Below are 144,179 nucleotides of genomic sequence, written 5' to 3' on the forward strand. Positions count from 1 at the left end.
CATAAACAGATGGGGACCATCCATAAAGCCCGTGGACACTTTAGGGAGAGGGTGTGGTGTCGGCGATTGTCCACGCTCCATATAAAAAGATTTTTTTGTATGGACAATTGTCCACGAAGGGGGGGGGGGGGGGGGGTTGACATTCCCAAAAAAGTGTCCACGTGGTTTATGGATGGTCCCATGAAAAAACTCCTAATTCTGAGACGTCTTTTTTCTAGAAATGAAACAAAATAGGGGAACCATACCCTTTTTCAGCCTATTTGTATTATCGGCCTATCAGCACTTTGATCATGAATTACAGCTCTCATAAAATGTTTTTGACTGTTCCAAAGTTCTAAATGACTCAAATAAAAGTGAGCAAGCAACTCTCCATTTTTGATACATCTGAAAATGTTGGTTTGATAGCGGAAAACGGCAAAAGTGATGAGAATTGGTCGAACGGCTTAGAGTGATTAAAATGGGTATATTTCCCCTATGTTCATTTCAGATAAAAAAAATATATATATTTTCTCATAAAATTATTTTTTTTCTCGATTTTTTTACAGTTATGTATGTATTTGTTTCGACGCCAAGCTTACCTACACATAAAAAAATGGTAATGTTACATCTGGGAATGGTGACAGACCTTCAGTCAAAAAATGTGTAATTTTACATCAGAGTGAAATTTTCAGCAGTTTTTTGTTGAGTCTGGTTTCATTTAAAACACTGTAAAAAGCGAAACATTGAATTTATGTAATTTTAACTAAAATAATATGTAAAACTGTGAAATTCAACAGAAACTGATATTGCCATAATTTTTTAACTGCGAAGCTATGAAACTTTTAATGAACTTTTCAATACGTTTAAGTCTGTATGTTAAGGTCGTAGATGGTCAATGATGGGTCTAGAATTAGTAAATTGAAATGAAAAAAAAATCACTATATGTAAAATGCTTCTACGAACAACACAAAGAAACCAATTTTTTTAGAGTGAAATTTCTGAATCTAGATTTGAATGTTTTTCTAAAACAAACATGGCCGATCGGGAATGATGCTTTTCAGAGCCAGAGCGTGTGTTCTGATTTTTAATCATTTCTAAGAGGTCAAAATTGGAAGATTTGGCAACACTTTCCAGATATGTCGTAATTAAGTCCTTATTGATCTTTTCAAGCTGGACCGGACTGTCGGAATATTCTTTATGAAACTTTTTTTCAAAAAAACGTATAAGTTTAAAAAGAAAAAGAAAAAAAAACTTTGATGAGATAAAGTACATGAGAAAAGAATATAAGTTCAACAATTTTATAGAGAAACACGAAACAAAAGTACTCAAGTGTTTTGGTAATTAACATTCCAGAGAAAAAAAATGCTGTACTGTTTCAAAAACAGAAAAAAATACTTAGAAGCATTATCCTTTTTAAGATGTATGAAGGTCTTCAGAGCCTTCAGCCCATTAACATTAAATTCCTAAGCTAGGCCAAATCAATTGGCAATTCAATCGTTAAACTATGCATTCTGGTTTATGTTCTTTGATACCATTTTTTTTTTACATTTTCCAAAAATCCCATTAGTGTTCAAGAGAAAAAGTTTTTCGAAGACATCGAAGCGATTTGTTCAATTTGTAGAATTCAATAGAATTTAGAACATCATCTCTCAAATATCAAATTATTGATATCTTATTTTGATAGGTACTTTTGAAATGTTTGATGAAAATATTATTTGGATGAGCTCAGAAGAGTCAAGATATACTTGAAAAATCGTGAACTTTGATCAATTTCTTATTTAAAACCTCAACATAAAAAAAAGATCTCGTTGAATCTTGTCTTCGGACTAAAGTACATATTTAAAAGTATTCAATCTTTCCAAAGGAACCCTCCAAAATAATTTACCTGTCTCTTTTTCTTTTTTTTTGTCTCAGTGAACGCACAGTTCATTAAAAGTAAAATACCTGATGCTTGTGTCGGAGAGCCGCCGCTGGTGGTCGCGACAGATTCTGATAAATAAGCGAAATTTCACAACAATTAGCCAAATAGCACCCTCGGGACCGACTTGGTGGTTGTGCTCAGGTTGCGCTGAAATGATTTCGTTTTTTGATAACTTTTTGTCGCAGAAGAGTGGATTATGGTCTTATGGAATATTCAGGTTATTTAAAACGGATAAAAGATTATTGTAAACTTTATAAATTATGAGATGAAAAATAAATTTTAGCATATTTCATTGAAGCAGATTTTCAAGGGTTTCGAAAAATTTTTGCAATTATTTTCAATAGACTTCTCCTAAACTAAGTGAATTTAATTAAACCGTTTGTCATTTCGCCATTCAGCTACCCTCCTCCAAACGCCCAAAGGACGCCACGTGGATGATTTCTCTGCGGTCAGAGCAAAGCCACCATCGAGAGTGGGTCGTCTGGTGCCAACATTAAAAAAAATATAATGAAACCTGACCAAGCATCCTTCCACACCTCCAGACTTGGATGGTGTTCGCAAATCTCATCATTAATCACTAATGCGGGTATTTTAATTGTGTTTTTTTGCTGTTTTTCTCCCTCTCACTTCCGTTGACTGTGGCTCTAGCCGGGGCTATTTAATGACAACACCAGCCCGGACTACTTTCCCGCCAGCGATATTACCGAAAAGATTAGTAATGCGAAAAAATTGCGATGGCCAGCACGGAAATGCGTTTGCACGGTGTGTTGAAATGTGAGTGTTACTGAAATAAATAAAGGATATTTTTGCTTAAAATTTTTAATTAACAGAATAGTCAGTATTTTTTTTCCACGCATGCATTTTGTAAATTTTTAACAGTGTTTTTATGAGGTTCTACTTCTTCTTGAAAGACCAGTAAGTTAGCACAAGAAATTTAATTTATGGACTATCACATTTTTTTAAAGTAACAAAAAACTCATTGGACGTACAGTCTAAATCATATTTTATCATAAACAACAAAATATTGTAATTTATAGCTGGTTGAAAATCTTCAGGATATTTAGTAAATCGGTTTCTTGAAAAATAAATTCAATTATTTATTATCAATAATTAATAAATTGTTCTTTTTCATAATGTCTTGAAAAACTGTTAAGCATCATAAAAAAAATAAGAAAATTAAAAACAATTACAATTATCAAGATGATTTTGAAAATAAGTTCAACACTGTGGAACATTTAGGAAAAAAATAAGGTTTATTTTAAGTAAAACATAATTATTATGTATTTTAAGTCCGCAAAAAAAATGGTCAAATTTAAAAGCTTGTTTTATGAAAATTTCCTTAAAATTGCCGGTTAAAAAATTTACAAAAACAGATAACTAAAGTAAACTCTTTTAAGATTTTACTTTTTTCAATACAATGAGTGGGGATTCTTTTTATGTAAATGGCTTTTGTGGTAAAAATAAGGGGATGGTTTTTTTTAATGAATGAAATCATAACAATTTTTAAATTATTTAATTTACATTTTATTTTTATTTTACACTATTTTTAATACACAACACAACGTGCAAAGCTTTCCTTCCGGCATCCTGTGGAAACATTTGCTCATTTTTGCAGATTACGCTTAGCGCTAGAGATCTTTCATGAGTTTCTTTCATTTTAAAACAGACTAAAAGTTTTTGTTTTCCTTTCTTCACAGTACTTTACATTGTTTCGCTGACTTTGTCTCCATTTTTCCACAAAGAGGGAATTTTTCAACAGAATGAACGTAACGTAACGCTTTTATCTACCTTCCATTAAATATTTTCACGTAAAAAGGCATTTCTCATGGAGATATTCACTGTGATCCTAAAAATATATAAACTTTCCCCCTAAAAATATCTACTGAACGTACCTAATAATTAGTCGCAGTCACGTGGTCACGACACCGATGAAGTCGTATTCTAGTCGCGATTAGTCATCATCACACTCGGTTGGTTGATTTGCGCCCCCTGAAGGAGAATCACCGCCGCTGGGATTTGACCATCATGGTGGTGGTGGTGGTGCTACCTGGGCTTCATTAACTGTTGGTGGTGCAGTTGGCGTGCTCCTCGGGTCGTATCGCCGGCGGGATGTCCTCGTACGGGCGCACCCCCGACAGGCGTTGATTTTCGCGCACCTTCTCGACGGCCCCCAGCACCCGCAGCAGGTTCCGGCCGGCCAGCTGCTCCAGCTCCTCGGCGGTCCAGCCCTGGCCGAGCAGTTCGGCGAAAAGCCGCGGATAGCTGCTCACGTCCTCGAGGCCACGTGGGGTGCTGATGGTGGGCGTTGTTGTTTTTGCGTTTTGGGTGGAGAAGACAAGCGAAATAAACAAACGGTGATTAGCGTTTTCACGTGAACAATTTCGACAGCAATTCTTGGGAGGAGCAGGGGGAGAGAAGTGGTTCTTGGTGGCGAAGCGAGCCAAATTGGATCTGTTTTTGGCTGATGGTGCCTTTAAGCAGTACACGGCGAATAAAGTTCTTCAACTTGGAATGTTTTGAGCAGAGCGCTTTTGTTTTTGAGTATTTTTCATGTTTTGTGGAAAGAGTTTCTTGGAGAGGCAATTCTTTAATGTTGTTGTTGTTTGAAAAATGAATAACTTAACTAAAATCTGACATTGATATTTTCTGTTGAGACAGGAAATTTTATTGATTCAGCTGTATTTTAATCTTGACTTTACTTTGTTGCTATATTTATCGATCAACACAAGACGCCACACGATAGCAATTCCTGGGGAAGCACACCTCAGAAAGTACCCAAAATCACCGCACTGATTCTTCGTAAAAAGTACTATGAAAATCAAATGAAAAAAAATATTGACGAATCGGAATCCACAGTTGGATTTTTTTTTAAATCGATAGTCGAAAAATTGGTTAAATAAATCAAATTTAGTTGTTAAATAAACTATACAGCAATTCCACGTCAAACAGGAAGTTTCCAAATCAAAAGTGCTCCGATTTGGCTTAAATTTGGAGTGCAGGATCTTTGATCCAAATAATTAGATCCGTATTTTTTTGTTTGGCGATTAGAGGGCTTTTTGGCATTTTTCGTCGATTTTCGCAAAAAGCACATTTTCAAAAAATCATAACTCCGGAACGGTTGAACCAATTTAAGAGCGCCACGTTTCAAGAGAAAGTTGATTAGTTGGGTTTTTAAGGAAAAATATATGTCGAAAAACCTAGCTGAATTTGAAAAGGTTCTATACAAATTTCATTTGCTAATTTAATGGTCTCGGGACCAAAGAGCTCATACCTGAAAATATTTTTTCCTGATTCCTTGTAATATTTTATATAACAAATCCAAAAATTGCGAATATCCATTAAAACAATTCGGAGATATGATTTTTTGAACACAAAAACTGGGGTTTTTCAGCTAATTTTCGTAATTGAAAGAAGCAACCGAAAAAACTTTAAAAAAAATGGGTGCTCTATAATTATTTTTTATTTCTAGCAGATACGAATATTCTGAATACTTGAAAATACAATTTTTGGCACGATATGGCAATTTATTTGCATGTGACTTTTTTTAAATGCACAGGAGATTCTTTTTTTTTACAAATATAATAATCAATTGAATTTAATTTAATCTAAAAAAATTCTTGAAATTTCGTATGTTTTTAAAATAATAAATTTAAATTATGTTGAAAAAGTGTAGACACATGCACACAAAGGATTTCATCTGATCTGATATATAAAATATCAATTACAACTAATAATTTGTTCACAATAGCACCTGGTAAAAAAAATCTGGCCCAAATTTAAATGTTTCAAGTAGAGGTCTTTTGCAAGAACCGTTCCAAGGTGGAATGCTTTTTAAACTTGTGTATAGTTTATAAATATTATTAATTGAATTACTAAAAAAATGTAGGAAAAAATTGCTTTTGAGAATGGAACATGTAATTAAAAAAAATCTATACCTATAATTTAATGTCAAATTTGTCAGAATTGTCCCACAGTGTCTTTTAAGGTACTTCTTTAAGATATAAAAACGGCAGGTTAAAGGTGCCTGGGCTATTTCCCAAAATAATGAGAGCTGTTCGTTGGGAGGTTTAGGGAAACTTTCTGATCATTATACATTGAAAGACTCTGCATTAAAGCATTAACCGAACACAAATTTGAGCATTTTAAAATGCTTACCTTTGAAAGTTTTACCAAAAAAATACTATATAGCAAATGAGATTTTGTGAAAAATATCAAATCTTCCTGCCCGATTAAAATTTGGCATTTAAAGACTTTTGTCGATTGAATCAGTATGTAGAAAAGAGTTTGCAGAATATTTTCTCATAATAAACTATCAGAAATTTCGCAATTGCGTACAATTTAAAGCAATCTGCTTAAAAATCCTTGATTATGGTTTGGGTGCTCTCCCCATCCAATTATTCGAACGTTTAGGTTCGAGTAGAAATGTTGAGATAAAGGCCTATGGTTTTAAGCCTTTTCAGCAACATATTTAAAAAAAAAACTAACTTAATCCACCTATGTGGTTGATGCCTTCCTCACTTTTGACCAACAATGGTATGAGTGGTTTGGACACATACTTCAGCTATTTTTTTAGATCCAGAAAAATAAGAACACATATATGACTTAAGTGGTAAATACAGGGTTGCCAGTTCTTCAAATTTTTGGACTCGTTGGAAAGTTCTTTTGATTACGTAACCAACGATGGATTGGATGATGGATCCGGACATCGTTTACATACATTTAAGTGAGATCCGGCTTCAAAAAATTACATAAATATCACTTAAGTGGTCATAACTCGAGACAGGGTTGCCAGATCTTCAATGTTTTGGACTCGTTGAAAAGGTCTTTCAATTATCTAACTAACGATGGGTCGGAAGATGGATCCGGACATCGTTTACATACATTTAAGTGAGATCCGGCTTCAAAAAATTACATAAATATCACTTAAGTGGTCATAACTCGAGACAGGGTTGCCAGATCTTCAATGTTTTGGACTCGTTGAAAAGGTCTTTCAATTATCTAACTAACGATGGGTCGGAAGATGGATCCGGACATCGTTTACATACATTTAAGTGAGATCCGGCTTCAAAAAATTACATAAATATCACTTAAGTGGTCATTACTCGAGACAGGGTTGCCAGATCTTCAATGTTTTGGACTCGTTGGAAAGGTCTTTCAATTATCTAACTAACGATGGGCCGGATGATGGATCCGAACATCGTTTACATACATTAAAGTGAGATCCGGCATAAAAAAAGTACAAATACATCAGTTAAGTGGTCATAACTCGAGACAGGGTTGCCAGATCTTTGACGTTGTGGACTCGTTTGAAAGGTCTTTCAATTACCTAACCAACGATGTGTCAGATGATGGATCCGGACATCGTTTACATGCATATAAATGAGATCCGGATACATGTGAAAACACATTTTTATACATAACTTTTGAACTAGTTATCGAAACTTCAAACAATTCAATAGCGATGTATGGGACCCTAAACCAAGTTGAATGCAACTAGTTTGGTCAAAATCGGTTCAGCCAGTACTGAGAAAACTCAGTGAGAATTTTGGTCACATACATACATACACACACACATACACACACACATACACACACAGACATTTGTTCAGTTTTCAATTCTGAGTCGATATGTATACATGAAGGTGGGTCTTTGAGCTTTTAATAAAAAGTTCATGTTTAGAGCAGGATTATAGCCTTACCTCAGTGAGGAAGGCAAAAAGAGATAAAGCCGTTCAAAAGAGCCGCTCTTTTTAATGAGCGAGCAAAAATGAGCGGCTCCTAAAAAAGAGCGGTTTTGCCCACCTCTAGTTTCAACCATAACAAAAAAAATCCAGTTTTTCAGAGTTTTAAAATCTGGCATTGCATTTGAAAATAGTGTGTGTTAGAAATCAATATATCAATATACAGCAATTTCCCACGAAAACAGCATGGAAAAAAACAAAAGTGCTCGGACGGGCTCAAATTTTTTTTGGGGGTTTCCTGGCCGAAATAATTAGACCTATTTTTGTTTGGCCATTAGGGTGACCTAAGCCGTGTTAGGGTTGTCTGAAAAATTGCCATTTTCGTCGATTTTCGCAAAAATCATAAGTCCTCGCCATTTCAACCGATTTCAATTGTCTTATACGCAAATGAAAGGTGTATTAGAAAAATAGTAAGAAGTTGAAGTTGAATTATTTTTAATAGAAATTTCTTTGTGAATAAAAAATCAAGGTAGCTATCCACAAAATCAGTTAAAAACATCAATTCAATATTAATGTCAATACATAAAACGAATCTCCGTATCTCAGAATTGTAAATGTAGCATTTTGTTGGGAACTGTTCAAAATTAAAAATAAAATAATGCAGGTTACGAGCAATTATTTTGATTCCATTTTAAACAAGGATGCAAGGCAACAAAATGAAAAAACTAACTTAATCCACCTATGTGGTTGGAGCCTTCCTCGCTCATTACCATCAATGGCCGTACACAAATTTCATCTATTTTTTAGATCTGGATTAAAAAAGAACATAAATATAACTAAAGTGGCCATATCTCCAGACAGGGTTGCCAGATCCTCAATATTTAGGACTTGATGGAAAGGTCTTTTGATAACCTAATCAACGATAGGTCGGATAGTGGATCCAGACATAGTTTACATACATTTAAGTGAGATCCGGCTTCCAAAAAGTACATCAATATCACTTAAGTGGCCATATCTCGAGACAGGATTGCCAGATTTTCAATGTTGTGGACTTGATGGAAAGGTCTTTTGGTAACCTAACCAACGATGGATTGGATGATGGATCCGGACATAGTTTACATACATTTAAGTGAGATCCGGCTTCCAAAAAGTACATCAATATCACTTAAGTGGACATATCTCGAGACAGGGTTGCCAGATCCTCAATATTTTAGGCTCATTGGAAAGGTCTTTTGATAACCTAACCAACGATGGGTTAGATGGTGGATCCGGACATAGTTTGCATACATTTAAGTGAGATCCGGCTTCCAAAAAGTACATCAATATCACTTAAGGTGCCATATCTCGAGACAGGGTTGCCAGATCTTCACTGTTTTAGGCTCGTTGGAAAGGTTTTTTGATAATCTAACCAACGATGGGTCGGATAGTGGATCTGGACATAGTTTACATACATTTAAGTGAGATCCGGCTTCCTAAAAGTACATCAATATCACTTAAGTGGGCATATCTCGAGACAGGGTTGCCAGATCTTCACTGTTTTGGACTCATTGGAAAGGTCTTTTGATAACCTAACCAACGATGGGTCGGATGATGGACCCGGACTTAGTTTACATACATTTAAGTGAGATCCGGGTATATGTGAAAACACATTTTTATACATAACTTTTGAACTACTTATCGAAACCTCAATCTGTATAAAACTCGATCTATGGGACCCTAAACCAAGTCGAATGCAACAAGTTCGGGTCAAATCGGTTCAGCCAGTGCCGAGAAACATGAGCTAGTTTGTTGGTCACATACATACATACACACACACACACATACACACACACACACATACACACACACATACACACACACATACACACAGACATTTGTTCAGTTTTCGATTCTCAGTCGATATGTATACATGAAGGTAGGTCTACGACGTTTTTATACAAAGTTCATTTTTAGAGCAGGATTATAGCCTTACCTCAGTGAGGAAGGCAAAATACTGAATTTCAAATTTCGGGACTTATTTTCAAAATTGAAGCAAACGTATCACAAAATGCTTTATACATAATTAAAGATATGGTACTACCAAAAATTTGCAAAAATAAATGATCTTGCGATTTTTTTTCTGAAATATGTCCTCCTGATTACTTACAAAATGTTTATAAGTTCCAAATTTTATTAGGGTAATTCTCTACCAACTCACACGAAATCGGGAAAAGTTGCCCCGACCCCTCTTCGATTTGCGTGAAACTTTGTCCTAAGAGGTAACTTTTGTCCCTGATCACGAACCCGAGGTCCGTTTTTTAATATCTCGTGACGGAGGGGCGGTACGACCCATTCCATTTTTGAACATGCGAAAAAAGAGGTGTTTTTCAATAATTTGCAGCCTGAAACGGTGATGAGATAGAAATTTGGTGTCAAAGGGACTTTTATGTAAAATTAGACGCCCGATTTGATGGCGTACTCAGAATTCCGAAAAAACGCATTTTTCATCGAAAAAAACACTAAAAAAGTTTTAAAAATTCTCCCATTTTCCGTTACTCGACTGTAAATTTTTTTGGAACATGTCATTTTATGGGAAATTTAATGTACTTTTCGAATCTACATTGACCCAGAAGGGTCATTTTTTCATTTAGAACAAAATTTTTCATTTTAAAATTTCGTGTTTTTTCTAACATTGCAGGGTTATTTTTTAGAGTGTATTAATGTTCTACAAAGTTGTAGAGCAGACAATTACAAAAAATTTAATATATAGACATAAGGGGTTTGCTTACAAGCATCACGAGTTACCGCGATTTCACGAATTTTTTTTTTGAAAAAGTTGGTCGTCATCGATCATGGCCGTTCATGGTCACCCGCGACAGACACGGACGACGAAACAAAGAGAAACGCAAAAAGTTACCCCTTTGGACAAAGTTTCACGCAAATTGAAGAGGGGTCGGGGCAACTGCTGAGTGAGTTGGTGGAGATTTACCCATTAGAAATATAAAAATAAACGTTGTACAATTTTTAAATATTTTACAATCAATTGTACAAGTTTTTTCTTTCTATTTTTTACCTCCTGATTTTATGGGGCATTTTTGAAGGGGGGGAAATTCCCTGGAATAAAATTTGCAATGGCCTGAACCAACTCATTACTGGAGCAGAGAGATCACTTGATACCATCATCACAAGAAAAGAGTTCCATTCCGTTTCTCAAATTCGTCGATTCGGTACCGCATTTCGCACTCACAAAAAGGATTTGTTTCCGTTGCGCTTCAGTTCAACCAATTAAATATTTACTTGTGGCTAAGTGATACTCATTCACCACTTCACACTCACATAAAGGATAGTCCCCTGAATCGACTTTCGAATAGAAAAAAAAAAACGCTGCCCACCCCATCTTTAATGGTTTCATCAAGTATTTATTTATCACGCTTTGCGCTTTTTAACGACGTTGACGGGCGCTTTCAAATTCAAATTGAGATAAGTATTCAATTTTGCGAGGGACTTTTTGCGTCAAGGCGTCAAGCTTCACCAAGAGTACGACAACAAAAAAGGAAAACACTCGAACGTTTCTCAGCGGAGCATTTCAATTTCAATTCTGACAATCCGCCTGTCAGCCTGCTTCTGCTGGTCTATGAGGTTTGCGAGCAGCTGCGTTGGCTATAATGTGAATCAAATAAATATTTATGTGTCGGAATACATTCCGAGGGACAGCGGTGGGATGAAAAGCGTCCCATCAGGGCACTTTCCACCCCGCACGGACCACCAGAGTGCTCTATTTCCTGTGTCTTACAGTAATAGTTGTGGAAAAGGTGCCCCATTTAAGGAATTTGAAATTGATTAGATTGAGTTTTAATAAGTTGAAAAGTTAATTTAAGACAATAAATATAACTGATAAAAAATTTAATAATCCAACAATAAGTAAAAAACAAGTTTGCAAAATTTTGTCTAACACTGTAGCAAATGACCATCATGGAAAATCCACCGATCAGGGAAAATCCCTTTGGAGCCCAGGGGGCCTCCACAGATGAGTTCAGGTGCAGTGGAGTGGAAGAGGAAAGGGGCAAAAGGGAAAATATCCAGTAAACATCGAATTAAAAATGAATTGAATTACTTACAAATTAATGCCATCGTATCCGGCCCCGAGTCCCACGTGATCGATTCCGGCGATCTGTCTAATATGATTAATGTGTGCTGTGGAGAAAAAAAGAGAAGGAGAGAAGGGATATGGTATCAGTATACTGAAATCAAAGCTGACACAAATAGACAGGAATTATTTGCGATATGAGAACAGTAAATTGACATTGTCGTTGAGCGGAGCTTCTCTGTGATGTCGGTTGTGGTTTTCTGCAACGGCTTAACCTTTTATTTACAAAATGGGCAAGCTAAAAGAACCTATAAAGTTATTAACTCACTGTGCTGATAAATATCAAAATATTGTTAAGCGTAAAAAAACAGCAATGCAAAAACAGCGATTGAAATATTTCAGACTCCCTTCCTCATATTTAGATATGCAGCAGTAATCGCCATCAGGTCAAAAAGGGTTGATCGTGAAACAATGGCATGAAAACCGAACAATCCCAGATAAATCCGCTCGCAAGACCGGTATTACCCACCCAACCAACCCCCGTTAACATTTCGTAATTCCGATTGTGCCAACCCTAACCCGGAACCCACATGAATCGCCCGCCTGCCTGCACCAAGACCTGCGGTCGGTGGACCGGTACGAATCGAAAAAGAAAAACCCCGGGAATAACTACCTCTTCCATGGGGTCGCCCAGTCTTTCGGTCTCACACGGGAAAATATATCAAAGAATAAAAACGGAAAAGGATTTCCCTTTGCGAAAGCAGTCTCAGCGGAAATGAAAAGGAGCAGTCCGGAGCAATTCCAACATTTTCAAATAGCACCGGGACGGGTTGAAATAACCTGGGACCACGAGAGGAACCTTGTTATCGCATACATGGAGGACCGTTTGCAGGGAATGCAACCACACGGGAAGCTGGGGGAGCATGGAGCTTTACGGTGGAATGTTGCTGCAGAGGAAGTCGTCGAATCCAGTGTATTACAACCGGTGTGCCATTTTGTTCATTGTTTACTCGTTTTCGAGGAAATTTACGGGGGTTTTATGGTTGCATTGTTTGCGTGAGATTTCAGGTATTTTGAATGGGGATTTTGTTTGGCCGGGTTTATTTACACGACATTTGATCCTGAATGTCTTGTTTAAAAATACGTATGTGCGTGCGTGAAATGTTTAACGCAGCTTTGATATTATATGAACGGCCTATTTGCTCTTAACTAAAGAAAATGGAATAATATTAACAGTGGATTCGATTCTTTGCCTTTTGGAAGGTAGAACAAGAAATCCAAATCAGTGTAAGTGTAGTGTAGTGTAAAAACCGAGAGCTGAACCGAATTATGAGCTCGACCAGTTCTGAAACATTTCAGAGGGCATAAGTCAGTACCCATTAGTTGAGTTGTAATTTTAATCGGATTTTGATCCACCGCGGTAGATTTTCTTGATATTTGTGGGTGGATACATTTTACTACCAAAGTTTTCTTTTGTGATCAATGTGGTAGATGCTTTGATGAATATTTGACAGTTCGAATTATTTCAAGAAAATCTACCACGATCTACAGACAACGATTTTACAACACGGCTTTGATTTGAACGCTGACCTTCAATTTGAAATATTTTTTCTTAGAGTCCATGCAAAATTTTATTGACAAAATTTCGTTACTCAATCTGTGGAATACAGTCATGCCCCGGTTTTGCACGCCTCGGTTTTGCACTGCCCCGGTTTTGATTCGTTCAGCTGCCTCGGTTAAGCACGGTCCAGTGCTTAACTGAAGCACAGAGCTTATGGGATTTTGGCTATATGGGAGACATTGGCTTTAATCGTATGAAAAATCATGCAAACATCAAAAAATTATAGTGTTTTGGAATCGGGATGATGTCAGCTATCCATTGAAATTATAATTTCATGAAAATTTTCACAAAAATACGTATTTTTCCTGTATTTTGAAAATACAATGTTTCTCGAAAAAATACTCAAAATTATTGTTATTGCAATATGGGTATCAAATGATTGGAATTTTTTCATACATTTCGAATGTAAAATCATTTTTTTGAAAACACTCAAAATTTTCACAAAATTACGTATTTTCGAAAAAATACTCAAAATTTCAGTTTTTACAATATGGGTATCAAACGATCGGAATTTTTCATACATTTCGAATGTAATAACAACATATTTTAAAAACACTCAAAACGTATTTTTGAAAAAAAAAATACTCAATATTTCAGTGTTTACAATATGGGTATCAAACGATCAGGATTTTTTCATAAATTTCGAATGTGATAATAACATATTTTGAAAACACTAAGAATTTTCACAAAACTACGATATTTCGAAAAAAAAAATGACAAAATTTCTGTTTTTACAATATGGGTATCAAATGTAAGGGTATTTTCATACATTTCGAATGTAATAACAATATTTTTTGAAAATACTCAAAATTTTCACAAAACTACGTATTTTCGAAAAAATACTCAAAATTTCCGTTTTAACAATATGGGTATCAAACGATCGAGATTTTTCATACATTTCGAATAAAATAACAATATTTTTTGAAAATACTTTGAAAAGAAATTGAGTATTTTTTCAAAAATACGTAGTATGGTGAAAATTTGGAGTATTTTCTCAAATTTGCGTTATAACTTTTGAAATCTGTGAAAAAATCCCGATCATTTGAAACTATATTGTAAAAACTGTAAATTTGAGTAGTTTTTCGAAAATACGTAAAAATTTTGAGTATTTTCAAAAAATGTTGTTATTACATTCGAAATGTATGAAAAAACCCCAATCATTTGATACCCATATTGTAAAAACGGAAATTCTGAGTATTTTTTCGAAAATACGTCATTTTGTAAAAATTTTGAGTATTTAAAAAAAATGATTTAACATTCGAAATGTATGAAAAAAAATCTGATCATTTGATACCCATATTGCAATAACAATATACTTTTTTTTGGTTTCTTTAGAGAAAAAAATGCATTTTCAAAATACAGGAAAAATACGTATTTTTGTGAAAATTTTCATGAAATTATAATTTTAATGGATAGCTGACATCATCCCGATTCCAAAACACTATAATTTTTTGATGTTTGCATGATTTTTCATACGATTAAAGCCAATGTCTCCCATATAGCCAAAATCCCATAAGCTCTGTGCTTCAGTTATGCACGCCTCGGTTTTGCATCCCCCATATGCGGTGCTAAACCGAGGCATGACTGTATACTTAAAAAGGATCATGCAGTTTACTTTTTTGATTAAAGTTTTTTTCATCACCCCTTTTTTGTTGTCTTTAAATACAACATAACAACTAACGAATGTACTAACATACAGTAGGGTAGCTCGACATGGTTGTGTCAAAAGATACAGCGTTCTCAAAACTGGACTTAAATGCAAAAATATCGTTTAGACCAATTTTGAAAAACCCGCATCTTTTGACTCCAATTTTTTGTTGGTTTGAGATTAAGTCCTAAACTATGATTTTGGTTAGAACTATTCAGAAAGAAATATTTTTACTCTAAAAGGCCAATTTTTTGAATAACTTTTTATCACTAAAACTCAATTTTGACAAACTTTATCATCTCCGTCTTTTCTTTTATTTTTTAAATGTTTTAGTCGACTAAAAGTGCCTAGTTTTGAGCTATGTTTGAGTCCGCCATACCCTTACTTTTTGTTTTTGGCTTAGTGTTTTTTTGGGTAGTATTGAGAATGCTTATCAAAAATGATAAAAATTGAATTTAAACCGAATATACTTTTGAAAACAATTGATTCAGTGAGTTTAGCCATTTGTAGGTTAAATTATTCAATTATTCAATTCAAAATGGTCTTTTTATTTTTTTTGAAAAGGGCCTATGTTTATCCATATTAAAAAAAAAAAAATCGAAAACCTGAGAAAATTCTCTAAAATTTGCTTTATGGAAATTGTTGATTCGACCTTTGGTTGCTGAATAATGACCTTGCAAAGAATGACAATTACCAAAAATTTGTTTTTTTTTATTATGTTCGATCCAATAGACCTTAAGTTTTCAATTGGTGATATCTTGAAAACCATTGATAATATTTTTAATGTTTAAAATTTTTCAACTGCTCTAAAAAGTAGTTTACGCCACAAGTTGCAAATAGAAGATTTTTTCAGCACGTGTTGTACATTTATGCAATCAAGTTTTTTTTTTGCATTTAAATTAAAAATATTGATCAAAAGAGGTGTTTAATCGTGTTTTCACCATTGTACAAAAATTTACATAGGATTTTAAGAACTTTGTCTGAAAACGCTTTTTGAATGGAATTTTATATCAAACATCCATGTGTTAAGTAAATTTACCGTTCGAAACTAATGGTAAAAAACCAAAATTGTTATTTTTTGGAATTCCGTCGTGTAACTGCTTACTTTTTGAACCTCGTTGGATAAATGTACGACTCGTGCTGAAAAATCCTCTTTTTGCAACTTGTTGCATAAACTACTATTTCGATACTGTAGAACTGGTAATGAAAGGTATTAATTTTCCATTCTGTTATTTTTAGTAGAGGAAAGAAGGTCGTTTCGTCGCTCGAGAATGACAGGAAAAGTCAGCAGTTTCGCGACGGAATAGCAAATATTTTTATGTTTTTAAAATCACGACTTAGATTTCAAAATGGCTTGAATCATATTATTTGGCACATTGTTAAGCTAATTTGTGAAATATAAATATTACAGGAGTATACATCAAACGGAAAAGTGTTTGTTTTTCTTGTTTTACTGAAATGGACGTTGCGTGCTATCTTGCCGCACGTCGCTTTTTGACGTTCCGAGAAAAATGCGTTTAAATGTTTGACAAAAAAAGATCACGCAATGTAAACAATAACCAACACGTTTTGTTTGGTTCACCATTATGTGCATTGTCGCGAAGTTTGGTTGAATTTGGTTGCCGAAGTCTCGAGTTAAAATGTTCACGGTAGTCGGGCATGTACGTGTGTCAAACGCGTTCTGACCTGAAACCCCTTTGGCCAATTGGCGCACTTACAGCAATATTCAGGTTGTGTCAAAAAAGCACAACAAGATTGACACTTCTTCCATACGAAGAGTGACAACAATGCACGGAGTTTTATTTTTATTTTTATAGAATATCTTAGGACCGAAAACCAATTTTGACCTAAAATGCACGTGTGACAAGATAGCACGACAGCGGCGAAATTTTTACTAAACATTTGAAATGTACCGTCAGTGGGGGTGACTATGGGTCAATAAACGATAATTTGCAAACATTTTCCTAAAATATGGTGAAATTTGATGATCACTATCTTAAATGCCAATCGTTTGAAAATTTACCTAATCCCACCACATGGAGGGTGTGAACTTTGGTCAAATGAAACTAAAATGAACCGTCATTTGATTGATTGGTTGTAGTTGGGTCAATGTTTTTTTTCAGGTTTTTATTTTAGTAATACAAAACTTATTCCTTTCAAATTTAATTTAACAAAGCAGAACCACAATAGAAATAGATTAAATGTGCGGAATGTAACATTTTTTCATATTACCCAACAGAATGTAATAACATCGGAATATTCTACAGCTTTCAACATCAGCGCCAGTTGCACTTTTTCTCCGTACTTCTAGCATAAAAAGCGGACAGTTTTTACAAGCTTTTTATCGAATCCCGCCCTGCCAGCAGGGGGCCTCTTCTAGTGCACCCAGCGTGTGATTTTCCCCAGGTTTTTTGTTCACCCAGAATGTTTTCAGTTTTATGCTCCTTGGTCGTCTGTACGCTTTCTCGGTGCGACGACATAAAGTGTCGTACCGCAGCAGCAGCCCGACCGCTTCAACAAGGGTGATTTGATAGGGATTTTTTCGTCGTAGAAAACGCAGCATGATTGGTTCGCAGCTGGCCTTCCTGGCGGGAGCATAAAAATGGGACTCACCTGGATGGAGCAGAAAAGCATTCCCGGATCCTTTTTACAGGTTGTCAGCATGACAAATTGTGGCCTGGAACGGCAGGTGCTCCAATGAGGTTACGTACTTTTTTTTTGTAATATTAATTTCAAACGATACTGCTGCCAGCAGTGGTGGCTTTGCGAACAGGGCGTTTCCTTGAAATGAGTAATTTATGCTGGAAAGTTTCATCGCGTTTCAAATTTCGGCGTATTTTAAGTGAGGATAATTTATTCAAAGGGAACTTCTCAGATTTTAAGGTAATAATCTCTCCTTTACTGGGCAGCATTGAAATTGGTCTGCGTCAATGTCGAAAAGTTAATTAGCTGCGAGCTCGAGGTATATTAGAAATATTTTGGAATAATTCAACGAATCAGTAAGCCAAGCTGTAAGGCTTTGAGTAGCAAACAGGAAGTAACTCTTTTTTTTTTTTTTTTTTTTTTTGAAATTAAATATGTCTTTATTGAACATTCTTATAATAATTACATTTCTTTTACATGATAAGTGGTATGGCCTAATGCTCTTCATCTTTGTTGTATTTTTCGTTTTATTATTAACTGATCACATTTATTTATTTGCTTCAAATTGTTTTACATTAATGCATTGAATTGAATACATTTGGGTAAAAAAGAAAAAAAAATCACTTTAACAGCTAATCCTAACCTAAAACTAAAAAAAATAAATCCATTGAAATATTCAAAATCACTAGAACGAGTAAACTACGAACTGTATTTTAAGATGAATGCTCCAAGAGTTCTTACTTGTTCCTGGCGAGTTTTGCACCCACGCAGAGTTGTTGTCATCTCGATGAAAATGTTCAGAAGTTCTTGTGGTGAAAACAGGTCACTACTGCCTTCACCCGTTGATGTTGGTTGGTTTTCCCTCGGTTGCTGACTGAAGCCTGGAGGTGTTGTATACTCTGCAACTCTTTGTCGCTGATTCAACGGCAATGGCTGCAGATTTGGAACCACTCGAGTAGATCCTGCTCCTGGTGACGCCAAAGCAGGAAAATCCACGTCCGTGTATGCTGGTGGTGTTTTGCGACGATTTGGTTGGTGCCTCGTCGTCGCTTGCTGCCGAATTTTTACAAACTCAGCACGTTTTGGGCAGCTTCGATTCTTGGTAGAATGGTCGCCGCCGCAATTGAAGCATTTCGCTTCGATGTTCTCGTTGATTGTTTCGCAAGCTTGAGTTTTGTGCTCACCACCGCAGGTTGCACAACGACTCTTGATGAAACAGTTCCTTCCACCATGTCCAAACTGCAAACAGTTCGAACACTGTGTCACGTCACGGTGCACTGGACGATAGCGTTCCCAAGTCACGATGATGTTGAAAATTGCCCGAACTGCTTTCAGCTCAGACGGCGTTGTCGATCCTTTCTCGAGATGAACCAGGTACAGTTGATCACGATACTTGATGTCCTTGTTGTGTCTCGTCATCTTGAAGACTTCGATCACGTTCAACTTAAGAGTTTTGAGCTCTTCTTTCAGTACACTCACATCCATGTCGTACAGGCCTCGGAGAACCTGTTTCATGGGGCGTTTACCTGGATCGTCATGGCTGTAGTATTCAATCTTTGTGTTGTTCAGGAAATCCCGAACGTAGTTGTAATCCTTTCTGGTAGGTAGGAGAATTTTGAGTCCATCAGCACACAAGCGAATGGAAGCTCGTAAAGCACCAGATTTGATAAACCCGGTCAGCCACTTTCGCACCGAATCCGATGACGATGTCTTCACAAAAATGGGCGGCAACTTTTCCCGTCGTTCAAATTCTTCCTTCTCGCTCACGTCCACAGGGAGGGTAGCGAACTGGTTTCCAGACAATTTTTGAGCGTCCTTGCTCAAACTGCCTGGCAAGCTTCCCATGCGCCGGTGCCAACGCACACCGCGGGTTTGGTTTTCTAGCTTCGGTACGTGCCTGAACCCATTTGTGTATTGGTATCTTGGTACATCGTACCAGCGCACCACGACACTCTCGGCTCGCCCCATCGGTTTTGTGTCTGGCACTCACCCATGGCATGAACCCAGCGTGCCGTGGTACGCGCCGTGGTATTGAACCCGTTTTGTACCGCCAGCGCGTACCACGGCACGTGCCTCGGCTCGTTACGAGTGAAGCACCTTGGCTCATATACCGGGTTCATGCCATGGGTGAGTGCCAGACACAAAACCGACGCGGCGAACTGAGAGTGTCGTGGTGCGCTGGTACGATGAACCAAAATACCCTCGGTTCGTGTGAGTCGGGTACGGGTGTAAACCGAACAAAGCAGGCGCAAAGCAAACCCGAGGTGCAAGTGAACCGCGTGTACCGCACGGTGCAGGGAAGCTTGCTGCCTGGCTTTGCAGGTAGCGCTTCGGCATTCTTTAGCTTCTTCAAATCTGCCGATCCTGCTGGTGAGGACCGCCTCTTTTTCTTGCCGTGAGGCATTTTTGCACTTTTTAAGCACTTTTCAGGAGCTAAAATCCAGGAGTACCTCACTGAATGATGGTCTACAAAGGAATGGGGAAGTAACTCTCGGGATACAGGCCTGCTGACGCTTCAAACTTCGTCAAAATTTCCAAAGTTTTGTATCCTGTCAGATTTTATCAGAAATGTCGTCATCGCTTTCGTCACGTCACTTTAAGAAGAAGTTTTTTAATAGAATTTCATGAAGAATTTGCTTGGTTTGTTCTAGAGGTCGTATAGAAGTGGACTCGCAATCCAAAGGTCGTCAGTCAGAAAAAAGTGACTTTCTAATGAAAATGATATCGTATTCTTTCACACGTTGTTCTTCAAAAGCAAAAAAAGCCTCAGGAAGGCAAAAACCCATTTGGCATTGTGCCTTCTCGCTAACCAGGCGTGGGATCCGGATGTGGGCCTGCTGCTGCCCCCAGGTCATGGGAGCAGACGTCATCGCGCCTTCGTACAGGCTGTTGTTCTTTCGACGTGCAGATGCTGGCACATCGCAGGTTAACCTTTCATCTAGACAACGGCCGCTACGTGGTTCAGTGGTGCGGGATTCTTCCTCCGGGGCACTCGCAGTTATTACATCGGCCACGGGTTGTGTGTGATCAGGATATGACAAAAAAACAATAACAACCTTCGGAACCACATCTGGCGAAACATTGCACTCAACTCCAATAACATCATCCGTTTCTGGTCCACCCGGAGCAGAGGTTCTGTGCAGGTCAATGTTTGTTTGGTAGAGAGGAAAGGTCAACCGGGTGACCCGGGATGGCGTAGATCTTCCACGCTTCTTGGTCTACACAAACCCAAGAACCTCTCCAAATATAGACGCAAGCCAAGACATAAATATATTTTAAGTGGCCTTCGCAAGGATGCGAGACACATGGCAACTCGAGCCCATCATGGCGGCGGCGGCCCCAAAAACTATACAAAGCGTGACGGTTAAATGAGTCCTTTCAACGGCAATAAATTTGTAGTTGCGGTCGTTTTCGGAGTGGGGCACATCAGGGCACACAGTGTTGTGGTACAACACCCCAGTCAGAGTACACAATCGGGCTGGTTTTATTGCTGATGGCAGCACGGCCCGGCCGGTTTACGGCAAAGTCTTTTCTTTTCAACGCCCCGAAGTGAAATGGAAAACGGAAATTTATGACTTTCCTGCCAAAGGGACGATATTAAAATGCCAGCTGGTAAATTTGCAGTTTTGCCGGGAGCAGCAGCAATATATGCCAAATGTTTGCGGCTTTGCGGTGAGGAGGCAAATTGGACGAAATGGGACGAACGAGCTGCTGGTGCTGGTTGCTACCCTACGTGGAGTCAATTGAATAAGTTTAAAAGAAGCAGTAAATAATGAATCTGAAGGTTGAGGTTCTGTTTTCTTACGGTTCAGTTGGTGTAATTAGATTCTGTGGTTAGTTTTCAGTTTCTAGCTATGCATTGCACATAATCAATTTTGATTTCTGGAAATGAATTTATTGTAAAATAAAAACTAACTGAATGAAAAGTTATTGAAGAAGATATAAAAAATCAATCAATGAAAACTGTGTATTAGGGTGCCCAGAAAAAATGACCCCCTGCTCCACAAGCGAAAAACGAATTATTGGGTTATTTTAAGCATCTTTGCAAATTTTGAGCGAAATTGGTTGAGATTAACCCATTGATACTCGAGCCTAAAGTTGGCGAAAAAAATATTTTTCATACAAAAATTGCCTTTTTAAATCGCTAATAACTTTTTAGGATCAAATTTTACAGCTTTGGTATGTTCTACAAAGTTGTAGAGCATTAAATTTCCAATGAGAATCTCACTTTTGGGAATATTTGAATGGAAGTAGCATATCCTGCAGACCAAACCGTAAGAAAATTGGGTTTTCCATACATTTTTTCGATTTTTCCCATACAAACTTCACCTTTGAGTATCAATGGGTAAATGTTGACCGATTCTGCTCATATTTGGCCCAGAGTCCTAAAATAGCTCAAGAAACAATATTCTGCTTGTGGAGCGAGGTTTTGAGAAAAAGTCCCATATTCTGGGCACCCTACTGTGTAACCATCAAAGTTATTAACGATACAATTATCGAGGCTCGATAACGATATCAATAGCTCTATCGTTATTTCGTTATTTCTTATCGCCGATGATGAACGATAATTCTTTTTTTAAATCTTTCTAAAATCGATTAATTCAACCATGTCATGATAAATTTTCAATGCTTTCTACAAAAAATATTTTTTGAAAATCTAAAAACTTTCAAAGTGAAATATGTACTCAAAATTGTTTACAAAACACCGTATTTTTCAAAAAATTTCATTATTTGCAATATGGGTATCAAACGAAGCGAATTTTGTATGTTTTTTTTCACTTTATTAGAGTTTTTTTTTTTGAAAATACTAATTTTCACAAAATACCGTTTTTTTTCTAAAATACACAAATTAAAAAAAATGCAATATTGGTATCAAACGAAGCTAAATTTGGTTTGCTTTTTTACGTTAATAGAGTTTTTTTTAAATACAATAAAAAATCCCAAATTACCGTATCTTTTCGAAAATGCTCAAATTTTCAATATATGGGTATCAATCAATATGGGTATCAAATGAAGTGAAATTTTGTATCCTTTTTTTAAGTTTATTTGAGTTTTTTTATGAAAATACTAAAATTTTCACATATAACCTTTTTTTTCGAAAATACTAAAATTTTCAAAATTTGCAACATGGATATCAAACGAAGCGAAATTTTGTTTGCTTTTTTACTTTATTAGAGTTTTTTTTGTAAAATATTGATTATTGCGAGTTTAACTGAAATTCTACGTTGATTTGGCTGTCAACTTGGTTTGTTTTGAATATTTTCCAAAAAAGTCAGCTTAAAACTTAAGGCAACTTTTAACAACAGACAAAAAAATGTGTTTTGCGGTTGTCATTCGACCATTTTTCTGCGATCATGAAACTCTGATTATTGACGCCCGCAGTAATATTAAAATAAACAAAATACCGTATTTTTTTCGAAAATAATCATTTATTTTTTAAATTTTCAGTGTGGGTACCAAACGACGCAAATATTGTATGATATGAAGCATATGAGCAATTCTCGCTGAAACCGTCCCACTAGATGCACATGTTCTCAAATCGTGACGGCAATGTTCTCAATCGATTCAGCGCACCAAAAAACCATAAGAACAACCTTCGAACCAATGAAAATGTCAGCCGTTAGTCACCTGTAAATAAAAACATGTTTTGAACAATGGATTTTTTCGAAAAAATGCCCTAATTTGAAGAAATGATATCTCCCAAAATACATTACCAAACATCAAAAACTTATATATCGTTGGAAAGGTAATCGCGAGGGCTTTCTATCGCACTTTGATAAACATTTGAAAAATTATTTTTTCAAGGGTAATTTTAAGGGTTTTTGGGAAACTTACTCTTAATTTTGAATTTTGACCGTGTTCGCAACCACTTATCATTACGCAGCCATTTTCATTCGAAAGATTGGACGATTTTGCATAAAATCAACTTGAGAAAAGTAGTGTAATGAAGTAGTTTTCGTATAGTTATCAGCGGATGAAAGAAATTGGTAAAATTTCAGTTAAAAATAATCAAAGCTCAGACTTCAGAAATGAGGCTTATTTACAGGCAAAACAAAGCAGGATTGTATTTTAGCCGAATGTATAGTTATCTGAGGCAAATCTGAACATGTAGGATGAATAGGGACAGCTATTTCAACTATGCTTTCACTCATTAGATCATATTTTTAATTTGTTTATGTAAAAGCATACATAAACAAACAAGTTTCTAAATTTGAAGCTTTTAAGTACTCTGAAAACTAATGTCCTTACTTAGACTGTAGTCTCGATTCGCCACATTTCACTGAAGTAATATTTTATGTACAGAATTTGTTTCAGGAAGGTCTGCTTTATTTGTATAACCTCAATCGTACACATAAAAGTGCAAAGTTGAAATCAATATTTTTTGATCAAGTTAAAATTTGGTGGGGCTGTTGATACCATCAAAACTAGCAAGAAACTCGATTTTCGTCCAAATCGAACTACGCCCTTTTATTTGACACAAGTCAATTTACGATAAATTTATCTTTATTTGGGGTAAATAACAACCCCCAATTGAAAACTGTATGGAAAATTAACTTTAAAAACAAAAAAAAAATAAAGTCGCTTTGCCCCACATACGGTGCAAAGCTACGCACTTAATTTTTTTATGGTAATTGCCTAGTTCTCGACATAAAAGCGATTTGAGGTAAATCGTAGTACCTAGGTACTACGTTTTGAAGGCAAGTGATAGGGGTACCATTTTGTATATACATCGAATCAAAAATATTGTATGGTCGGTGACAGAATGATTGTCACTAGGTGCGTACCTTTGCCCCGCTCTTCTCTATTTATGGGGGGGGGGGGGGGGGGGGATACTTTCAACTTTAAATTTAATTGCTCTTAATAGGAAAACTATGTATCAAGTTTTCATTTGCGCAACATAAATACACTGAAAATAGTTTTAATTGAAAAACAGACTACACCTATAAATTCTACGTAAAATTATCTTTCTAGTGAATTTCTTGCTCGACTTTGTACTACTTGCGGTTTTAGAGATATAGCAGTTTGAAAATGAAGGTTTTTAACATTGTTTGCAAAAAAAAGCGAAACTTTGGGGTAGTGTCAAATAAAAGGGCGTAGTTCGATTTGGACGAAAATCGAGTTTCTTGCTAGTTTTGATGGTATCAACAGCCCCACCAAATTTTAACTGGATCAAAAAATATTGATTTCAACTTTGCTCTTTTATGTGTACGATTGAGGTTATACAAATAAAGCAGACCTTCCTGAAACAAATTCTGTACATAAAATATTACTTCAGTGAAATGTGGCGAATCGAGACTACAGTCTAAGTAAGGACATAAGTTTTCAGAGTACACTAAATCCCATAAATACGCTCCCCCCGATTGCGCCTCCCCCGTTTTGCGCCCCCCGAATTGCGCTCAAACCCCGAAATAACGCTCCCCCCAAATAACGCTCTAATTGGCGCAAATCGGGGGAGCGTTATTGCGGGGTTTTGGCGTAAAATGGGTTTTCTTTTTTAATGTACTTTATTTACATATAAATGAAACATTTGTATAAGGGGTCATCCACAAAACACGGATAAGAGGCCATCCACAAATCTGGGTACCCAAGAACTCCCGGGAGTTATGACCTGATGATCTACCTGATCAACGGGGGTCTATACTGCCCCTGATCGCATAAATGTCCCATATGCATTTTCATCGATTTCGAGTTATTGATGCAGTTTGGTTCAAAATCGTGTGCTCTTTCAAAAGAGCCTATAACATCCAGTACTTTGTTCAAGAAATCAGGAGGAAATCCAGGTTTTTCGCGAAAACATAACACGTAGCCTTATGTATGGGACAAACTTCAAATGCGTTTTTCTCAGCTTGCTGTTTTTGCGTATGGGACATTTATGCGAACATGGGCAGTATATGGGTGTATTAACCATCGGTATATCTTCAGGTAACTTCAGTGAACCACGATGGATACTCTGAGGAACGTTGGATTGTAATAGGTCGTCCAGAGCTCCTGGAAGTCATGACCTGGATATCTACCTGTTCAACGGGGGTCTATATGGGTATATTAACCATCGGTATAGCTTCAGGTAGCTTCAGTGAACCACAATGGATACCCTTAGCCATGTTGGATTGTTATAGGTCCTCCAGGAACTCTCGGAAGTTATGACCTGACGATCTACCTAATCAACGGGGGTCTATATGGGTATATTAACCATCGGTATAGCTTCAGGTAGCTTCAGTGAACCACGATGGATACCCTTCACCATGTTGGATTGCTATAGGTCCTCCAGGAACTCCCGGGAGTTATGACCTGATGATCTACCTGATCAACGGGGGTCTATATGGATACATTAACCATCGGTATAGCTTCAGGTAGCTTCACTGAACCACGATGGATACTCTGGGGTACGTTGGATTGTTATGAGTCATCCAAGAACTTCCGGGAGTGATGACCTGATGATCTACCTGATCAACGGGAGTCTATATGGGTGTTTTAACCATCGGTATATCTTCAGGTAACTTCAGTGAACCACGATGGATACTCTAAGGTACGTTGGATTGTCATAGGTCGTCCAGGAACTCCTGGAAGTCATGACCTGGATATCTACCAGATCAGCGAGGGTTTATATGGATGAATTAACCATCGGTATAGCTTCAGTGAACCACGATGGATACTCTGCGCCATGTTGAATTGTTCTAGGTCATCCAGGAACTCCCTTAAGTCATGGCCTGGTTTAAGTAGACACCCAGGCCATGACTTCCTGAATTTATGGAAAATCCTGAACATTCCAACAAGCTGCAGAGTTTACATCGTTGTCCACTGAAGTTACCGGAAGCTATACCGATGGTTAATATACCCATATATACCCTCGTTGATCAGGTAGATCATCAGGTCATGACTTCCAGGAGTTCCTGGACGACCCATAAAAATCTAACGTAACCCAGAATATCCATCGTGGTTCACTGAAGCTACCTGAAGCTATACCGATGGTTAATACACCCATATAGACCCCCGTTGATCAGGTAGATCATCAGGTCATAACTCCCGGGAGTTCCTGGAGGAACCATAACAATCCAACGTAACCCGGAATATCCATCGTGGTTCACTGAAGCTACCGAAAGCTATACCCATGGTTAGTATACCCATAGAGACCCCCGTTGATCAGGTAGATCATCAGGTCATTACTCCCGGAAGTTCCTGGAGGACCCATAACAATCCAACATGGCGAAGGGTATCCATCGTAGTTCACTGAAGCTACCTGAAGCTATACCGATGGTTAATACACCCATATAGACCCCGTTGATCAAGTAGATATCTAGGGCATGACTTCCGGGAGTTCTTGGATACTCAGATTTGTGGATGGTCCCTTACCTGTGTTTTGTGGATGACCCCTTATATAAATATTGCATTTATATGTAAATGAAGTACATTAAAAAAGAAAACCCCATTTTACGCCAAAACCCCGCAATAACGCTCCCCCCGTTTGCGCTCAAACCCCGAAATAACGCTCCCCCCGTTTGCGCTCAAACCCCGAAATAACGCTCCCCCGAATTGCGCTCTCCCCCGGTGTGCGCCCCCCCAAAAAGAGCGCACTTGGGGGATTTAGTGTACTTAAAAGCTTCAAATTTAGAAACTTGTTTGTTTATGTATGCTTTTACATAAACAAATTAAAAATATGATCTAATGAGTGAAAGCATAGTTGAAATAGCTGTCCCTATTCATCCTACATGTCCAGATTTGCCTCAGATGACTGTATATTCGGCTCAAATACAATCCTGCTTTGTTTTGCCTGTAAATAAGCCTCATTTCTGAAGTCTGAGCTTCGATTATTTTTAACTGAAATTTTACCAATTTCTTTCATCCGCTGATAACTATACGAAAACTATTTCATTACACTACTTTTCTCAAGTTGATTTTATGCAAAATCGTCCAATCTTTCGAATGAAAATGGCTGCGTAATGATAAGTGGTTGCGAACACGGTCAAAATTCAAAATTAAGAGTAAGTTTCCCAAAAACCCTTAAAATTACCCTTGAAAAAATAATTTTTCAAATGTTTATCAAAGTGCGATAGAAAGCCCTCGCGATTACCTTTCCAACGATATATAAGTTTTTGATGTTTGGTAATGTATTTTGGGAGATATCATTTCTTCAAATTAGGGCATTTTTTCGAAAAAATCCATTGTTCAAAACATGTTTTTATTTACAGGTGGCTAACGGCTGACATTTTCATTGGTTCGAAGGTTGTTCTTATGGTTTTTTGGTGCGCTGAATCGATTGAGAACATTGCCGTCACGATTTGAGAACATGTGCATCTAGTGGGACGGTTTCAGCGAGAATTGCTCATATACAATTTAAATGTCTGCATGAAGCATGCAAAATTTTGCTTCGTTCGATACCCATATTGCATATTTTGAAAATTTGAGTATTTTCGAACAAATAAGGTACTTTGTAAACATTTTAGTGTTTTCCAAAAAAAACTCTAATAAACAATAAAAGCTTACAAAATTTGCAAATTTTGAAATTTTTTGTATTTTCGAAAAAATGCGGTATTTTGTAAAAATTTTAGTATTTTTCAAAAGAAAAAAAAACTAAAATAAAGTAAAATAGCATACAAAATTTCGCTTCGTTTGATACTTATATTGCATATTTTGAAAATTTGGCCCGAAACAAACATCCGTCATACCCTACACTCAAAGTCAAAGGTATCCTTTTTTCAAGATCACCCGTCGTTAACCTTTTAAAAGAGTATTGAAAATGTACTGATTTTGACATACCCTTTTGAAAGGGTGAAGCCGGGTGAACTTGAAAAAAGGATAGGAAGTATCCTTTTTAGAGATACTTCTGATTTAGAGTGTATAGTTCAAAAGCTGGCGCTTTTTGTCTACTAAAACATATAAAAAATGAAAAAAATCGAAGTGGGTTTTTTTTTTTATAAAAAGTTAAATAAAAAATGTTTTTTTGCAGAGTGCAACTATTTTTTCTGAATAGTCATAATCAAAATCCTTCTCGAGTTACAGATTATCTCCATCGAAATGAGTTCTCAGAACATTCTGCTGGAGCCGCATGGTGCTTCATGTCCAATTGATAAACCGAATTCCGATATTTTTTTCCTAAAAATTCTATTCTATTCACCAATTTTTGATATCTGAGCAGTTCTCTACGAGATCGGTCTTTTTTCTTTAATTTTAATTTTTGTATTTTTTAATCCGGCTGAAACTCTTTTGGTGCCTTCGGAATGCCCAAAGAAGCCATTTTGCATCATTAGTTTGTCCATATAATTTTCCATACAAATTTGGCAGCTGTCCATACAAAAATGATATGTGAAAATTCAAAAATCCGTATCTTTTGAAGGAATTTTTTGATCGATTTGGTGTCTTCGGCAAAGTTGTAGGTATGGATATGGACTACACTGAAAAAAAATGATACACAGTAAAAAAATTTTTGGTGATTTTTTATTTAACTTTTTGTCACTAAAACTTGATTTGCAAAAAATCACTATTTTTAATTTTTTTAATTTTTGATATGTTTTAGAGGACATCAAATGCCAACTTTTCAGAAATTTCCAGAATGGGCAAAAAATCTTTGACCGAGTTATGATTTTTTGAATCAATACAGTTTTTTTCAAAAAATCGAAATATTGGTCGCAAAAATTTTTCAATTTCATTTTTTGATGTAAAATTGAATTTGCAAGCAAAAAGTATGATAGTGAAATTTTGATAAAAGGCACCGTTTTCAAGTTATAGCCATTTTTATGTGACTTTTTTCAAAATAGTCGCAGTTATTGATTTTTTAAAAATAGTGCCCATGTTTGCCCACTTTTGAAAAAAATATTTTTGAAAAGCTGAGAAAATTCTCTATATTCTGCTTTTTCGGACTTTGTTGATACGACCCTTAGATGCTGAGATATTGCCATGCAAAGGTTTAAAAACAAGAAAATTGATGTTTTCTAAGTCTCACCCAAACAACCCACCATTTTCTAATGTCGATATCTCAGCAACTAATGGTCCGATTTACAATGTTAAAATATGAAACATTCGTGAAATTTTCTGATCTTTTCGAAAAAAATATTTTCAAAAATTTTAAATCAAGGCTAACATATCAAAAGGGCGTAATATAGAATGTTTGGTCTTTTTGAAATGTTAGTCTTGAATAAAAAAATTTGAAAATATTTTTTTCGAAAAGATCAGAAAATTTCACGAATGTTTCATATTTTAACATTGTAAATCAGACCATTAGTTGCTGAGATATCGACATTAGAAAATGGTGGGTTGTTTGGGTGAGACTCGTATCAACAAAGTCCGAAAAAGCAGAATATAGAGAATTTTCTCAGCTTTTCAATATTTTTTTTTCAAAAGTGGGCAAACATGGGCACTATTTTTAAAAAATCAATGACTGCGACTATTTTGAAAAAAGTCACATAAAAATGGCTATAACTTGAAAACGGTGCCTTTTATCAAAATTTCACTATCATACTTTTTGATTGCAAATTCAATTTTACATCAAAAAATGAAATTGAAAAATATTTGCGACCAATATTTCGATTTTTTGAAAAAAACTGTATTGATTCAAAAAATCATAACTCGGTCAAAGATTTTTTGCCCATTGTGGAAATTTCTGAAAAGTTGGCATTTGATGTCCTCTAAAACATATCAAAAATTAAAAAAAATTAAAAATAGTGATTTTTTGCAAATCAAGTTTTAGTGACAAAAAGTTAAATAAAAAATCACCAAAATTTTTTTACTGTGTATCATTTTTTTTCAGAGTAGTCCATATCCATACCTACAACTTTGCCGAAGACACCAAATCGATCAAAAAATTCCTTCAAAAGATACGGATTTTTGAATTTTCACATATCATTTTTGTATGGACAGCTGCTAAATTTGTATGGAAAATTATATGGACAAACTAATGATGCAAAATGGCTTCTTTGGGCATTCCGAAGGCACCAAAAGAGTTTCAGTCGGATTAAAAAATACAGAAAAAATCGAATGACCGAAATCTCAGAGAATTGCTCATGTTACTTAAAACATCCTAAGAAATCATAGCCTTTTTTTCAGCTGTGAGCTCTTTGGTCTTTGAGTATGAAAGTGGATTCAAGAATACTTTTTAACAATAATAAAAAAAAAATTATAAATAAATATTACATGGGGATAATTGGTTCAGCCTTTCTGAGGAATATTTTTATTGATTATTGTTTTTTGCGAAAATTGTCAAAACACGCAATTTTTGACCACGTTGTTTCAAGGACAAGGACTTAAATAAATAATAAGATCGTTACAAAGCTGTTTGAAAATATGTTGACTACAGGTTTTGTTTATTTGCTCAATTTGAAATTAAAAAAAAATAAACTAATGGAGTGCAGTACCGTTATCAGGGGTGACATTGAGTCTTGGGGGAGAGATTGGGTCATACAAAAATGCTGAAATTTGTATCATCCAATTTCACACCCATATTAGCTATTTCGAAGGTTATTTTTGCATTTTTTCTCCTTCTCTGTCCAATTTGTTCTGCTTAGTACCAATAAACTCTCTCCCCATTTCGAACAAATCAGCTGTTGAAAGGTTGTCCATATCCCAGCTCAGGATAACAACTGCACTAATGTAATTGTTAAAGCAACCTAATAAAATGAAATGAAATTTCACCCCAGACCCAATATCAACACTGATGACGGTATTACAAAAAATTATTTTTTTGTACATTTGTTGATCCTGTAAATCTACAATTTTGACTAGAATCCAGAAAGAGAAAATGCTCAGAAATTCGGTTAGATTTTTTTTTTTGAATTCTAGGTATCCTGAAAGTGTAAAGTGCTTTTTTTAGGTGATATTTAAAACATTTATATTTTTGTTTAAACAATTCAATTGTAAATCAAGGGTTTCCAGAAGCGTTTATTACTTGCCAGTCTGCCAATTAATTACTCAAATTACTGGTCCAAAATGATTAATTACATAAATTACTTAATTACTTTTCACTACGATAAAATACATTTAATTTAAATTCAAGTATTCATTTCTACGATTCTAAACTAAATTATTTCAAAAATTATGCTATTTATTTTTTTGTACCAATCTGGATATTGTGAGTTTCGCGTATAATTTTTATTGAAAATAGCTATAAGCGATCGAACGTCAAAAATGCCCCCCACTAGAGGGCGCTGAAACTTTGGGTGATGTTTACATAATATCCTACAGCGAGTTAATTGGTATGAAATTTGGAATTGTTTTATTTTTTTATAAAATTGACATAAGTATTTAATTATACCATTTTCAGGTAAAAAATAAGTAGCTCAATTGATATGAACATTAATGATTGTATTATTGCCAATTTAACCTGATCATTATCTGATTCGAAATTCTATTATGTTTCACGTTTCAATCAACCGAACCCTTATCAATCAATTGCAAAAGAAGATTATTTAAGTTGACTTACGTTTTTGAAGTCGTGTTTGTTAAAAAAGCAAAAAAATACTGTACTGTTTTACGTTTTTAGTTGATTAATAATTTAAAATAATTTTCAGTTTATTGCAAGCCGAATGCCATTAAAATATGAAAGTTGTTTGAAAAAAGGCTCCTTGATTTTTCGAGCCAAACATAAACTTTGACAAATATTTGCAGCAGCTTTTCATGAAAATTGTGAAATTTATCAAAATAACGTTAAGTTTTAAAATGTTTTTCAAACATTGGTTTGACATTACTTTGTATGTTTTTTTTCTCAAGCAAATTAAAAAAATCCGTAACTAAAAATACGGATAATGTGAAATGTGACATTTACATTGGATTTAATTTCAGCATCGGAATATTAGTCGATTTTAGTTTCACTAAGTTTAATTTTTTACATTGAAACATTTGTCTCAAAAATATTAGGAAATTTGTCGGGAAAATAGCTTAGCTCTTAAAAGAGAGATATTACAGGACTGTCAATTTCTGCAGATTATGAAAAAATATTTAAAAAAAATATTTTTATTTTTATTGAATTTTAAATGGTTATCACTTGAAAACTTTGTTTCTATCAATGATAATTATGTTAACTTTGGTTTTAAATATTTGATCCACATAAACATCAAATAAAAAGCATAACAAATTTATCAATTCTAATGTAGCTCTTGCAAAAACATAAAAAACATATTTTTATAAAAATGAATAAATTTTGGATGCACAAAACATTTTTCACTGGGTAAAATATCATGGCGTTGCCATTTGTTGTTAATCAGCTTCGATAAACAACATGATAAAAATAAATTTTAGGAGAGTTTTAGGAGAGAACTATGGTGAATAAGGCCTTCTAAATACAGAACCAGTCTTTTTTAATATTTGTGTTTAACTCTTATTTGAAATTAATAAAATATTACTGCTGGCGTCAATAATTAGAGTTCACGCGCGGTGATACGACCGCAAGATAATTGTCGCATGACAGCCGCATGACAACCGCAGAACAAATTTTTGGCTGTTGTCAAAAATTGCCTTGAGTTTTCAGCTGTCTTTTTGGAAAATATTCAAAACAAATCAGATTGACAGCCAAATCAACGTAGAATTTCAGTTCAATTTGCTAATTTTTACACCGCGGTAGTTTGGCGGCTATAATCTTCTGTCACTCACAGCGATGGAGAAACGTGATTTTATCTCGCAATAAGCAATACTGTTATAATAGATTATATCTATATATATAAAAAATTTCGACGTTTTTTTTCGAACGCGAATCAATTCAACCCGGAAAGTCGGATCGAGGTGCTCTTTGTTGCGTTGGGTTCGTATGAGTCCAAGGAAGGCTCTTACGCCAAAAAGTTACAACTTTGGCCACTTTGGAACCGATTTCGGAAAATCTGCAGGTTGTATGGGAAAAGTTACGTGAAATCAAGTTTTGATCACAGGAGGCTGGATAAGCAAAAAAGTTAAAAACGTCAACAAACGAAAAAGGCAGAACGAAGTTTGTCGGGTAAGGCTTGTATATATATAAAGTAAGTAGTTTCGATGAAATTACTTTAATTACTCAAAAATTACTTTAATTACCAATTAATTACTTTAAATTACTCTAATTACCATGAATTACTAAGTAATTAAAGAATTACCTAATTACCAGCTAAAAATCAAAGTAATTATTAATTACTTGCCAGTCTGAGGCCTTGCTGGAAACCCTTGTTGTAAATTTATTCTTTTGCTTTTTTCTGAGTTTAAACAGCTGAATATTGAATATTCAAAAATTATGAATCACCTTTAATTTTTTGAGAAAACTTGATATTATGTTAACAATAATCATTATTTTGCTGGAACCAGGGAAAAAATCCAGAGTCCCACTAGTATCAACCAAACTGGTTCCAGTGGAAGCTGCTTTCCCAAAACATCCGCCGATACGCACGTTTTCCCAGTTTCGGCGATGACCTCGTCGTTGGCACACACTCGCCGAATGGACTGCGAAAGGCTCGCCTAAAACGTGATATATGTTCCCCGATTGCGGTTTTTAGAACCCACAGCCAGAAAAAAGAAGTACTGTGATGGCAGTGCTGACCGTGTTTGTTACTTTTGGATGCGCAATGCAATGCAGTGTGTGCGACTAACAACTAGGTAGTAAAGGCTGCTATATTGGAAGCTTTTCCTAGTGTACGCAATCTGGGCGGTAGCATCATCACATGGTTGTGTTGATTGGAGTGTACCTAAACTTGATTGTGAGGTACTGTTGATTGGGAGTACTTTGGAAAAAGCAAAGGTATTGTTGTGGTTGATACAAAGCTAAATGTGTTTTTATTTGTGACTATAGTTCTTAATTTTTGTACTTCTATTCCAAAGCCACCCCTCTGGACAGCTTGCAAAGTTTGTCGACAGTCGTGCTTACTGTTCTCAGCAAACGCGTCAAATTAGTGGTCACCGTTTCCCCCCATCCCCTACTCCAATTGTACTCACCGGCTGCGTCCTGGACCGAGGCGTTCTCGCCGCAGCTGAGAAATTTATTGTAAAAGTTGACCATCACCAGGCCCCGGTTCTTGGCGAGCAGCGCCAGCACCTCGTCCTGCACGTTCCGGCTCGAGTTGCACAGGGCGTACGCCGACGAGTGGGAAAATATGACCGGCGCTTGCGAGGTCGCCAGGACGTCCTTCATCGTGGCGACGGATGATCGCGACAGGTCCACTATCATGCCCAGCCGGTTCATCTCGCGGACGATGGTCTGGGTGGATTTGATGGTGGAGGGTGGATTGGACGGAGGAAGAGAAGAACACATACAAGAGTAAACATCACATATATGAGATCACGAACACCAGTTGGGTGTTGGGCAGTGGTGTGTAATAATTATAATATGTATTAATGATAATATATTATTTAATTAAAAGTCAGATTAATATTTTATTTCAATTGTTCTTCAATCTTTTTACAAAATTTAACGAAATTTTGTTTAAATAAGTTTGAAATTTTTTTTTTATAATGAAATGTTGAGTTTATTTAATTAAGGCTGTTTCAACCAAAATGTATTTTGTAATGAGATTCTACGCTTTTCCCAACACTGCTGGATTACCAAATAGACATGTATCAGAGCATATCATCGTTATTTTTTTTGTAGTTGTTTGGAAACTGTTGCTACATTATTTGAGAATGTTTCACATATATAAAGGCACATGTGAACAAAACAGCTTGTTAAAAGAAGCTACTTTTTTATTTGTTTAGCTGTGAGCAGCAGCCAAAATGGGTTTAATAAAAGTTTCTCTCATTTTATAAAAATGAATTCAGCATTTGAAAGGGTAAAACATGTTTAGAACTGTTCAAAAAACTTGATTTAAAAAGGTTTTTTTCGAAGATCCGATCGTTTCTGGACATTAACACTTACGCCAAAAATTGCCCGAAAGGCCAAATAGTTGACTTCTCTACATCCAGCTGCTGTAGATTTAGCAGCTCTGAATCCGACCCGACTCTACCTCTTTTTTACCATCTTGAGCGCAATGTATTGTACTTTGTACTACCTAACACAAAGGAGGCTGAAAATATTTGAAAAGTCAAATGTTAAGCATAAAGAGGATTGTTTGTTTACAAAATTTAAAAAAAATGTTTGATGATTGTTTTATACTTTCTGTTGATTGCTGGAAATTCAGAATTTTCTTCATCTTGAGATTATTTTGATTTGGATTAATGAACCATTAAATTGAACGCATTTTATTTTAAAGCACTTGATCCAATTTCATGTAAAAATTATAATAAAAAATATATGAAACCTGAAAGGAGATTTCGATGATAAATTTCCTAAAGGAAACTAATTTGTTCAAGAAAATTTGGACCATTTTCCAAAACATGAATGGCACAAAAATGTATATAATAAAAAATAAACAAAAAGGTTGCAAACAAGATATAAATCAAACGTCACAGTATGAATTATGATCAATAATTTAACAAATTTGTGATATTTTAGAACTTTTTAAAATGCCTTTGAAATTAACTTGCAAAAACTTTTATTTCAATACATATTATACAGAAGAATGCATAAATAACAGAAGACAAACTTTTTCAAGTTTATGTTGTACAATATAATAAAAATATTTCGTTCCCATCGACTTCAAGCAAAACAAGAACTTTTTATTAATCAAAGAATAATTGAATTATTATATTTTCATAAAAACTTAACTGTTTGGAACTGATTTAGGGAATATTCTCGTAAGTTTGGCAGATTAAGGACTCGGTCAATTTTCAAATACAATTTCAGTCTTTGGAAAGAATTGGGAAGGAGAATTCATATTTTTTTTTTTAGAAAATATTGAGTTTGATGATTTTACTTGTTTCATGTGATTAAGGCTATTTTATTAAATTTATTGTTTAGGGTCAAATCTGGTCGTGTTCATGACTAGTAAACTAATTTTCGTTAAAAAATAAGTACGCAGTAATTTTTGTCTCAAATTTTCATTTTCAATTTATTACAACATGAAAACAAGAAAATCGATATTATGCTAAACAAATTGAAAATTAGCTAACAGATATTAAAGGGACTGGGAAAATTAAAAAAAAAATAATTGTCTTAGGATAGTGAATGATTCGAGGTTGTACAACAGCTTTTATACTTATAACAAAATATAAAAGCTATACAAGATAAGTGCACTATTCATAATTAAAATGAAACTGAAGAAAATCATAAACCAAGAAAAGTAAAGTTTGTTTAAATGACCATCTGAACAAGTGAAAAAAAATATTCGATTCATTCTCAAGACATTGATAACACTTTTGAGTAATCACCTAAAAAATGTATGACAGCTGTAATCTCAGCATTCACAATGACAAAATAATTAGTAATTATCAATTACTTTAGATACAATATCATTAAAGTACACCCAAACGGCGGTCGCATGATTGTGATGCATGGCGGCATGAAAGTATATCAGAATCTGCATGAAAGCTGTCCTCATGCATTTTTTGCGATATAGGGGTATGACATTTTTGCCCGTTACCGACAATTATCGACATTACTGACGGCTTTTTGGTTAGATTTCAAAAAAAAAAAAAACCCCTTAAAAGAACGAGGATTGAACCACCAACTTCTTGGTTATTGATCTGACACGCTACCACCGCGCCATGGACGCTTGATGAAATGTGAGTGAAAGAGCACCAACATATTCTTCTCTTTGGAGTGTTGCTCGGGGACAGGCCAGCATTATATGTGTTGGTGAGAACTGCAGATCGCTGAAATGTTTACACGCGGGCAAAAATGATTTACGGGCTTGCTGCAAAAATTTTTATAAAATGTGACATTTTCTGCAGCAAATCCACTGTTGCAGATTTTGAGATATATTTTTCCTTTGGGTGTAAATTTAGGTAACTTGAAAAATATGGAAATATTTTCAAATTAAAATTCCGTCTGCTGTTTTAATTTTCAAAAAATCCAATGTTGAAAAACCCAATCTAGGTACAATGGAAAATATGTACTGCAAGCAGGGATGGAATAATCGCAAAAAAATCAATTTCGCTTGCGAACTTTCTTCACCCGCGAAAGAGAGAAGAGGCAAATCACGCAAAAGAAAATCGCTCCCGAAATTCTCCAAGAAAATCAATCTGCTGATGATTTTTTGTGAATTTCCTTGTCAGCACCACTTAATAATATTTATTTTACTTTGTTTACACACATTGCCCATCTACAAAAAGTGACAGTTCATTTTTCGACGTGTGACGTTACACTTGCAAGTGTAGTAGTGAAAAAGATGTTCCACCGAATAATCAAGATGATGATTTTTTTAGATTCTTTTTACCGATCTTTCGTGCGCGAGAGAGGAGAGCCATGCTCCCTTCGGATTTTTTCTCTTGATGAACGTCCAGAGATTTTCTTTTGATGATGATTATTCCATCGCTGACTGCAAGTATACATAATAGAGTGTAACAAAAATGACTTTTTGGCGGGCATTAAGGGGTTTGTTCCGCAGGGCATACTGAGCCCAAATCCCAAATATGAGCTTGATTGGACGTAACAGGAGCTGGCGCTCCGCCCTTCAATTTTAAGTGGGATTAAACCCGTAAAAAAAGATTTTTTCAAAAATGTCACTTTTTGAGGCATTTTGGCCACTAATGCGTTTATTTTCAACATCACTGGCGTGTAGGCCAGATCCTTGCGCATCTTTTGGTATATATAACATTGAAGTTTGGAGTACTCTGGAGCTCGGTACAGACCTTCAAAGTTTGGCATTTTTTTCGAAAAATCGGTCCCAGCAAAATCAAATGGCGTCCTGGGCGTCGCGAGGTGCGACGCATATCTTTTTAGCCGGGGGCGATTTTTCGAAAAATTGCCATACTTTGAAGGTCTGTATCGAGCTCCAGAGTGCTCCAAACTTCAATGTTATATATACCAAAAGATGCACAAGGATCTGACCTACACGCCAGTGATGTTTTTGGTAAACCAAAATGCATTTGGCCAAAATGCCTCAAACATAGACATTTTTGAAAACATCTTTTTTAACGGGTTAAATCCCATTTAAAATGAAGGGTGGAGCGCCAGCTCCTGTTACGTCCAATCAAGCTCATATTTTGGATTTGGGCTAAGTATGCCCACCGGAACAAACCCCTGAATGCCCGTAAAAAAGTCATTTTTGTTACATCCTAATACATATTTCAACTAGAAAATAACGTTTGCTGTTTTTAAGTGATTTAAACACATTTTGGAAAAGGATTTTTCTTAGTTATTTGACAAAATTATCAAAAGGAGGGGTTCGACATTTTTTTTGTAACATTATTGTAATATCCTGTAGGCTGTAAATGTGTCACGAACTTCAAACAGAAAAATAAAGAACGTGTTTCTAAAAACTATCACCACATCCAGGAACGAGTTCGAGAGCAAAACATAGTCTGTAGTGAAAATTAAACAAAAAAACCCATCATTCGAGCATTTTTTGTTACGGAACCATCCATAAACCACGTGGGCACTTTTTTGGAGCTCTCAAACCCCCCCATCGTGGACAATTTCCATACAAATAAAATCTAATCGCCAGAACCCCCCCCCCCCCCCCTCCTCCTCTAAGGTGTTCACGTGGATTATGGATGGTCCCTAACCTAAGGAAAACAAAACAAAAACAGGCAGTACTCCTCTTCCTGGGATGAAATATTTTGCTTGCAAATGAAACGGGAAAGAGCTTCCATCAGCCAGCAAAAGCTCGTGGGTCAACGCTTTTTTTTTCCTCTCGCATGTTGTGGGTGGAAAGCCTGAGCCTGGGAACGATGCTTTTCCATAAAATGGTGAATATTTGTGAGGAGCAAGTTGGAAATAAAAACTCCCGTAGACCACTTTTTGCACACCTCAACCATCCTCGTACATTGCTGATAGTAATCGTTTGCTTTTGGATGCTGGTCGTTTCTTGTTTGATGTACGATGTTTTTGCCAAACCTATGATGAAAGTGTTTCGTTTTTATAATACTTGTTCTTGGTTTATTGATTTTTATATGTTTTTTCCCGAACGAAAAGTTTTGGCTGTAATTTTAAAAGTTATTGTTTTTTTTTAAAATAAGGTTTGTTTCGTTTCGCTTTAATAAACCATTTCCATGATAGCAACCAAACTCTGAAAACCGTTTTTTCTACAAACGACATATGATGGAGTGAGCCTACGCTCTGATAGGGTTAACTCTGGAAAAAATAACGCTGAAAGTACAGCCCATTTTTCCCAGACCTTTTCCAGAGCGGCTGACCCCCGGATGGCAATATATCAAATCCAGAATAAATGTGTGCGATTGCGAGTTATGGTCCAGGTAGTGTGGCGTTCCTCGTGAGGTGGGCCCGCCTCCCCTTTATGGGACACGTGCAGAATAGCCATTAACTGATATGGATAAAATATAGTGGCTAAGCCTTTTGAAACAGGATTCATTCAACCAATGAAATGTGCCGTTGTTTTTTGCTGCTCAAACTTGGACACATCATCAAGCGAAATGCGATTTTTGATCTGATTTTTTGCGCCCCTTCCACGTGGCTTGCAACGTGACATTCGACCAGAAAAAAGTTGATCCACGTAATGGAATAAATTCAATATAAATTGACACTCTGCGCTAGGCCGCTGGAGCACGCGGCCGGTAACACCCTCGTGTACAACATCCAGTCAGTAGCAAAGTCGGTCATGTAAAACATCGACCTGGTCCCGGGCAGGGCTTTGCTGTGAGTGTCTCCATGGAAAAAAGTGGGTGCTGCAACAGGATCATAAAAAGCGATTCTATCACGAGGATGGTATTGTGCGGTGCGGTTTCTCCAGTGTGCAGTACATCGTGTATGCTGGTGGTATCACTCGAAAGGACAGAGATGCTGCCATATGTTCTGATTCTGCGAGGGGAAATTAGGGTTACATTGAAAAATATTAAAAATATAAATATTTAAATAACAATTCGTATAATAATTCAAACAAGATCGATTCAATTTGGCTTGCATGATCGTGAATAAAGAAAATAACCACCCTAGTGAAGGTCTTCATTGCAAACTAACTGGTACGAGCTGGCAGATGGTTGTTTTCCACCGTCAGCAGGAGAACATCGACGGTTATAGAGTCCGAAGGAAAAAAAAAAACACGACAGCTACAACTTCAATCTACGCGAAATGTTATGTCATCATGTTTCGTATGAATATGTAATATCATGAACATGATAAATTTTAAATATCCGCAGGAAATTCAGTTTGCCGAAAATGTTTTGTTGTGCATTTGCAAGGACAATATCGAGTGTTTATTAAGATTTTTTTTTCGTCATTTGATTTTTGATACAAGTCTCCTCTTATTTTGAGATGGAATTTCTGATTGTTTTGGTTTCTTGAGAAAAGTTTTAGGACTTTTCACAAAAAAAGTACCTTCACGAAAAAAAATCAGATTTTTTATATTAAAAGTTAAAGTTATGAAGCACTTATTTTTTCGATTTTATTTTTTATATATTTTAGGGGGCCAAAAAAGGCATCTTTTGCGCTAGAGTTTAGAATGGTGCATATCATCTGATACCAGAGCTATGATTTTTGGGAAGAGATCACTTTGGTAAACATCAGCGATGGAATATTCATCATCAAAAGAAAATCTCTGGACGTTCATGAAGAGAAAAAATCCGAAGGGAGCATGGCTCTCCTCTTTCGCGCACGAAAGATCGGTTAAAAGAATATTAAAAAAATCATCATCTTGATTATTCGGTGGAACATCTTTTTCACTACTACACTTGCAAGTGTAACGTCACACGTCGAAAAATGACCTGTCACATTTTGTAGATGGCCAATGTGTGTAAACAAAGTGAAATAAATATTATTAAGTGGTGCTGACAAGGAAATTCACAAAAAAATCATCAGCAGATTGATTTTTTTGGAGAATTTCGGGAACGATTTTCTTTTGCGTGATTTGCCTCCTCTCTCTTTCGCTGGTGAAGAAAGTTCGCAAGCGAAATTTATTTTTTTTTGCGATTATTTCATCCCTGGTAAACATTGATCATATGATCATTCAAAATTCAAAAATAATTTTTTGACGCAAATTTGCAATCGAATATGGCTTTTGCACTACTTTCTAGTTGAAGTTAATGGTTGTTGTTTTTTTTTTCAATTGAAATATATTTTGTAAAGCAAAGCTCTCCTTAGCCATTCAATATTTTCTGATTTTTTTTGTACAGGTTTCATTTTTGGATGTTTTTGAGCCATAGCTTTAAAAAAAATTGAAATTGTTTCCGAAATTTCGAAAAATCATAATTTTTGATAATCTTGAAAAAAGTCGATTGTCTTTATTGTTTTATGTAAAATAAAATGTCCAAGTGAAAAGTACGTTTTCAAGTTATATTCACGTCTTAAAAATTCAACGAAAATTTTATTTTTTTCGAAAAAAAAACAACGTTTCAGAGATGGTTAATTTGGTCATGACTTAAAACGGGAAAAAACACGTTATCAACGAAATATTAATTCTAGGACATAACTTGATAACGGATCACGATATCGTAATTTATGTTAAGTAATATCCGATTGCAAATTTGATTTTACATCTCAAAAGATAATAAAAAAATACCATAATTTCTAAAAAAATATTTTTTTTTGAAAAATTGGCTACACTTTTAAATGAAATTTGACACATTTATGTTATAGTTAAAAAGGGAGCGTTCATTTATTACGCAACGAAAACATGTGATTTTTTTAACCCTCCCTCCCTATCAAATATTTTAAACAAATATGTGTTATTTTGTATAAAGAGTAACACAGTCTTCGAACCCTCCAACTGCGTTACGTAACTAAAGAATGCTTCCATCTAAAATATATCAAAAAAAGAGAATTTTGTTTCAGTGAAAACTCTTTTAATTTGAGTTATCACCCAAACTCTTTTAATTGGAGTTATCACTCATACAAAGAGGAGACTTATTTTAAAGTGTATTTTTTCTGAAAGGTTCTAAGCAATACAGGAATAAAATTTTGTCGAAGACACCAAATCGATCAGAAAATTCGTTCTCAAGATACAGATTTTAAATAATGTAATAGCCTTTTTGTACAAAAGGTTTCTTAAACTATATGAAGACTTGAACGAACCAATGATGCAAAATGACTTCTTTGATCATAAGAATAGTACACACAAGGTTTTATCCAAGTAAATAAATACAAACATTAAATTTTCAATAATTTCTCATTGCTCCTACTACAATTTTAAATAAAACTGAGAACATTTTCAAAAAACTTTAATTTTAAGACTTATTTATTTGAACTAATGGCTGCATAAAGTTTAAATTTTGTGAAAAAAAGTTTTTCAAAGTTTCACCTTATTAGACCACATTTTTCAGAAAAAAAAACTATTTTTTACTTCTTTGCTCTTTTAAATTAAATAATTTTTTTTTCAATTTGGCCTGACATTTCAAAAGGTTGCCATAACTGCAATAATGAAATAGTTGTTTATGCAACAAGTTGCAAAAAGAAGATTTTTTCAGCACGAGTCGTACATTTAATTTAATGAGGTTTACTGGGTTGGAGGATAACTACGACAAGTGAACGCTTTTTAAATTGAATTTTATGTCAAGCAACCAAGCGTTAATTAAATTCACCGTAAAAATATAAAAATATTTGCAAAGGTGTCTTTTCGATACTTGTACTGAAAAGTTCGTCTTTTTTGCACCGATTTAAGTGCTGAAAAGTAGAATTTTTCAGCACTGGTATTGAAAGGTATTAATTTTCCAATCTGTTATTTTTGATAAAGAAAAGTAGGCCATTTCGTCATTCGAGAATGACAGGAAAAGTAACGACAGAATTAAAAAATAAACATATTTATGATACTTTCTGTTTTTTTTAATGACGCAACTTTACATAAAAAAAATCTGGTGATTTATCGCAAAGTTTGCCAAGAGTTTGGATCTCTGAATATGCTCCAATGAAGGTTTTTTTCTTAATTTTCTTATTATAGGGTAATTCTCCACCAACTCACACAGCAGTTGCCCCGACCCCTCTTCGATTTGCGTGAAACTTTGTGCTAAGGGGTAACTTTTGTCCCTGATCACGAATACAAGGTCCGTTTTTCAATATCTCGTGACGGAGGGGCGGTACGACCCCTTTTATTTTTGAACATGCGAAAAAAGAGGTGTTTTTCAATAATTTGCAGCCTGAAACAATGATGAGATAGAAATTTGGTGTCAAAGGGACTTTTATTTAAAATTAGACGCCCGATTTAAGGGCGTACTCAGAATTTCGAAAAAAAGTATTTTTCATCGAAAAAACACAAAAAAAGTTGAAAAAACTCTCCCATTTTCCGTTACTCGACTGTAAACAATTTTGGAACATGTCATTTTATGGGAAATTTTATGTTCTTTTCGAATCTACAGTGACCCAGAAGGGTAATTTTTTCATTTAGAACAAAATTTTTCATTTTAAAATTTCGTGTTTTTTCTAAATTTTAAGGGTTATTTTTTAAGTGTAACAATGTTCTACAAAGTTGTAGAGTAGACAATTATTTTTTTTTTGTTATGAAAACATTAGGGGTTTGCTTACAAACATCACGAGTTATCGCGATTTAACGAAAAAAAGTTTTGAAACGTTGGACGTCGTCGATCAAGGTCATTCATCGTCACCCGCGACTGACACGGACGACGAAACAAAGAGAAACGCAAAAAGTTACTTTTTAAAAACTTTTTTTTCGTAAAATCGCGATAACTCGTGATGTTTATAAGCAAACCCCTTTTGTTTATATATATTTTTTTTTGTAATTGTCTGCTCTACAACTTTGTAGAACATTAATACACTCTTATAAATTACCCTGCAAAGTTAGAAAAAAAACACGAAATTCTAAAATGAAAAAAAATGTTTTAGATGAGAAAATGACCCTTCTGGGTCAATGTAGATTTGAAAAGTACATTAAATTTCCCTTAAAATGACCTTTGCCAAAAAAAATTACAGTCGAGTAACGGAAAATGGGAAAGTTTTTTAAACATTTTTAGTGTTTTTTTTCGATGTAAATACATTTTTTCGGAATTCTGAGTACGCCATTAAATCGGGCGTCCGATTTTACATAAACGTCCCTTTGACACCAAATTTCTATCTCATCACCGTTTCAAGCTGCAAATTATTGAAAAACACCTCTTTTTTCGCATGTTCAAAAATGGAAGTGGTCGTACCGCCCCTCCGTCACGAGATATCAAAAAACGGACCCCGGATTCGTGATCAGGGACAAAAGTTACCCCTTAAGACAAAGTTTCACGCAAATCGAAGAGGGGTCGGGGCAACTTTTCCCGATTTCGTGTGAGTTGGTAGAGAATTACCCTATAAGAAGTGCAAATGAATAAATTATTCTAAAGTTTCAAGTTTTTCCATAACTTTTTTTTCAAGTGACCCAGCGTCTCCACTAGGGCGTCCAATTTTCCCGGGTTTTGAATTTCCCGGGAAACGGGAAAAATATTTTTGAAATCCCGGGAATTCCCGGGATCCCGGGAAATTTTTGAAGCAGTCATAAAATGTATGTTTTCATAATATTTGATATGTTTTCAAGCTCAATAATAATAATTGGTGACAATCTACACTTCAATCTAAACAAGGACGACAGTTTTTAAATAACTTAAAAGAAATTGAAATTGTTTTCTTTATTTAAAAAAAGTTCAAATTTAAATTTTCAATGTCATTAGATTAGATTAGATTAGAAATTTAAATTTTCAATGTCATTCAAATTAAATAAGTGTTTTATAAATAAATTTCTTCTATATATTTTAATATATGCCATAACTAGAAAAGCTAGACAAATTTCTTTGAAAATATCTACAAAAACGAGAAGCGACAACAAAACAAGAGTTTTTTTTTTTTTGAAAAAAAAGGTCCTATAAGCTATTGTCCTTCATATTTAAAAAAAAACAGTCAATGCAAAATTTTAGATAACTTTTGAATGTTTTATTTTATATAAAACATATTTTAATAATTCTCATCAAGTTACTACCGTCAACTAGGGAAAATCAGGAATACAGGCTGAAAAGGTACAGGAGATTTCAGAGCGATACATTTGGAAATCGGTGTACTAAATTTTTTTTCTGTTCCTGTTTTAACCAAAGTTATTCAAAACACGATGCAATTTTTTTCTTAAATAGCTGTCTTATTTCGTTACTTGCCCCAAAATCCGGAGTTTGATGAAAAATAATTTAAGATGATAATTTTAAATTTTAATATCATAAATATAAATATGATAAATAGTCTTCAAAAATACGTAAAATTAAATAGAAAATAATGCCTGGCGCAATAAATATGCGCCAGGCATTTTGCGGATCTATGACTAAATTATAATCAATTTTCCCTTATCAGTCAAATTAAAGCTGATATATGCCGAATACAAATTTTAATGCTTTAAAGTTCGTATCGATTACTATGTATTTAACTGTTCATCTATTTCTACAACAAAATTTGAATTTTCAGACCATTTGATTTTTTTTTCAATTTCGGGAATTCCCGGGACAAATTATGAAAATTCCCGGGATTCGGGAATTCCCGGTTTTGGTAAAATCCCGGGATTTTTGTCCCGGGAATTCCCGGGATGGACGCACTAGTCTCCACTAAATCATTCTCAGAACACAACAAAGCAAATGTTTGTAGGTTCAGAGAGTATGATAGACTACGTTGTTGTTCGTTGGGATGTCTTGGGTCAACCCAATGATCTGAGAAGTTAATACCATGATAATCAAGAGTTCAGAGAATTTTGACTTCAAATCTTTTAACGACTCTTAACGGTTGGTATGGTATGTTTGGTTATCCTGGGTCTTCCCAAGACTCTGTTAGGTACTTAACAAAAAATTAGCAATCAGCAATTGTATGAACGCTTGGAGAGACAATTTATGATGCAAATTAGCTTCTTTTGCCATATTTTATTTAAATTCCATTAATTCTGCTACACTTGAGCCATTAAGTTAGGTTCGTACTTTCCCTTACTATACGAATAGTATAATAGTGTAGAGATAGCTTTTTATCTTCTTCTTCTTCTATTGTGGATTTAGCTGGTAGCTGGATTTTCTGGCATCTTCTCACGGTCATTGGAAACGGTCGTGGATAGACCTAGGGGTCTCCAATTGTTGTGAAAAAGTTCAATTCATAGAAAAATAATGTAATTAAAATTTTGATTTTTAGTCGCTTCTCTAACATCAGGAATTGTTTGAACATGCTCGCAATTTTTTTATTCAGTCGGAAGAACATTATTTTTCTTGAAAAAAGTATCATTTTTAACCACATGACCGCCCCTAATTCTGGCTCGATGCCAACATCATGTGACCGCGTGCTCCGTTGGTTTGTCAACAAAGCTGCAGCTGGATGGTAAGAAGAAGTGCGGGGGAGAGGTTTTGACATTTTTATGCCCGCATCTGGCCCGCCGCCTATTTCGACGGTCGTTGAGCCGACGGTCGTTTCCAACGACCGAGCCCAGTTAGGAACTGATCTTACAATATCTATATATATATATATATATATATATATATATATATATATATATATATATATATATATATATATAAATATATATATATATATATATATATATATATATATATATATATATATATATATATATATATATATATATATATATATATATATATATATACAGCAATTCCATTTCAAAAGAGCCTAAACCGAAAAAAAAGTTCTCCGATCGGGCTCAAATTTTTTCTGGGGGTTCCTTGGCCAAAATAATTAGACCCGTATTTTTTTGTTTGGCCATTAGGGTGACCTACATCGTGCTAGGGTGGTTCGAAAAATGGCAATTTTCGTCATTTTTCGCAAAAACCTCTTTTTTCAAAAAATCATATCTCCGCGCCATTTCATCCGATTTTAGCTGTCTTAGACGCAAAAGAAAGATGATGAGTTTGGCTATTTGGTAAAAATAGTAAGAAGTTTCAAAAATCTAGCTTAACTATTGAAAAAGTCGTATGAAAACTTAAAATGGCGTTTTGACCGTGTCTGGACCAAAGAGCCTATGTCTGAAAATATTTTTATCGGATTCCTCGGAAAATTTCACATAACATATCAAAAAATTGGCGATGTCGAACCGTACGATTCGGAGATATGATTTTTTGAAAATAAAAACTGAGTTTTTCGACGCGCCACGCGCAAAAACGGGAAAATGACGAAATCGGCAAAAAATCAACTTTTTCCACTAAAACTGCGATAACTTTAAAATTTCAGCGATGACCTATAGATGTTTGGGTATCAATATTTTTGTAATTGAAAGACGCAACTTTTGGTACTATAACATCTATAGGTCATCGCTGAAATGTTAAAGTTATCGCAGTTTTAGTGAAAAAACTTGTTTTTTTGCCGATTTCGTCATTTTCCTGTTTTTGCGCGTGGCGCGTCGAAAAACTCAGTTTTTATTTTCAAAAAATCATAACTCTGAAACGTACGGTTCGACATCGCCAATTTTTTGATATGTTATGTGAAATTTTCCGAGGAATCCGATAAAAATATTTTCAGACATAGGCTCTTTGGTCCAGACACGGGCAAAACGCCATTTTAAGTTTTCATACGACTTTTTCAATAGTTAAGCTAGATTTTTGAAACTTCTTACTATTTTTACCAAATAGCCAAACTTATTATCTTTCTTTTGCGTCTAAGACAGCGAAAATCGGATGAAATGGCGCGGAGATATGATTTTTTGAAAAAAGAGGTTTTTGCGAAAAATGACGAAAATTGCCATTTTTCGAACCACCCTAGCACGATGTAGGTCACCCTAATGGGCAAACAAAAAAATACGGGTCTAATTATTTTGGCCAAGGAACCCCCAGAAAAAATTTGAGCCCGATCGGAGAACTTTTTTTTCGGTTTAGGCTCTTTTCAAATGGAATTGCTGTATATATATATATATATATATATATATATATATATATATATATATATATATATATATATATATATATATATATATATATATATATATATATATATATATATATATATATTATATATATATATATATATATATATATATATATATATATATATATATATTTATCTATATATATAAAAAATTTCGACGGTTTTGTTCGAACGCGAATCAGTTCAACACGGAGCGTCGGATCTAGGCGCTCTTTGTTGCGATGGGTTCGTTTAAGCCCAAGGAAGGTTTATATGCAAAAAAAAAAATGCTACTTTGGCCACTCTGGGACCGATTCCGGAGCATCTGCACATTGCATGGACAAATTTACGTAAACTCAAATTTTGATCACAGGAGGCTGAATAAGCAAACAAACTATACTGCCCACCATTGAAAAAACGGCTAATATCCACTTTTGGCAATAACGAGTTATCAGCACCAGGTGGTAGAGGATGTTCCAACGCATCTTCTAAAACTTGAATTTCACTAAAATAGTGTTTAGATTTGGCTGCCGATGCGAAAAACCAAACGGCTAATATCCCATTCCCCTTTGAAATTGCTTTGGCGAAGATTTGGTGACAAACACAAAAACGCGTTTTTCTCGGAATACTTGATTTGGCATAATAGCCGAATTTTCAATTATGGGCAGTATACGTCAAGACGAAGTTTGTCGGGTAAGGCTTGTTTGAAATAATTTAGTATGTCTTCTATTTTCATGATCTTGTTGACTAAAATTTCATTTCCCATGTGTTATTTTAAATGATTAAAAATAGTAATTACTCCAACCAAAAAGAGCATGTCTTTGAAAACATAACACAATTCAAAAGCCAGCTCCATCTCCGGTTCCCGTCAACTCACCTTCCCGTACGCGGTCAGCCCGCCGTGCTTGACGTCGTACTTGGGCGCGTCCGCGTTGTTCGAGTCGGCCCAGGGCGTGTGGCAGGTCGTGGTCAGCGTCATGTAGCGCACGCCAAGGGTGTAATAGATCCGCAGGACGCCCAGCGAGCCGCCCAACGAGTGGCCCCCCTCGACGCCAATTAGTGAACACATTTGATGGTTTTTGTGCGCCTCCACGATATCTGCAAAAGAGTGCAAAAGAAGGGGGTTGGGGAGGGGGAGATTATAAATGTTGAATAGCTTAGGTCAGCTATTGGACCATTTCCCCTTTTTGATACATGATGTGTGTGTGCTATTAGGGGTTCACCATGACTGCAAGCTGATGCTGTTCTCTGCAGTCAAATTTACCTACGTTCGGAAAGCTAATTATAATCTGCGTAGGACGGAAATTAGTAAACTCTATTCATGATACTAAACGTCATAAGTCGACGTGATGTCAAGCACTGCTACCGTGGAACAGACATCAGGAAAAGCAACAGCCTGCAGTCAAGTGCTCAACGTGATTTATGCCAACCGAGCTTTATCCAAACACGGAAAAACATCCATTCTGCAGTTAGCTATCCAGGACACTTTGAGTCCTCGACTTAAAATATAAATTTATCAAATTTAGATTTAATTCATATCATTCTAATCTACTAGAAGTTATTTACAGTAACATAAACACTTCGTCAAAGAATTTGTAAATGGATTTTTCTCCGTGCAACGCACTAAATCTGATCTACCTCCCCCACCCCAAAACCGTTACGGCTTCCGGACTCCAACAAACAATTACGCACATGTAACATTACAGCAGCGCACACACGGGACGGGGAATGTACTTACCGTGAACCGATGTGCACGCTGTCAGATGTGGTGAGTAGCGTTCCGTCAGTCTTTTAATTACGTCAATCTGCTCCAGCGTAATCTGCACCGCGTCCTTGTGCTGGGCCTCGCAAGGCACGAACGCGGCCCAAAACTGCAAAAGTAGACACGCGAGCACAGACAAACAGAGCGGGGAAGAAGATACGGTTGGTTAGTAAGAGGTACAAGGAAATAAAACAGCATTAATGAGAAACAGGACAGGAAGGGGCCTGGCCCAGAAGCAGATTAAGTTTAGGCATGTTGGCACGGGTGGCAGTTGTTGGGCTCATTACTGGGTAATGGTTGGTGCTCAAGCTTAATTTACGGTGGACGTGATGCCTGAGGGAAAAGTTTTTGCAGTGGGAGGACAGAGTAGGAGTAAATCCGGTACTTTTTGGGAGCAGATTTGTTTGGTTTAACAACTTGATGGGTATATATAAACCAAGCAAATGAATTTCTTGGGGTTACTCTATTTTTGAGAAAATTGAATTCAAACAAGAATTAATTGATGTTAAACACATCTCAAATAGAGAACGGCTATAATCCAGCTGGACTGCATTGTACTGACACTTAACCCCGCCTGTAACGGAGTATTGTTAATGTTTCAGAAAATTACAGGTTTAGTGATTTTACTTGCTCTTTGCGAATTTTGCAATAATGTTTGGATTTATTTTTCAGGGTTCAACTTTTGTCGTGTTGTTGACTTAATTCTGTATTTGAAGTTGTTATTTTTGTAATGGTTTAATTTTACATAAAAAAATGTGAAAAACAGTTAAAAAATCGAAAATGAGACTAAAACATATAGAAAACAGCAATTTGGAAAAAGATAGAGATTGGAAGTAGTAGAACAGTCATAATACGTAACAAAAAACTAGAATTAATAAATTTAAATATAAATATTAAAAATGCATGAAGTAAACATAAACACGTAACATAAACACGTAAGTACCAACTTTAATACACATTTTGTGAGTAATATCCGCTGAACAAATTTGCTTTTCGAATAATTTGTTTTTGTCACTGAAGTTTAATGCCAAGATAATGTCATTGAAGTTAAAAAAGGCATATTTTCAAAATTCAACATGAAAACTTTATTTTAACAAATACGGCTACTGCCAGTATGATAAGGCTGGTAAAAATTTAATTTAAGAGCGAGTTTTTCACCAATGTGTAACAGATCGTATCGAGGTGCTCCGATTTGGATGAAACTTTCAGCGTTTGTTTGTCTATACATGAGATGAACTCATGCCAAATACGAGCCCTCTACGACAAAGGGAAGTGGGGTAAAACGGGCTTTGAATTTGGAGGTCGAAAAAACATTAAAAATTTTGAAATTGCTCGCATTTCCCTAAAACTTCTTCAATTCCAACTCTCTTAGATGCATTCGAAAGGTCTTTTGAAGCACTTCAAAATGTGCCATAGACATCCAGGATTGGTTTGATTTTTTCTCATAGCTTTTGCAAATTACTGTTAAAAATTGATTTTTTTAAAACCTTAATATCTTTTTTCCAACAGCCTCCAACACCCATACTCCCATAGGTCAAAAGGTAGGTAATTTCATGGACTATAAGCCTACGGAAATAACTTTTTGGCCAATCGCAGTTTTTCTCATAGTTTTTCGATTTTTCTATAACAAACATTTTACAACGTTAGTTTTTGCCATGTAGGCCGTCATAGCGGCACTTTTTGGTCTCAATTTTGTCATATTCGGAATCCTCGGACAATTTCACGTAAGTTAGAAGTATTGGAGTTGCTCAGCTGCAATCAATTTAAAATGCATTCCTCTGCATTTAGAATCATTTTTAAGCATGTTTGGGTTGATTTAAAAATCCTTTGAATTTTTGAAAATGTTCGATGTTTAGTAACGCAAAAAGTTTTTTTTTTCGGTAAAATTTTTATTTTCGTTAAATCTAACTTTTTTTTTAAACTTATGATTGCAAAATATCTGAACTAGTGTAAAATACATTTTAAAACTTTTTTGCATTCAAATGGTGATAACATCGGCCTTATGTTTTCAAACCTTTTGGGTTGATTTATAACAGCAATTGACTTGTAAAATCAATAATATTCCTTGATTTGAATTATTGACATGATTAACGACATTGATATTAACCGCAACACAACGATTTCGCATTTTTTTTGCGATTTTTTTTTTGGCTTGGATGAAACTTTGTCCATGTATTCCCTATGTCAAAAGAAATCATTTTGCGTCATTAGTTTTTCCATACAAGTATCCATACATTTTCGGGACTGGCCCTACAATATGGATATGAAAATTTATGAAATTCTGTATCTTGAGAAGGAATTTTCTGATCGATTTGGTGTCTTGGGCAAAGTTGTAGATTAGGACTTTTTAGAATAAAAATCTGAACATGGAAAAAAAATCATTTTTTTTATTTGTTTTCCATTTTTTTAAGTTTTTAATTGTAAAATATAGCTGGTCAATAATTATTAAAATTATCATTTTTTAAAGCAAATTCAAATTTGCGAAAAGTACTTCATCATTTCATTTGGTTAAATTTACCGTTTTCAAGTTAAAGCCACATTTGGGTATTTATTTTCGTTTGTTCTTTGTGATTTTTTGCATTTAAAAAATACTTCTTGAGGGAAAAACAACCCAACAAATATTTTTGAAAAGCTTATAATTTTTTCTCTGGCACTAGTTTCTAGGAAACTGCCTCAGAAAAAAATGATAAAAATGATTTTCGCTTATTTTCAACAGAAAATATTGTTCCGATTTTCCTATCTTTTCAATAAATAATTAAAATCAAGTTAAACTTATGAAAAGGTTTTAAAATAGAATAATTTCGTTTTTACGACCAGATTAATGATAAAAGTTATAAAATAATACATGTTACATTGCTAAATTGTTTAATATAGTTGAAATCATTTAATTTTTTTTTTATAATATTGGAGGAAATGCATAGCAATACAGAAAGTGTTTTTAGTTAAAAAAAATCCAAGCTAAGTTTCTATGAAACTCATGATTTCAAAGAAAATATAACCTTTAAAATATTTGCAAGTTTAAATGATTTTTGAAAAGTTATAATGATATCATGGTAATAAATTGAAATCGGTAAAAACAACTATAACACAATTTTATTGAATTTATAATTGAAATTAATTTGAAAAAACGGGTTTTTTTGTCTTTTTTCTTGAAATCAAAATATATTAATCTTGTGTGTAAAATTTCTTTCCAAGAACTTGTTTAAATTTTTATTAAACATTATTTCCGTCCGCCAATTTATTTCTTCTTCTTTTCTGTACAGATAACTCCAAAAAGAAAGCGAAATAACGTCATTCAAAACTTCAATGGAAGGAAAAGCAAAGCCACTGGAGCTTGTTTATTTTCATTTTCAGTTGTGCAGTTGTTATCCTGAGCGGAGATATGGATTACCTATCAACAGCTGATTTGTTCGAAATGGGGAGAGAGTTACTGGTTCTAAGGAGAAGGGAAAAAATTGCAAAAATAACCTTCGAATTAGCTAACTGTTTATTTTCAAATAACGAAATTAGCGGCTATGAATCATAAATTTAGCTGTTTTTTTGTGTTTCTTGGGCTATTGCAAATTTTGTGTACGAAACTATTCAAAGATAACACATTTTTGCATTTTTTTCAAGCAGTTATTAGACTGTCGTAAAATTGGCATCAAACTCAGAAGTATTGTAATTTGCATTCCACGAAATGTCATTTTTAAGCCCTGATGTCTATGAACTTCTAAACCAAATTGGAGCAGTTTTGATTTAGATCCTCCAGGTTGAATTGATATTGCCGAAACAAAAATCTGCTATCAGAAATATCATATTCATTTTCAAACTGTTCATTACCTTGTTCAACATCTCCGTAAATGTAAATCCCCAACATAATACACCTAACATACAGCATCCAACATTCATAAGCCCCTCCACACGGGTCCGTCGAAATTTACGATTTTTTGTTGTGGTCGCGACCTACGTTATCGTTGGTCGGACATTTTACATTGTGTTTGTAGTCCGTTTTGGCAACTACCTTGTCTTAGGGAAGCCAACATCTCATCCAGTCAGACACATAAATCGAGTGTCGTCGTCCTCTCTCACGGGTTGTTCCTTCGGCCTCAGCACACCCCCCTACGAAGGCACAGCCGTAAACAACAACTAAATAACTCTTTTTCTTCGGGTAGGGTTTTCAACCACCGCCGCGCCACCGAAAGTGGTGAATTTTCCGTACGAGGTTCTTCATAAATTTCATCAAAACATATATATCTTCTGTTTACGAGCGTGTTCATCGGCAGGAACCCCGCGTTGGACTTGTAATAATTTTAGTTTACTACCAGCAGAGTAGTAAAAAATACAAATTCAATCTTCGTCGCTTTAAGATATATGGTGGGCGCTTTATTTTTCAAGGGGGTTGTTGAAGATATGACCTCTCCTGCTCGGGGAGGGGAAAACTTTCATCTTTACTGCCATCAACTTGGGCCGACCCACACCGTCGAGGTGAGTCCAATCAACTTTGAAATTTGATCCGACGTGGGGGTGGTGGGTTGTTGAAGGTAACAAGGGTGAACATTTCGGCTTGGTTGGTTGGGTTGTGCTGAACATTAGCTTCGTTGAAAGATTTACAAGCTTTTGAGTGACAAATTTTGAGGATGCACTTGGTGGTCATTGTTACATTGGTCACTTATAAAGTGAAAATACACTTCATTGAAGTTTGAAAATTCTTGATAAAAGTGGCAAAATTATCCTTTATTTATTAAATTTTGAATACCAGTACCATTATTGCTTGTTTGTTTCAAACACAATTAAAAAAATGAGGAATATTAACAACTCTTGAAAAACTGCATCATTAAATCTAAAAGATTTTTGTTACGATAGATTCGAGTAGTTGTTAAGTGCCAAGCAGTTCCAAACATCCAACAGCATTCCCATTGGCCGAAGCCACGTGCAACTTGTCTGCTTAGGAAGCATTACGATCGTAATACCCTCTTCCGTTCAAGCACCACGCTCTCTTCGTGTTCGATAAAGTTTAACATTTATTGGATTTTGCCCAAGTGCCTCGCTCTGGCCGGTGCAGGCCAATGTCTTTGCCACTTGAAGTCCATATAGTTGGCCTTACCTGTGCCGCCACCCGGCCCCGCTTCAGCCGCTGCAGGTCCGTGTGACTCCAGACACTTTTCGACCACGGCAGAATCTGCCGCAAATCGTCGTCAAAGCTGGAACCAGAGAAACGAGAAGAGAAGCAAATTGAAAAGCGATAAAAATCTAGTAAATTTTCCGGCTATTTATGGGTTCGGCGTGGTCGGCCATTAAATCTTCCCTCTTTTCGAGAAGTGGGAGGGGGTTACTTTATGGCCGCCCCCGGAACGTCACGTACCGGAACTCGTTGAGCTGATTATGTAAAAACTTTCTAATGTTCCACGGCAGATCGTTGTGGCCGTCGATTAAAGGCACTGTGTCGAGCAGCTGGGCGGCGACCTGGAGCCGTTCCTCGAGCGGTGCCCCGGCCGAAACCTTTAAGGCGAGCGGGACGGCCACTCCGGCCGCTCCGGCAATCAGCAGGATCGAGGTGACCGCGAGCCACTGGCGCGAAGGTAGGTCCCACTCTGTGCCGGTTGGAGTGTTGGAAACAATGAAATAAACAAGAGAAAAGGATTATTGGATTACGGTCCGACCGTCCAGAGGAACGTGTTCAGCTGGCAAAACGGAAAGTCGGCGGCACACTTGGGGAAAACAATTTTCTCGGATTTCCCAACCCATCACGGTGCAAAATGGGAGCAGCGAAAAAATCCGAGAAGAGTGTTTTCCCTTTTCCCAGGATAGATCTGATTCGTGCGAAGTCTTCCCTCCGTAGGGAGAGGACGAGCGAAATAAAACAAACAAAAATGCATTCACGGAGCTCGCACACAGCTGCCCCTGCTTCCGGTCTCAAGTGCAGCTTAGCTTTGAGCGCACAAGAAAATGCAGCTTCAAGGATTAGAACGAAGTTCATTCGAGGGGGCTTTATGGGACCGTGCTATGGCTGGAACTGATGCGTAATTGGATGGGGGTTTAACTTTAAGTTGACCTGAATTAAAAGGTGGTTTAGTTTATTTTTAAATAATTTTAAATCATTATGCTTGTTTGTTTGGTACATGTTGTATACGCAACTAATATTGGCCGGAAACCGCGAAATAAAGCGAAATTTACGTTTACACATATCTCGGATTAGTTTTCAAAAAGACGTAAGAGCCATTGGTAAACAAGGCCCTTTTTACATCGGTTTAAGACCTACTTACGTTAAAACAATTTCAAACATGCTTGTAATTGTTCATCTACACGTTGAAGGTGCCCCAAACTAAAAATAAATGATATTTTGTGTCAATTTGGAGAAAAATGGAAAATACTGTCGAAGGTCACAGTGGCTCATACGGCTTTTTGAAAACTCACCCGAAATATGCAACAAACATTTCTGTTCAGAGGGCTGTAGAGTAGAAGTCGAGTCTTTTTGGGAAGTCAGAGCCATATTCAGAGTCTCTAAATTTAGAAGCTGCAGTCGGAGCCTAAGTTTTTAATGGCAGCAACGTAGGTAAGCTTTTATAGCATTTTACTGTTATGTATTCATGTTATATAACATTTTCTGATCCCTTCTGATATTTTTACAATCACGGTCAATCAAGGACACTTTTTGGAAAACCTTCTTTAAACCACTTCACTGATAAATGCTGTCCTCGCCAATTTGTAAATTTGATCGCATCTCAATTCATGCCCACAACAAAGCTGCGTAATTGTCTAGAATTTCGCATTTTGTTCAAGAATTTTAACTTTTTATTCCAATGAAACTTTAAAAATGCATTACGTACGTCCAAAGTAGCCATTTTGAATAATAAGTTTTTCCATACAACGCTCCATACAATTTTGATGTTTTGGTCATACAAAATGGGCATGTGAATATTCGAAAATCTGTATCTAGAGAAGGGACTCTCTATTCTTTTTGTTCTTGTGTCTTCGGCAAACATGTAGTTTTTAATTGGAATATTCCAGAAAATACGGCTTGACGGAAAAAAATCTTTATTTTATTTGACTTTAACCACTATTTGAAATGTTTTAGGAACTAGAATAGGCATTTTTGCGGTAGAGTTTAGGATGGTTTAAAATCTACTACCAAAGTTATGGTATTTTTAAAAAGCGATTTTCGGAAAAAAAATCTAAATATTTTTGAAAATTTCAAAAATTATGTATGGGTAATTCTCTACCAACTCACACGAAATCGGGAAAAGTTGCCCCGACCCCTCTTCGATTTGCGTGAAACTTTGTCCTAAGGGGTAACTTTTGTCCCTGATCACGAATCCGAGGTCCGTTTTTTGATATCTCGTGACGGAGGGGCGGTACGACCCCTTCAATTTTTGAACATGCGAAAAAAGAGGTGTTTTTCAATAATTTGCAGCCTGAAACGGTGATGAGATAGAAATTTTATGTCAAAGGGACTTTTATGTAAAATTAGACGCCCGATTTGATGGCGTACTCAGAATTCCGAAAAAACGTATTTTTCATCGAAAAAAACACTAAAAAAGTTTTAAAAATTCTCCCATTTTCCTTTACTCGACTGTAAAAAATTTTGGAACATGTCATTTTATGGGAAATTTAATGTTCTTTCCGAATCTACATTGACCCAGAAGGGTCATTTTTTCATATAGAACAAAATTTTAATTTTAAAATTTTGTGTTTTTTTTCTAACTTTGCAGGGTTTTTTTTAGAGTGCAACAATGTTGTACAAAGTTGTAGAGCAGACAATTACAAAAAAATTGATATAGAGACATAAGGGGTTTGCTTATAAACATCACGAGTTATCGCGATTTTACGAAAAAAAAGTTTTGAAAAAGTTGGTCGTCATCGTCAGACACGGACGGCGAAACAAAGAGATACGCAAAAAGTAACATTTTCAAAACTTTATTTCGTAAAATCGCGATAACTCGTGATGTTTATAAGCAAACCCCTTATGTCTATATATCAAATTTTTTTGTAATTGTCTGCTCTACAACTTTGTAGAACATTGTTACACTCTAAAAAATAACCCTGCAAAGTTAGAAAAAACACGAAATTTTAAAATGAAAAATTTTGTTCTAAATGAAAAAATGACCCTTCTGGGACAATGTAGATTCGAAAAGTACATTAAATTTCCCATAAAATGACATGCTCCAAAAATTTTTACAGTCGAGTAACGGAAAATGGGAGAATTTTTAAAACTTTTTTAGTGTTTTTTTCGATGAAAAATACGTTTTTTTCGGAATTCTGAGTACGCCATCAAATCGGGCGTCTAATTTTACATAAAAGTCCCTTTGACACCAAACTTCTATCTCATCACCGTTTCAGGCTGCAAATTATTGAAAAATACCTCTTTTTTCGCATGTTCAAAAATTGAAGGGGTCGTACCGCCCCTCCGTTACGAGATATCAAAAAACGGACCTCGGATTCGTGATCAGGGACAAAAGTTACCCCTTAGGACAAAGTTTCACGCAAATCGAAGAGGGGTCGGGGCAACTGCTGTGTGAGTTGGCGGAGAATTACCCGTATAGATGTAAAATCAAATTGAAAATTCAATTGAGAATGTAATTTGATATGTTAACCTGAAACGTTTCGCAATTTAAAAATATTTTACGAAGGAGCAGCACTATTTTCGAAAAGCTGCGAAAATTTTCTACAATTTTCCTTACATTCTTTTGTTGGTTGGACTGCTCGTTGCTGAGATACATGCACACTAGGGTGTTTCATCCAAAACCAAAAGTTCTCAGAATCAGGCAAACCGAGGTTCCCCTAGTAGAGGATACCCATAGGGACTCTCATGCCAAATATCAGCCCATTTGGTTGAGAATTGGCCTGTCCCCAGTGGTTTAAAGTTTACGTGGAAATTACTATGGGATTTTTGCGCTTTTCGTTCAGTCGTTCCTACAGGTCTGGGGACAACATGGATTCACTCGGAATAAAGACAGGTGTGTAGGGGATGGTCCAATGAACACATTCCAGAAGGAATTAGGGTTGTCCATTCTGACCCCAAGGTGCGCATTGGATCGACGTCCGGTGTCTCCAGAATCAACGATTCACCCTTCAAAAGTACGCATTGTCCTTAGTATGCTATGACGGCTAGGTGAAAATTACGACGCCCCATGTCAGACGGTGAACACGTGGAGAGGCATCGATTGCATTATTAACACAAAATCATCATTTAACGTTATTTAGAATAGTTGAAATTGTTACAGGAACATCAATAATTATAATTTTATTACTTTAAAAATGTTTCTGAGCCAAAGCTTGAGTGTACGTCGATCCAATGCGCACCTTGGGGACAGAATGGACAACCCTAATTCCTTCTGGAATGTGTTCATTGGACCATCCCCTACACACCTGTCTTTATTCCGAGTGAATCCATGTTGTACCCAGACCTGTAGGAACGATTGAACGAAAAGCGCAAAAATCCCATAGTAATTTCCACGTAAACTTTAAACCGCTGGGGACAGGCCAATTCTCAACCAAATGGGCTGATATTTGGCATGAGAATCCCTATGGGTATCCTCTACTAGGGGAACCTCGGTTTGCCTGATTCTGAGAACTTTTTTGTTTGGTTGAAACACCCTAATGTATACAGCCTCTTTATTTTTAAATTTTGTGAAAAAATATTTTTTCTCAGTTTCATTCGATTAATATCTCGTGAATTAATGGTTTGATTTCAAATATTAAGAAATGAAACTTTTGTATTTTTTTTTGCTTTTTTCAAAATTGATAATTTAAAATTTTTATTTATAATCAAAAATAACATTTTGAAAATACTAAACATTATTATATTTGACATTTCCAAATGTTGGGCAGGATTAAAAATTTAATTATGAATTTTATTGATGAGGGCAGAAAACGTCACATTATTTTTAATTTTAACATTGAAAATCGAACCAATAGTTTCAGAGGTATCGCAAGTATAAAAATGAGGGGTAGTTATGTGACACTGAAAAGAACTAATTTTCAACAAAATTGAATCGTTGTCATGCTGTATCTCAGCAACCAATTTGACTTTACATCTAAACATGGTTTTAATAGTTTTGCTTGAAAATATTTTACCAACCATTATACTAATAAAAAAACTGTTGTTATAAACTTTTGTTAGTTTTTTGAACTTTTAGATGAAAATAATGTCAATATTTTATAATCATGAACAACTATTTGAAAGAACTAAACATTGTTTTATTTGACATTTCATTCAAAATATCGAAATGATTTTTTTTGAAAAGGGAAGTAAATGTCACATTTTTTTTAAATTCAGCATTGAAAATCTATAGTTTTTGAGATATTGCAAGTCAAAAAATGAGTGTTTGTTAGATGACACTGAAAAAAAAAACTATCTTAACATATTAAAACATTTTGAGGCTGTATCTCAGCAACCAATTAGACTTTACATCTAAATACAATTTCAAATGTTTTGTTTGACAATATTTTAGATTCCTTTTTCCAAAAACTATTTTTTTTCCAAAATTCACAAATCCGGTATCAGATTTTGCACCATCTAAAACTTTATTGCAAATGATGCCTGTTTCATTCCTCTAAAGCATACCAAAACAGGTGTTTTGGGAATTAAAATTTTAGTGACTTAAAGTCAAATAAGAACTTCTAATCAAAACCTACAAAATCGATCAGTAATCCCTTCTCTAAATTGTATGGAACGTTTTATGGAAAAACTAATCATGCAAAATGGCTTCTTTTGACATAGGGAATGTTTGGACAAAGTTTCATTAGAATCAGAAAATACAAAGAAAATCCGATTTGTGAAAAAGTGGAGAAATATTTGGGTTTGTTCAAGCTAGTTTGACATTAGTCCTTGATGTTAAGAGGTTATTTCTAATGTTTGGACTCGTTTAAATACATTATGATTTTTTGAAAAAAATGGTTGTATTTTTTGTCGCAAAAAGGTTTTGTTTCGTCGATACTTAGATATTTTGAGAACAATTGGTTGCAGTCTTGGGACATAACCAATAACAAATCGATGCTTGTGTGCTCTCTTATACTAACTGACATTTTGGTAGTTACGAGAAAATCGACTTTTTAACTTTGAATTACTGTTTCTGGGAAACTATTCGACAAACAATTGTCCTAATAATTTTAAAGTATGCTCCTGACAAAACTTAAAGACATGGTAAAATATGAAAACTTTTGAAATGCAAAAAAAAAAAATTGGCAGAGAAATTACGAAAAAAAATCATGCTTGCAATTAGCACAAGTGTGTCTTGAACAGTGATTTGTATGAGTTAGCACAAACGTGCACAGGGCAAATTTTGCAGTTGAGCTAAAATGCTTCTTCGATGGCAGAGTCGTGTATACTTCCAACGTGGCACTTGGTACAAAAGTGCGCAGAGTCATTTTATTGTTAAAATAGTAGTTATTGCGTGTTTCAATGTTTTTTGCGTAGTAACTTTGAATTGTTGCTAGTTAAGGAACATTTTTCTCAACAAAACTTTTTTAATAGACTTGTCTATCATTAAATTAATTGTGAAAATTGCAGTTTTTGAGAGCAACTACCGTTAAAACATGAATTTTATTAAGAAAAACTTAGTGAAGTGTGAGGATTCATAAATATAAGTATGATAATCCATGAAATAGCTTCAATAAGACCAACTATGACAAAAACCGAATAGTTCTACGCTTACAAACAAAAGAAAATGATTTTGTAAAAACTTTGAGCTAGTTTATTTTATTTACCTCATGTCATACGACCTTTTTAGAAATGCAAGATATCCAGGACACAAACCATAGAACTGTTATGGTAGATTGCAGTTAGAACAAGTGTGTCTCTTGCAATGAATTCTTAGTTTGTATCGAATAGAACAAAAGTGCTCCAAAAAAAATCAATACTTATTCTTTGAACATGGACGACCCCTACAGTTGTGCTAAGCGTGCACAGCTACGTGAATGATGTTGTTACGTGTTTTTTTTGTTTGGACGACCCCTGCAGTTGTGCTAAGTTTGCATAACTTCTTGAAGGGTGTTTGAGTTGGATATTTGGGTTAGGCTTAGTGTGAGATTGGTTAGTGGATGTTATTGTTACGTAGTTTTTTTTTTGGATTGGACGACCCCTGCACTTGTTCTAAGTGTGCACAACTACTTGGAGGATGTTTGAATTGAATATTTGGGTTAGGCTAAGTGTGACATTGGTTAGTGGATGTTGTTGTTACGTATTTTTTTTTTATTGGACGACCCCTGCAGTTGTGCTAAGTGTGCACAACTACTTAAAAGTGTTTTAAATTGGAATTTTGAGTTAGGCTAAGTGTGAGATTGGTTAGTGGCTGATTTTATTACGTAGTTTTTTTTTTTTGGATTGGACGACCCCTGCAGTTGTGCTAAATGTGCACAACTTCTTTAAGGGTGTTTGAGTTGGATATTTGGGTTAGGTTAAGTGTGCCATTGGTTAGTGGATGTTGTTGTTACGTAGTTTTTTGAATTGGACAACCCCTGCAATTGTGCTAAGTGTGCTCAACAAGAGTTCCCAAATGAACCGGTTAGGCGAGGTTCACCTATTGGTTCGGCTTAAACCTCCCTTTGTGGTCCAATCCTGATTCAGTGAACAATTAATCATTCGTTACACCGTGACATTCGTTACACCGTGACATTCGTTAAACCGCAACATACGTTTCACCGTAAAATTCGTTACACCGCAACATTCGTTACACAGTAACATTCGTTACACCGTAACATTTGTTACACCGTAACATTCTTTACACCGTAACATTCGTTACACCGTAACATTCGTTACACCGTAACATTCGTTACACCGTAACATTCGTTACACCGTAACATTCGTTACACCGTAACATTCGTTACACCGTAACATTCGTTACACCGCATCATTCGTTACACCGTAACATTCATTAAACCGTAACAACCGTTACACCGTAACATTCGTTACACCGTAACATTTCTTACACCGTAGTATGGTTACACCGTAACATTATTATACCGCAACATTCGTTGCATCGTAGCATTCTTTACACCGTGACATTCGTTAAACCGTAATATTCGTTACACCGTAACATTCGTTACACCGTAACATTCGTTACACCGTAACATTCGTTACACCGTAACATTCGTTACACCGTAACATTCGTTACACCGTAACATTCGTTACACCGTAACATTCTTTACACCATAACATTCGTTACACCGTAACATTCTTTACACCGTAACATTCGTTACACCGTAACATTCGTTACACCGTAACATTCGTTACACCGTAACATTCGTTACACCGTAACATTCGTTACACCGTAACATTCGTTATACCGCAGTATGGTTACACCGTAGTATGGTTACACCGTAACATTGTTATACCGCAACATTCGTTGCATCGTAGCATTCTTTACACCATGACATTCGTTACACCGTAATACACCGCAATTAAAACATTTTTTAAGTCTTTGTGCACCTACCAATGTCACACTTAGCTTAACTCAGGGGTCATCCAATTAAAAAAAAACTCTGCCACTAAATAATTATTTGACACACTTCTTCTAACTTACAACTTCTTCACGTATCCAAATGTGCACACTTGTGCTAATTGCCTTCCAAAATAGTGCTCCACAATATTGCTCAAACTAGTAAGGACACCTGGCAATTTACCATAATATTATAGTGTAATCGTATTTTTATGGATTTGCGTGTTTTCAAAAGGTCAAGCCATGATGAAAAATAAGAAAGCACATCCATGATGCGTTCGAAAATGTCAGTTAGTACAAATGGTTGCAGGGTGATATCTCCGCGTAGGAAACGATTTTTTCAGATCTCTTGGAAGCGTTTTGTAGGGAATTTAATTAGCTAAAAGATGGCATCATTAACTCATTTTGACCCAAAAGTCAGTTAGTACATCAGAGCACAGAGGCATCGAAATATTTGAAACAGCCATAAGAATTAGTTGATATTTTAGAATGAATCGAAAAATCTTTATAAATCTTATCGTCCATATGTTATTTTGAAAATTTATTTTGTTTTGCATTGCATTTTAATACTAAACATCAAAAAACAAAGTTATTGGTAAAAATCACTAGAACTTGATGTTCATTTATGTTATGAGATTTCCGTTCTATTATATATTTGCATTTGAAGTTTTACGTTATACCAAAGAAACATCAAACGCATTAACCTTGCGGTTATCCCACGTTACAAAAACATCTCAAGGGTAATGATTTCCCCCAAAAATAGTACAACATTACCCCAAAATCAGATCGAGTAACAAACAACAACAGCCCGGTCCCTGGGATGCCCCAGAATACCTCGTAATGGGAAATCCCTTGAATCTGCACTTTTTGCCCGTCCAATAGTAGTGTTGCTGCTCCACAAACTGCACCATCCGATGAAAATGGTAATCCGAAATAAATTATTTATCAGACTGCAGACACAACTTTCGCACCGAAAGTGTTGGCCCGGATTGGAAAAAGTGTTGGGAGCGAAACATTTTTTTTTTCTCGCCTCTGTTTTTCTCACTTCGAAATAAGTAGGAAGAAGCGAAATAAAGAAATCGGGGGAAAAAAACTTTTTCTCAACACAAAACACAATCATGGCAGCGCAGACATAGTTTGCGAAGAGGAATGATTGGGCTGGAAAAGTCGAAGGAGGGTGAGGTGGGCCCGATTGACTTGCACGAATCTGTTGCAGAAACTCAATTTCGGGTGCCAATTGCGAAAGCGTTGAAGCAAATTTCCCGACATCGTCGTACTCGTTTCTGTGTTCGTAATGGAATGCAGAGTATAATAAGCATATTTTATAGCTAATAAAACCTCAGGCCATTCATGGAAGGCAGAGCGACCGTGGGCTGGAAAAGTGCAACCTTTGTGAGAAAATGGCAATTGAAGGCAGGATTGGAGGGAGGGAGGGTCTTTTTCATTTCAAGTTGCATTATTGAGCGTGTCGAACACCCTAACCAAGGCCAACCAAGAAAGGGGGCCAATTGTAGGTGTTTACTGGGACAGAAGAAGGTGTGGAACCACACAGAATGCAGAAGCTTGCTGACCTGGTGTATAATAAAATGCAATCTGGGAGGAAGGTCGTAATTTGTGCACTTTATTGCATGCACAGATACGCCATGGCCAGGAATGTAGCAATGTAGCACAAATGGGAACACATCTGGAGAGGAGTCGGCATTTGACCAACCGGTGGTAATTTGATACATTTTCTTTAGGGCCCTCCCTTTTTTGGTTGGTCACTTTTATTTACCGGAAGAACTCTGGGAAAATATTGAGTGCTCTTTGAAGTTGATACGGTGGTTTCTTCGGGAAACCACACATGCCGGTTTCATGACAACAGGAATCTATTCTATCCGGAAGATATATTGTTGCAAATTAAGATCCTTGGTGACGCTTCAGTATTGAGTACAAGCCTTTTTGAAATCAAACTGAGATTCATAAAGATTTTTTAAAGATAAAATCCCAATTATAATATTAAAAGTTCAATTATTAAATGGGACCAATTTAAGCATGATGTTTTGAATCAATTTAAGTACCCCAGAATTTTTTTAACCGTTGAAGAATGCCTCCTTGGGATGAACTTGACAATTCATAGATATTTTAAAATAAAAAATGCTTTTTGCCTTCCTCACCTTACTGAGGAAAGGCTATAAAATCACTCGAAAACTGAACTTCTCAATTAGACCTCCTAGACCCACCTTCATGTATACCTATCGACTCAGAATCGAATTCTGAGCAAATGTCTGTGTGTGTGGTGGGATGTTGATCAAAAAATTGTCACTCGATTATCTCGACATTGGGTGAACCGATTTTGTCCGTTTTGGCGTCATTCGATCCGTTTTGGGGTCACATAATTCGCTTTTAAAAATTATGGAGTTTAGTTAAGTACTTCAAAAGTTATGCTAAAAAAACGATTTTAACAAAAGTCCGGAAGATTGTAAAAAGGGTGGTTTTTGTAAGAAAACCCGGCATGTTATACATTTTTAGAAAGGTATTTCAAAGACCTTTCCAACGCGACCAATACATTGAAGATCTGACAACCTTATCAAAAGTTATTAGCACTTAAGTGTTATTTATGCACTTTTTGGAAGCCGGATCTCAGATATCATGATGAAAACGTTGTCCGGATATATCATGCAACCCGTCGTTGAACAGGTAATCAAAAGACCTTTCCAACGCGTCCAAAACATTGAAGATCTGACAACCCTATCAAAAGTTATATGCACTTAAGTGTTATTTATACACTTTTTGGAGGCCAGATCTCAGATATTTTGATGAAAACGTTGTCCAAATATATCATGCGACCTATCTTTGGATAGGTAATTAAAAGACCTTCCCACGAGCGTGTTTTGATAGCATTACCCTTTAAATGAGAGGAAGGCACCAACCACCTAAGGGTGGATTAAGTAACGTTTAGAGCGTCCAATTTCCCGGGGTTACAAATTTCCCGGGAAACGGGAAATTTTCAGCCAATTTCCCGGGAAATCCCGGGAATTCCCGGGAAATTTTAAAGTTTTTGAAAATTGTTATGATCTTAATTTTAATTAATATTATGCAACAAAATTGTAAAGGACATCAACCTTAATGGTTTAATTAAGTGTGAAGATCAATTAACAGCTTGACTGCATGTAAAAAATCATTCAACTACAAGAAAATGTATTATGGTATTTTTTGTTGAGAAATATTTTTTATCCATGTGTTAAAACTGTGAGTAAAATGAGTCCATTATCCACAATCATAAAATTTCTTTTAAACTTGCCTCTGTGACCAGGTTATTGAAATGAGAAAAAAAATGCAAAAAATATGTTTTTCATGACAAATACTGGTTTCAGCTCTTGAACAAATGGTAAAGCTTTTTAGTGTTTTACCCAACATCCCAATGTTTTCAAATATTTGAAGCAAGCTTTGAATATATTTTTGCATTTTTTGAGAACAAACAATAGAAAGTAATTTTTCAATGATTTTTGTATTATTATGCAACATGATTTAAAATGTACGATAAATTAACATCATTCCACATGAAGTCTTCTATTTTTCCACATTCAACCCTCTAACACCTGAAGTTACACCAGTGCTCCATAATTCTTTTACTTCAAATTGTAATTTCTTTTGTATAAGGTATTCAACCAATTAAATAAATTCTTTTTGCACAAATTCAATTTTCATCTCATTTGATCATGGTAAACAAAATCGTAAAAAAAAATCTCAATTTTAATTTGGAGGTAAGGAGTTAATATTGTTTTGATGAAATAACATCAATATGCTAAAAGCTTAACTAATTGTAATAATTTAATCCTCATTAAGCAAGATCTATTCCCAGTTGCTTCAAAAATTAATATTAACAGGAATAATTCTATTCATAATTTCTGATAATCTGATTAATTATATATAAACCAAACAATACATTTAATTGAACATAATCATGTTGAGTTTGTTCATTCATTATTTTTTTCAAAGCATTTTGAAAAAAATTGTTCCCAATATTTAATAAAATTTCAACTTCCGCTTGAATTTCGGGAATTCCCGGGAAATTCACAAATTTCCCGGGAAACGGGAAATATTTTTTTTCGGGAAATCCCGGGAATTCCCGGGAAATTTTTTCCCGGGACGGGAAATTGGACGCTCTAGTAACGTTTTTTATATGGTATTTATTGGTATGGTATGGTATTTATTTCAAGGTGTGATTTTTCAAATATGAGCTGTACCTTAATTAAATATGCTACCTATTTTTTTCAGAGAGAATTCATGCGAGTTTTTTTCATTCTTTGGAAATATGGAAATTGAAGAAATTTCTTGGATTTGGACTGTTTAGATCATCCCGAGCAGACGGTAATAACAAAAATTCATGCCATTTCAATAACAAATGGGTAATTCTCCGCCAACTCACACAGCAGTTGCCCCGACCCCTCTTCGATTTGCGTGAAACTTTGTCCTAAGGGGTAACTTTTGTCCCTGATCACGAATCCGAGGTCCGTTTTTTGATATCTCGTGACGGAGGGGCGGTACGACCCCTTCCATTTTTGAACATGCGAAAAAAGAGGTGTTTTTCAATAATTTGCAGCCTGAAACGGTGATGAGATAGAAATTTGGTGTCAAAGAAACTTTTATGTAAAATTAGACGCCCGATTTGATGGCGTACTCAGAATTCCGAAAAAACGTATTTTTCATCGAAAAAAACACTAAAAAAGTTTTAAAAATTCTCCCATTTTTCGTTACTTGACTGTAAAAAATTTTGGAACATGTCAATTTAAGGGAAATTTAATGTACTTTTCGAATCTACATTGACCCAGAAGGGTCATTTTTTCATTTAGAACAAAATTTTTCATTTTAAAATTTCATGTTTTTTCTAACTTTGCAGGGTTAATTTTTAGAGTGTAACAATGTTGTACAAAGTTGTAGAGCAGACAATTACAAAAATTTTGATATATAGACATAAGGGGTTTGCTTATAAACATCACGAGTTATTGCGATTTTACGAAAAAAAGTTTTGAAAAAGTTACTTTTTGCGTTTCTCTTTGTTTCGTCGTCCGTGTCCGTGGTGGATGACGATGAACGGCCATGATCGATGACGACCAACTTTTTCTAAACTTTTTTTTCGTAAAATCGCGATAACTCGTGATGTTTATAAGCAAACCCCTTATGTCTATATATCAAAATTTTTGTAATTGTCTGCTCTACATCTTTGTAGAACATTGTTACACTCTAAAAAATAACCCTGCAAAGTTAGAAAAAACACGAAATTTTAAAATGAAAAATTTTGTTCTAAATGAAAAAATGACCCTTCTGGGTCAATGTAGATTCGAAAAGTGCATTAAATTTCCCATAAAATGACATGTTCCAAATTTTTTTACAGTCGAGTAACGGAAAATGGCAGAGTTTTTAAAACTTTTTTAGTGTTTTTTTCGATGAAAAATACGTTTTTTCGGAATTTTGAGTAAGCCATCAAATCGGGCGTCTAATTTTACATAAAAGTCCCTTTGACACCAAAATTTCTATCTCATCACCGTTTCAGGCTGCAAATTATTGAAAAACACCTCTTTTTTCGCATGTTCAAAAATGGAAGGGGTCGTACCACCCCTCCGTCACGAGATATCAAAAAACGGACCTCGGATTCGTGATCAGGGACAAAAGTTACCCCTTAGGACAAAGTTTCACGTAAATCGAAGAGGGGTCGGGGCAACTTTTCCCGATTTCGTGTGAGTTGGTAGAGAATTACCCAAATACCGATAAAATAACAGAAATTGTTATGGAATCTTCTTGAACAATCGATTTTTGCAAGTGGGTTTAGTAACAGTTAATGTTATCATAACAACATTTGTTATTGGTCTGATATTGGTTGAAAGCCAAAACAACTTTGGAAAAACATTTTTTTGTTATGGAAGAATACCTCCAACTGTTATTGAGATGATCGGATTAGTTGTTAAAATAACAAAAAAATAATAACAAAGATTTGTTCGAAGAAAAACTAAAAATGTTATTAGTCTGTTATTTCAATAACAATCTAATAACAAAAAAATCAAAAGGACGAATAACAAATCTTGTTATAAATAACATAAAATGTTATTGGCCTAGAATTTTCAAATATCATAAAAATGTTATTCCCAAGTCATTTCCGTCTGCCCGGGATGAGTTGTTCTTAACTTTTTCGTAAGAATTGTTTGATTTTTTAAAGCATTTAATATTCTTTGAAAATTTATGTTATTTATGTTTATGTTATTTATGTTTTTTTTTGGGTATTTTTTTGCTATAACACTTGCTATAACAAGTAAAAATAATCACTATAACAGTAATTTTCAGTAAGATTTCTCTGTTATATTGCAGGCCAAGGGTGCATGATACTGATGATACTCGTCGGTTGACACCCAGGCGAGGAACATCCCGGAAGGAGCCCAACTACATCCGTAGTGCTGTTTGGACAAAACAGCATGGATCTGGTTCCTTGCAAGTGTCCTATTTTCTTACCTCCACGTTGGCTTGGTTTAGTCATCATGATGACAAGGTGTAACCTAGCTGGTGGCCTGTAGAAACGACTCGTAAACCTTTGACCAGCGAGGGTCAGAGTGGAGACGGCTAAAAGAAAGGGGCGCGTCAATGGTGGAAAGGGAAGTAATTTGTGATTGTAGACGGTATTGTTTTGATTCGCAGTATGTTGAGTCAACTGCTGTGGATGTACCTGAGCATCGCAGAACGGGGTTTCTCTGCTTTCCATTTTAGCTAACAGCTCTCTTCTGTTTATTTTGTTTCACTGATTTTCTAAAACGGCTGCTGTTTACTATCCCGCCCGTGTGGATCAATCGGACCGCGCACTGGACTCACAATCCAGAGGTTGCTGGTTCGAATCCCGCGGCGGGCGCTCTAAAATTCTTTGTGTAAATATGGGTATTCGGCGCCGTCGCTCCGTGCCATACTTTCATACACTTAGGAGCCCAGGTCGGCGAAGTCCTTGTAGATAAAAAGGAAGACACTAGTGGTTGGTACTAGCAATGGTGGCCGACAGCTATAAAGTCAACTTCGTTTTTGCTGTTTACTATTCCCCATTTGAATTCGATTTTACTTATTTGATTCTCTTATTTCTCAACGCTTTTCCACTCTATTTTACCAATTGATGCTGCTGTAACAAACTGTCTGCTTTCCCTTAATTTGGCAGCGATGTCAATTTTGTTTATCATGTGCCTTTTCTTTATTTATCTATTTGAATAATTTCTCATCTTCCCTGTAAATTGCCCTCAATACAATATAAGCTTGTTTGTTACCGCTATTTATTAACTATTGTTAATTTCTTTATCTACTTCATTAATTACTATCTTTCTTTTTCTATTGATTCTTTACATAGTATATTTCCTTCACTGTCCATTGTTTTGAAACTTCACCTTTTTCTTAAGCAAGTGAGGTTCGAGCCCTTACTCAATTTATGGAATGATTAAAGGATTAACACAAATATTACTATTGTACTTTTGAAAAACTTTTCTAAAATGCTTAGGACCAAAATATTGTAACAAAACACCGCGGCAAAAGAAATAGCAACAGATAAACACAACTCAACACTAGGAAAGATTTCAGGAGAAAACAAAACACAGTAAATAACAATTAGTTTTTGAATTCAAACTAAAAATATAACAGGTTTTGCTTTAATGAAAATTGATAGGCACACTATAGATGGTTAGGCGCATATACTTACATCAAACTCTACGTAATGTACCAGAATTGTCTTCAAAAGTGAAAAGTTTCGCAAAATCCGGAGATCTCGTTCCTATTTCCGTTTCAAGACATTGATGGAAGTGACAAGCAGAATATTTTGTGAATTTTTTGAAATACGTCTTCCACGACTCGGAAAAGTTGCTCCACCGGAAGGAGATATCAGCAGCAACAAGATAGGAGCTTGTTAACCTCACGAAGTGGCCATAAGCTTAAGCCCTGTGGTTCCACGTCTTTCAAGAATTGTCGAAGAAGATGTGGGTGGCGTTCATCATCCAGCCACTTTAAAGTTTTGGGTCGCTTGCAGTCATTCGTGCAGTACCAAGACTGCTGCCGGAGGTTCTGCTGATCAAGGCAGGAATTCAAGATTTGTGAAGTTTCAAGTGTCATGTTGCGAGGCGATCGAAATTGAGCTGTATCCAAGATTCTTCGTATTTGGTGAGAGCTTTCTATTTTTATTTCCAATTGACACTTTCATTCACTCTAACATCCAGACACTTCAGTAAAGACAAACCACGCCAATATTACTATATACGCGGTAGGGTGTTCCTTTGGTCGTTCGCTGTGAGTTGTGGATTGCCTGCTTCTCTAATGAAGGTTCGACTAGGGGGGCATGCTTATTAATTTCTCGTCGCTCCATACCCTCAGTGACGTGATGGGAGCAAGGGCGTCTATACAAAGTGTCCCTACACCCGCTACAAATTTCCGGTGCTTGGGGAGGGGAAAGGGGTTTCTTTTTATTCTTTGCGCCGGTATTTGTAGCACTAAAATTCGTGCAAAAAAACTTATGCACGTGGGTGTATAGATTACGGAGTAAAAGATGATCGAATTGTTCACCTAGCGCTCACATGTGTTCCAGGACCAAGTTGCCTGCGGGTATGGGGATCATACATACATACATACATACATCAAACTCTACGTAATGTACCACCCCCGGCCGAGTTAAAATGCGTAACCGGAAAAGAAGGTGTGCATGCCTGGCACGAACACTCAAAGCGTGTTCTAGCGTGTTGCTCGTACTGACTCAGAGCAAGGGTGAGATGTAGGTGTAAGGGCAGTGCGTGTTCGTCGGGAACCTGGTGCATAAGATCGGTCAAGGCCCGTTCTTACACTGAAAATTGCGAATTGCGAATTGCGATTTCTCTGTTATATTATCTGAGTTATCATAACAGCTATTCTGGCTTTATCCCAATAACATGTTGAGGTTTTGGTTTAACATGTTAGATCGGGTGCGGGACATTTCGCCAAATGGACATTTCGCCGAATTAAAAAAACGGTTTGAAAATACTTCTGTGAGTTTTTGCATTCTTTCTAACATGAATCGTTCTTTGTTTAAGCTTTTGGTAATTTTGGTGATTTTATATTTTTGTTTACCTTAAATTTTTATCTTTTTTTTGATTCGGCGAAATGTCCATTCGGCGAAACGTACCAGATCCCAAAACAAGTTTTTATTTAATACTTTATGTGATTTTTTGTTTTTTTAGCAAAAAGTTTTGATTTCGTTAATTTTTTAGGCTTGTACACATTTTATTTAAAGTTTTTGTGCGTCGGCTTTGGTCCAAGTCGAGAGGAGGGCAAACAAATTTAAAATTCAAGCCTGATTAAAAAAAATCAAGACAAAAAATAAAGCAAAATGCTTTATTAATGATTACCGTTATGGTATGGTACTTTCTAAAATTTGGAAAAAAAAACAATTTATAAGAAATCCGAATTTTTGCGCTTTTACTGATCTGTGGATTCAAAATTTAAAATTTGTATAACGATTAAAAAAAATTGATTTATAATGAATAAACCAGCGAAATGTTATGTATTCTAAATAATTAAATAGTTTTCAAGTTCATGTTAATATTTCAATTTTAGTAAAAAAAAAATCCTCATCTCTCATACTTAAGAAAATCACTCTACAATCGTTGAAGACAAAATCATGATATTTGTGCATAAATACCAATTAGTTGAAAAATACAGAGTGAAATTAAGTTCTTTTAAAAAAGCCAAGTAGAGAAGAGAACGTTAATAGTAGTTTATGCCACAAGTTGCAAAAAGAGGATTTTCAGCACGAGTCGTACATTTATCCAACGAGGTTCACCGAGTTTTGCAACGAGTTCCATACAACATTTTTTGCAATTTCGAAAATGGGAATACAGATGGGAAAACATAAAATTTTCCTTAAATAATTGCTATTGATAGTTAAAATTTGAATAATTTTCATTTGTGTTCCACTCCTCGACCTTGATAATGGCTCAATCAAATTAAATTTTTGTTAAAGTTGTATTCTTGGCTTTGAAAAAATATTCTGATAAAATTTGTTTTAAAGATAATAATTCAGAATTCAGTACATTTCATCAGTTAAAATTAAGAGTTGAATTTCGTCGAAGTTTTCTTGAACACGATTACAATAATACAATATAAATAAAAATCAAACATGAACAAATATAATCTTTCATTTAATGTACATTTTTTTCCAAATGTCCGCCATTAAAACACTCCACACTTGTTCTGATTCAGCTGAACCTTACGCCAGATTTATTCCCATTGGTTTGCCTCCAAATTCATTCTCGTTCAGGTACAACACAACAAACGGCTCACCACGTTTGCTCCAGTGCTGACCGAAAACAATTTGATTTTCCAAAAGTGGTCCCTCTCTTCGACGAGTGAAAAACAAATAAAACTTTGTCATCCATTACCTAGGGGAGCAACCCGGGGGGGAATTGCGGGGGTGGAATGTGTATCGTACATGAGTTTTTTTTTGTCGTTGAGAATGAGACGAGGTTTTCCGTTCTTTTCGACAGTCAGCAGTGTTGCTATCTGGAGCAAAATACAATTTTCTAATTTTCTGCCTGGATAAACGTGCAACAATTTTTAGTTTTTCAATTTCGTTTTTCCCCTTTCCGTTCTCCCCACTCGAACTTGTTTGGACACAATGCAGTGAGCATGTTTGCGTTGTGGCTCTCGAAACCAATGGAAAAGCTCTTATTTTCATCGTTTACTCTACCCCCTTGTTATTTTCGTCCACAGTCAACACAGCTTTGTGGTCGTTTTGGGTAGGTGTATTAGATAAAAAAAAGCTCACAGGGAGAGCTTTTGCAACAATGATGACGATGCTGCTGTGGGTTCGGCGGTTGTGGTAGTGCAATCGTTGCATCAGCTTCGGTAATTTCATTCAAGGGGTTTATTTAGACAAAAGAAGACAAGAATAGAATGAAAAGTTTATACATCGTTGCACTGCTGTTTGGAAGGTCCCTCCCGCGCCTCGTCACTTTCCCTTAACTGATGGTTCGAGCTCGTTAGCTGATGAGTCGAATGAAGCAATGTTCGTTAGTGTTGACGATGCACACTGGCTTACGGTGGGGTGGTTGTTTGTGTACTGTTTTAGTTTGCAACAAATGTACTCTGAAGTGGACGGGTGCTTGAATTCATTATCACAATTGGAAAAGTGCATCGTCAGCAGAAAATTTACTGAAGCGAGTTTTTTGCTAGTTTTCTGATTAGCTTTGAACTTCGGCATGTAATTTATCAATTTAATTAGAAGCTACGTTTTTTTCTCAGCATATAACATTATACAGCACATTTACAAGGTGAATGTAACATACAAACTCAGCTTTTTTGAAAACATAAAAGAAATCAGGCTGAGAAAGGTTTCTTCTGAAAAAATCAAACCATCCACATTAACGACCCCCGGGTCATTTGTGGTCTCTATTGCAAGTTTCTGCTCGAACCTAGGAGTCCGAAGGCTTGAATGGGGAGAGCACCCAAACCTCTTTCTACTCCAAGGAACCTTCCACCCCAGTGTTTGAACTGACGACCTTTGGATTGCGAGTCCAACCGCCGCCAGCGATTCCACCGGAGTAGGCTTGGTTTGGTGTGTTATTTGTACTTATGGCATGGAGACGACTCCTACACCTGGAATGACTTAACGGTCTAACAACAACCAAGGCCGGGACTGACATTTTACTTCCTCATCCGATGGAAGGTTGGAGCAGATGGGAATCGAACCCAGAATCATCCGCTTACAAAGCGGACAGCGTAACCATTCGGCCACGCACTGCTCCTATACCATGCTGGATATCTATACCACCCTATTTCGGCCAGGCTGAACTCGAGGGGAAGCATGAACTTTGGAGTCCCCAGAAATACGTGCATTTTGAATTTTCCAAAAACATTTAGACAGGGCCAAATGGTTTTTTTTCCAAAGTTTGCATTGTTTGTATAGCATAGTTTGTATGTCCCCTTGAGTTGAGCCTGCGCAAAAATTGTGTTGGTCGGTGTTATTTATAAAAAATCGAACAATTAATTACTTTTCATCGCCAAAAACTATAATGGTAATAAAACGTAATTTGCAGAATCCATTTGAGTGCTGAAAAACTTAAGTTTTCTTGTATCGGAAATACAAGCGAACAAGGAAATAAAGCGTCCAATGTCTTGTTCCGAGAAAAAAATATCAGAGAAATTACCGGGATTACCCTTAAAACAATATTTTCCGGAATTCTCGAAATTCTAAGGGAAGTATGTATTTTCTCAACATTTTGTCACTAATGTTTTGAAAATGAAAAAAAATGTGAACTTATTTTGATTTGATTGATTATTGAACTAATAAGCTCTTCTGAAAATTTCTCAAAGTATTAAATGGGTCATTCTCTACCAACTCACACGACATCGGGAAAAGTTGCCCCGACCCCTCATCGATTTGCGTGAAACTTTGTCCTAAGGGGTAACTTTTGTCCCTGATCACGAATCCGAGGTCCGTTTTTTGATATCTCGTGACGGAGGGGCGGTACGACCCCTTTCATTTTTGAGCATGCGAAAAAAGAGGTGTTTTTCAATAATTTGCAGCCTGAAACGGTGATGAGATAGAAATTTGGTGTCAAAGGGACTTTTATGTAAAATAAGACGCCCGATTTGATGGCTTACTCAAAAGTCCGAAAAAACGTATTTTTCATCGAGAAAAACACTAAAAATGTTTTAAAAACTCTGCCATTTTCCGTTACTCGACTGTAAAAAAATTTGGAACATGTAATTTTAAGGGAAATTTAATGTACTTTTCGAATCTACATTGACCCAGAAGGGTAATTTTTTCATTTAGAACAAAAATTTTCATTTTAAAATTTCGTGTTTTTTCTAACTTTGCAGGGTTATTTTTTAGAGTGTATTAATGTTCTACAAAGTTGTAGAGCAGACAATTACAAAAATTTTGATATGTAAACATAAGGGGTTTGCTTATAAACATCACGAGTTATCGCGATTTTACGAAAAAAAAGTTTTGAAAAAGTTGGTCGTCGTCGATCATGGCCGTTCATCGTCACCCGCGACAGACACGGACGACGAAACAAAGAGAAACGCAAAAAGTAACTTTTTCAAAACTTTTTTTCGTAAAATTGCGATAACTCGTGATGTTTATAAGCAAACCCCCTATGTTTACATATCAAAATTTTTGTAATTGTCTGCTCTACAACTTTGTACAACATTATTACACTCAAAAAATTACCCTGCAAAGTTAGAAAAAACACGAAATTTTAAAATGAAAAAAAATGTTCTAAATGAAAAAATGAACCTCTGGGTCAATGTAGATTCGAAAAGTACATTAAATTTCCCTTAAAATAACATATTCCAAATTTTTTTACAGTCGAGTAACGGAAAATGGCAGAGTTTTTAAAACTTGTTTAGTGTTTTTCTCGATGAAAAATACGTTTTTTCGGAATTTTGAGTAAGCCATCAAATCGGGCGTCTAATTTTACATAAAAGTCCCTTTGACACCAAAATTTCTATCTCATCACCGTTTCAGGCTGCAAATTATTGAAAAACACCTCTTTTTTCGCATGTTCAAAAATGGAAGGGGTCGTACCGCCCCTCCGTCACGAGATATCAAAAAACGGACCTCGGATTCGTGATCAGAAACAAAAGTTACCCCTTAGGACAAAGTTTCACGCAAATCGAAGAGGGGTCGGGGCAACTGCTGTGTGAGTTGGCGGAGAATTACCCAAATATAAAATTAATTGTTTATTCTATCTTGAATGAAGACTAGGATTTCAAGATAGAATAACAAATTAATTTTATATTTAATACTAAGGGCAGCGAATGACCAAGAAGGTTAAAGCTGCGAGAAATAAATGAACTAACAAGAACTACAATCTCAAAGTCTGAAGCATTAAAAACTGGAATCTTGCTGATGTGGTGGGCAACCGAAATTACAATTTTGTGGTTTGAAAATAAAATTTTAAATTTTTTGTGAGCTATTTGCAACTAATGATTTGCCACGCAGATTTTTTACATTTTCGTGTACGTACTACTGACTTAACCAAATTGAATGAAATTTTGATAAGTAGCAGTAAATATATTCTTGTTAGAATATTAGTGTTTGGATTTCATGAAGATTCAGCTCAATTCTGTAGTTTTGTTTTTTAAAGTTCCATTTTTCTGCTTCTTGGGTGTTTTTAAAACCGTCTTGAGTCAGGGATATTTAAAAACACCCATAAAGCAAAAAAAATCAAAATTTTGTTTGTAAGACCATTAACATTAAAACGAGGAAACAAAAGTTTCATCGGCCCAACATATATGTAATTGATTAAGTTGACAAGTGAAGTTTTTTTTGAGAGAACTTCAGGTAATCAACAAGGTTGTTAAGCGATAAAATTATCGTCGATAATATCATCGTCTGACGATAACGATAATGGTTATCGTTGTCATAACGATAATCCATCGTTATTGTTACGTCATTTCAATTATTCTTAACGATAACTTATTTTTGAAATCTTTCTAAAATCGATTAATTCAACCATATCATGTTAAATTTTCAATGCTTTCACTAAGAATATATTTTTTGAAAATGTAGTAAGTTTCAAAGTATAAAAACGTACTCAAAATTGTTCACAAAATACCGTGTTTTTCGAAAATACTCAAATTTTGAGAGTTTGATACCCATATAGCATATTTTGAAAATTCGAGTTTTCTCAAAAAATACGGTAATTTGTGAAAATTTAAGTATTTTCAAAAAATTTTTTTTAATATAGTGAAAAGGCATACAAAATTTCGCTTCGTTTGATACCCATTGCATCTTTTGAAAATTTAATTATTTTCGAAAAAATACGGTATTTTGTGATTTTTTTGTTATTTAAAAAAACGTATAAATGTGAAAAGCATACAAAATTTAAATTCGTTTGAAACCCATATTGCAAATTATGAAAATTTTAGTACTTTCGAAAAAATACGGTGTTTTGTGAATTCGAAAAAATACGGTGTTTTGTGAATAAAGTGAAAAAACATACACAATTTTGCTTCGTTTGATACCCATATTGCAAATTATAAAAATTTGAGTATTTTCGAAAAAAACAATATTTTGTGAACAATTTTGTTTACGTATTTATACTTTGAAACTTACTATATTTTCAAAAAAAAAAAAATCTTAGTGGAAGCATTGCAAATTTGACATAATATGGTTGAATTAATCGATTTTAGAAAGATTTGAAAAAAGAGTTATTGTCCATTATCGGCGATAAGGTTATCGCCGATGGAATTATCGACATAACGATAACGATAGAACTATCGCTATCGTTATCGAGCCTCGATAATTTTATCGTTAACAACCTTGGTAATCAAGACTAGATTACAAATGATTCTCTGGTAAAATAACACGATTTAAGAGGTAGAATGCAACAAAACCATGTGATGGTTCCAGAAGTTTTTTTTTCATGTAGGAAAACATTTCTCAAGATGATACTGCAGAAAATATACTGCATTTCCCGCTTAATCTTCTTTCCCACGTCAAACGCAGTACCTAGTAGAACCATGTTTAGTGAAAAATTACCGTTTAACAACAATATGCAATTTTCTCTCCAAAGCAAGAGACTACTTAAAATTGAAACTCTCTTCCACGAATCAGAACGCTCCTGACGCTTTAGCACAAATACCCGGCTCCATCATAACGGGAAAATTCCACCGTTATAATCAACCAGCACACTGCTACTCTTCAACATGCTGCTCTATAATCCACTTACTTGACGATCCCGACCCGGTGCTGCTGGAGCCCCTGCTGGGACACTGCCGGTGCTTCCACGGATGCCCCGACTGCTGCTGCTGCTGCTTGTTGGGCGTCCCGTTGAGGCTGATGCTGGACGTGAATCCATCACCCATCACGCCACCCGGCCCACCGATGATGGTCGCACCCGGCGGTTCCAACCCCGTCCCGAAATATTGCGACGGATTAAAGTTGAAATTGCTGATCGAGTTGGAAAAGTGGTGCTGGTGGCTGCTAATCAGATTACTCTTCGGTGCCCCGCTGAACTGGTTCAGGTTGCACGAGCTCGCGTGGTGTCCGTACTTGCCGATGCAGTCCCCGGGGTGGCCACCCCCACCGCCGCCGCCGCCACCACCCGGTCCGATTGTGTTGTACTTGCCGGACGACAGGTTCAGCGTGTCATAGTTCGGCATGTAGGATGCTGGCTCGTGGTGGTACAGGTACATCTGGCCAGTTTCGGTATCATTTTTTACGCCACTGACAGGAAAACCCCCGCCAGGGACACCACCACCGACGACCCCCAGCCCTCCGCCGTCTGCCGGGTTCTGGTAGTAAAAGTGCTGATGTAAGCTGTGATTAAGATAGTTATCGTCGAAATAGTACGGTGGAAACTGCTTCGCCGGAAGTGTGCTCTCGCCGGCGTTCCCGTTGCCGTCGACACCGAACGAGCTCGCGTTGCCATTATTCATTATGTCAAAGTTGGAACCGCTCTTCTTCAGCTTAGCTTGCTGCTTGTTGACATCGATGGCGGCCGGGGGCGTGCCGGAACCGACTCCGCCGTCAACTCGGGACGTTGATTTATTCTTCAACGTCGATTTGAGCGTCCCCACAACCGATGCCGATGCGAAATTGAACAAGTCCGGCTGATTCGAGGGATAATTATTAATGATGCCATTGTTGGCGCTCATCGTCGAGGTCAGGTCATTAGCCAGGGCGGCGGCGGCCGACGGGACCCCACCGACTACGGTCTCATTAGCCGGGATGATGCAGCTGTAGCCGTACGAAGGTCGCCGGTTCAGCAGCGGGGGAGGTGGCGGAGGAATCATCATGTCGTCTACGTACGAGTCGTCCTGCAATGAAAACACACGGCAGTGGATGCTAATTAGTAATTTGAGTCAAGGTTCGCTGGGCGCAAACTAGGCTGCAATGTCAGCAAGTCCCGGACACAGGCAACGCGGTCCTGTTTGAAATGGTGATTGCAACATTGTTTGAACTTTACCCCCGGGCATTCGGTATAAGGGTTAAGGGATCGGACGTTGCTTTGAACGGGATTTGCGTAAGCCTGAGCGATATGGGAAAGCTTGGTGGGTGTGGTTTTGAGCGGGGATCGCATATTAAATTCAGGCTGTTGTTTCTGGGAGGTATGGCAGCCGTAATGATGACGATTTTGTGTACAGTTCAACGGTTGCGACTCGGTAGAATTTTGCGAGAGGTTGCATGGCATGGTCTTGATCAATTGTTTCATAACGAGGCCAATACATATTTGAGTTATTAAGTATAGTTTAAGAAATGAAAATTGATTGGTCCTAACTTGGAATAGAGTAGCCAAATCTTCAAACTTCTAGACTTTTTTTTGGAAGGTTATTCGATTATCTAAATCAAAAATAAAAATCAAATTATTCGCTCTACAGCATTGCCTTGGCGTTCTCGATTGCGAGATTCCTACTCGAAACTAGGTGTTCGAAGGCTTGATTGTTGAGGCAATTGCAAACCTCTTTTTACACCTTAGCTTCCATCCACCCCGGGATTCGAACTGACGACCTTTGGATTGTCAGTCCAACTGCCTACCAGCGACTCCACCGAGACAGGACCCAGGGACACGACTCTTACACCTGGACTGAGCTAACGACTTAACCTCTAGGTTAGTCCGGGCCAACATTTACTAAATTAGATGACTTGAGACAGGGTTGCCAGATCATTACACTTTTATAAGGAAATTTCTTCAAATATTTAAAATAAAATTTAAAAAATATAATAAAAAATAATATTGAAACTTTATTGGAGCATTGTTTAACATATATTAGAGTGTAACAAAAATGACTTTTTGGCGGGCATTCAAGGGTTTGTTTCGGTGGGCATACTGTGCACAAATCCCAAATATGAGCTTGATTGGACGTAACAGGAGCTGGCGCTTTTCATTTGAATTTTAAATGGGATTTAACCCGTAAAAAAAGATTTAATCAAAATGACAATTTTTGAGGCATTTTGGTCACTAAAACGTTTATTTTCAACATCCCTGGCGTAAAGGCCAGATCCTTGGTATATATCACATTGAAGTTTGGAGCACCCTGGAGCTCGGCACAGACCTTTAAAGTTTAGCATTTTTTCGAAAAATCAGCCCCATCTGGCCTACACGCCAGTGATGTGATTGAAGTGATTGAAAATAAACGCTTTAGCGGCCAAAATTTCTCAAAAATTGTAATTTTTGAAAAAATCTTTGTTTACGGGTTAACTCCCATTTAAAATTCAAATGCAAAGCGCCAGCTCCTGTTACGTCCAATCAAGCTCATGCCCGCCAAAAAGTCATTTTTGTTACACTCTAATGTATACAATTCTTGCATGTTAATCCGTAATATTATAATATTGTTTTCAAAATAAATTACATTTTTATTTGTACAAAATTATTAACAACCTTTTGGATTTTGATGCAAATGATTTCAAAATCGACAACATTGTAAATGATTTTGAGGGTAAATGTCGTCAACATAGATTTTGCGGATATGCTCACAAGATTATACTTTTTCGAAAGCACCCATCAAGTTAGAGAAGAAATGTGTTTGGTTGGTATTTTTTACAAAATGGTAATTTTTTGACTGATTTATATTTTATATGCTGATAAATTTCATCATAACCCTTGTTTTGGGCAATTTTAGAAATTAAATTTTAATTGCATTGAATTGTTCAAAATAGTGTGTTATTAAACATTTTTTTTTGAATCCGTTCCATATCAATTTTTACCGAAAAATATAATTGTTTCAAAAATAGCAATTTTTTGAAGACCAGCGCATCGATTTACTAAGAAACCAACAAATCCAAATCAAAACTGAGACAATTCCAAAAAATAATCTAAAAAATTAAGTTTTTGTCTACCACCCTTCAACATTTTCCTGAAAAAATCAAGGAGCAAAAAATATTTGTTGTGTAAATGTGATTTTTGAGATCACAGAAACGGTTAAAGACGTGTGGCGTTTTGTGATATTTTTTTTAATTCAAATTTTTGCATGTTTTTGGAAGTAGCATAACTGCTATAATGCATGATCTATTTTAAGATACTCTTTGCATCTTTACTTTTTGAAGATTTTGCTTTATTTTTTGTATTATCCTCCCTCATTCGTCCTTGACTTGGGCCAAGGCACAAAACCTTAAATAAAAGTTTTGCAATGCCGTTGCGCAAACACTTCCTTTTCCTGCCCTTAACAAACAACCAAGTCACCAGCATTAAAAAAAGAGTGTTCACATAAAAAAAATATAAAAATATAAAAATTTAATAACAAGCTATATTTTTGATGAAAAAAGTGATTTAAAATGCATTTTACACCTGTCAAGTTGATTTGCAATCATTAGTTTTGAAATTATCTAAGAATTGATGAAATTATTTTTTTAACGCGAAAAAAATACTGATTGCGGTACTGTACATAGGATTTTCTAAAAAAAATAAAATATTTTTAAGCAATTAAACATGTTTAAAATTATTACTCTGATTTTTCGATTTAAGTTAAATTAATTAACAAACTTGTAAAAAAATCTGCCCTGGTTCATATCTTCAATGGCGGAAAATGTTACTGAGCCACATTTATTTTAGGCATTTTTACAAACTGTAAGGTTTTTTAAACAATACAAAAACTCATAGAAATAATGTTTGAAAACAAAAAAAAATAAGAAATAACAGGAAAAACATCATAAACAAGGTTTTATTTATCGAAAAAAACATCTAGAGAATGTCATTATCTTGAATCTGCCCATGCTTGAATGAATGCAATATCTCAGAGTAATATTTTTATGGAAAGTCGATTATATTATATTACACAACTTTAACTTTAAAATAAACTGCTCATGTTTTCAAGAACGCATTTTTTTGATGAATAATATTAAAAAGGCAATTAAGGTTTATTTTTGATTCCTTTCCGATTTTGCACTTATTAATATTGGTTATGAGCAGTTCTCTACGGAATCGGTCTTTTTTCTTTAATTTTAATTTTTGTATTTTTTAATCCGGTTGAAACTTTTTTTGTGCCTTCGGTATGCCCAAAGAAGCCATTTTGCATCATTAGTTTGTCCATATAATTTTCCATACAAATTTGGCAGCTGTCCATACAAAAATGATATGTGAAAATTAAAAAATCTGTATCTTTTGAAGGATTTTTTTGATCGATTTGGTGTCTTCGGCAAAGTTGTAGGTATGGATATGGACTACACTGAAAAAAAATGATACACGGTAAAAAAAATTTTGGTGATTTTTTATTTAACTTTTTGTCACAAAAACTTGATTTGCAAAAAAACACTATTTTTAATTTTTTTTATTTTTTGATATGTTTTAGAGGACATAAAATGCCAACTTTTCAGAAATTTCCAGAATGGGCAAAAAATCTTTGACCGAGTTATGAATTTTTGAATCAATACAGATTTTTTCAAAAAATCAAAATATTGGTCGCAAAAATTTTTCAACTTCATTTTTCGATGTAAAATCGAATTTGCAATCAAAAAGTACTTTAGTGAAATTTTGATAAAGTGCACCGTTTTCAAGTTATAACCATTTTTAGGTAACTTTTTTGAAAATAGTCGCAGTTTTTAATTTTTTTAAATTAGTGCCCATGTTTGCCCACTTTTGAAAAAAATATTATTGAAAAGCTGAGAAAATTCTCTATATTTTGCTTTATTGAACTTTGTTGATACGACCCATAGTTGCTGAGATATTGCCATGCAAAGGTTAAAAACAGGAAAATTGATGTTTTCTTAGTCTTACCCAAACAACCCACCATTTTCTAATGTCGATATCTCAGCAACTATAAATCCGATTCACAATGTTAAAACATGAAACATTCGTAAAATTTTCCGATCTCTGCGAAAAAAATATTTTCAAAAATTTAAAATCAAGACTAACATTTCAAACGGACCAAACATTCAATATTACGCCCATTTGAAATGTTAGTCTTGATTTTAAATTTTTGAAAATATTTTTTTCGAAAAGATCGGAAAATTTCACGAATGTTTCATATTTTAACATTGTGAATCGGATTTGTAGTTGCTGAGTTATCGACATTAGAAAATGGTGTGTTGTTTGGGTGGGACTTAGAAAACATCAATTTTCCTGTTTTTTAACCTTTGCATGGCAATATCTCAGCAACTATGGGTCGTATCAACAAAGTTCAATAAAGCAAAATATAGAGAATTTTCTCAGCTTTTCAATAATATTTTTTTCAAAATTGGGCAAACATGGGCACTAATTTAAAAAAAATAAAAACTGCGACTATTTTCAAAAAAGTTACCTAAAAATGGTTATAACTTGAAAACGGTGCACTTTATCAAAATTTCACTAAAGTACTTTTTGATTGCAAATTCGATTTTACATCGAAAAATGAAGTTGAAAAATTTTTGCGACCAATATTTTGATTTTTTGAAAAAATTTGTATTGATTCAAAAAATCATAACTCGGTCAAAGATTTTTTGCCCATTCTGTAAATTTCTGAAAAGTTGGCATTTTATGTCCTCTAAAACATATCAAAAAATAAAAAAAATTAAAAATAGTGTTTTTTTGCAAATCAAGTTTTTGTGACAAAAAGTTAAATAAAAAATCACCAAAATTTTTTTTACCGTGTAACATTTTTTTTCAGTGTAGTCCATATCCATACCTACAACTTTGCCGAAGACACCAAATCGATCAAAAAATTCCTTCAAAAGATACAGATTTTTTAATTTTCACATATCATTTTTGTATGGACAGCTGCCAAATTTGTATGGAAAATTATATGGACAAACTAATGATGCAAAATGGCTTCTTTGGGCATACCGAAGGCACAAAAAAAGTTTCACCCGGATTAAAAAATACAAAAAAAATCGAATGACCGAAATCTCAGAGAATTGCTCTTATGAGATATTTGTGAATTTGGCATGCAAATTTGTCAAATTCGTGATCTATGAGAAACTTCATCATAAAACTCCACTTCTGCCTGTCGCATTTTTGTTTTAAAATTGGCATGCCACGAAATTTCGATTTTTTTGCCGTTTAAAATCATTTACCCGAGTGTAGGAGTAATATTAACGAAGTTTATTTTTAAATTTTTTAATGGCTTTTCTGACAACAACAAAGGCAAAAAGCCAAACAAGCTATACAAATTTATACACCGAGAGTATTGTCCGCAACATTTTTTTCCGAGCAGGATTAAATCGCTCGTTTCATTTGGAAACATTATAAATATTTGCACTTTTAATTCGTTCAATTCAAATTGTTACATAAGTACCATATTGCTTGTTTAATGCTGATTGATTCTCAACTCATTTGGTCAGAATCAGTGATTCTGCTTTCAAAATGTTCGCCATAGTTCCAAAAGCATAAGAAAAATCTGATGTTTCATATTCGCACAATGAACACTTCAAACACCTTTTGTTGAAATTGTTCGAAAATTAAAATGAATATAACAAAGAGTGTTTTCCAAAAAAAATACGTTCTCTTAAAAACTTTCCATTCATTTTCAGCACTGCTCGTGTAGCAACTCAAAAAACAAACAACTGTGCAATAAACGAATGCTCACAGAAGCGCAATAATTCACTTGATTTCGGAAACTTTGCCATATTTGCGCTCATAATTGACCAACACACAAGCCTGGGAAAACATTGCGCAAATTGTGTGCCTCTCTATGTTAATTAACAATGGTACCGACGAGTGCACTGGCACATTCGGAAAGTTCATTCCAGCTCACATGAAGTTCAGGTCGATGTGAAAGGAGGAGGATTGCTCGAATCCATTGTGGGTGGAAGGGGACGATCCAACCCGGAAAAAGTTTACTTCGACAGCGCAAAGGCAAACAAACAATCGAGAGTGCACAATTAGTCCGTTATTCTTGGGAAACGTGCCTTCCATTAGTACACCATATTCTTGATTTACACAACGAAATGGGGGTGTTTAATTCGAGAATCGTTTAAAAAAAGAATGTCCATGACTTAAATTGAGAATATGACTTAAATTAAGAATCTTTGGGATTTCGTAATTTGTCGGAGAATTTTCATCATGTATCAATTGTATTTGGTTAAGTTATGTTATTAAAACATTTTAGCATGGTTTTGGAACACCTGGGATGTTCTAGTCCATCCGAAACTTCCGGAAATTTTGTGCAGCAGGCTAACCGAAGAAACAAGTTGAAACTTCAAAATTTTGACAACGGATCCTACCCAGACTGCTTCAGTGAGTGCGGTAGGCTACAGTGCATTGTTGTAACGACTTATTGGGATGATCTGGGACATCCAAGGACTCCCTGGAGTTAAGATCTGTGGGTCTACCGCCGTAACAAGCAAGAGGTCGACGGATTTTGACCCCGGAACATATCCGCATAGCTTCAGTGAGTATGGTAGACTACTTTGCTAATGGGTAGGAATGCCCTGGGTCATCCAAGGACTCCCTGGAGTTAAGATCTGTGGGTCTACCACCGTAACAAGCAAGAGGTCGACCGATTTTGACCCCGGAATATACCCGCATAGCTTCAGAGAGTATGGCAGACTACTTTGCTGATGTGTTGGGATATCCTGGGTCATCCAAGGACTCCCTGGAGTTAAGATCTGTGGGTCTACCACCGTAACAAGCAGGAGGTCGACGGATTTTGACCCCGGAATATACCCGCATAGCTTCAGTGAGTATGGTAGACTACTTTGCTGATGTGTTGGGATGTCCTGGGTCATCCAAGGAGTCCCTGGAGTTAAGATCTGTGGGTCTACCACCGTAACAAGCAAGAGGTCGACGGAGTTTGACCCCGGAATATACCCGCATAGCTTCAGTGAGTATGGTAGACTACTTTGCTGATGTGTTGGGATGTCCTGGGTCATCCAAGGAGTCCCTGGAGTTAAGATCTGTGGGTCTACCACCGTAACAAGCAAGAGGTCGACGGAGTTTGACCCCGGAATATACCCGCATAGCTTCAGTGAGCATTGTAGACTACTTTACTGATGTTCTAGGATGTTCTAGGTCGTCCAAGGACTCCCTGATGTTAAGATCTGAGGGTCTACCGCCGTAACAAGCAAGAGGTTGACGGTTTTTGACCTCGGGACATATCCGCATGGCTTCAGTGAGTATGGTAGACTACTTTGTTGATGTGTTAGGCTGACTTGGGTCATCCAATGACTCCCTGGAGTTAAGATCTGGTGATCTATCATATATCCAGGGAGTCCTTGGATGACCCAGAACATCTCAACACATGAGCAAATTAGTCTATCATACTCACTGAAGCTATGCGAGTGAGTCCCGGGGTCAAAACCCGTCGACTTCTGGCTCATTACGGCGGTAGACCCTCAGATCTTAACTCCAGGGAGTCCTTGGATGACTCAAGTCAGCCCGACACATCAGCAAAGTAGTCTACCATACTCACTGAAGCTAAACGGGTATATTCCGGGGTCAAAATCCGTCGACCTCTTGCTTGTTACGGTGTTAGACTCACAGATCTTAATTCCAGGGAGTCCTTGGATGACCCAGGACATCCCAACACATCAGCAAAGTAGTCTGCCATACTCTCTGAAGCTATGCGGGTATATTCCGGGGTCAAAATCCGTCGACCTCCTGCTTGTTACGGTGGTAGACCCACAGATCTTAACATCAGGGAGTCCTTGGACGACCTAGAACATCCTAGAACATCAGTAAAGTAGTCTACAATGCTCACTGAAGCTATGCGGGTATATGCCGGGGTCAAACTCCGTCGACCTCCTGCTTGTTACGGTGGTAGACCCACAGATCTTAACTCCAGGGAGTCCTTGGATGACCCAGGATATCCCAACACATCAGCAAAGTAGTCTGCCATACTCACTGAAGCTATGCGGGTATATTCCGGGGTCAAAATCCGTCAACCTCTGGCTTGTTACGGCGGTAGACCAACCGGTCTTGACTCCAAGGACTCCTTGGATGACCCAGATCATCCCAATAAGTTGTTACAACAATGTACTGTAATGTACCGCACTCACTGAAGCAGTCTGGGTTGGATCCGTTGTCAAAATTTTGAAGTTTCAACTTGTTTCTTAGGTTAGCCTGCTGCACAAAATTTCCGGAAGTTTCGGATGGACTAGAACATCCCAGGTGTTCCAAAACCATGCTAAAATGTTTTAATAACATAACTAAACCAAATACAATTGATACATGATGAAAACTCTCCGACAAATTACGAAATCCCAAAGATTCTTAATTTAAGTCATATTCTCAATTTAAGTCATGGACATTCTCATTTTAAGTCATGACTTAAAAAAAGTTGCGTAAATCGAGAATCGTTTAAAAAAAGGTGACTTAAAAAAAGAATATGGTGTACAGGGGAATGCCCAAGAGCATTCCTGGTAGGGTGTTAAAAAATTTTGGAAATTGTTTATAGTTTATTTTTCAAAAATGTTAAACATAACATTTAATTTGCGGCATCCAACTCTAAGTTTCTAAGATGGCATTTAAAAAAAAATAAAGTCATTTGAATCTGTAAATCTTTTCCAAAAGTTCGCGAAATAGACACCCCAATCCCAACTCCGTACTTACCTCGATGTAGTTACTCCCGCCGTGGTAGTCGTACGAGGTGCCACTCTCGTTATTGCAACTTCCGGCCAGGAGTTCCGGTGCTGCTTGGGACGCTGACGATGTCATCCCGATTCCGTTTGTTCCGGGTGTCGCCGTCGGAATGGTCGTTGTCGTGGCCGATTTTTGAAGTCCACCGCCGCCGTGGGATGAAGGCAGCACTGTCAGGTCGTTGGTCGAAGAGGTAAACGTCTGTGGGGACGAGAGTTCGAGAACGAGTTAGATGGAACAAGTGCAAAATCAATTACGGTAATTGGTGGAATGGGAGAGTGTGCGTGTGTGTGTGAGAGAGGTCTGGCTTGAAAAGAGGGAAGAAGCAGCAGGACTTTCATTAGGCAATGAGTTGAAACCAGCAGGATGCGAGCAGATCGTCTGCATTTGAATTGGGCACTTGGTCTTGGTCTATTTGGCTTCGGTGAAACGAAGCGACGTGGTAATGCCAAACGCTCCAGGGCGTTAAAAGCCGTTTAGCCCGGGAAATGCGAGCAATTCCGGATGAATTGCAGAGTTGAAGCCTGCAGGGTGCGATGCGAATCATCGTTTGGGTTATGATTCGAAAGAGAAAACTTTTTCATTTCCAGTTAGTTATTTGGGCGTCTGGTTTCTTTAATCTACAGCAAGCCATATATCCTAGTAGTAACGCTGCTGCCGTGTATCGTAAACTGGAGTAAATAACGTAATAAGATTTCAAAACTTTAAACTTTTGTTTAGGGATGTTGAGGAACTTGACGCAAGTTCCTCAAAAAACTCAACTGATGGCTCGCAAACTCCCTATTCTGCTGTTATTCGATTCCAACTCAAAGCTTCAACCCTGCACTCCACTCAATTTGCATGCTACAGGAACGGAAAATTTCCACTTGACCACTGACCCGTACGATTGTTTATTCATAGAATTGATGCCCGGAAGGGGTGGTTGTGGTCCCCCGGGGGGAGGGGCAACTCCGGTCTAATTCCACTCCAACGTGAAGTCTATAGATTCCATTAAGCGTCGCTTCACGGAAGGAAAACGCATCGCAACTTACCAGCTTTCCCGAGGAGCCAAACTTGCGCAGCCGGTCCTTCTCGAGCCGCATCAGTATCTGGGCGTTCTGCTCGCACGTGTAGGTGTGCTGCCGGGGGTTCTTCCTGTCCAAACTGTACTGGTATAATGGCCTTAATGGATTTGGTATTATCTGCAAATATTTGAACATCGGCATCAACACAAATTCCGGTGCGCTAAGAAGCTGGGGCGTCAGTTTGAATGGGGTGAAAATAGTTGGGGAGCGAGAGGAGGAGGTGAAGGTTGAAGACGGTGTTGTTGGGGGATGAGGAGTGGGGTGGCAGATCCGAAAGTGATTGCGTAAATATTTAATGGAAATTCGTGGTACACTTTTTGGTTCATGCTGGCACGCACCCCAGACTTGGTTTTCTGTATGGAATGGTGTTGGTGCATGGTTAAATTGGGATAAATCAAAAGGTTTATATGTAGTAATTTTATTGTTGAATTGTGATCCATAAATTTTACAAATTAAATTTATAAATTCGATTCCCTTTATTTAGAAAGTCACTTTTTGGAGGCATGGGTTGAACAAAACAAATGCAATATTTGTCTATTTGATCAGGTCTATTACTTTGAGATTTAATCTACCATATAATTGGGTGACATTAACAAACTTAAATGTTATAATACAATGATTTCGCCAATACCTGTGCAATTTTTTATCCTTTTATGAAAGTAGAGAGCAACATATTTTTTTTATTTTTCAAATTTCTAGTTTTCTTTTTTACATAATTAAGCAATAGTATCAGAAATGACATCATTATATTTAGGCTGGTACAAATATATTCAAAAGTATTGTTCATCCTCCTCTTCATCACTTCAAAAAAATCGGGAGGCGATTCTTTTACGGCACACTTTAAAATTTCCATAGAAATTCATGTGCAATCAGCTGAAATAAATTTGAAATGTATTCTACTCCGTTTAGAACCATTTTAAGCATGTTTGGGTTTATTCAATAATCTTTTGAATTTTCGATGTACAGTACAGTACAGATAACGAACGATATCTCATTTTTCAAATATTTTTAAAATTGACTTAATCTTACCGAATCTTGTTAAATTATCAAGGCTTTCACTAGTTTTTTTTGATGATATAAATACTACAAAAAATTAACAATTTCTTTCTCGAAAATACTTCATGTTATTTGCACACTATGGCGAAATTTTGTATGCATTTTCATTTTATTACAGTTTTTTGGTAAAATACTCGAATTTTCACAAAATACCGTATTTGTCAAAAATTAGTCAAATAATTATAATATGCAATATGGTTTTCAAACGTAGATTCCAGTTTTTTAAGAATTTTTTTTCGTAAAGCAATCACATTTACACACAATACCATACTTTATTTCGAAAATGCTAAAATTTGTCTAATTTGCAATAATATTAGCGTCTAACAATAACGATTATTGTAATAATTTGCAATCAAACGATGCGAATTTTTTAGCTATTTTCTTTTTTTTGTGCAATACTTAAAGTTTTGCAAAATACCTTGTTATTTTAAAAATATTCAAATTTTTTTTATTTTGAAATATGGGTGTCACACGAAATAAAATTTTGTAGGCATTTTCATTTTATTAAAGTTTCTTATGTAAAATATAAAAAAATACACAAAGCGGTATTTTTTTTCGAAAATACTCGAAATTTGATAATTTTTTAATAACAAAAAAAAATCAAATAATAAATAATAAATTTTTACTTTATAAGAATTTGTTTTAAAAAAATCCAAATTTTCACAAATTATTTTATTATTTCGAATAAACTCAAATGCAAACACGGAATTTTAAAAGTATTTTAATATTTAAAACACCGGAGTATTTTTTTCAAAAAAAAAGTTGAAAATTTATGCAAAAATAACTTTGTTTGACACTCATATTGAAAATTATAACCATTATCGTTATTGTTAGACGTGATTATTATCGACGATAATTGTATCGATAACAAACTTTGATTGAAAATATTGATGGACTAAATGGGTTACTTCAAGTTCAAGTTTTATATTGGTTTTAATAACTTGATTATTTTTTTTATTAGAAATGAAATTTAGAAAGAAAATCGGCTAACGACCGAAACAGACTATTTATGTATGTTTTGAAAAGCTTTATTAGATTATGAATTTCAGAAAATTTCCAATTATGTTTTTGCTTATAGAAAATAATTGTTCATATACAGTTCAGACTCGATTATCCGAATGTCTCGGAAAATATCACTTCGAATAATCGAAACACGAAAAAAATTGTTACGTTGTCTTATTTTTTATTGTCTAGCTTATGTATGACTCCAAAACTGTGCTAAAGCAATTTAAAATGTTTAAATTCAAGATGGCTACCAAAATGGTGGTGATGAAATATTGAAAAAATGCATTCAACTATTCATATTTGACTAAAATTGGGTTGCTGAACTCGAATTAGATATTCAAACTAAGAAAATGAAAAATATACAAAAAAAATGTTTATGATTCGTCATAAAAACATCCGGAAAATCAAAGATCGGATAATCGAAGCTGCAGATAATCGATAATCGAGACTGTACTTATTTAAAATTATGATTTTTTAACATATAAAAAAAATAAACCTTGAATTATGATTCCAGTCCAGACTCGATTTTCCGTAGCATCAAATATCCGAAGTTTCGATTGTTCGAAGTTCGATTATCCGAAGGATTGTATATGTGACTTCGGGTAATCGAATCACGGACAAAAATATTGTTTTTAGTCTTTTTTTATTTTCTTGCTTTCAACAACACATTCGAATTTTGCGACGTCATTTTAGTCAAATTTGATTATTTACCTTAAAAATTATCAAATGTATTTTTTTTTTCAATATTTCATCACCGCTATTTTGGCCGCCATCTTGTATTTATAAATTATAAACCACTTTATGATAGTTTTGAGATCATGAGCATATTATGCTCTAAAATAAAAAATAAGACACAAAAAAAAATGTTTATTCATGATTCGATTATCTGAAGAGATATTTTTCTGAGGCCTTCAGATAATCGGGTCTGGACTTTAATTAAGGTGAAACAGGACAACAGTTCTTGCACAACTTCTATTTTATTTAAATCAAATTCTGTACTCGATAGGAATTTCTGTTCTGCACAGGATTTTTTCAGATACTTTTATCTTGACATGCTGAAATTTCTAAATAAGCCGTGAGTTTGAGCGAACGAGTTTATTTTAGTTAAACATTGATTTCAAAACCGTTGTAACAGAAATTGGAACTCGAACTCTCCACAATTTTCCGTGCACACAGTCCCAGCCAACCCAGGTCAGCCACCCATTTCGGGGGAAAAAAAGTCAACCACATACACAGCATCAGCCGAGATGTTGTCGTGGTCAGGGTTCTGGCATGGATTTTTCCTCCGGTTTTTGTGTGTTATCCGCTCTGTCTGTTGACACGATGTTCAAGAGCCGGTCGTCACGGGGTGACTTTGTTTGCCGGGACGGGAATTGGCCTGGGAAAATAAATGGGGTCTCAAAGGTGGTTTGGTCCATAAAGCATGTTTTTCTCTCTCTCTGTCTCATTCTCCTTCTGGGTTTGCTCCGGTTTAGATGGATTACCCTAAATCAATGTCGTCTTCACGCCCATTACCGATGGCAGGGTGCGTGATTAGGGTTCGGGTGGTTTTGGTTGGAGCCCAACCTTAGGCAAACACTGCTTTGGGAATAATTTGCAAGGCGTAAAGTTTCCCATCTAAACTAAATCGATTAAAGTTTCATCAAAAAGGGGCAAACTTTAAAATTTTCATACGACGTAAGTTGCATCGTCCTATGATGTGTCCTGAACCACAATTTTGGCCACAACAAGGAGATGTCACCGGTTAAGGGGTAGCATCTGGGCGTTGAAGCGTGTCCTGGAGCAGGTCTTTGGACGCTTGACCCGAATATCGAGCTGGCCTGTCAGACGGTGGTGCAGAAGATTGAGTGGTCTTCAGAAGATTAGCATTTCTTGGCAGCAGCAGCAGAGTGCGCTGTTCGATGAGAGCAGTGATGTTAGGCGAATAGTTTGCATATGAAGGAGCATCTTTGGCAGGATGGACATGAAATATTGATTTTACGATTATTGAGGCACTATGTTCTGAACAGTTTGAATTTTTCATCGTTCACCCTGGACAGCTTTATTATCAGTCTTTTATGTCAAAACTTCTTTTGAAGCATTTGTAACCATTGAAATCGGTTATCATCCGATAAATGCAATATCAATTAATCAATTTTGCTACATAAATGGAAAAGAAACTTAGGAGAGCTTATTTTTAGATTGCTTCCGATGAATTTTGGATAAGGTTATCAGATGATGCTTTTTAAAGCCTGAACTAGCCTTTTCATATTTAAAAATAAAGTTTGACGTCATTTTAATCATGAGTGGAATCATGTTGATCCAAATGGTATATCATAAAAGACAAATCAGCAGCAAGTCATAATTGAATCCATCAGCTTTAATTTTAAATCCCTTAGCCACAAAGGCCACTTCAACTTGCACGTGCCATGTTCGACCCTCCACCAACACCAATTAAAGTCAATTTAGTGCTTGAAAAATGTTCCCCTCCCACACCCAAACTACTTTTCTCCGCAACAACTAATTTAGAGTTTTTCCATCTAATTTTCCCCGCTCACCTCAGAACACTAAACCGGAGCATTGCAGAACAAAATCGATCTCGTACGGGGAATCCAATGGTGGGCTCCATGGCAAAGGTTAATTGCTAGCATTAATCTGATAATTAAGGCACAAACAGGATCCGTGTTCCCGTACTCCCCACTCATCCACGCCACGTGATTCAATTTGATGCCACTCCCCCTTGAGTGGAACTATTAGTCGTGGGGATAGCCTGTGGCAAGGATTATTTTCTCCCTTCCCCGCCTCTAAATTCAAGCGATGGTATTTTGCCTCTTAATTTGATGTTGTCTGTGAAATCAAAATATTTTTTTATTAGAGTTTAAAGGGCAAAAAAAAAAATTTTTTCAAAGTTCACTTGTTCAATTTCAAATTTTCAATGAAAATTTAAGAGCATTAATTGATGGTGAAATCAAAATCCCTACGTTTTAATACATGTTTAGCATGTTTGGGTTATTTCAAAAATCTTTTCAATTTTTAGAAGTGTTCGTAATGAAATGGCCTTCTTATAGTCACCCAGAATATCAGTACTGAAAAGATCAATCCAGCACTCACTTGTAATTTGTAAAACTGTTCTTAAGTTTGTTTTTACTTAAGAGCGAGTCCACGAACAGAGCATACCCCTTTGTATGGGACGTCGTCTGGCCCCCAAAAATCTGCTTGAAAATTTCAGGGGTTGTTTGTACATATAAAACTAGCATTTGGCCAAAATATGAGCCCTCTAGGTCAATGGGAAGTGGGGCAAATCGGGACACAAAGTTTGAAGGCTCAAAAACGTAAAATATCTTAAAAAGGCTATAACTTAGGCAAAATTCAATTTATTTTCAAAATGCAAAATGCATCTGGAAGGGCTTAAAAAATGCAACAAAATGCAGGGTACAGCATCCCAATTGGTAAAATCTAAAGGGAATTATTGGCATTTTAGTGAAAAAATAGCATAATTTTCAAACTCAAATAAAAAAGTGTTCCATCCAGATATCAACTCGGTTCGACCTGCAGCTTGTAGGGGACATCTGGGACTACCATCTGAGACTGAGAACGCTTTGGGTAAGGCAGTTTTACTTATTTAATAGACACTTTAACTTTTAGTGAATTTTTTGGTTGTAAATTTTTGCTCGGGGGACCCCTTAGATCCCATTTTCTGGTAATAATTTTATCATGTTCGTGTTCCTGAGACAATTTCACAATAGAAACATGCATAAAAATGTTTATTTTGATCTATTATAACCCTTTAAAAAATGAAAGTTAAAAAAAAACAAGAAGCTGCTTTTTTCTGGTGTCATCTAGTATCCTTGGAAACGAACTTGATTTTCAATAAATGTAAATCGAAGATTTTTTTTAACTTTCATTTTTTAAAGGGTTAAAATGGATCAAAATAAACATTTTTATGCATGTTTCTATTGTGAAATTGTCTCAGGAACACGAATATGATAAAATTATCACCAGAAAATGGGATCTAAGGGGTCCTCCGAGCAAAAATTTACAACCAAAAAAATCACTAAAACAAAAAGTGTCTATTAAATATGTTAAACTGCCTTACCCAAAGCGTTCTCAGTCTCAGATGGTAGTCCCAGATGTCCCCTATAAGCTGCAGGTCGAACCAAGTTGATATCTGGATGGAACACTTTTTTATTTGAGTTTGAAAATTATGCTATTTTTTCACTCAAAAGCCAATAACTCCCTTTAGATTTTACCAATTGGGATGCTCTACCCTGAATTTTGTTGCATTTTTTAAGCCCTTTCAGATGCATTTTGAATTTTGAAAATAAATTGAATTTTGCCTAAGTTATAGCCTTTTTAAGATATTTGACGTTTTTGAGCCTTCAAACTTTGTGTCCCGATTTGCCCCACTTCCCGTTGACCTAGAGTGCTCATATTTTGGCCAGATGCTAGTTTTATATGTACAAACAACCCCTGAAAATTTCAGGCAGATTGGTGAGGTCGATGCGAGATAGGTATGCTTTGCTCGTGGACTCGCTCTTAAAAACTTTTTCTGATTGTTTTTTAAATTTGTTAAAAACTTGTACTAAAAAATTTTCTTTTTTTCAATTTGTTACATAAACTGCTATTAATTAATATTCCATTAATTCCATTTTTAATATTGTAATTCCATTTTTTTTATTAAAAAACACAACATTTCAACGATATTATATCTATTAAGCCTTTATAGAAATGTTATTAAACAATCACGTTAAATTTTATTTATCATGGAAAAAAATACCTTATTTTATTTAGGTACAAATATTTGTTCAAGAAAAATGATATTTTCTATCTTAGGCTATTGCAAATTTTATTTTTAATTTGTGTCTCTTCCGAGCAATTCCAGCCCAAAACAGGAATTTTTTAGGTTTTTTTTTCTCGACCCTCTCCGATTTCAATGAAACTTTGTAGACATGTTATCCTAGGCATATATAAGCCAATTTTGTGTATATGGAGCCAGTTACACTCGATAATGACATTTGAGAAGGGCGTAAGTATTTTAAATATCTTTGTATTTCGTAATTTAAATTTCGCTGTATCTCGAAGCCGTTGCATCGCATCAAAAAGTGGTCAAAGACAAACTTGTAGGAAATTTGACAGACTTTCCGAAAAAAATACACTGAAAAAACACTCCACTTTCATGAGATTTTTTGATTTTTAAGTTCAAAAGTCGATTTTTTTTCGTTCAAAATTTTTGTGAAAATAGCCTAAGATGTCACAAAAAGACTCACGAAAAATGCAGGATGGAGCAACTCACCTTAAAAAATACAAAAATCATTTACTGGAACTGTTTTTTTTAAAGTGCTCTAAAAGTCAAAATTTTCAAAAACCGAACTCGAGAGTCGATTCTCCAGACAATTTTGCATAAAAGTCTCCATATTAACCATTGTCCTAAGTTCACTCCTTGTGAAGTTACAGCGGTTTAAAAAATAAAAATGTTGAAAGAGTAGGTTTTTTGATGGTTTTAGGCAATTTCTATATGACAGACTTGATTTTTCAGTCTCGAAAATATTTTTACCGGAAAGCACGTCCAATTTCCCATAACTTTGTCTTTGACCATATTTTTCTATTGGATGTATGGGCTTACAGATATAAGCTAATTTACTATCCAGGTTACTATACTACACTGAAAAAATATAATGTTTTCAGTTATCAGCAAAAAAGTCAAATTTCCTACAAGTTTGTCTTTGACCACTTTTTGATACGATGCAACGGCTTCGAGATTCAGCGATATTTAAATTACGAATTACAAATATATTTAAAACACTTACGCCCTTCTCAAATGTCATTATCGAGTGTAACTGGCTCCATATACACAAAAATGGCTTATATATGCCTAGGATAACATGTCTACAAAGTTTCATTGAAATCGGAGAGGGTCGGGTACAACCGATTTCCTATTTGACATGGAATTGCGCTTCCTTCTTTTAAAAATGCCTCAAAAATCAGGGGGCAAAACAAATTGTTTAAAATTAAAATTAACTTTTATAAATTATTCGAAAAAAAAAAACAAAAACCGAAAAATACGCTTCAAAACCATAAGTAATCTCTAGGTCGAATAATTAAATGGCACTCAAACTTAAATCTAGGATTTTGTAGAAATTGCGACGAATAAATGGAAATAACCACTCTTTAACCTGCCGTTTATTTTAAATAGTTTTTAATAAGCATTTAAATATTTGAAATTGAATTTTTAATTCTCAAAATCTAATTGAATACTACAATTTGTTGGAAATTCAATTAACTCTATTTATAAACTTACAAATAGACACCAGTTTAAGAATCATTCCATCTTGGAACAGTTCTTTAAAAAGATCAGAGATTAAAAAAGAATCGAATTATTTTGTGAGCCATAGCTCGTTCGCTCTTTTAAGTGAACCGCACTTTGAGCAGCTCGCTCGTTTTTGCCCACCTGTAATCAGAACTATCTCCATTTGATATTTAACAAGATTTTTTTTTGAATATTTTCCCAAAATTTTGAACTATTCCTTGGTTTGAATAAAATCTCATGTATGGTATAGAGAGCATTTTTGGCACACGACTTTTTAAAAATGCTTGTCACTCCAATTTATTGTTTTTTATCATAAATAATTTGAATCAAACAAAAAACTGAATTATTGGAAAATTGTATAATAAAAGGCTATTGACAATTGTTTTTTTTTGTTTTCGGGCCTGTCCCATAGCCTCAAACGTTTTAATTTAAATTTTCATTTTGTTTCATTAAATGAAGTATTTTTTCCCAAAGATTGTTTAATTTTAATTTTGTTTAAAAATTGCAAAATAAATCATAATAAATCTTTTTCTTGAAAAATAAACGAGTTATTTCTGGTTCACTCTGAAAAAAAAAAAAGGTGGTCAGTTGGTTTTCATAGGAGATAAAACAAATAAATAGAAGAAAAAAAAACCTTTCAATTTCCCATAGAATCCCCCTCGCGCGCCACTCACCTCCGTGTCCGCCTCGCAGCTGCACAGTGACAGGGTGCTTAATCCGCCGGCACCGCGCCTCAGCGAGTTCTTCCCGGTCGCCGTCGCCGCGGCCGAGTCCTTGTTCTTCAGAATCGAGGCCCCACTTGGTCGCGTCAGGGTAGCCGTAGCGGCCACCGTCGCCGACACCGGGTACTGAACCGACTGCTGATGGTACTGGGTTTGAGCGTGAGGCTGAGTGTGATGGCTGTGGTGGTACCGGTGGTGGTGGTGGTGCTTGTGGGGTTGCTGATAGTCCGACTGGGACGAGGAACAGGTCGAGTAGCTATCGTTGTTGGGATCCACCGTTGATACGGTCGAGTGTTTGCTGTACTCCTTCAGCTTCTGCTGATGAAGCAGAACTTGCGTTTTTATCGCCATCGAGGAGGGCTCGCCGTTGGTGCTGCTATTTACATTTAAATTGGATTTCCCACCGTAGCTGTTGCGTAGCGTGTGAAAGCGTTTAAACTCATCAGCCGCCGAGGTGACACCTGCCGGTTGGTCCGGCTTGACCGGCTTCGTCTTCCACTTGGCCGACCCGCTGCGCACCGGCGCGCACTCCAGCTTGTCCGTTGATTGCTGGCCATTGTTGTACTCGGCGCACTGCTCACTGTACGACTTTTTCAATCGCTGATGATAGCTATTGTTGCGTTTTAGGGACGACACGGCACTCGAAGGTTGCTGCGGTTCGACAGAAGCAATTTTGCCGTTGTGTTTGAGGTGGCCGCCAGGACCGGTCCCGGTGCTCCCGTTGGTCCGGTGGTGGTCGGTCATGATTGCGCGTACGGTCTCCCTTTTGGGTCGTCGCTGCTAAAAGTTCGATTGGGAATTGTGCTCGGTCCCGGGCTTCATACCTAGAGTTTCATTAACTTCACTTTTTTCCCGATCTTCTATTTCACGCTGCTAATGAATGTTGAAGGATTTTTCTTTTTTTTTCTGAAAGGCAAGCAGAAAATAAGGTATGATTAGAAAAAACGGGAATGGCTTCAATTTATGCAGGAAACGATTTGAAAATTTATCTCTCCTCCCTTTCCTCTCACAGCCATAATGAAAAGTCTTCCTGGAGGGTGTACCGGCTATTTGCGACTGATTTCAATCAGGGATGTAGTTCAGAGTGTTAAGAGAGTTGTGTTGTTCTGGAAATCAATCGCAGAACTTGTTGCCTGATGAGTGATTTTAATAGAAACTAATATCTTCCGTTCGGACCTCAAAGTACACAAAGAAAAATTATTTCCTAAAATCGTATCAAGCGTTCATGAAATTTGGAAGCGCGTACAAAGTGTTCAAATTGCATGATACGTTATTCGAATACAATACAACAATTTGAACACTTTTTAAGGTTTCGAATTTCATGATCACTTGTTCACGATATTGAGAACTTATTTTTCTCCGTGTATCTGCTCTTTTCATTATGAATTCAGGATGCAAATTTTAACACAACATGAAGTTTGTTACCTACTTTTTGTAGATAATTCCAAACTTACGCACTTAAAATTACGAAAAAATATATTTCTAATCAACAAAAATCTAAAAAAAAAAATTGTGTAAACTCTACCATTTTCGTAACTCAACTGTAAAAAATCGTGGGACATGTCATTAGAAGTGAAATTTATTGTATTTTTGGAATCTTCAAAATCCCAAAACGATAATTTCTCATTCTGAACGAAAATTATCACTTTTATAAAGTTGTTGGTGTATAAAAATAGAAGATTTGTTTATAACCATCTGTTTTATAACATTTTGTTTATTGAAACCGGTTAAAATTTAAAACTAGCTATACATACTAGGGTGGTCCAAATCTGGATTCTCTCGGGGCTACCCCCTGAAATCAAAGATTGACCCATCACTTGGCTAAATTCCAAATTTTAGCTCATTCTGACCACGGGAATCCCTCCCTCTAATCGCTTGAAGTATGTATGGTAAAAAATCATCAAAATGTATGGAGAAAAGCTACTGTTTCAGTTTTTACCTGTGTAGGGCGCAATAGTCGTCCAATCTTTTATCAATTCTCAGATGTAGGACCTTCATTAAATTTAGAACAACTTCCCCGAAGACACCATATTTATAGGATTTTTTGCTGAAAAGTTATCTGCTTCCGAAAAGGACCATTTTTGGAATTTCAGGGGATATCCACGAGAAAGCCCGGATTTAGACCACACTAATACACAAAAGTAGCTATACATACACACAAGTTATTACGGTTTAAAAAATAATGTATTCCTGTGTAATTTAAAAAATATGCATACTTGTCCAGGACGGTTTGAGAAACCCAACATTCAACAGCGCAAATGTTTTCCGCTTCAATTAGAGATTCGATTTCCAAACAAATGAAACTACATGAAGCAAAAAGCAAACCTAGGGCAACAACCTCTGATTGTACCCCTGATCTCCAGGCCTCAACTCAGTTGGGACACCCCGGTCCAATCGTTTGTTCCTCTGTCTTGATCGTATTTTATTGAATTTCATCAACCGTGAAATCCCGAAGCTTTCTTCCGTTCACCGCTCGTGTCCACTGTGTTGGGGCGAGAGTTTTTTCTCTTGTCACCGTTTCCCGGCCATTATTTTCCTCACACAAACACACATTTCACTTGTTCTCTCATCTTCGCTTCCCATTCACTTTTCCGCCATTGCTTAAAAGTAGGGAAAATAGATTCTCAATTGAATTCGGGCGCAACGAAATATGATGCTCTTTGCCGCCGGTTTTTTTCCACTTCTTTTCCTGGGAAAAAGTTTTTCTTGCCTTCTGAGCTGAGCTCTACCGTCTCGTTTCCAATTTGCAAATCCCAAACTAACGCCCTCGTTTTTCCTCGAACCTATTTGCATACGATTTTGACCGTGTTTTCGTCCGGAATGATTCCGCGAGCGCCAAAATCCCCCTGAGGTAGTTATTTGTCGGTGCTACACACTTTTTGACTATTATTTTGCAAGCACGATCTCCTCTCTATGTTTGTCGTTTGAGGCGATGCTGTTTCGAGACAAAACGCGGTGGGTTTGAAGGTTCGTTTTTAAGCAAAATAAATTGAATTTAATAAAAACAACAATAATTTTTAGTTTATCAATAAAACCTTGCAGAATAATTTCATTTTACAAGTTAACTTTGATTTTTTAATTCCTGAATTGAGGAATCAAGCAAAAGATTTATTTACACAGAAATATTTAATTATTTAGCTTAATTTTGGTAAATATTTTCCACATGAGGTAGGCTTGCTTTTTTATGACTTTTTATAAAAAAAAATTAAAAATGAAATAAAACACAGGTATATTTCGTTTTCTTCAATTTACAGCGATTCCACGTCAAACCAACAGGATACAAATCAAAAGTGCTCCGATTTGGCTAAAATTTGGCATGGCAATTCCCTGGCATGGAAATTTCCCTTATTAAAAGCCCATCAAATCACTTTTCTTTTGCAACGCGGCGATTTGAAATTGGTTCAATAGTTCCGGATATGCGATTTTAAAATTTCACAGAAAAAAAAAATGATGGTAATATTCATCAGGAAATGGTGACAGATTTCGTGGCAAAAAAAATGATTAATTTTACCCCAGAAAATGATGAATTTTCATCATTTTTTTTATGAATATTCATCAGGTTCACATTTTTACACATTTTTTATGTAATCTACTCAAAAAAAGAGGTAGTATTTAAACTACCAAATCTTCAACATTCCAAATTTCAACTTTTTATTTCTGTGTTTGATTTTAGCGAAAATTATTCAAAAGCGCATTTTTTTAAAGCCACCCTATTTCGGAAAGGTCCACCCTAATCGCAAAAAATACGGATCTAATTATGTTAGCTAAGGAACTTCCATTGCATATTTGAGCCAAATCGGAGCACCATTGATTTGGCTCCTGATGGATTGACGTGAAATCGTTGTAAATTCACTTTAAATAAAGGTTTAAACCAGGGGTGCCCAACCTTTTGGCCCTGTGGGCCAGATGTGATGTTTCTGAAGCAGTGGCGGGCCGGAACTAATATTTGATAAAAGTTGAAAATGTAAACACATTTTTTTTCAATTTTTTAATGATTGAGTTCGTTTAAAATAAATAAATACAAGAACTAGTGTTGCAAATTAGATTCATAAATCTTTATTTTAAGAATGAAAAACAAAGATAGCATTCAAAATTGTGTTTATTTGTCTTATTTCATTTTTTTTGTTTAAAATTGTACAGTTATTGTTTTTGACGATTGCAATTAAATACATTGATACAACAAAAAAATTAACATTCAAATTTCAATGCTCGTTGCAATTTTTTAAAGTTTTATTTCCTAAACACTAGGATATAAAAAATCAATGAGACATGATAAAATTTATTCAAGCGAAATTTAGATTCGAATATCCTTGTGCACCTTTTTTCAAATTTTTTAAATAAATATTTTAGAAAGATTTTGAAAACACACTTAATTTAAAAAGTGTAAAAAATATACATAACATCATTTTCAGTTCGTTATTCTTAGAAATTCAAAGTTTATGAAAATATATATTTTCGCTCCCAAATTGACTCAATTTGAGACATTTTTTAATATTTTTAAAATATATATTCTCAGTATGAATTATTTGCCTTTTTAAGAATTATTTAAAAAAAAAACTTTATCACTGAAAAGTTGTTCTGGAAAAATACCTTAGTTTTTGCTAACATATGTTTAAAAAAAATCGAAAACAGAAAAAAATCGATTTGAAGTAAACACAGTTAAAACTGAAAGAAATTTAAATTTAGTGTATTTTTGTACATTTTAGACAACAATCAAAGTTTTTTTTTACAAATTTCCCAATTTTCCGATAAGAATTAAATGCAAACATGAAGAATGTTTTTATAATATGTTAAAATTTGATCTCAAGATTATTTTTTAATTCAGACAATCAATTTATTTATTTATTATTTATGAACAGCCTTAAAGGCCGGTCATAGAACTATTTGGAAAAGCCGTCGCGGGCCGGATGAAATGGCTTCACGGGCCGGATCCGGCCCGCGGGCCGGACGTTGGGCAGGCCTGGTTTAAACTTTGAACCAAGGGTTCTGATTGCTCCAAAAAGACTCATCCACTCGCGAGCACAAGTTGAACAAGTTGAATAATTTTCGCAAAAATCAAAACTCGACGCAAAATGCTCTGCCTGCTGCTGAATACTCTCTCTTTGATCCCCCTCTCTTTTGAATCAGCTAGTACAGCGAATGGCTCAGAGCGACCGATTGCTCTATGTCGCTCAAAGCTGACTCAAAATAGTCTGTGATCGGCATAGTTTTGATCATTTATTAAACTGTTTAAAATCAATGTTATCAAACATATTTATTAATTTTGTTGATAACATTTCACCAAAGACACATTTGGCAGCAATTTCCACCATGCCAAATTCTAATTTAAGGCAAACTGTTGTAGTGCAGGCCAAAAGAGCGCCACGCTGGGATTTTGTTGGATTCTCTCCTCTCTGAGCCAATTTGTGTTTGACTTGGGTCGACGGACTCACTCCAGTCGGCAAAGATTCATTCAGCGATGAGTGAGTGATTTGTCTTTGCTTTGAATATTTATGATTTTTGAACAACACTAAAATCAAAACCTTGCATCTATTTATAGACCAATTAAATAGTCATTAAGATTTTTTTTCTATATTTCACAACAGTGGGCTTTAAAACATAAACGTGTATTGAAAATGTGAAATAGTTTAATTTTACCTAGATAAATTTATTGGAAATCTTCTGCGATAGTTTATTATACTCTTGCATCACCATGAATAATAATTTGAAAATAGAAACTTTTTTCATACAAAATTGCTACTAATGATTTTTCTCTAAATATTTTTTTTGGAGAAAATGTCTAATGTTTCGTCATTTCGGTAACATCAGCTTTGGGTCTGAGTAGTGAGATTGGGTCAAATTATTTTTTATAGTTTTTGTTTAACTTCTCAGATTCTTATCGATAAAACTTAATTCTGTTTGAATGATTGTTTGTGGCACTCTTAAGGCAACTTTGCTGAAACAATTGCGTTCCTAGAACAAGTCCAGTAAATTTGGCAGCTACACGAAGTTAGAGTACGTTTTTTGCATTATTTTCAAGAAAATAATCTTTTTAAATAATAAACATACTTTGTAGTTGATCAGTACTAAGAAGTTTGAAAAACTTCACTTCAAACATTACAAGTAGCTTGTCAATATGATTCCTTAACTCTAGTTACAGAGTGGATGATTTTACACTTTTTTTAGTATTTTTATAACATTTTCAAGAGTGATACAATGTCCATAATGCATCAATGTAACATAAAACTTTTTTTCCGAATATGTCAAATCACCATCAAAAAGAACAAACGATTGATTAAGAAGAAAAGAAAATGGGACCTTGAAATTTTTTCATCGTCAAACATCGATATATTCGGCGAAAATTGTAAGTCATCATATTTTGTTTTTTATTGTTTGCGTTACATCTTTAAAGAGCATTTCTGTATGCTAAAAACTGCAATACTGCAAAAATACTTATACAGGAAAAAAGAGTTTTTCATTTAAACCAATTAATAACAAGCTTTAGCTGAAGTTAAAAAATAGTAGTTTATGCAACAAGTTGCAAAAAGAAGATTTTTTCAGCACGAGTCGTACATTTATCCAACGAGGTTCACCGAGATGGATAAATACGACGAGTGCTGAAAAAATCAAGTTTTGCAAAGAGTTCCATACAACATTTTTTGCAATAACGAAAAACACCCATTGAGTGAAATTTTAAGTCGAATTTTCATGTATTTTGTCAATAAATCGTTTAAATCAAAAAAATGTTGAAAAGTGTTACTTTTTGAAACAAGTGCTGAAAAGTTCAACTTCACCATCAAAAATAAAATCCAAGATAAAAGCCATTTTTTCACATGGATTCCACATATTTTTCAAAATTATCTTTCAGAACGTGTGCAAAAGTCTGCAAGTCCATATTAGCTGCTCAGACTGACCGCTGTTGCAAAACTGGTGAGAAATTTTGATTTATGATTTTTAAGATTTTTTGTGTATGTTCAATGGAGGCGCACGATTCTTCCTATGAAAAATTATTAAGAAGAATCGCGCGCCTCCATTAAAACAAATAAAAAATCATAAAATTGAAGATACTAATTTTGAACTCCCTGAAACCATGAATAAGTGTTTGAAAATACTTTGCAATATTCTTAAAAATGTTTTTCAAACCCACTGCGTGTCACACAATCGTTCTAAACGCTACACCGACCGACCCGACTTTGCTTCAATTCGAAAATTGGTGTTCTTTTTTCCTCCCCCGGGGGGAAAGATCGTTTCCTAATGGTGCTCTCCTAACCGAGGACTTCAGGGTTCTGTTGGCATTTCATCGTCCCCTCCCTCCACCCTCCGCCTGGTTGTTGGTCCTGATTTTCCAGTGTCCCACATGCAGCGTCGTCGTCGTTGGTGGACAGAACCGTCGATGTCGTCGTCAATGGCGCGATGTTTTTTGCCCCCACTCCGATGACGACAATGAATCCGAAAGTGTCTCAACGGGGAACCCCTTCTGCACCAAGTCTGCACTGCCAAGTGCACTGCCACTGCACTCCACGAAATTAGTCCTCTCCGTCCTTTGGTCGACGTTTTGGCCACTGAACTAGACTCGAATCGAACGGAATTCCCCCAGCAGCTGATGATAGAAGAGCTTTGCTGCTTTGGTTTCCGGTTCACTTGTTTTGTTACAGAAACCAACCAGGAAGTAGTCCAGGCAGGCAGCACTCTCTGTAAGGACGTTGAGCATCATCGACCAGCATCGACCAGTGTGTTGCTAGAGTGTGTGTTTACGATTTCTCATCTGGAAGTGAAAGTGGAGAGAAGAAAAGAGGAAAAATCGTTGGAAAAATATCTTGATTTATTGTGCTTTCTAGCAGATTCGCTTGGTTTGGTTTGGTTTGTGTGGGGCATTTTCCCGTGGAAGTGAAACGGGGAAAGTTGTTTTTCCGGGCATGATGGGCAAGCGAAAAGCAGTTGGAAAATTGAAGCATCTCGCGGGAACTATTAATAGCCAGTTTTTGGAGGTTGGAGAAGACTAATGCTTCGACATTCCGGCGCATCGCGGGGTTGGGGAACACGGCAAATTATTGCCATTTAACAGCAGTCTGTTCTGATTGAATTTGGGCTCTGGTCCCTCCGATGTGACCGATGGCTGCAGTGTGGGTGTGTGTGTGTTTGGTTTGTTTTATTGATAAGCATTCAATGGAACGAGAGTGGAACGAACTTCTCGTGGTTGATTGGGACAATAAGAGCAATTTAATAGTATTAATTTGAGTGATCGAGTTGAAATATTGCAGAAGAGTTTGATCGCATTTTCCATTAGCTCTTTTTTGATGGAGGTCTATCCAATCTCACGTAAAAGAAGTGTTTTAAAATTGAATGTTATTTACCTTTCGAAAAATAAAAATCATAAGTGATAAACATTTAATTAGAATTACATTTTATCCATTCATTTTATATTTCCAGAGAAAGCATTTGTTCGTTTACAGCTGTTATTTTTTTCTACTTATAAACATGAATTTACCACCAATTACTAAATAAGATGTGTTTTTTACATTTGCATGAAACTTTGGTGTGTTTTCAGAGTTGTTTGTTTTTGTTTTTGTTTTTGTTTTTGTTTTTGTTTTTGTTTTTGTTTTTGTTTTTGTTTTTGTTTTTGTTTTTGTTTTTGTTTTTGTTTTTGTTTTTGTTTTTGTTTTTGTTTTTGTTTTTGTTTTTGTTTTTGTTTTTGTTTTTGTTTTTGTTTTTGTTTTTGTTTTTGTTTTTGTTTTTGTTTTTGTTTTTGTTTTTGTTTTTGTTTTTGTTTTTGTTTTTGTTTTTGTTTTTGTTTTTGTTTTTGTTTTTGTTTTTGTTTTTGTTTTTGTTTTTGTTTTTGTTTTTGTTTTTGTTTTTGTTTTTGTTTTTGTTTTTGTTTTTGTTTTTGTTTTTGTTTTTGTTTTTGTTTTTGTTTTTGTTTTTGTTTTTGTTTTTGTTTTTGTTTTTGTTTTTGTTTTTGTTTTTGTTTTTGTTTTTGTTTTTGTTTTTGTTTTTGTTTTTGTTTTTGTTTTTGTTTTTGTTTTTGTTTTTGTTTTTGTTTTTGTTTTTGTTTTTGTTTTTGTTTTTGTTTTTGTTTTTGTTTTTGTTTTTGTTTTTGTTTTTGTTTTTGTTTTTGTTTTTGTTTTTGTTTTTGTTTTTGTTTTTGTTTTTGTTTTTGTTTTTGTTTTTGTTTTTGTTTTTGTTTTTGTTTTGTTTTTGTTTTTGTTTTTGTTTTTGTTTTTGTTTTTGTTTTTGTTTTTGTTTTGGTTTTTGTTTTTGTTTTTGTTTTTGTTTTTGTTTTTGTTTTTGTTTTTGTTTTTTTTTTTTTTTTTGTTGTTGTGTTTGTTTTTGTTTTTGTTTTTGTTTTTGTTTTTGTTTTTGTTTTTGTTTTTGTTTTTGTTTTTGTTTTTGTTTTTGTTTTTGTTTTTGTTTTTGTTTTTGTTTTTGTTTTTGTTTTTGTTTTTGTTTTTGTTTTTGTTTTTGTTTTTGTTTTTGTTTTTGTTTTTGTTTTTGTTTTTGTTTTTGTTTTTGTTTTTGTTTTTGTTTTTGTTTTTGTTTTTGTTTTTGTTTTTGTTTTTGTTTTTGTTTTTGTTTTTGTTTTTGTTTTTGTTTTTGTTTTTGTTTTTGTTTTTGTTTTTGTTTTTGTTTTTGTTTTTGTTTTTGTTTTTGTTTTTGTTTTGACAATTTTGAAATTTAAGATTCAACTTTTTACAGACCTATGAAATTTACAGAGATTCACCCTTCTTTTCCGCGGGAAGAATTTGACATGAAGGGTAATTTTAGCAAGAGCTGTGGGAGCGGCCGTGGCTGACTGGTTACGGTGTTCGCTTTGTAAGCGAATGGTCCTGGGTTCGATTCCCATCTGCTCCCAACGAGAAAGTATAGGAAATATAAATCTTGAAACTCTGAACATGAACGAAAAATCAAAGTCGCTCGAGTCGGGGTTCGATCCCCCGTCCTTTGGATTAGTAAGCAAAAATGCTAACCACTGTGCCTTCGCGACTTGGTGAGCTATGACTGGAATTAGGAATACTGTTACTATCAACTATATATACGCGCTGGGTCCTTGTTCATTTGACAAGGGTTCGGAAGTTCTAAATAACGTTTGAATCCGATTGGTGCAAACGTTCTTCAGGGCGGGGCTTGTCGATAAAGCTGAAGTACCTCGCGCTCGGCTAGCCAGCGTAGAAATGGGTCACCGAAGCTCGGCAGAGCTAACACCTTCCAAATGCCTATGCGAGTTATTTGCATGTATAGAATGTAGATCTAAAAATACATGGAAACAACTCAATTTGTAAGAAGCGGCCGCGTGGTCCCGTTTGGTTGGTTGCACACACACACACACAAGGGTAATTTTAGCAAGAGCTTTTCAACTCATAGAGCCTCATTTTTCTTTTTCAAAAAATTTAATGAAAAATCTCGAAAAAGAAGGGTACATTTTTACAAGTTCCAAAAAGTTCTTAGGGATTCATCGCATTTCTAAACGATTTGAAGAAATACCAAAGGGTAATTTTTTGCGCCAACTATGAATTTCATAAAAATTATCCTTTTTTTTATAAGATCTGTTGATTTTATAAAAGATTTTAAGTTTTACTAGAAACATGAAATATTTAAAGAATTACGAATCTAATTCTAATTATTCAATACAATTATACCGGTGAACGTTAGTTTAAATTCCGTAAAGTGCAAATATCATTAACCTTTCATTTTTATCAAAAATGAAATTTTATTTTCAAAAATTCATGTCTCTCAAACCATATTATGCACCAATATGCCAAGATCTCTTTTTGAGTCCCATATGGTATCATCATCAGTAATAACTGTAAAACGTTCAACTTTTTTTTTACAAAACCACGAAGTTTGATTTGATTTTGTGATTTTTCCATCGACAATTTATTCAGCAAAAAAAAAAAAAAATCATCGAACACATGATGATGATTACACATTCAATCAAATGCTTGATTGCACCACAATCTGTTATCTTTTATTCATCAGACGAAATTCAATTCATGTGTTGCACAAAACCGTGTAATCATCGACAAAATTTGAATTTTTCAATCAAACTCCTCTTCACCACCAGGTTCACCGAATTTGATCGCTTTAACGGGTCGTCCAAAATTCCTATTTTTTGCGGTCCGTAAATTTCCAACCCCCGCCTAAATTCCACGTGGAAAAAAACATTAATTTAATCCCAGACTAGAGGCACCGCAAAAAAAAGAAAAGAGGAAGTGCGTACACGTGGGGACGTGCCCTGCGAATCTAATGTGCAATATCGGGTGTACACGTGAGTAGCCCCGATGGCGTATAGTAGGTCGGTTGTGGGGATTTTGTTTTGGTGGAGTCTGTTTTCTAGTGTGTGTGTGTGGGTGGTGAGGGTAGGGTGAGAACAAAAAATCGATTTTCATTTCGGGTGGTCTAATGCCTTTAGCCGAACGACCACGGTTATGTAATCGGTGGGTATGGTTTTTCATCGAGGTCGTTAAATCGGATTTTTTGAAGGTTATATGGTTTGTGATTGGGTTGCAATCTGGTGGTTTGGCAGTAATGTGGTTGGGCAAATTCAACAATAATGACGGGCATTTATTGCTGAAACGTGTTGGTTGACCATTTGGAATTTTGTTTGATTTTTAGAGTTTAAACTTTTGTTATAAGTTTTAAGTAATTCAATGTTATTTAATACAATACCCTACTATACCTAAAAAGAGCTTCACTTCCACTGTGGCTGATCGTAAAAATCAAAGAGCAAACCGCAACATATGTAACTCGATGTAACACGATTCCCACGGCCCATTATTACATAAGAGGCTTGCTAAGAGGCTTTGCGGAACACGTGTATTCAGAGGCAGAGGGCCATACAGGTTCCAACCCCTCTCCCACACCCTTCTTTGACAGCATTTTTTGTCCACCGTGTGAAAACCTTTTTCACTCCCACACGGACCATGGACCCAACGGCACACACCAGCAAAAAAGTATCTTAATTAGCAGAAGATTATGACAGCTCTATCAGTATACCAAAGCAAAAGTGAGGACTGTTCTCCCTTCCAGGAAAAAAAAAGGAAAAGCACGTTCAAAATAACCAACAACCAGCTCGTTTCACCGAAAATTCTGGGAAAACCTTCCACCCAGCTCGACTTGAGCTTTCTGGAGAGAGGTTCTAACAGAACAAAAAATTACACCCTCTTTAATAGGAACACACGCCCGACAAATGTTCAATCAAGCCTGGGCTGAATAATTACAGCGACCCAAATGAAAGGTTCCTTTTTCGCAGAAAAAAAAAATGAGAGGATGTTTTTATCAAATTGGCCCAATCGCCGAAGGGTGGGAGGGGAGCCCGGGTCCAAAGTAAATAGCAACAAATGGGGAAAAAATCGAGATGGAAATCTTGTTATGCTTGATGAAAAGAAGCTCGAGCATTGTTTGCAATAAGAAGGAATCGGAAAATGGCCACCGGGATCAACAAGGTATTCCGATACGGATGATTGGAAATTTCCATGAAAGATGGAGCATGTTTTTGCGATTGCAAATTGATTATTGTTGTGGAGTTCTTTTGTTGACTCATAACGTCACACTTTTTTGTCAAAGTTACTGTTAACATCATTTTATATCTTTGTTTATAGTTTTTTGTTGTTGTAGAGGAACCTGTTCAATTTCCAATTTCAATTGATTTTTGTTGCTCTTGTATGGCTTCCTCATGTAATACAATATTCACTGTGTTATATAGATTTAATGATATAATTGCATTTGATCGATTTATTTTGATTATTATTAATATTTTTTACTAATTGACCCACAACAACCCAAAATGTTTACAAAAAAAACAATTGAAATGTAACGGAAAGAAAAACCAGCATTCGCTTTGAGCTGTGTTTATACCAACATCGCCTTCTCATGTTTGAAGAAGTATGCAGTTACTTTTTTAAATATCCCAGGCTATACCTAAACACATTTTTTTCAATCGATTTGATAACAGTAGCATGAAACAAAAAAACGAGAAGAATAACCAAAAAATGAAAAAAATTACTGCGAAAAATAACAAAAAACTAAAAAGTCAAAAGGAGATGAGTAAAAAATGCCACATACATAAACATAATAACCTAAACTAAACACGTTAAATGCAACTTAAAATACCGTAAAACGGGGTGCCTTTGATAGGTTTGAGATTTTTCCGCAAAATGAAGCGTACAAATTTAATACGTACGGAATGCTAGGGAATCATACTAATCATGGTAGAGAAGTGTTCAAAGTACTTCAAGAAGAATTTTTCATAAGTTCAAATTGTTAGTTATTTATAATTAAGAAAATGTTGATGAATAGCATTATTTCAATATTCTCAAAGTGTCATGATTTTCTCAATGAACATGATTTCGAATCGGAAAACGGAATGTATTTTTGAATTTTTTGGACAATTTTCCACTAGGAGAAGGTAAAATAAATTAGTAAATAATAATATTATGCGTTTTTGAAATATGATTAAAAAAAATCTTAAAATTTATAGAATTTTTTTTTTACAATTTTACCTAAAATTTATATGAATTTTATTAAAAAGCTTTTAAACTTAGTTAACAAAATATAAACATAGATTTTTTTTTCTTAGAAACAATATTAGCAGAACCTTAGCGATGGTACAATTGTCGTAAAAATAAAATTTTGAACACCTTAAATCTGATTTTACACGAAAAACGTTTACTTTGATGGTCATCCCGGAATTTTAAATAAGAATTTTCAATGCAATTTTTTTATGCACTGTTAAATTTTTTTTTTCAAAAATATTGCGTGGACCTTGGTGGTCTACCACAGTTTATGTTTTAAAAATAATAATCTTAAGAAAAACCTTAACAGTTGGAAATATTCCAAAACAAATTGAAATCCTATCAATGTCACCCCGGTTTACGGTACTTACAGATTAAACAAATAAGAGAGGTATTTTTTTGCGTAAAAAAAAATTATTAAAGTGACCTCTTGTAATTTTTAGAGTGTATCAATGTTCAAAAAAGTTAAGAAAAATATGGATGTAATTACACAAGGGGTTTGCTAGCATACTTCATGAGTTAGTTTTTTTTTACGAAATTCATTAGTTTCGCGCTGTCCATAATATCGTAAAATTCGTGAAATTTAAAAATTTACGAATCGAAATTAATGTTAATTATCAAGTGTATTGCTGTTGAGTTGTAAAAGATTACTTTTTCAGTTGAAAAATAGAATTTTTAATGATCCAATCAAGGGTTTCCAGAAGCATTTATGACTTGCCAATCTGCCAACTAATTACTCAAATTACTGGGTCAAAAAGATCAATTATTTAAGTTACTAAATTATTTTTCAATTAAGTAAAATAATAATATAAAAATAGCATTTCTATAATAGCAGTAAACGAAGTATTACACTGAAATTATTTAAAAATTGCTCACTTTGCTTTACTCTTTTAGAAATTAAGTTATGAAAAAATAACGTGAGAACAAAAGAAGGACTGACAGTATATATTTTTGTGCATTATTTTAAATTGTGCTGGTTTTTTTTAAATAAAGATCATGTAGATTTTGGCGGATATTTTTTTTTTAAAAGAACAGACAATTTTACAAAAGTTTCATGTTTTTACACTCAAAATCAAACCAATAGTTAAATTAAATATTTCTCAAAATTTGAACATCAAGGGGGCAAAACCTTTGAATTACTTGCATGATTTTAACATTTCAATGAAAAAGGTGTTGTTTAATGCATTATATACCAACACAGTTGATTTGCAGTCATTAGTTTTGAAAAAACTAAGTTTTGACGACAAATTTTATTTTTTCGCAAATTTCCTTCTTTGTGGTACTGTACAACGAACTTTACTAAAAAATCAAAATATTTCAAAATAATGCGATTTTTAAGTTGACTTTAACATCAGCTTCCGAATTTAAGTCTTTTGAACTATAGAGTGAAAATATAAAATAAATTTTCAAAATTTGAGGAATTAAAGTATAAAAACTATGTTCAAAGATATTTTTTTTATACAGTCCAGATTAGATTACCCGAAGCCTCGATTATCCGAAGGTTTGTATGGGACTTCGCATTATCGAATCACGAACTACAAAAACTTTCTGCATCAAATTCGTATTCTGCGACCCGATTTTAGTCAAATTTGAAATTTTGAGTGCCTATTAAACTACAAAATGCATTTTTGCAATACTTCATCACCGCCATCTAAGATTTAAAAATTCTAAAAAAAAGTAGTTTAGGTGCTGCACTTACACTCTGTATAATTTTTTTTTGAAATTCGATTATCTGAAGCTTTGATTATCCGAAGTGATTTTTTTCGAAGGCCGAGGCCGATAATCGAGTCTGGACTGTATAAGGATGATGATGATGGCTCTCCACTAAAGTTTCCCAAAAAAGGTGATGTTGATAGGTTTTTGGCCCATAAACAATGTTTTCATACAACAAAACATTCCAAAAAAAATAGAACTCGCGATTTGCGATTTACTGAAAAATGGTCTGTTTCCATAAAAGTATACCATATTTGGATCTAAAAACTTGAAAAATGCATTCAAATTGCATGTATTTCACTTTAAATGATAGGTAGGAGTCAATAATGCTCTGTATTCAAAATGATCCAAAAAGTCGTCATTTTTCATTAGCAGCATGTTAAAGTTGGAAAAATGAAAACTTTAGCCTGATTTTTTTTACGAATTTTCTCAAAAATCCTTCAAAACAAAACATTGGCACCAAAACCAATACCATCAGCTTGTAGGAAGCAATTTTCTGAACAGTTTTGCTCTTTTAACAATTAGTTTTTGTTACTTTTGTGCTAAGATACAGCCATGTTAGTAAAAAATGGCGAATTTTCAAAATTCCTTTGAAAACTCAATTTTCTTACTTACAGCACTGATTCAGCTACTGCCAGCATTTTATATGTTTCCAAACCTTTTGCATTGTTTTATAACATCAATTTACAAGCAAAATGTATTGTTTTCTTTGTTTTGACTATGTGACGTAAGTGCCATGACGAAGAAATGTATTTTAAATGAACCATATTTAGTAAAACAAAATCATTTTTTTTCAAGATTTCGATGAAAATTGTTTTTTTATTTAAAAAAAATAACATATTTATGAATGCAAGTAATATTTTTCGCTGTGTGAAGTGATTGACCAAATTTCGGACATCTTGCAAATCGGCACCGGGTTTGTGATTTCTGTTCTTCGAACAGAATATCAGGACCCTTGCTTGAAAATTGTTTCAAAATTAAACTATAACTAAAATGACTTTTACAATTTGTTGTACTTATATTTAAAAAAATATTCAGGTCTGATTTTATTTTCTAAATTAAGGACAAGGTTTAATAATATTGATTTGTGTGTTAAAAGTGAACTATCAACCCTGAAAAGTTTAAAGCTAGATTTTCCAAGCACTTCTTAACTGTATACATACCAGCATATTTCAGCTTCTTGCTGTATCGCACATGTAAACAGCACCGGGAAATGAAATGCGAGACGGGAGCAAACCGGGTGAGCGCAACCAGATTAAATTGAATGAAAAACGATTTAAAATGCATTTATAACCATGTCTCGCAGAATCCCCCAGCCCCCTCCCAACCTTGTTGCACTCGTATTCTACGAGGAAGTTGGCCTGGAACCTTTTTCCTACGATTCGTTCGTCTGTTAGCTTTGCACGGTGTACTTTTATGAGTTTTTTTTTCATAAATTGTTGTTGCACAAAAAAATCAAACTTTTGAACGAATTGCATGATTTCCTTTTTTAGTTAGTTTAAAAAAATTGAACTATAATGTCCTCAGACCCACCGTGCCGCACGGTCTCGAGGAAGCCGAGCCAATCTGGTTGCATTCCGTGCTTGCAAGGCAGGGCTTCCGAGGCAGACACAACAGCATGAATACAGCATGAAGCCGTCGAGCCACCCACGCAAACCCACACATTTCCTGAGGCCCAGGCAATCGTCCTCCCGGAAGCAGCCGGGCACCGTACCGTGGCGCGTCACATTACCGTACACCGCGCGACCGGATAAGGCTGGCAACCCGGCCGGCCCGGAGACCCTTTGGGAAAACTCACCACAGACAAGTGTGCGGTCGATGTTTTCCCCTCCGTGTTTGTACCGTTTGTGTGTGTGCTCTGCACTTGTGGGATTATTTTATTATGATTTCTAGATTAAATTTTCAAAACAACCTATCCCTCATGGGTTTCCTATGCAGATAGGACCTTTTGAAAATTTAATCGAGATTTATTGAATTATGGGAGAGATTTTGCATATTGAAAATAAATTTTCCAATTCGAGCACTTTCCCGCTGGTGGGGAATTTTCCGACTGAGCTTCCACACAGTGGCGGCAGAGTTAAGGGCAAGGAGAAGCTTTTTGGAGTGCACACACACACTACGCTACAGTTTGCCGGGCTGCCAATTATTCGGCGTGGCAATTGCAATAAATTGATTTTGTGGTGATTCCCGGGAATGGGCTGAACTGGTCGAGGGCTGTCTGGTGCATTTCCGGTGGGTGTTTGCTTTTTTTTTGCTGGCATTTCGTAGAAGGATTAAAACCACAAAACGAAGCCATTGGAGTTGATTTAAATAGTTGATACAAACACGGAAAGGAGTTCCATCTAAAATTTAACAATTCAAATTAGCTGGCTTCAAATTGGTGAAACAGTGATTTTTTCGGTTGAATCAGCTAAAATTTCAGCTAAATTTACCAATCTGGGAATGGTGAAATAGCTAACCCTGATTGCTGATTTGCTTTCCAAAACTGACAGCCCAAACCAAAATGACAGAAGAGATTTTACCAAAAATAATGGTGTTTCAGCACAATTTTGCGTACAATTACCGAAAAAACTAGCTGGAACCGGCAGCATGGATTTTTGACAGATCATCAGTTCGAGAACAAAACAAAGCAACGTCCTGTGTCGTGTTCGATCCTGTTTGAGCCGCTCAGTTCGCGAAGTTTTTTTTGATGATTATGTGTGTTGTTTGAGTGCAAGTGCAAGTGCAAAAGGTGATAGAATGTGTTGTGTGAGTGAATAAATTAAAAGCCAGGAAGATTTTCTGCGGATCGGCACCTGAAGGAATGCTTCAGTTGATAAGGTGAGAAGATCTTTGTGTTGAGGGAAAGTGGTTAGAAGTTGAGCCTCTCGTTACTGTTTGGAGGATGCGTAGGTAAAAACATGTACTTAATATAAAGTGGGGGCATCCCTAAACCACGTGAACACTTTGGCAGGGGAAAGGTGAGACTGGCGATTGTCCACACTCTACTTTTTTGTATGGACATCTGTCCACCTGGAGGGGCGGCTGGTACAGAATGTCTAGACATAGATTGGCCGATGTTTGACAAATCCGAACAAATAGGGCACCTAACGCCTTTTAAGCACATCATAAAATAGTGTTAAATATTGTTAGAAATGAAGTTAAATGAAGTTCAATTAAGTTAAATTAAGTGAAATTAAGTTTAATCATTTTAAGTTTTATTAAATTAGTTAATATTAGTTAAATTAAGAAGAGTTTATAAAAATTAGTTAAATTAAGCAAAATTTAGTTGAATTCAGATAAATTTAGTTGAAAAAGGTTACTTTTAGTGTAATTTAGTTGAATTTGCCCAAATTTAGTTAAATTAAGTTGTGTTAAGTTAAATTTAGTAAAATAAATAAAATTAAGCAAAAATAAGTAAAATTAAGCAAAATTAAGTAAAATTAAGCAAAATAAAGTAAATTTAAGCAAAATTATGTAAAATTAAGTGAAATTAACTAAAATTAAGTAAAATTAATTAAATTAAGTAAAATTAAGTAAAATTAAGAAAAATTAAGAAAAATTAAGTTTAATTTAGTTGAATTTGCCCAAATTTGGTTAAATTAAGTTGTGTTAACCTAAATTTTGTAAAATAAAAAAAATTAAGTAAAATTAAGTAAAATTAAGTAAAATTAAGTAAAATTAAGTAAAATTAAGTAAAATTAAGTAAAATTGGGTTAAATTAAGTAAAATTAAGTAAAATTAAGTAAAATTAAGTAAAATTAAGTAAAATTACGTAAAATTTAGTAAAATTAAGTAAAATTAAGTAAAATTAAATAAAATTAAGTAAAATTAAGTAAAATTAAGTAAAATTTAGTAAAATTTAGTAAAATTAAGTAAAATTAAGTAAAATTTCGTAAAATTAAGTAAAATTTAGTTAAATTCAGTAAAATTAATTAAAATTAAGTAAAATTAAGTAAAATTAAGTAAAATTAAGAAAAATTAAGTAAAATTAAGTAAATTAAGTAAAATTAAGTAAAATTAAGTAAAATTTAGTAAAATTAAGAAAAATTAAGTAAAATTAAGTAAAATCAAGTAAAATTAAGTAAAATTAAGTAAAATTTAGTAAAATTAAGAAAAATTAAGTAAAATTAAGTAAAATCAAGTAAAATTAAGTAAAATTAAGTAAAATTAAGTAAAATTAAGTAAAATTAAGTAAAATTAAGTAAAATCAAGTAAAATAAAGTGAAATCAAGTAAAATAAAGTGAAATCAAGTAAAATTAAGTAAAAATGTGTAAAATTCAGTAAATATAAGAAAAAAAAGTAAAATTAAATTAAATAAGTTAAATTGAGCTTAAATTAGTTGAAAATGGTTATATTTAGAAAAATGTAGTTGAATTTAGGTTAATGTAGTTGAATATAGGTAATATGAACATTTATTTAAATGTTCTTTCATTTGGTAGAATTCAGTTGAATTAAATGTAATTTGGTAGAATTTAGTTAAATTTAAAATTATTTGATAAAATTCAATTGAAATTAAGTTAAAATTAGTAAAATTAAGTTTAATTAGGTTAAATTAAGTTAAATTAAGTTAAATTAAGTTAAATTAAGTTAAATTAAGTTAAATTAAGTTAAATTAAGTTAAATTAAGTTAAATTAAGTTAAATTAAGTTAAATTAAGTTAAATTAAGTTAAATTAAGTTAAATTAAGTTAAATTAAGTTAAATTAAGTTAAATTAAGTTAAATTAAGTTAAATTAAGTTAAATTAAGTTAAATTAAGTTAAATTAAGTTAAATTAAGTTAAATTAAGTTTAATTAAGTTTAATTAAGTTGAATAAAGTTAAATTAAGTTAAATTAAGTTAAATTTAGTTAAATTAAGTTAAATTTAGTTAAATTAAGTTAAATTTAGTTAAATTAAGTTAAATTTAGTTAAATTAAGTTGAAATAAGTTAAATTAAGTTTAAATTAAAGTAATTTGATGTTATATTCAAACTTTGTTAAATGCAAAACGTAGTTTAAATATAACTTCAATTTACTATAATTTAACCAAAATATCTTTTTGTAATTTTTTTTTTGTATTTTTATATTTTTGTATTTTTGTATTTTTGTATTTTTGTATTTTTGTATTTTTGTATTTTTGTATTTTTGTATTTTTGTATTTTTGTATTTTTGTATTTTTGTATTTTTGTATTTTTGTATTTTTGTATTTTTGTATTTTGTATTTTTGTATTTTTTGGTATTTTTGTATTTTTTTGTATTTTTTGGTATTTTTTGGTATTTTTGTATTTTTTGGTATTTTTTTGTATTTTTGTATTTTTGTATTTTTGTATTTTTGTATTTTTGTATTTTTGTATTTTTGTATTTTTGTATTTTTGTATTTTTGTATTTTTGTATTTCTGTATTTTTGTATTTTTGTATTTTTGTATTTTTGTATTTTTGTATTTTTGTATTTTTGTATTTTTGTATTTTTGTATTTTTGTATTTTTGTATTTTTGTATTTTTGTATTTTTGTATTTTTGTATTTTTGTATTTTTGTATTTTTTGTATTTTTGTATTTTTGTATTTTTGTATTTTTGTATTTTTGTATTTTTGTATTTTTGTATTTTTGTATTTTTGTATTTTTGTATTTTTGTATTTTTGTATTTTTGTATTTTTGTATTTTTGTATTTTTGTATTTTTGTATTTTTGTATTTTTGTATTTTTGTATTTTTGTATTTTTGTATTTTTGTATTTTTGTATTTTTGTATTTTTGTATTTTTGTATTTTTGTATTTTTGTATTTTTGTATTTTTGTATTTTTGTATTTTTGTATTTTTTGTATTTTTGTATTTTTGTATTTTTGTATTTTTGTATTTTTGTATTTTTGTATTTTTGTATTTTTGTATTTTTGTATTTTTGTATTTTTGTATTTTTGTATTTTTGTATTTTTGTATTTTTGTATTTTTGTATTTTTGTATTTTTGTATTTTTGTATTTTTGTATTTTTGTATTTTTGTATTTTTGTATTTTTGTATTTTTGTATTTTTGTATTTTTGTATTTTTGTATTTTTGTATTTTTGTATTTTTGTATTTTTGTATTTTTTGTATTTTTGTATTTTTGTATTTTTGTATTTTTGTATTTTTGTATTTTTGTATTTTTGTATTTTTGTATTTTTGTATTTTTGTATTTTTGTATTTTTGTATTTTTGTATTTTTGTATTTTTGTATTTTTGTATTTTGTATTTTTGTATTTTTGTAGTTTTTGTATTTTTGTATTTTTGTATTTTTGTATTTTTGTATTTTTGTATTTTTGTATTTTGTATTTTTGTATTTTTGTATTTTTGTATTTTTGTATTTTGTATTTTTGTATTTTTGTATTTTGTATTTTTGTATTTTTGTATTTTTGTATTTTTGTATTTTTGTATTTTTGTATTTTTGTATTTTTGTATTTTTGTATTTTTGTATTTTTGTATTTTTGTATTTTTGTATGTTTGTATTTTGGTATTATTGTATTTTTGTATTTTGTATTTTGTATTTTTGTATTTTTGTATTTTTGTATTTTTGTATTTTTGTATTTTTGTATTTTTGTATTTTTGTATTTTTGTATTTTTGTATTTTTGTATTTTGTATTTTTGTATTTTTGTATTTTTGTATTTTGTATTTTTGTATTTTTGTATTTTTGTATTTTTGTATTTTTGTATTTTTGTATTTTTGTATTTTTGTATTTTTGTATTTTTGTATTTTTGTATTTTTGTATTTTTGTATTTTTGTATTTTTGTATTTTTGTATTTTGTATTTTTGTATTTTTGTATTTTTGTATTTTTGTATTTTTGTATTTTTGTATTTTTGTATTTTTGTATTTTTGTATTTTTGTATTTTTGTATTTTTGTATTTTTGTATTTTTGTATTTTTGTATTTTTGTATTTTTGTATTTTGTATTTTTGTATTTTTGTATTTTTGTATTTTTGTATTTTTGTATTTTTGTATTTTTGTATTTTTGTATTTTTGTATTTTTGTATTTTTGTATTTTTGTATTTTTGTATTTTTGTATTTTTGTATTTTTGTATTTTTGTATTTTTGTATTTTTGTATTTTTGTATTTTTGTATTTTTGTATTTTTGTATTTTTGTATTTTTGTATTTTTGTATTTTTGTATTTTTGTATTTTTGTATTTTTGTATTTTTGTATTTTTGTATTTTTGTATTTTTGTATTTTTGTATTTTTGTATTTTTGTATTTTTGTATTTTTGTATTTTTGTATTTTTGTATTTTTGTATTTTGTATTTTTGTATTTTTGTATTTTTGTATTTTTGTATTTTTGTATTTTTGTATTTTTGTATTTTTGTATTTTTGTATTTTTGTATTTTTGTATTTTTGTATTTTGTATTTTTGTATTTTTGTATTTTTGTATTTTTGTATTTTTGTATTTTTGTATTTTTGTATTTTTGTATTTTTGTATTTTTGTATTTTTGTATTTTTGTATTTTTGTATTTTTGTATTTTTGTATTTTTGTATTTTTTGTATTTTTGTATTTTTGTATTTTTGTATTTTTGTATTTTTGTATTTTTGTATTTTTGTATTTTTGTATTTTTGTATTTTTGTATTTTTGTATTTTTGTTTTTTTTGTATTTTTGTATTTTTGTATTTTTGTATTTTTGTAGTTTTGTATTTTTGTATTTTTGTATTTTTGTATTTTTGTATTTTTGTATTTTTGTATTTTTGTATTTTTGTATTTTTGTATTTTTGTATTTTTGTATTTTTGTATTTTTGTATTTTTGTATTTTTGTATTTTTGTATTTTTGTATTTTGGTATTTTTGTGTTTTTGTATTTTTGTATTTTTGTATTTTTGTATTTTTGTATTTTTGTATTTTTGTATTTTTGTATTTTTGTATTTTTGTATTTTGGTATTTTTGTATTTTTGTATTTTTGTATTTTTGTATTTTTGTATTTTTGTATTTTTGTATTTTTGTATTTTTGTATTTTTGTATTTTTGTATTTTTGTATTTTTGTATTTTTATACATACAATAGAATATCGCAACTAAGCCGTACAATTAGGATGATCAATTATAATATAGTTTAAAAAGCCTGGAAACTATTGAATCATCCAAGAATAGCGGAAAATCATGCTACACCAGCAAAAAGTCTTTTTGAAAATAAAAAACAACTTTAGGCAGTAAGGGATTTTTTTAAATGATTTCGAAATTACTAGTTAAAACAGTCGAAAAATTAGCTGGACTTACCGAAAAACGTAGCAAGAACAAAAAAGAAACGAGCTAAATCAGCCAAAAGGCTGGGTAAATAAAGCGTGCTTTGCAGGCAGCAATGGAGGCTTTCGAAAGAAAACTTGTAGAAATAGTGAAAAAATTTGCTGTTTCAACCAAAACACCTACCAAGAATAGCGGCAAAGTTAGTTAAACTAGCTAAAAAGATATGTGAAAATACCTGGCTTCGCAGCCATCAATGGAAAATTTTGAGAATGATTCCAAAAAAACTAGTTGAAACAGTCTAAAAACTCGCTGGGCTAACCATAAAACTTCCTAGAATACCACAAAAACTAGCTGAAATAGCTTTCAGACCTTCTGAAAACATACAGCTTTTGAGACTGACAGCATTTTTTCAGCTTGCAAATTAGTAAAATTTACTAAAAATTTAGCTGGATTTATCATTTTTAGGACCTGGATCCAGCTGTCAAATCCAGGATTTTTTTTTAGGATTTCCAGCTAAAAAAAATCGTGGTTAGAAAAACAACCAATTTTTTTAGGGTTTTTAACCGAAATTTAGTAAGATTCACGATAAACATTCTTTCCGTGAACGATTACGTGGGATTGGATGAAGTTCGGCGAGGCGGAAAAGTGCGTAGGTTGCGTTGAATTTGCATATTTGATGGAACCTGAATGGTAAACATAATCAGATTATTTGAGTACAGTTGGTTTTCTGGTGTGTTGATTACTCCGTAGAATTGGTAGGTTGATTGTGGTTATAAAATGCAGCCATGTAAGAACAATTATGCTTTTGTTATTAAATTTTGCACAACACAGTTTTTGCGTCAGTTTAAAAGTTGACGCAAACAAATTTCATTTTATCCGCTTGTTTTTTTTTTTTAAATATAATATTAGAAAATTACACCTAAATTTAATTTCTGATAGTCGGAAAAACCAACCAGTCTTTAATTCTAAACCAACACAAGAAAAAGGCTATAGACAAATTGACAGTTTGAACTTATTTGCTAGTACAAGCTTCCAAGAACTTTTTTGTCGAAGTCTAAAGCATCAACTGGCTAGTTTCTTTTGAAACTGTAGGTTTGTGAATTAATTACCTGTTGTCTCAAAATTTGCCAAACATTTCAAGCTGTCAAATTTCTCACAAGCTTTTTTTTCAAATGTTTCTCTAGAACTATTCTAATAGTTAAATTAAAATTTAATGAAGTAGTTTTTTATTATTTTGAGCACGCCGTGAACTTGGCCGTCCAATTCAGATTACAAATCACCTGGATATTATCTTATCTCGGTTCCGAACTTCTCTTAAAAAAATCAATAATAAGGGACATTAATTTGGCCATAAGATGTTTTTATACCAAAACTTTTTTTAAAATTGAAAAAAAAAATAAAGTTGATTTTTTTCATTATTGATACACCCCCCTAAGTGTGTGAGTGTGTGTGTGCAACCAACCAAACGGGACCACGGGGTCGCTTCTTACAATTTGAGTTGTTTCCATGTATTTTAGATTTTAGGGGAAATATGCCCATTTTAAGCCTAATAAGCGGTCGTGTTTGAATGATGCTGGATAATCTGGAGTGTTCCTTGAAATATACTAAAACCAAATACACCAACGAGTAGAGCAACTTTTTGTGAACATTTCTGTTTGTTTTCTCTTTTATTAAAAGTTATGCCATTCCTTTTTTTTAAAAAAAAAAAAAAAACTTCATCATCCCGGTACGAGAATCGAACTCACGACCTCTGGATTGGAAACCCAGCACGCCGCTAGTCGAAACCCATCCCCTACCGGTCAGTACTCCCAGTGAGCATATTTACTCCTTTAAGGGATCTGACTTTGCCGAGCCAGACAGGAATCGAACCCATCACCTTCCAAAAAAGCATTAAAAAATAATATTTCCCAAATGCATTCTAATCAGTCGAGTGCATTGGGCCACGCCCATTTTTCTATTTTCAGCTTAGTTCTTTTTTTCTTCCAGCACTCTTTTGGGTCTGCTTAGTGCTGCCAAAATTGATGAAATTTTAAGCGAACACTCACGAAAAGTAGCATTTATAGCGAAAGTTTCCTGGCAGCACTTGCTCTCTCCAACAGGCGCTGCACCAGCATGTTGGTGGTGTTGGTGGCCACCCTTTGTTCTTTATTTGCCTTCGCTCCTCGCTCGGTTTTCTTCAGCCTTCGATTGGAATGGGTATTCAAAATTCAAACGTCAGAAGACTTAGCGCGTTTGTTTTTTTGATGGTGCTTGCTAATTATTTACATTTTTCGGGATTATTTTTCAAGTGAGTGACTAACTAATGTGCAAAAGAACATGCTGCCGGTAGTTGGAAGCAATTTTATATCTTAAGCGCTTTGAAATCGTTAGCGCAAGTGAAAAGATATTGATGGCGACTTTCGTTAAGCAGTAAACCTCTGATCTTGCGTGTGGATGTGTGTGCAAAAAAAATGATGAGAAATGGTCTCGCAAAATAGAAATTATGATCAAAAGTGCATTAAATTTGATCTTTTTGGCCAGTAAATGGCATAAATTTGCGTGCTTACTCGAGGCGGTGCTGTTGCTGGTAAGTTTATAGCCTAAATAGTATTTTTGGAGCTTTAATCGAGCATCAAACTTTCCATATGACGAAGATAGGTGTTTGATTAGAAAGGGTATATTTCCCGTACCTATTTTATTTTTAATAGTCCTCATCTACAACTTTGCCGAAGACAACCTGATTATTAAAATAGTCATACTTTGTTGTAAATTATTCTGTAGACAGTGCTTTACTGCCGCTCTAATCGAGTCCGTCCCATATGTAAAAACACAAGCCGAGAAAAACGCATGTCTAATTTGTCCCACCCAGAAGGCTTCGTGATAGAATATACGAAAAAAATGTTTTTTTTTCCAGTTTTCTAGAACAAAGTACTACATTTTATTGGTTTTTCTGATAGTTTACACGATATCGAACCAAACTGCATCTTTACCTCAACATTGACGACGTTTAGGGGATGTATCAAAAATTATATCGATAGCTCCCGTAGTTTTGAAGATACTGAAATTTCTGTAACACATATCTTGGTGCTAAATGCACCGGTTGAAGTGCACCGTTAAACGTTGAAAATATTTTTCAGAGCTGGAAACGGACCCTAAAATAGTATTTTTGTAATAAATATCGAAATTTAATGGAATTAGAAGTATTTTCTACTTGAAACAATAAGAAATGCTTTTTCCTGCGTTGATTAACATAAAAAAAGAACAATGTTAATACAACATATCCAGAGACACAACCATTCATCACCTAATTCCACGTTATCTGCCTCCAAAATCTCCCAGTAGAACCAGTTGTCAACCATAGTCGATGATCTATCTTTCATTGCTTTAATGTTCCCATTTACTAATTTCCCAGCAAACAGCAAACTTTGGTAGCGCTTTCACAGTGATGTTTATCTTCACCACTGAACCAACCCCGTCTGCCTGCCCCCTTGACAAAACCAACCAAAAGTTGCTCGACAAACATTCACTTTTGCGCCAGCCCAGCAGTCAATAATGAACGAGCGCAAAAGTTGTGCGGAAGAAAAGTGAAACTTTTTCCGGGGGACTTTTCCCCTCTCCCCCTCCTCCTCTCAGGAACACAATACTTTTTCCTGTCCCTTCAGCACTTGGTCCTGATTAAGGTCTTCCGATTTTTTTTTTCTGTCAAAACATTTTCCTCGGCTGATTTCTATTGACTTTTTCGATATTTTTTCCCAATACTTGATCTGTCTGTGTCTATGGATTTTTGTTTGTGTGTGTATAAATTTACGAGATGGATGTTTGATCTTGGTCAGAACGAGGGAGGGTAAAAGTTTAAAGAGTCAGTCCCTCGGCGAAAATGGTGCGAAAGATGCGACCGAAAAGATCTGACGAAACGAAATCCCCTCCATAATGAATTTCCATGGCTCTCATAAATCTTATCAACGGACAGGAAAATGGTGGAAAGAGCTGGGGCTCCAGATGGTAAGCAGTTGAAAGCCTAACAGACCATCCATCCATTCCGGCGGCAACAATGACGAGACCACACACAGGAAGTCATTCTCGCACACACACAGTAACTGTGCGGACGAACGTGCTGCACAAAGACCAGGAAAAAGCTTCCAAATCCACATCACGTCAACCACCAATCTCCAGGTCCTATCAGAATGGAATGTTTTTTCCCCTCATCGTTATACTATGGAAGTCCACCCACCCACCCATAAACACGTGGCCGTCGCCACCACCATAGTCGCTCGGTGTAACAATAGAAAATCGCGCTCGCACGGGCCACGTGTGTGTGAGAGTGAGAGCGGGGGAGCAGATATCTCGTTTTCCCTTCCGGTTTGTGTTTCTCTATTGTGCGGTGTGGCCAACGGAGATGAAAAGGGCGAAAGTAATTCACTGAATGAAAAATGACTTTTCCTGGCGCAAGGAATTATTGATCCTCACACTGCAACTTAGATTTTGCCCGCACTTTTATCTCGCACTTTTGACAACAAGAATTCGAAAAACTAGGCAACCAAAACAAGCGTCTAACCTCGTCTCGCTTTGATATATTTTTTAGGATTTTTTATATTTCCCAAGCCAGTTTGACAAGTTGCAATATTGCGATCGATTTATTTAGAGCGAAGTCCAAGTTAATGGGAATTGTGCAATATTTTATTTGTACCCCGATTTTTTATATTTTTTTTTAGATTTCAATGAAATTTGTGTCCATACATTCCATTTCGTTGTCATGGGTGACATTGGGTCTGAGGGTAAAATTGGGTGATACAAATTTCAGATTTTTTGTATGACCCAATTTCACCCTCCAGATCCAATGTCCCCCCTGATGAAGGTATGTTATAAAAGCTATTTTGCATAATTAGTTTTTCCATACAAGTCTCTATACAAAATGAGTACGTAAATATATGAAAATCCTGAGATGGGATTTTCTGATTTGGTTCCTTTGGAAAAGTTATAGTTATAGAAGAACAAATTGTTATACTCCTCACTTATTTCTTTATTCTACTTTTTGTTACCAGAAGTTGGATTCAAAAAATGGAACTCAAAAAGACAGACAAATAAAAAAAATAAGCTGAAATAACAAGCCAAAGTCTTAACATTTTTGAAGGGGTGAAGCGATTGGGGCCTTCGATAGCTCGGCAAATCACCCCAACATCGAATTGCAGGATTGAAGATCCACTTGCCTGTCTGCTATAGCTGGTGCTGCTGGTCGTCTGCACAGGTCAACGCTCGCTGCTCGGGGTCAATCACCTTCAGCCGATCGTCCAGGGCGAGACGGCCTTGTGAGCTGGTCAATACGGAAGACCGCGGAGGTCCAAGTACACAGAACAAGTAAAACACACGCACGTAAAGTAAAAACACAATTCTATTTGTCCTTAAATTATATTACACTTAGACTAAACACATTAAAATCCGTCAGTTTGGACTTGCAAATAAATGCTACGCGCGGGTTAGGTATCCGACCTTCCTTGCCGATTGGCGGTTTACGACTTAACGTGAAATAGTTTTGTAGATCCTGCTGAACCTCGGTATCATGCGCATACGGGTCGTGCGATGCTCTCTACTCCGATCCTCTCAGGGAGAATCGGAGTAGACAACCGCTCCCCCTCACACCACCACAGAAAACCTCGGTGATGACCCATCGATGATCATGATGACCGCTGACCTCTCGCTTACTCGCGTTGGCCGTCAGCTCAAGTCCCGTACAGGTCCAGAGCGATGGACGAGCTGTGTTAACCGTATTGGTGAGAGAGATCGCGGTCCAGGGTTGTAGTTCGTAGGGGTCCCGGGGTCATCACCGAACATCCTCACCCATCCAGAAATCGCAGCATTTCTGAAAAGAAATAAAAGAAGACCTCTTCGACGGGATAGGGAGAGGAAGGGATTGGGGTAGCTATTGTTCACTTGGTTTGTTGGCATTGTGCTCCTCTTTGTCCAGTGGAAGTAAACAAATCTTCTCGACCGGCCTTTTGATCTGCTTCGTCGCAGTCTTGAGGGTGACAACACGTACGACACCGTCGGCACCTGGATGGACTTCGCTGATCCTCGCTAGCTTCCAGCGAGTGGGCGGCAGATTGTCGTCGACGATAACGACCAGCTTGCCGACTTCTATCTGCACAGGTGACCGCCAACTTTTCGTACGAGCTTGCAGCTGGCTCAGGTATTCCCTTCTCCACCGATTCCAAAATAGTTGTTGTTTCTGCTGGATCTGTTGGTAATGGTTGAGACGGTTTGCAGGTAGATTGGTGAAATCACGGTCCGGTAGCGCCTTCAACGATGATCCAACGAGAAAATGGGCAGGTGTGAGCGGTTCGAGATCATTGGGGTCGTCCGACATTGGCGTGATGGGTCTCGAGTTCAAGCAGCCTTCCACCTGAACGAGCAGCGTATTCATATCTTCGATCGAGATAGGTTCGTCCCCAATGACGCGCAGAATGTGGTGCTTGGCTGAGCGTACGGCCGCCTCCCATAAACCACCGAAATGTGGGCCGCTTGGTGGACTGAACGACCAGCGAATCTCGTTGTTGACGCAATCCTTGAAGACCTTCTCCTGGTGTTGCTTGTCCCGCAGCAGTGTAAACAACTCGTGCAGTCTGTTCCGAGCTCCGACAAAGTTGGTCCCATTGTCAGACCAGATCTCGGCGACAGGTCCTCTGCGCGAGGTGAACCGATGCAAAGCCTGCAGAAAGCGTTCCGTGGAGAGGTCCGACACGAGTTCGAGGTGCACGGCCGTAAACACAACCACCGTAGGCCTTGGTGGACGCGTCTGAGAAGCAATGCAGCTGAACCGACGTTGCGTTAGGGATGACGACACATCTAGCAAACCGAACCGAACTGAGAACCGGTAATTGCTCCTCGAATTTCCGCCAGTTCTCACCCATCATCGAAGGCAATGGCTGATCCCATTCCAGACGCTTGCCATCGATGCCCGGCGTCCACAACTGCTGCATGAACACCTTTGCCGTTGTAACCGTTGCGCCAAACCAACCGTGGGGATCGAAAATCGACGCAATTTTGGAAAGAACGTTCCGCTTGGTGAGTGGTTCATCAGGACCCGTCTCTGGGATGGTGAATTTGAGCATGAATTCGTCCGCAGATGGGAACCATGTCAACCCGAGCGTCTTCACCGAAGGATCTCGATCCAGGTTGATACCATCGGCGCAGGGAATCGCCAAGTTATCCTCCTCCACATCATACAGAACTTCAGCACGATTGCATGCCCATTTCCGCAGACGGAAACCACAACTGACCGTCATCTTGTCCAGCTGGTTTCGCAGGTCGATCGCCGAGTCCAAGTCGTTGGTACCGGTGATCACATCGTCCATGTAGATGTCTTCGCAGGCGACCTTGGCTGCGAGCGGGAACCGTTCCTTTTCATCCATGGCCAGCTGTTTCAACGTCCGTGTTGCCAAAAACGGAGCTGGCTTCGTACCGTACGTAACGGTGTTGAGTTCGTACGTGGAGATCGCCTCGGTGGGTGTTGGACGCCATAGAACGCATTGCAACAAACGGTCCTCCGGACAGATTCCGATCTGCCGGAACATCTTTTCGACGTCCGCAACCAACATGATCTGCTTCACGCGACAACGGTAGATTATCGACCTCAAGTCCTGCTGGATTACTGGTCCACACAGCAGAACCTCATTGAGCGACACACCAGAAGAAGTCTTACAGCTCGCGTCGAACACCACGCGTACCTTGGTGGTTGTGCTAGCCTCCCTGACCACTGGGTGATGGGGCAGGTAGCACCGTTTGGCGGAGCCCGTGTCCGTGACCTTCGTCATGTGTCCTAACTGCTCATATTCGTGCATAAAAGCGACGTATTGTTCCCGGAGATGATCGTCCCTGGCCAGTCTCCGTTCCGTGCCGTGAAGACGTCTTACGGCGATGTCCTTGGACTCGCCTAACCGTGACAGAGCGTCTTCAGCTTTCGGTAGAGCAACCGAATACCGTCCGTCTGTACCGCGTTGAACCGACTGTGCGTACAGAGCTTCGCAGCGTGCTTCCTCTGGCGAGTAGTTGCCGGCTGCTGACTCGACCTCCTCACAGGACCAAAATCGAGCCACCAAAGCATCCAGCTTTTCCAATGCCGACACGTTGCAGTTAATCCGCGGAGACTCCCGTGAGTCTGCGCAACCGCCGCATACCACCCATCCGAAAACCGACTCGTTCAGGGCTGGCAGCTGTTCTCCCAGTGAGATTTTCTGACCGCTTGCGAAGAAGTCAAAGAAATGCTCGATCCCAAGTACCATGTCCACACCGTTGGACATCGAAAACGTCGGATCCGCCAGTACGACACCATCTGGTATGGTCCAACCAGTGGTGTTTATGGCCGACGTTGGTAAATTGACCGTAACCTTTGGGAGAACTAGAAATCGCATTGCTCGAGAGAAATCTGAGATCCGTGAGCAAACCGTGGCTTGAATCTGCTGCTTTACTCTTGAGACTGCTTGTCCAATCCCGGACACCGAGATGTCCACCTTGTTCCTTTTGACCCGTAGTCGCTGGCTTAATCGTTCCGACATAAAGTTGCTCTCCGAACCCGAGTCGAGCAGAGCCCGCGCTGGAAGCCGATTTCCGTTGTCATCCTCAACAACGACGACAGCTGTTGCCAGCAAAACATGTGTTGCGAAACGTTGAGCAGCGCTTGCGACTACTGTCTCAGATGCGTCCTTGACCTGAGATGAGTTTGAACCTGCTGTACCTTGAGGTTCTTCCCTGGGAGCATTCTCCCGTCTGGTAGTTGATGCGACCTTCACCTGATCCTTCCGAGGGCGGAAACAGAGAAGTGTGTGGTGTCGCGCTTTACAGTTCTGGCAAGAGTACTTCGACTGGCAACCCCTCGCCAGATGTCCAGGTTTGAGACAATTGCGACACAGCGAATGCGTGCGCAGCAGAGACTCCCTGTCCGAAACCGTCATCCTCTGGAACACCGAGCATCTGTGAAGAAGATGTGTTCCCGTGCACGCTGGGCAGCGTTCTCCTGACGCTTGAGCCGTGCTGTAGTTAGTCCTGACCACCGACGGTTTCGACTTCGGTTGTTGTTGTGGTTGCTGTGATGTACTCTTTGCGTTAGTCGTCTTCGGAGGCAACGACTCGAGCACACGACTACGCCGCTGCAAGAACTCCAGCATGTCCTTAACCGTGTCCTGCTCCTTGGTAGACGAGTGTTCCTCCCAGCCTCGCCGTGATACCGGGTCAAGACGATCCGTCAGCATGTGCACCAGAAGCAAGTCCTTGTAGTCGCCTGGTTGTACAATCTGGTCCAAGGATTGGACAACCTTCTCAAATCCTTGGATGAGATCACGCAACTCCTCAGAAGATTCTTTGGACATGGCTGGCAGTTCGAAGAGATGCTGAATCTGACGCTTCCTCATTTGCTTGCTGTTGTTGTAATAGTTCAGCAAATCTTCCCAAGCTAACTGGTAGTCCGCGTTGCTCATCTTGTACTTGTCTACCATCGTCGCAGGTTTGCCAAACAAACAACCCCTCAGGTACTGTAGCTTTTCCACACCGGACAGGTCGTTCCGCCAGTGGATGAGCGACGTAAACAAATCTCGGAAGCTAACCCAATCGTCGTCATCTCCGGTGAATGTACGCAGTTGGATCTGAGGTAACTGCACATGGTTCAAGTTCTCGCAACCTAGCGTAACGTTAGGCTGATCCGACGTGTGGTCTTCGCGCTCCCTGAGCCTCTCCAAAAGAAACGATTTGGCCTCCATGTAGCTCAAGTTGAAAGCCATCCGGGCAGATTCGTAAAAATCCTCCGCTTCAAAGAACTCGTCGTGAGAAGTGATATCAATGAGGGTTTCGCAAAAAGTCTCATAGATGTCATTGATAATTTCCAACCGAACGCTGACATCGCTGGCCGTAGCGGTGTCCTTGAAGTCCTTGATGAACGTCTCAATGTCGCCAAGAGTTGATTGAGTGTCCTTCAACTGAGCCTTGAGCCGTTTCAGCGACGGTGTCTTCGCGCTGTCCGCTTTCACTTTCGGAGGCATCGTGTTGCGTTTGAGGTGAAATTAAAGAAGAGATGCGTGGGTGTAGTACTCCGTGGTTGGGTCTTGCTTCGCAAGACATATACCAGCTTTACCTGTGGAAACAGTAAGCCGCACCTCCCAGACAGTACCAACGCAGCAGTCGTACACGAGGCAAATCGTCAACAGCAGCAACTCGAAATGAACAACGAAGTTCAGGCAAGCGAAGAGGATAGAACGAGCATGTAGTATCAAACAAGAACGCTTCGGCCGGACATACAGTCAAACCTCTTTTTACGCGACCTCCTTTTGCGCGAAATTTTTTTTACGCGGTTTTTTTTACGCGAAAAATTCAAAATAACGCGAACTCAATTTACGCGAAAAATTCAAAATAACGCGGTCCTATTTTAAACTGTCGGAAGTCTTAACCATTATGGTCATATCTTCCTGTTCAACGGGGACCACAATCATGGTTTTTACCATCAGTAGCTTCGGTGACCTACGTATACTCTGCATCATATTGGGATGTTCTGGACAACTAAGAACATCCGGAAGTCACGAATAGAATATCTATCTGTTCAACGGGTGTTTGTACCGGTGTATTCACCATCGATATAGCTTCAGGTAGCTTCAGTGAGCCACGATGGACTCTCTGTGATCTGTTAGAATGTACGAGGTCATCCAGCAACTCCCGGAAGTCATGGCCTGGATATCTACCTGATCAACGGGAGTCTTTATGGCTATATTAACCATCGGTATAGCTTCAGGTAGCTTCAGCGGACCACGATGGACACTCTGCGGCATGTTGGATTGTTTTGGGACATCCAGGAACTCCCGGAAGTCATGTCCTGGATATCTACCTGATCAACGGGGGTCTGTATGGCTATATTAACCATCGGTATAGCTTCAGGTAGCTTCAGTGAGCCACGATGGACTCTCTGCGATCTTTTAGAATGTACGAGGTCATCCAGGAACTCCCGGAAGTCATGGCCAGGATATCTACCTGATCAACGGGAGTCTATATGGCTATATTAACCATCGGTATAGCTTCAGGTAGCTTCAGTGAGCCACGATGGACACTCTGCGGCATGTTGGATTGTTTTGGGTCATCCAGGAACTCCCGGAAGTCATGGCCTGGATATCTGCCTGATCAACGGGGGTCTGTATGGTTATATCAACCATCGGTGTAGCTTCAAATAGCTTCAGTGGACCACGATGGACACTCTGCGGAATGTTGGATTGTTTTGGGTCATCCAGGAACTCCCGGAAGTCATGGCCTGGATATCTAACTGATCAACAGGGGTCTGTATGGCTATATTAACCATCGGTATAGTTTTAGGTAGCTTCAGTGAACCACGATGGACACTCTGCGGCATGTTGGATTGTTTTGGGTCATCCAGGAACTCCCGGAAGTCATGGCCTGGATATCTAATTGATCAAAGGAGGTCTATATGGCTATATTATCCATCGGTATACCTGCAGGTAGCTTCAGTGGCCCACGATGGATAATTTGCGACATGTTAGATTGTGTTGAGACATCCAGGAACTCGTCCTCAAATGCGAATGCTAATTCTAATGGGACATTTATGCGTTGATCAGGAAAATATCCAGGCCAGGACTTCCGGGAGTTCCTGGATGACCCAAAACAATCCAACATGCCACAGAATGCCCATCGTGATCCACTGAAGCTATCTGAAGCTATACCGATGGTTAATTCACCCATATAGACCCCCGTTGATCCGGTAGATATCCAGGCCATGACTTCCGGGAGTTCCTGGATGACCCAAAACAATCCAACATGCCGCAGAGTTTCCATTGTGGTCCACTGAAGCTATCTGAAGCTATACCGATGGTTAATATGGGCATACAGATCCCCGTTGATCAGGTAGATATCCTGGCCATAACTTCCGGGAGTTCCTGAATGACCCAAAACAATCCATCATGCCGCAGATTGTCCATCGTGGTCCAATGAAGCTATCTGAAGCTATACCGATGGTTAATATGGGCATACAGATCCCTGTTGATCAGGTAGATATCCAGGCCATGACTTCCGGGAGTTCCTGGATGACCCAAAACAATCCAACATGCCGCAGAGTGTCCACCGTGGTCCACTGAAGCTCTCTGAAGCTATACCGATGGTTAATATGGGCAGACAGATCCCTGTTGATCAGGTAGATATCCAGGCCATGACTTCTGGGAGTTCCTGGATGACCCAAAACAATCCAACATGCCGCAGAGTGTCCATCGTGGTCCACTGAAGCTATCTGAAGTTATACCGATGGTTAATATGGGCATACTGATCCCCGTTGATCCAGTAGATATCCTGGCCATGACTTCCGAGAGTTCCTGGATGACCCAAAACAATCCAACATGCTACAGAATGTCCATCGTGGTTCACTGAAGCTACCTGAAGCTATACCGATGGATAAAATAGTCATATAGACCCCCGTTGATCAGGTAGATATCCATGCCATAACTTCCGGGAGTTCTTGGATGACCTAGTAAATTCTAACAGATCACAAGGTAACCATCGTAGGTCACGGAAGCTACCTGCAATTATTACGATGGTGGATACACAGGTACAGACCCTTGTTGAACAGGTAGATAATCAGTTCATTATTTCCGGAAGTTCTTGGATAACCAAGAACATCCCAACCTGCTGTAGAATTTACAGCGTAGGTCACTGAAGCTATTTTGAATAACCTGGAATTACATTATTATTAATAAAAAAATATAATACTTTATTAAACTAAAAAATACTGAAAACTCTTTTTACGCGAGCAATTCAAAATAGCGCGAACTCTTTTTACGCGAAAAATTCAAAATAGCGCGAACTTTTTTTACGCGATCTTTTTTTACGCGAGAACCAAAATTCGCGTAAAAAGAGGTTTGACTGTATACGTGTAGCTTTACCTTTAAAAACAAACACGTCGGCTGGCCGGCGAGCGATCGTCACAAAATCCAAAAAATAGTCGAACCAATGACATCACATTCAAACAGCAGCAACTCAATCAGTGTATGCGGGGGCGAGGTGAAGAGGTACAAAACGCAGAGGTGTAGTATCAAAAGAGAGAGGCCTCGGCAGGCCATATACTATTAGTTTACCTGGAGAAACTAACAGCGTCCCAGTAACCGTAGCGAAATTCCAAAAAACCAACCGCCCTCAGGCGTATAGGGATGCGTGGCAAAAGGATGAGTCGAGTCGAAGAGGATGAAATACTTTTAATTTGTGTGTATTTTCCGTGAGGCTTCGGCAGAGACATACACTGCTCTTTGTCACTCACCCGGGAGACCAGAAATCGCTGCAACCTCTTCCTCGATCCTTGTCGTCCACGTGTCCGAGATGGCCGCCGACCTCGTCAACGGTAGCACGATGACGTCGGGCGTGATGACCGCTTCCGTCCGTAGCGGTGCGTAGCCGAGCGCTCTCCAGGCGTACGACTTCCGATGAGTGCACGCAACAAGCCACCGATCGATGTCCTATCGACAGCAGCGCGTCGTCGCGTTCCACGTGGCACACGTGTCCAGTGCCAACGTCCACACCAGCAGCGAATGTCCGATGTCGCCGACGAGTCGTTGGTGAGCCACCGATACGGTCCTGACCGGTGCTCTCGACTGCCTCCGCGCAGGTACTCCGAGGGTCGACACCCTGTCGTGGCCGACAACCGCTGCTTGCGGGCGAACCGGTGCTCCAGACCAGTTCGGATGGGTTGTGAAACCGTAGATCGTCGTCACGTCGCAGAGAACCGTAGAAAATGGTGTTAGTGGGTTGCAAGACCTTGCCCCGGCCGGACATATACTTGTTCGTAATTAATTACCTGGGAAACCGTGTCCCTCGCTGGCAGTATACGCTCCAGGCCGACCCGAGATGATGGTGAAGCTCGACGATGACGATCCAGGTCCTCCAGAGTCGTGAAAACCGGCCAAATCCTGGCACGCGGTCCGCTTCCGACGCCGATCGATTTGGCGCGCAGCAGGAACAATGCGCAAGTCCCACGGTAATTGTTCGCGCAGTTAACGTGAAGACTTAATTGTTCCGCAACTCCAATGGCGCGAGGCGTATTGTACTCCACGGTGTATTGTTCGGCAGGCGCGAACCGTAGCGTGGCGTGGTTTGTCCTCCCCGTGGTCCTCAATCCTGGAACCGGAATCCTTGGTCCAGGATCCGGTTCGAAGGACCAGAATGAAGGGGTGAAGCGATTGGGGCCTTCGATAGCTCGGCGAATCACCCCAACATCGAATTGCAGGATTGAAGATCCACTTGCCTGTCTGCTATAGCTGGTGCTGCTGGTCGTCTGCACAGGTCAACGCTCGCTGCTCGGGGTCAATCACCTTCAGCCGATCGTCCAGGGCGAGACGGCCTTGTGAGCTGGTCAATACGGAAGACCGCGGAGGTCCAAGTACACAGAACAAGTAAAACACACGCACGTAAAGTAAAACACACAATTCTATTTGTCCTTAAATTATATTACACTTAGACTAAACACATTAAAATCCGTCAGTTTGGACAGGCAAATAAATGCTACGCGCGGGTTAGGTATCCGACCTTCCTTGCCGATTGGCGGTTTACGACTTAACGTGAAATAGTTTTGTAGATCCTGCTGAACCTCGGTATCATGCGCATACGGGTCGTGCGATGCTCTCTACTCCGATCCTCTCAGGGAGAATCGGAGTAGACAACCGCTCCCCCTCACACCACCACAGAAAACCTCGGTGGTGACCCATCGATGATCATGATGACCGCTGACCTCTCGCTTACTCGCGTTGGCCGTCAGCTCAAGTCCCGTACAGGTCCAGAGCGATATACGAGCTGTGTTAACCGTATTGGTGAGAGAGATCGCGGTCTAGGGTTGTAGTTCGTAGGGGTCCCGGGGTCATCACCGAACAATTTTAATGAAAAACTGTATTGAAAAGCTGCATCCATAAAGTACGTCACGCAAAAATCAGCCAAAACTAACCCCCCTTCCCCCCTTTGTCTCGCTTTTCCTATACTTATAACATGCAATGTCACACTTGCTCAGACCCCCCCTCCCCCCCTCCCCCCTAGAGCGTGACATACTTTATGGATGACGCCAAATGCCTTTTACACTAGTTCAGCTGTTTGGCAATAGCGAGTTTTCAAAAAAATTATATTTTGCGGTACTGTGCATCGAAAAAGATCAAAAATTCAAGAGATTTTTAAATAAACTCAAACATGCTAAAAATGGTTCTAAACGCAAGGGGAATGCAGTTACACCCACTACTGCCCACATTTTTTTCGATTTTTTTTATTTTCCCGTGTTGAGGAGGTCATTTTGAGCAACTTTACTTCTCTTATTTTGTGTTTTTCTTGTTTTATTTTTAGTATTTAAATTTGCATTTATCTTGTTAAGTTTATCTTTGTTTTTGGTAGTATTTGGCCTATTCTACCCCCTTCTATCATTAAATTTTGCCTTTCTTATTTTTTAAAATGTTTTTACAGTCACTTTTCCATTTTTGCTTGTTTTTCACATTTTCTGCTCTAGAATGGCACCATTATCATTTAAATTGTAAAAAAATACGTAGAGGCATAGTCTGGGACATTACAAACATTACTGCATACTTATTTTAACTTAAAACATAGGAAATGTTAGCAAAAGCCAAAGCCAAAGTTGGCCCCTTAAAAATGACATTTTTAAAAACATTGACAAAGTCAAATAAAACAAGTACAACTTCCAACCCTAAAATTTTCTAAAATTTTCTTATTTCCAATGCATTTTAAAGATCAAAAATTGGTTGATAAATTGGGTTGGGTTGTAGAGGGTTAAAATGCTTCCAGCTGATTGCCTTGAATTTCCAATGAAATTTTGAAGTTTTTTGAAAAAAAAACATCGTTTTTGCCCCCTGGGTTGACAATAACTTTTTTAAATATTTGTACTAGTCTGATTTGCTTGCAATTTTGAAATGTCGGTGTCTTGGAAACTGTTGATTCGATTTTCAATTTTAAAAAACGATAGCTTTGTGAAATTTTCTGATCTTTTCATTTCAAAATAATTTTATGTTTCAAAATTTGGTCTAAACTATGAAATGAGGAAAATTATCTATTTGTGGACCTCTTCAAAAATTATGCTTGACCATTTTCAGCTTTTTGGAAAGAAAATTGTAGGAATTTTTTTCACCTTTTCAAATATTTTTTTTAGGATGGCTTTCTTTCATATACCATTTAAAATAATATTAATATTTAAATGTCCAAAAACATAACTTTAAGTGACTTTAATTTCAAAACAGTTCATTTTATCAAAAAATCGGTAAGACACTTAAGTATTTTTTGATTGAAAATTTGATTTTGGAATTTTGTTTCTAATTGTCGCTGTCGAAGTGAATTTTTCGTGAAAATTCAATAAATCGTTCGGAACTGCCAAGGATTAGGATCACGAAAAGTAAGGGGAAGAGCTTAACCAAGCTGGAGGAGGCCGTTACCTGAGCGGAACTGATCGCCATCAAATCCATTTACGGAGGATATGGCGGATGCCTTTTCAAGAGACTGTGGTAGAGTCTATTCAACCATCCTGGATGTGCAATTTAAACCAGCGAAACATCCGAAAATATTTGTTGGGAGTTGACATATTTGGTGCTAAGGGAACGCTTCCACTTCATCCGACCGTTGTGTCCTGTCAAGATCCTGCGGTCAGACTATCGGGATACCACCACCACCACCTCACTGTGTTTTTGAAGATTTGCTGTTTCTTGGTGAGAGCTTTCCATCATTATTTGATATTTGATTATATTTCCCTATATTATAATATTATAAATTAAATAAACCCTCCTCCCCTCTTCCCACTTTTCCATTCCTCAATCCCGATTTTCCAAACCCTATTTTCCCATTTCCCTCCCCCTCCCCCCAAAAAAATATAATAATTTGCCAATTTACACTTACACACCACACCTAACTGATTCGGAGCGTTTGGTACGGTATGTCCACGCATCCTTCCTCCCCTGATGATTCTGTGAAATGTGATCCGTTCACAGAATCTGTCTCTGCGGTAAATGCAACGCAGTAGGCCTGGCCGCTTTAATTTTTGCTATACATTTTTGGGGTAACTCGGATGTACTGCAATTATTAATATTGACAAGAAAGGACTTGGGGCGTAATCTAACCGCAAGTTCTTCCAGGATGCTTTCTTCGGACTGGCTGCGTTTGTGTTCGATTAGATTAGATTAGATTAGATGAAAATTTGATTTTGCTTAAAAAAAATCAAAATAAAAATGTAAAGAAATGGGTAATTGTTTTTAAAGCGTAAGTATTTTTTTGATCTTAGTTGAAAGGTTATCCAAATCTTTGAAGACAAGTAGTGGTGTGACTTTTAGATATTTGGTTTTTGTAAATTGTTTTATTTTTTTTTGAAAAGTGAGATTTGAACTTATTTGTAAAAAAATACAATCACTCAGTTATTTAAAAATTATGTTTTTTTAAGCCTAGGAATAATGACAGATTAAAAACAAAATTGTACATCAGAAACTCAATATCTTTTGAATTAACCTTTTTATCACATAAAGTTTACACATAAATAAGTAATATTTAACCATGCATTTTTAAACTGTCCGAAATTTATTTTTCTTTTTGCATTTTACGATAAAAAAGAAGTAATTTGAGAAACAAAAAAATCTCAGAAAAGCGCTGGCTTACTTCAATAAAAATAAAGAGAATAGCCATATTTTTAGAAAAAAAAACTCTAATTTCCAAGTGGTGACAAAAATTCACTATTATAAAAGGGTTTGCCGCTACTTGAAGAGTATCGAAGCTGGCATTTACAAAACGGATTCAGTTACTTTTTACACAACTCAGGTTGACATATTAATGGTAATAATGGTAAATAACATTGAAAAAAAAAAACAACGCATTAACTTCAAATAAGTGAATAAAATCTTTTCAAAAAGATAACAGTTAAAAAAATAGGCGCAGATTGTTCTAAGACTAAATTTATTCTTATAACGTATCTTATTTAAAAACAGTAAACGCCACGTCATGTGAGTGGAATATGTTTCGACCGGTTTGTCCATCATCCAGAGCAGCAGCTCTGCCCGGTGACCGAGGCCTTTACCTCATTCTTTTTTTTGCTTCTCCCTAAAAAAATGACATTGAGGCCGTCATCTTTTTAACAAGATACTCCTCTGGTTCATTCATTCGGTTGGCTTCCGGTCGGGTTTGTGGCTGAAATTTGATAGAAACAGTTTCGGGAACTCGAGAGAGAGAGAGTGCGGAGGCTGAAAATAGTCATCACCGATTTTTGCGCGCTGAGTGACAGGTTTTGTTCCGACAGGAACTGAAAATGATTTGGGACTTTGAGTTGGTCATTGTGACACGAGAAGATTGAGTTTGATTTTGGTTGGACACTTTTTTGGGTCGTGAGGAGTTGTCAAAAGTTTTTAGAACATCTGCAGCTTATGATATACAATGATTGGAATAGCATTATTTGTTTATTGTTCATAAAAGTGCAGGTAACTCACATTAAAATCCCATCAAAATCCTCTTCACAGCTTCCATTCCTCTCCTATGTGGCAAAGCTGAGGGCAAAACTTTTTCAGCATAAATTCCGTTCTGACGCGGCACCATCAGCACCACCATCAGCATTTGCCCTCATCACCATAACCGTGAACTCATATTCATGACACCCCCGAGAAAGGGACGCGAATATTATTTGTCAGTTTTCATTTGCAGAACCTCCCTCCACCCACTTACCCTCGTGAAGTGGGTGGCAAAAAAACGAGGACAAGGGCGCAATAATCAAGCCTGAGAAATGACATTCCCAGGCCAGGTGTGTGTGTGGATGTGGGACAAGTTTACGATATCTGCAAAGGGCACCATTATGCTGTCGTAGTAGGCCGTGCCATCTTCTCCAGGTGCCCTCGAAAGTCCTCAGCTCAGCAGCAAAAAGCACTCTCCCAAGGACCGTAATGTGGTGTGATAAATAGAGGGAAGACCCACTGCCGCTGTTGACGACGAGCTGCCGGAGGAAATGACAGCAGCCGGAAGGATCTTCCGAGGTTTTTTTTCAGTCTTCTGTACCCGGAAGAAACCCCCGGAACGGAGGGAAAATGTGGCAAGCATCGCGCAACACTTTCCTGACTTGTTCCGGAACTGGCCTGCGGGGCAGCCAAGCCAAAGGGGTGCTGGAAGATTTTTATTTATGACCCCTCTTTCCGCTGTAGACGGAATGTAACCTACAGTGGAAGGGCACTAATCTGACATAATGCCTCAACAATTCACTGATTGTGCCGGGTCATCATGAGGGGGGTTGAAGGAAAGTTTTGGCTTTAATCTTCGATAATTTATGAGTCTTAGCAAGTTTGGTGTGTTGGAATGTTCAAAGATGTTGGAATGGTTCAAAGAGTGTGTTTGTTCAAGTTCAAGGAAGCACAGAGGCATCGTGATATCTTGTCGCACGTGCATTTTGGGCTAAGAACGCCATTTTTGATTTCCGTCACAACAAACACAAAAAAATAAACAAAATTTATACATCGACTTCAAAATTTGAAGTGAAAAACTGCTGTGCCTATTCAGACTGACAGACTTCAAGTTTGCTCCAGATGACGTTAGATCAAAATTTTCCATATGAAACAACTTCAAATTTTTTAGACAACGTCATTCATTTTACATTTTGCCTTAATGTCCTAAATGACAATCGTGCAAGTTGTGAAAAGCTCTCCAACAAAGTGCACACCTCAAACTACAAAAAAACTATCTAAGACACACACCTTAGTTTGAAACTGATCTAAAGTGGTCGAAAGCAAAAAAGCTTAGTCGAGACAAGCACCACTCTAGGCGATGATGATTTATTTGCACACTGAAAATCATACCCCTTCTCCCCCCGGCTCGCCTAGAGTGGTGCGTGTCTCGACTGAGCTTTGTTGCTTTCGACCACTTTAGATCAGTTTCAAACTAAGGTGTGTGTCTTAGATAGTTTTTACGTAGACTTACGTCTTTGTCGAAGGTACTGGGGTGCCATTCCAAAAAACCCGGGCCGAAGGCCCTGGAATATTGCGTCATCCGTCAATCGCTTATATCTTCCTTCCCTCAAATCGAATCGGCACGATTTTGGTTCCATTCGATTCGAAAATTATTCAGCAATTTGCTATTAAATTTTCACTGTTGGCAAAATAGTTTTACTATTTGTCGTGATCTTCCGACATCTTTTCGGAACACGTCCGAAATCCGACTACTCCTAATCAGCTTCTCAACAAGACTAAATTTGATTTCCTTTTTTTTCCAGCGCTCTCTTCACAGTCTCTCTCACACACTCTCTCTCGGTGCTGTTTCCTATCCCTTGTTTCCCTTTTCTCTATGTCCTCTTTCCTATCCCTTGTTTCCCTTTTCTCTCGGATACGTTTCCTATCCCTTGTCAACGTATACTTTTTTTTTTTTTTATTTATTTATTTATTGTTACCATCCTCGATCCCTACATCCTTCTCCACCTCTACTCTTCAACCGAACAAGTTGTACAAAACCATATCGTTGAACCTCTCGGGTTTACGGATCTCCCTCTTCGGTCTGGAAGATGAAGGTGATTTTGGAATTCCTGGTCTGTCCGGACGCGTCTCGTTTGGTGTCCCATCCTCCGGTTCTGAAACTATAAGTAAATTTAATAAAAGCATGATAATCGCCCAAAATTGTATAATACTGCTGTCAGAACCTGTCTCGCCTATCTCGTCAGGAAGTGAACTCAGCTCATCAGGAACCCGCTTCACGTCTCGAACGTTTCTAGTCATTCTCGCACCGCCCTCGCCGCCAAGGACTATCTTTGCACCTTCTCTTGTTAGTACGGTAAACTTTTCGCTCGAAAATGATGGGTCGGTTTTTGTACGTTGTGTGACTGCTACCAACACTCTGTCGCCAGGCGAAATATCACTCTGTTTAGCTCCTCGGTGTTTGTCAGCGAATTGTTTGCTCACCAACTTTGACACGGCGTCGTCCTCTTGCACAGCTTCTCTGTCCAGCGCTTCCTTCGGACTCCACAAGCAGGGAAAGGTCCCCCGGTAACGCCAACCCACAAGAAGTTCGAACGGGGTCACTCCCAATCGTGAGTGATGCTTGCGGGTGTTATGGATGTGTATGTACTCCTCAAGAGCAGCTTTCCAGCTTCTACCTTCCTGCTTCGCTGCCACAACGGCCTTGATAACTCCTTGGTTCTGGCGTTCTATGGCACCATTGGATTGGGCATTCAGCGGGATCGACTTTCGGACCCGGACACCCTTCGCCTCCCAATACTCGATAAACTCAGCACTTTGGTAAGGCGGTCCATTGTCGCTCTGGATTATCAGCGGGAGACCCCAGACAGCAATCATCTTGCACAGAGCGGTATTTGTGCTCTTAGCATCAGTGTGTTTCATTTCTGAGACGTGCAGATAACGTGAATAAGTGTCAACGCACAAGAGAAATTCCCCTGAACCACATCCTGGCAACGATAAGAAGTCGATCTGCAAGATCTCCCAGGGACCATCAGGAAGCATACGGCTTGATATTGGGATAGGTGGGTTCCTCCTGGAGATGGTCAAACACGTTTCGCAGCGGCTCACGAAGGCAACCGCCTCCTTGGCCATGTTGGGCCACCAGAAGAACTCCCTTAAAATTCGCTTTGTTGCCCCGCATCCGATGTGTCCCTGATGAGCCGTCTCCAGGGCTCTCCTTCGAAGGTCGATCGGCAGAACGATTTGATCTTCCTTGAAGACTAGAGGTTCCAGTACCCTCAGCTGCTTCGCGACTGCTTCGTACCGTTTCAGATCCTTTGTCCAGAAACCTGTCCGAACTCCTGCTCTAACGTTGACCAACTCTTCGTCCGATTCTGACGCAG

General features: G+C 36.1%; 1 protein-coding gene across 2 annotated transcripts; it reads right to left on the reverse strand.

Moving 5' to 3' along the window:
- Positions 1-3,455: 3,455 nt before the first annotated feature.
- LOC120419844 (uncharacterized) lies at positions 3,456-99,973 on the reverse strand. 2 transcript variants are annotated; one of them, XM_039582680.2, is made up of 11 exons: positions 99,000-99,973; positions 89,946-90,095; positions 88,888-89,115; positions 79,156-80,245; positions 55,375-55,603; positions 55,117-55,213; positions 50,007-50,139; positions 49,146-49,366; positions 34,435-34,696; positions 11,679-11,754; positions 3,458-4,192 (listed from the first exon to the last, which is right to left on the reverse strand). In XM_039582680.2, exons 1-11 carry the CDS (start codon positions 99,789-99,791, stop codon positions 3,958-3,960), a joined length of 3,513 nt encoding a protein of 1,170 aa, XP_039438614.1. In that variant the 5' UTR covers positions 99,792-99,973; the 3' UTR covers positions 3,458-3,957. The 2 variants fall into 2 exon arrangements, with proteins under 2 accessions (XP_039438615.1, XP_039438614.1); XM_039582681.2 differs by lacking the exon at positions 88,888-89,115 and having other exon boundaries at positions 3,456-4,192.
- Between the last annotated feature and the right edge of the window lie 44,206 nt (positions 99,974-144,179).

The sequence above is a fragment of the Culex pipiens genome, chromosome 2 (assembly GCF_016801865.2).
Source record: "Culex pipiens pallens isolate TS chromosome 2, TS_CPP_V2, whole genome shotgun sequence".
NCBI classification, from domain to species: Eukaryota; Metazoa; Arthropoda; class Insecta; order Diptera; family Culicidae; genus Culex; species Culex pipiens.

What these genes read in the sequence shown, in the direction of transcription:
- LOC120419844 (XM_039582680.2), bottom strand. Translation starts at nt 99,791, where the DNA reads ATGACCGACCACCACCGGACCAACGGGAGCACCGGGACCGGTCCTGGC. An exon ending in GCTGCGAGGCGGACACGGAG is followed by an intron (nt 90,096 to 98,999) that starts GTGAGTGGCGCG and finishes AAATATTTGCAG; the next exon opens with ATAATACCAAATCCATTAAG. An exon ending in AATCAGCTCAACGAGTTCCG is followed by an intron (nt 55,214 to 55,374) that starts GTACGTGACGTT and finishes CTCTGGTTCCAG; the next exon opens with CTTTGACGACGATTTGCGGC.